General features: G+C 51.9%; 1 protein-coding gene across 8 annotated transcripts; it reads right to left on the bottom strand.

Annotated features, from left to right (window-relative positions):
* Positions 1–41703: 41703 nt before the first annotated feature.
* COL13A1 (collagen type XIII alpha 1 chain) lies at positions 41704–120609 on the bottom strand. Of its 8 annotated transcripts, none has more exons than XM_059397620.1 (38): positions 120584–120609; positions 117802–117837; positions 115347–115373; positions 112977–113027; positions 106379–106414; positions 105529–105555; positions 104475–104501; positions 100540–100566; positions 100413–100439; positions 99558–99584; positions 96495–96560; positions 92929–93036; positions 90789–90815; positions 89921–89956; positions 80703–80747; positions 79819–79851; positions 79096–79122; positions 76515–76568; positions 75651–75737; positions 74086–74139; positions 73192–73236; positions 72723–72791; positions 71719–71742; positions 69487–69549; positions 68404–68448; positions 67886–68038; positions 67174–67272; positions 65865–65909; positions 63400–63441; positions 62457–62483; positions 61428–61508; positions 58142–58177; positions 55381–55434; positions 54224–54277; positions 53179–53214; positions 47523–47609; positions 43749–43787; positions 41704–41839 (listed from the first exon to the last, which is right to left on the bottom strand). In XM_059397620.1, the coding sequence occupies exons 2-38, from the start codon at positions 117814–117816 to the stop codon at positions 41837–41839; spliced, it is 1803 nt and encodes a 600-aa protein (XP_059253603.1). In that variant the 5' UTR covers positions 117817–117837; positions 120584–120609; the 3' UTR covers positions 41704–41836. The 8 variants fall into 8 exon arrangements, with proteins under 8 accessions (XP_059253603.1, XP_059253604.1, XP_059253605.1 ...); XM_059397621.1 differs by lacking the exon at positions 47523–47609 and adding an exon at positions 46523–46600; XM_059397622.1 differs by lacking the exon at positions 47523–47609.
* Positions 120610–136869: the final 16260 nt, after the last annotated feature.

The following is a 136869-nucleotide window of genomic DNA, read 5'->3' as shown; positions in this document are numbered from 1 at the left end:
AATTAATCACTTGATTTCCTTCACCAAAACTGGCAGCTTTAGGATCTTAATCACTTAAGAAAGGGAATGATGTCTTTAAAGAAACACATAGGCCCTTATTATGCCAACAACGCCTATTCTTAGTAGCTCTGGTTAAAATGAACATTGCAGTCTCCTAACAAAAGGAACATCTTAATAGCCCAGGTTTTTAAAAACAGCAACAAAATATGTCCTTTTCAATGCTAAGCCCTGACCATTTGGTTCTGGGACAGGGAGATTTACATAAGTGAGTCTCTTTTTGTGTGTAGATAATTAACTATGTATATACATCTCAATATAAATTTATAAACATTTGGGGTGTGTGTGTGTGTGTGTGTGTGTGTGTGTGTGTGTTATGAGATGGGTCATGACTTCTACAGCAGTAGGCTCAGAGGTAAGGCTGATCGGGATTTTAAAGGAATCAACTAAATGTTTAGCATTTAACTGATGATGAACAACGCTGTAAAAGAAAATTAAATGTTGCAGGTTTTCAAGAGAAATACATTATCAGCCCCAGTGATGCAAAGTTGTGGTTAGGAAGAGAAGGCATGAGATGTCATTATTAATGGAAACAAAACCCGGAGCTAAGGGGAGTGTGCCAGTTGGGATCTTGCTGTGCCCGGTGCCAGAGCTCTCTGGGAGATCAACCCATTACCTCCAGGCAGAGCTCTTTGCCACGATTGCGGTGGGAAGTGGCAGCATGCATCTACAGAGATTGGACCTTAGCATCTGTGTTGGGAGATCTGTGCAATGTGGCCTCTCACCCGAACAAAATTGCTCTTTACAATTTAGACCCATTCTAGAGAATGGGGGGGACAGATTTTTGAAATCCACAAAAGCAGAAAACCATAGTAAAACTATAATTTATTTATACAAATGGTGTGTTTTTACAAAGGCCATCTGTCAGTTGACTCTCTGATCTAAAACAAATCTGTTTGTTCCCCCAAAAGAAATAACATGTCTGTTGAAAAAGGATTTATGGACGACAGGCTGCCCAATTCACCAGCATTGGTATAATAGCAACTATTTATGATATATTTACTTCTACAGGAGGGCTGTGAGTGGAAACTATTACTTGTAAAGTATGGTAATTAATTTTCATTACCTTGAAGCCAAGAAACAGAGCCCAGTTGCATTTATTAAGATTACTGCATGAAAAACATGTTTCTTCTGGGGAGAAAAATCCAAATAAAAACACTTGGAGAGCTTTGGCCACATGGAAGCTCATTGCTCTGATGGGTGGCAGCAGGGACATGGGCTTGTACTCAAGCACTGGGTTCCTTTTTGGAGGACAAGGGGACAAATCCTTATTGAATGACCCTGGCCACTTGATCCCCAGGCACCATCGATGGCTCTTACTGGAAATTAGATCTTACTAGTAATACTAAAAGGACTCTAGGCTGAGAGAGAGAGAAGTGGAAGAGGAGGGAAGGCTCCCTGTTCCCATCCCCTGTACACAAAGGTGACACTCAAGTGAATATTTATAAATATTTATTTCCAAATGGAATCTAATATTTTTTAATAGGCACTGTCTGCAAGAAACCGGGCCAGGTCACATGAGAGGTACAGAGAGGCATCTTCTCTTCTCAGGAAGCTTGCCATCTGATAACCGAGGGCATGGCAGCAGGTGCAGAAATCACCTTGAAATTATCAATGAAGAACTGGTGACAAGGGTTAGGAGCTACCTTGTCTCTGAACACCTTTCTTAAATTGACACCAGTTCCTACATGTTGGTGTTCCAAAGCATTCTTAAGATGAGCTAAACCAGGTTTCTCCCCCAAATATTTTATTTTATTTACTGTTTGGTTTTCAAACATTTTAAGAATAGGTAATACTTGAATAAAACAAAAAGTGACCTAGGTTGACAATCCATAGGCCTGTACCTCCAGGCAGCCAGCTGCCCTGTCCAATGTACCCAAAGTTACTTTTCTTGGGTGTCCTTCCAAGCAGGGACTTTTTTCCCTATTGTGGGAAGAAGTCTTCCCTGTCTTCCCTGGACTCTAGAAGAGTCTTAGTGTTTAGTCCTTCAGGGGACAACTTAGCCCATGCACTGTCCTCTGCTGAGGTCTCAGGCAGAAGAGTGGATGCAGAGGCTCAGAGACAAGACACTGGGGAAGGTACAGATTCGGGATCTCTTGCCAGTGCTGCAAAGTAAAGACCTTCATCTCCAGACCTAGAAAGTCCTCACACGGCATCAGTCAGATCTCTGGGACATATCTGGCACAGAACTGTCTTTCAGGCTGACAGTCTAGAATCCCACCTCTGTGAAGATAAGAAGATAAGAGGACTCACCCTTTACTTTTGATGGCCTGATCCTTGGAGATGCCCAGATGCCACTCAGCCTTATTGCCGACAAACACCTCCCAGTCATGGAGCTAGAGATTAAGTGGACACTGCCTTGGACCCCCATTACGTGGACAGGTCTCTCAGGAGAGTTAGATTGAGTCTGGTTGCCTCCAAGTTCCACACTGCAAAGAGCATCAGAAACGATGAGGTGGTTTTTGGTTGGGAGGGCATTTCTACTTGGGACCTCTGTAGCTGGGGTCCACGGGCAGGGTCACCTTCACTTAGGGCTGGTGCTCTCTGGTTGGGCTGCCATCTTTCCCATCAGGAGGATGGCTGCACCCAGCTCTTGGGGAAATCTGAGGGTAATGGCCCTGGGCATAACGCTGCCCTGGGTGCTGCATGGGCAGGAAGTTGAGACAGCCAAGGCCCGCTAGGACTGTGGGTTAGCGGGGCTGGGATGGAAGCTCAGGGCTTCCTACAGCCATTTAACTATGGCCCCCTCTGCTCTGGTCTTCAGAAATTTCCTGCCCCTCTCCTACCCTTTGTAGAGGAAATCCTGTGTCCACCCTTGGGCCTCAACGCCACTCCCTGACTCACATAATTATTCCTTCCATTTCATTTGGGTTGGGAAAGAGTAACCCAAGGTGAGAGCGGAAGGAGTTAATGCTAAAGGAGACTCAGTCACTCGTACCTTTGCTAGTTATAAAGGTTTCCACCTCAATTTCTTTCTTCCTTCCTCCTTCCCTCACCTTCTCCCTTCCTTCCCCTTTGAAACTCTTAGCTTGGGTACTTGGACACTTGGAGATCCACCAGGAGCACTTAGGGCTCTTGGAAGAAACTGGGGTTCTGGAATGTTTTGTGTCCATGTGCATTTCTGTTGAGAAGACCCATCTTATGTTTTGGCAGCTTCTCAAAGGGATTCCCGCCACAAACGTCAGCTAGTGCTGACTCTGTTTTCCCACCTTGTGCCAGGCTCCTGTCCTCACCAGCTGAACTCTGGCTCCATTGCTAGGAGAAAGTGTCATTCCTCCCTTTATAGCAGAGGGGGACAAACTTATTCCATAATGGGCCTGATCGTAAATATTTTAGACTTCTTTGTCATGAGGCAAAATGGAGGTTAATACATAGGTACTCACATAACAAGAGAGAAAGGAAATTTCTGTAACAATTTTATTTATATTTTTTAAAAGATTTTATTTATTTATTTGACAGACAGAGATCACATGTAGGCAGAGAGGCAGGCAGAGAGAGAGAGAGAGAGAGAGAGAAGCAGGCTTCTCGCTGAGCAGAGAGCCTGACGTGGGGCTTGATCCCAGGACCCTGGGGCCATGATCTGAGCTGAAGGCAGAGGCTTTAACCCACTAAGCCACCCAGGTGCCCCTCCGTAACAATTTTATTGATAAAATGTTAACTATAATAAGAGTAGAGTACAATTTTTTTTTTTTTTTTGGTAATACAGGTCTCTAAATGAGAAGAATGGAATTCTGTCTTAGGGGTGATGACATTTCTCATAGCACGGGTTCGAAGGTAGTGTTTACAGTCATCACAACTGATTGCAAATGCTCAACAGTTAGTGCATCCCGACTCATCCACCACCTGGGTTCAAACCGCCATATTTAACAGGAGGAGACCCTTCATTACGTGGAGAAGAGATTTCTTTTCTTTTCCACATCAGGGGAATGAATGGCTCAGGGTGGGCCAGCAGGTGGAGGAAGAAATTCTCCTCTCTTGGGAGAGGAGGCGAACTGTTGGCACACCACCACCCTTCCAACCTGTCTCATTTGTGCTCGCACCGTTCATGGAAGGAAAATGAGCTTAGCGCTGGAAGACGTGGCCCAGTCCCAGCTCCTCCACTGTGTGATGTTGGTCAAGGGATGGAATCTCCTTGAGTCTTAGTTTCCTCATCTATAAGATGATCACAGAATGGGGGTGGGGGGGAGGGGGAGGTGACCAAATTCTGCTTTTGGAATTACATCTTCAAAGAGTTGCTCTAAAGTGAATCCTTAAAATGAACGTTACTGGGGCGCCTGGGTGGCTCAGTGGGTTGAGCCGCTGCCTTCGGCTCAGGTCATGATCTCAGGGTCCTGGGATCGAGTCCCACATCGGGCTCTCTGATCAGAAGGGAGCCTGCTTCCTCCTCTCTCTCTCTGCCTGCCTCTCTGCCTACTTGTAATCTCTCTCTATCAAATAAATAAATAAAATCTTTAAAAAAAAAATGAACGTTACTTCACATATAAGCTTAGTGTATTATAATATCCCTAACTTTTATTTACTGAACACTTTCCATGTGCCTGGGACTGCAAAGCCCTTCAATAATGGGAACGAGGCTAATACTAATAAAACCGATGGCATGCTTGCCGCGTGCCATGTACCAAGAACCACTTAGGACAGTTCCATTACCAGCCCACTCTACAGAGGAGGACAGTGACGGGTGGGTGGTCCCACAACTTGCCTAAGGCAAGGGTTTACACCTATCCCTACCCCGACTCTGATGTCTTTGCTTTCTCCTGTTTTCTTCCTTCCATTCCACCTTTTCCTAAAATGTTGTATCGGGTTTTTAAAAAAGATTTTCTTTCTTTATGTGTCAGAGCGAGAAAGAGAAAAAGCAGGGGGAGCAGCAGGCAGAGGGAGAGGGAGAAGCAGGCTCTCCACTGAGCAGGGAGCCTGAGGGGGATTCCGTCCCAGGACCCTGGCATCATGACCTGAGCCGAAGGCAGATGCTTAACAGGAGCCTCTGGGGCACCCCATTATCTGATTTATTTTTTTTTTGAGTAAACTCTATGCCCAACCTGGGGCTTGAACCCACAAGGCAGAGACCAACAGTCACACGCTCTGTCAACTGAGGCAGCCAGGCCCACCTCCTGTATCTGGGTTTTTAAATGAAAAATTGAAACCCAGCAGGTGAGATGAGAGAACCACAACTGGACCTTAAATAAAACTTGTCTCTAACTTGAAAATTACTGTTTGGAACCCATGGCCACAGCACGGCTTAGGATCATGGAAGGGGACATGGGGTCTTCTACTCTAACATCCCCTGACATGGGAATTCTCTATGTGACAGCCCGGGCAGATGGTCACTCAGCCTCTATCACCTCAGTGGTGGAACTTTTATGGCTTTATACAGCTGCGGGAGCCACTGTTCAAGAATTTTAACAATGTGGGTTTTCAGACTCAAACCCTGCATATGCTTGCCTTTGCCATGCCAAAACCATCGATGGGGGGTGGGGGCGGGGTTGTGGATCTCTCTCTGGCTCTCATTGCCCTCCCTTCCCCTTTCCTCCGACCCCTTTGGTAAAGAATTTCATGGAGCGATGCCTGGGTGGCTCAGTAGGTTAAGCCGCTGCCTTTGGCTCAGGTCATGATCCCAGGGTCCCAGTATGGAGTTCCACATGGGGCTCCCTCCTCAGTGGGGAGCCTGTTTCTCTCTCTGCCTCTGCCTGCCCACTCTGCCTGCTCATGCTCTCTCTCTCTTTGCTAAATAAATAAAGAAAATCTAAAAAAAAAAAAAAAAAGAATTTCATGAAAATGGTATCTGAATTGAGCAAGGATGGTTTTGTGGGATGTGAGTGGGCAGAGGATCAGAGGTGGTTGGAGGTGGGCCAGGCGGGGTAGTGGCCAGTGTCCCAGCAGATGGGTCCTTGGGTGTTCCCTGAAGAGGGCGGGTGGAGGGAGCCTTGGCCTTAAGGGGGAGGTTTTGGTCTTTTTGTGTTAAGCAAGGAGATCTTGGAGCTTCTTAGGAATAGGGGAATGGATAGTCTGAGAGCCATGCTTTGGGGCTATCCCCCGACAGCTGGGGCCTGCCCACTGGATGGCCCGGCTGGTAGACTCTGGAGTGGAGACGGGCCCTTCCCAGCATGCCATAGAAGGTGCCCCTGGCTCCGCCCACCCACAGGATCCTCTTTCTCTTTGCACAGTAGAATTTTCTTTCTTCCCACCATATCACCGGACAACTGATTACATTTTTTAAAAACTAAGGATGTACTTCAAAACAAGCATTTTGAATCAAGGAAGAACAGCCTTTGCAACGACTCATTGCAATTTATCTGGGGCACGTTCTTCCTTTCATCTTCCAGCTTGGCTTTTCTGGGAGTATCTCTGGCAAGAGGCACACTTAGGTCACTGCCTGAGCAAGAATTTGTCTTCTAACCTTGTCTTGTGTGTCCAAAGTCACACAGCCAGCCAGTGGCCTGGCAGGCGTCAGAACTGGGGCTTTCTGATCGAGTCCCAGGTTCTTTCCACGGCCCCTCATGCCCCACTGAATCTCACCAGCCCTCTCTGTATGTGCGTGTGTACAAATGCGTGTGTGTAGAATACGTGTAGGATATCCTATTACTACATCAAAGGCTGGAGTAAGCTCAAAATAATTCCACATAAGAATTTTTTGCAGTTGGGGGGCACCTGGATGGTTCAGTGGGTTAAACCTCTGCCTTCAGCTCAGGTCATGATCCCAGGGTCCTGGGATGGAGCCCCGCATCGGGCTCTCTGCTCTGCAGGGAGCCTGCTTCCTCTTCTCTCTCTGCCTGCCTCTGCCTACTTGTGATCTCTCTGTCAAATAAATAAATAAAATATGTTTAAAAAAAAAAAAAGAATTCTTTGCAGTTGGGTTTTACGTGGAGGAATGAATACGGCCCAAACTCTTTATCGACTTACACTTATTTTCATAAAAAGATATTTTTCAAAGAGGGGGACTGAGTAGATCTACCAAGAATCTGACTGTACAGTCACAGAGGGTATGACTGTGTAGACACATCTTCACCCCTTTTCCCGAAGAAATGATCTCCCCTGCACAAGGTCACAGCAGTCTGTCCTTTGAGCCCCATTTTGATGGGAGGACTAGGTCTCTTTCCAGCACACCACCCCAGCCCTCTCCCTGGTGCTCCCTTTCATCCGACTCATTAGATGGGTCTATTCTCCTCTCCGTTCTGTCTGATGATCATGAAATTGAGTGTTCCCAAATAATCCGACAAGTGAGCAAGAAGAAGCTTATTTGGAGCCAGAGGGGACAGTCCCAATTAAGATCTTTAAGAACTTTCAAAAAGACGTCCCTGCAGAGTGGCTTTGACAGCTGCTGCTGGTTGAGATGAGAAACCATTGGCGCAGAACCAGCCAGTTCCGAACAGCGGGGTGTCCTGCTCTATTGCAAAATGTTTATTTCTTTCCATGGTGGCTGCTGAAATGCAGGCTCTAAGAATCCTGCTCTAAATGTGCCACCGGGGACCCTGGGTGATTAAGAGTTATTGCTAGTGGTCCTCTGTCTAGGAAATGACCTGAGTTCTCCATTATGCCTTTTTGAGCAGGCTTAGAGGACTGCATGGATTTCTATGGAGTGATGTGTATGCTTGCTCTGGTAACCCACAGAGTCATTTGTAAGAATTATGTAGAGGACAACATAATTCAGCAAACATAATGAAGCAAACCTTCAGGTACCAGACACACTCAGGTTTTTTTTTTTTTTCTTAGAATAAATTCTGTAGATGACTCCTCACATGCCAATGTTTCTACTTCCCAAGCAGAATGAGTGTTCAGATTACCTTACAACACACCTACATATCCTTCAAAGGGTTACGTGTATTAATGAATGTATTAATGATTCAATTTAATGAAGAGCCCCCAGGGCCTCTTTTGGAGCTATTTAAATTTTCCTTGTATTGTCTAAGGTTAGGTTTTAAAAAAATCCCAATTTTTCTATATCAAAAGCTAATGATGCACTGTATGTTGGCTGCTTGAGCTAAAAAAAAAAAAAAAAAAAAAAAAAATCCCAATTTTTGAATTCCATCACCATGAAACAAATCCTGTGTTACACGTGGTAAGAGCATGTGACATCACACATTCTTCCTTTTCGTGTTTCTGAATGTCTTTTTTTAATCGATAATCAAGCTGGGCATCCTTTAAAAACAAAGGGCCCTCTGGTCCCTTTGCTGATCTTTACAACGCGTGAGGTGCTTCCCTGGGAAACGCTAGGAGGCTGGTATTTTATGTGGCTAATCTTACTTGACTCAACCCTACTCATTCACAAACAGCAGATGTTCCTGGTATATTTTTCACTTTCCTGCTTGCTCTGTGAGCAATTAAGTTTATAGGAGGCCGGGCCTTTGTCAGGTCCTCAGATTTCTAGACAAACCTGGTATTTCCCTCTTGCTGATTTTTTTCCTCCCTCAGGGTAGAATGTTTTGTGAAGGTTAGTGGTCTGTGGTAGTCTTCCTTTAGGCTTGTTCTTGTCCGGGGGTACAACTATATTCAGGCATAATATTTCTGTCATACGAAATTACGAGGCACTCTGTATTTCTGTCTGAAATGCTGAAAACGCAGAATCTTCCCACAGAATTTGTAAAGGCAAGATACAGTCTCCTGTTCGCAAACATCCACAAGATCTTCTAGAAGATGCCAGCACCTCCCAGAGAAATCCCCGGGGTAGAGAAAGCCCCAGGTCAGTTCTGGTTTGTTCATAACGGTTCCTCATCCCTCGTCTCTCTGCCAAATATTATTAGTTAGAATAACGGATCCGTAAACATGTGATTTTAACTATCTTTAATTCAGTTCTGTCCCTGAACGTCTTTGTCCCTTCCCAGATTCCAGTTGCTAACGCACCACAGTGCAGTCTGGAGAGGAGCGGGTAGGGCTGAAGTAGTAAAAACAAAGAAGCCAAGATAGTGCAGTGAGTCCCAAGGTGTGAATCTTGGTCCTGAGGACAATATATACAATTGGTGGATAAAATATTTCCACTTTAAGTGTTTACTGGTTTTATTTTTTTTCCTGATTACAAAAGTAAATCATATTTATTGTCAGCATTTTGGGAAAAATAGAATAGTAGTCCTCATCTTTAATCTCAACATTCATAAAACAACCATCGCTGATACCTTCTTTTTTTCTTTCTTTCTTTCTTTTTGATACTTTATTTCCCATCTTTCCTGTCTTTTTTCTAAGTCTGTTGTCTATATCATTCATAAAAAATTTACTTCAGGGGTGCCTGGGTCTCAGTTGGTGGGGTGTCCGACTCTTGGTTTCGGCTCAGGTCATGATCTCATGGGTCGTGGAACTGAACCCCACATGGGGCTCCACACTCACCGGGGAACCTGCTTGTATTTCTCTCCCATTCTCTCCCATTGCCCTCCACCCCTGAGCTCTCTCTCTCTCTCAGATAAATAAATCTTTAAAAAAATTAAAAAATTACTCTATATTGTTTTTAAAAACACCTCAGGTCATGATCCCATGGTCTTCGGATCAAGCCCCGCATCAGGCTCCCCACTCATGAGGAAGCCTGCGTCTCCCTCTCCCACTCCCTCTACTTGTGTTCCCTCTCTCACCGTGTCTCCCTCTGTCAAACAAACAAATAAATAAATAAATAAAATCTTTAAAAATAAATAAAATAAAATAAAATAGAACTGATATACAGAAGATGATATAAATGTATACGTTTAATATCAGGTATTACGGGGGGAACATTCTTGGAAGCAGTATCATATAAAGAAACAGGACTTTGCTCACATCACCAGGAGTCCCTAGATCTACCCCATCACCATCTCAACTCCCTCACTTGCTACAAAAGTAACTACTATTCTATTTTTTTAAGATTCTTTATATTTTTTTAAAGATTTTATTTATTAATTGGACAGAGAGAGAGAGAAAGAGAGAGCACAAACAGGGGAAGAAGCCAGAGGAGGAAGGAGAAGCAGGCTCCGGGTTGAGAAGGGACCCCGATGTGGGGCTCAATCCCAGGACTCCAGGATCATAACCTGAGCCAAAGGCAATGGCTCAAATGACTGAGCCACCCAGGCAAACCCCCTACTCTTCTAGTTTTTGTCATGCATGACATTTTATCATTTATAGCTTCTATATATGTTATAAGCCCCAAGGTGTGTTGTTACTCTTTTCTCATTAAATGGTCAATGATGTCTTAAAGAGATTTTAAAAAGGAAGAAAAAAACGCTTCTCTATTTACCTAGATATTTACCATTTCTGGTGCTCTCCATTCCTTCGTCTGGATCCAGATTTCCATCTGTCGTGATTGTCTTCTCGCCTCCAGGAATTCCTTTAACATTTCCTCAAGTGCCAGTCTGTAGCCAATGCATTCTTATAGCTTTTTTTATATTGGAAAAAACCTTGACTTCACTTTTGTTTTTGAAAGACTTTTTTTCCTGAGTGTAATATTATAGGATGACGGGTTTTTGGTGTTTTATATTTTAAAATCATTACTCCAGGGGCGCCTGGGTGGCTCAGTGGGTTAAGCTGCTCAGGTCATGATCTCAGGGTCCTGGGATCGAGCACTGCGTCGGGCTCTCTGCTCAGCAGGGAGCCTGCTTCCTCCTCTCTCTCTCTGCCTGCCTCTCTGCCTACTTGTGACATCTGTCTGTCAAATAAATAAAATCTTTAAAAAAAAAAATAAAATCGTTACTCCATTTTTCTCTGGCTTACATTGTTTCCATTCAGAAGTCAGTCGTGTTCTTATCTTCACTCTTCTGGCTGTTTATAAGATTTTTATCGTTATCATTGGTTTGAAGCAATTTGGTTATGATATGCTTCTGTAATTTTCTTCTGGTTGTTTGTGTTTAGGTTCATAGAACTTCTTGGATCTATGGGTTTAATAATTCTGATAAAATGTGGAAAAACTCCAGCCATATTTTTTCAATTAGTTTTTCTCTCCCCCCCCATACCCTTAGGGGTTTCAAATGGCATATTTTATGCCACGAGAAGTTATCCCACTTCTTACTGATGCTCTGGGTTTTTTTTTTTTTTTCCCCAATCTTTTCTCTATGTGTTTCATTTTGGATAATTTCTATTGCTATGTTTTGAAGCTTTTTTTCTCACATACAATGTCTAATCTGCTGTTCCTCTTGTCCCATGTGTTTTGTTTAAACATTTCCGATGTTGCAGTTTTCATCTCTGGAAGTTCATTTGGGTATTTATGCTACTTTATGGAACACAAGGGCTGTCATTATAATTGTTTTAGGTTCTCATCTCTGAATTCTACTTGTATCATTGCTGCATCTCCTTATAATGGGTCACATTTTCCTGTCCCTTTTCATGCCTGGTAATTTTTTTTTTTTAATTGGCTGTGGATATTGGCTCCAGGTAATTTAACATGTAGAGGGCTGGATATTTTGCATTCCTGCAAATATTCTTAAGTTCATCCGGGGGGGGGGGGTTCGCTGAAGTGACCGGGCAAGCGTTTGATCACTCCAAAGTTTGCTTTCCAGCTTTGTCAGGTGGGATCAGAGACGTTTTTGGTTTTAGGGCTGATTTGTGGGCGCTACTGAACACATCATGAATTATAGGGTTTTTCCACCATGGTTGGCGAGGACATGAACATGTCCTGCTTCTATGTGAGCTCCAGAAATTGTTCACCTCGCTCCTTTTGAGTGATTCTTTCACTCAGAAGTGGGCAGTTTCCTAGGTCTGTGTGCTGATCAATACTCAAGGGATTTCCCCTGCAGCCTTTCCAAGCTCCTTCTGCTGGGGACCTCCCCCACCCCTCCCCACCCCGTGCTTTGCCACGTGGCCTCCTTGAACTCCTAGCTTGGTCTGTTCAACTCAGGAAGACTGAGCAGGGCTCCTCCTCCCTGCCTTCTGGACTTGACGTTTTCCGGAGGCAGGAGGCTGGGGCAATGGTAAAGCCCATCTCCTTTGTTTCCCTCTCCCAGGAATGACTGTTGGGCCGCCAGACAGCTGACGTCTAAAACCAGGGCTTCTCCTCCGTGTTGCCTCATGTTTAAGTTATTTCAGGCAGGAGGGCGAGTCTGGTCCCTGTGACTCCATTTGATGGGAAGCAGAGGTCCCTATCCTGACTTTCAGCTTCCTTATGCTACTTTGTAGTTTTATCTCGAGAAACTATACTTCAGTTTTGCTCATTAAAAAAAGATCAGACATCTTTTAAGTCTCTTTTAATACACAGAATCTTTCACCATGCCTTTTTCCCCTCCCGTTTTGTTAAATCTGTGGAAGAACCAGACGCTCTGGTCTCTAGCTTCTCACACTGGATTTTTGCTGCTGCAATTTTGTGGCACAGTTCAGCACCTGGCTCTGGTCTGTTGCATTTCCTGCAAATGGGCTGCAGATCCTGAGGTTTGGTCAGCTCTGAGTTTGGTTTCTTTGGCAAGATTACAGTGCTGCTGCCTTTCACCAGGAGGCACATAATGTCTCGTTTCCTCTCTTTTTGTGATGTTACATTAATGCTTAATGCCTACATTTAGTCATTCATTGAGGATTGCAAAACGGTGATATTCTAATTCTTTAATTTTTCATTTTTTAGATGGAGTACCTTTATAAAGAGACACACAGCCTCATTACTATTTGATTACCCAGGGTACAGTTTATCTGGGAAGGCTGAATAAATGATTCATTTAAGATAATGAATTGGTTTCATATCATTCTCTCAAGATGACCCATTAGTTTTTAAAAAAATCTTTAATAACATTATTAACTCATTGACTGATGGGTTTTAATCAATTGCAATTATTATCCTTTCTGAAGCTTAAATTATCCTGTCTTTTGCTGGGCGGTGGGGGGGGGGGGGCTTCAGGTTGGCTCTCGGTCCTTTTAACACCGTAGTAGCTTGCAAACCGCCTCTCTAGCTTAGTGTGAGGAGATGTTCCGAGCTCATTTTGTGCCGATCTCTTGGATCTCTTGCCCCAAACCGAGAGTAGAAACTTCCCCGAGAAGCTCTTATTTCTTTTCTTGTGGAAAATGGTATTTCCCACAATCTGAGTATGGGGATCGATCCCTCTAGTAGGTCGGTTGTTGTTCTCAAGCTTCTTTAGTGAACAGAACTAAATTTTGTAGGTGTGTGTGCTTTTACAAAATTTAGATTGTTTCCAAATTCCTCGTGACTTCCCATGGATCTTCTGTTTCAGAGCCACAGAACTGTGAAGTTTAACCTCTTCTCCGCGAAGTCTGTATCTCCTCTCTTTCACACCACCAACCCTGATTCTCAGCGACACAAGAGGTGCTAGAATTAGGACATTCCACAGTTACTCATTTACTTTATCTCTCACTAAAACCAAACACCTTCAGAGAAGTAATCTTGACGCTTCTACCACAAGTGCTATTATTAAGAGTAGCGAAAGTACTTTTTTTTTTAATGTAGTCTCACCATTTAAAAATAATTAATTACCTCTGTAAAATAAATAATTACCCCCATTTAAAAATAATTAACTGTATCTACCTTGTTGGAGCTTCAGCCATGACATACTATAAACCTCCCTCTTTTTGGCCTCATTTAGTGTTGTTTTTACAAATAACTACATGTTTAGTACTGATCGTCATTCCTTATGTTAGATGTTTCTTTAGTTATTTTGCTGGACTGAAGTTCATTTCTTTCTTTAAACTTTTTTTAAATTTCTGCCCCTTGGTCTTTTCTGAAGTTCATTCTTTAGTGTGTTTTTCAGGGATGGCTCATGGGACCTGTATCTGTATGTTGATGACTTTTTTGGTCCCTTTACCCTTGAATGTCACTTTTCCTGCCTCTCAGATCCTTGATTCATCTTTTCTTTGTCTGAGTATCTTAAAATTCTTCTGTGTTTGCTTTTATACTAGTGTAGAATGGTTTCATGATAATCAAATTTTCTTTCTCTTATAATTCATCTGTGGTTTTGGCTGGATGCCCAAAGTATTTTTTTTTTCTTCCTTTCCTTTAAAGTTCAGTAATTTCATTAGGATATTTTGTGATCTGGGCCATTCTGAGTCAATAATCTTAGGTACATGGGATGTGTTCTTTTCAGTTGTCGTTCAAAACTTTTTTTTTAATTTCAAGAAAGTTTACTCTGTTCCCTTTAGCTTTCTTCTTCCTCATCTGCTGAATCTTCTTTACCTATATGGCAGTAGTCTCGTATCCACAGAGGTTATGTTCCAAGACCCCCCCCATGAGTGCCTAAAACCGTCGATAGTAGTGAACTCTATATGCTATGCTTTTTCCTGCACAGATGTACTTATGATAATATTTAATTTATAAATTAGGCACAGAAAAGATTAACAACAATAACTAATAGTAAAATCGAACAAAGTATAACAATATACTGTAAAAAAATTTACGTGAATGTGGTCTCTCTCTCAAAAGTTCTTATTGTACTGGATTCGTCCTTCTTCTGATGATGATGGGGGATGATAACATGCCCACGTGAGGAGATGAAGTGAGGTGAATGACATAGGGTTTGTGACGTAGGCATTGTTATGTAGCATCAGGCTACTGATAACCTTCTGATAGCATGCTATAGCTTTAAAAAATTCCTGGTCTGGGGCACCTGGGTGGCTCAGTGGGTTAAGCTGCTGCCTTTGGCTCAGGTCATGATCTCAGGGTCCTGGGATCGAGCCCCGCATCGGGCTCTCCGCTCAACGGGGAACCTGCTTCCTTCTCTCTCTCTGCCTGCCTCTCTGCCTGCTTGTGATCTCTGTCTGTCAAATAAATAAATAAAATCTTAAAAAAAAAAATTCCTGGTCTGATTTTGCCAGCAGTTCCTGTTCTATCTGATTCTGGTTCTGATGCCTGTTCAATCTCTTAAAACCAAGTGTTTTGCCTTTTAGTATGTCTTGAAAAAAAATTTTTTTAAGACTTTATTTATTTGAGAGAAAGAGAGCAAGTGAGAGTGCACAACGGCGGGAGGGACTGAGGGAGAGGGAGAAGCAGGCTTCCCGCGGAGCAGAGGCTTGATCCCAGGACTCTGGGATCATGACCTGAGCTCAAGGCAGATGCTTAGCCAACTGAGCCACCCAGGTGCCCTGTGCCTTGCAATTTTTTGCTAAAAAGGGAACATAGTGTGCTGAATGCATCAATAGGGTCTTTAATAATGCGGTGGGGAGCTGGAGAAGGAAGGAAGTGTTCTCTGCTCTTATGACTTAGTCCTTTGGTGAGCCCAAGCCCCTGAACTGAGAACCTCCCCTGTCCTGCTCAGTAACCCCACTCTCCTTTGGGTTTGATGAGATGGCTTGAGGGGGCTGGAGTTGCATATCTCCCTTTCTGCAGGCTGGTTTAGCATTGATAAAACCCCCATTAGCTAGGCTTTGGCCATACGCTTTCTCCTGAGGGCAGGCCTTGTTAAGAAGAACAGAGCTCTCAAACCTATTTTAAAATGGTTCTTTTCCCCCTTCCTCTGCCAGAAGCATGAAGAAATTTTTCTTTGATATTTACTCTGCAGACCTTATCAAGCTCCTGGAGGAGGTAAAACTCACAAATGCATGGGGTGTTGCCCTGTGACCGGGTCTCTCTGGAGTTCCTAACTCTCAGACATGTCCACATGGAGCCTCCAGCAACTTATCCGTCCTAATTCCGGTTTTCCTGCCTCGGTACTGGTTCCCCCAGAAGTCCTGCTGCTGATGTTGTGACTCTCTGTCTCCACCCGTCTGTGTCTCTGGTTTTGCAGGGAGGGGTGGTCACTCTTCCATTTGACCCCCCAGAGTCCTATTTGAAAGGGACTCCTCCTTGGTGGGCCTGAAAACCCTGCTCCACTTCTCGGCTACTGTTTTCCAGTTGGTAAATAGGGACATGGGGAAAGGTGGGTCCAATATTCCCCTTCCTGGGCTTTCCTTCATTCTGAGTTCTTGGCTCTGTAAGTGCTGACGACTTTGATAGTGCTCCTACACCTTCAAGTAGATTAAAAAATGTTAGGCTAGGGGAGCCTGGATGGCTCTGTCGGTTAAGCATCTGCCTTTGGCTCAGGTCAGGATCTCAGGGTCCTGGGATTGAGTCCCGCATTGGGCTCCTTGTTCAGTGGGGAGCCTGCTTCTCCCTCTGCCTGCCGCTTCCCCTGCTTGTGCATCTGCTCTCTTTCTCTCTCTGTCAAATAAATAAATAAATAAAATCTTTAAGAAAAATTAGGCTCACTTTTTAAAAAGATATATTTATTTATTTGAGAGTGAGAGAGAGCACAGTCGGGGTTAGGGGCAGAGGGAGGAGAGAGAGAATCTCAAGCAGACTCCCTGCTGACTGGGCTGACTGAGGTGCCCAGCGTGTGGCTTGATCTCATGACCCTGAGATCGGGACCTGAGCTGAAATCAAGAGATGGACCCTTAACTGACTGAGCCACACAGGTGCCCCTAGGCTAACTTTTATGGCTTTTTTTGTAGAATGAAACAAACTAGCCCATCATTTTCAGGAAAGAACCCACTTTGCTGACTTTGAATTTTGGTGAATCTTTAAACTACTTCTCGAGGACTTCGAATAGCTTATTAAAAAAAAAAAAGTGGATCTGTTTCATAGTGCCTTGTGCATTCAGTGTAGTTTCTGCTCTTAAACATTTTGAAGCATTTGAAGCATATGCTTCTGTTCTACCTCCCAGTGTTCTAATGTCTTCAGCTCTTAGGGTGTTTTTTCTCCTGTATGGAGCTCTGGGCCTCACGTGTCCTGTACTTTTCAACTATGAGCTAATCTCTAAGAGTCCTTTCTGTGGGAGTTCTGATAGTCCTGTTCTCATGGAGAAGTTTGTATTTGCCTCTGGTAATACTCTAAGGGTTTCATGATCTTCGGGCAGGGCAATTTTAATATTAATTTTAGGTTTATAGGCAGAGAGGGAATGGGAATTATTATTAATAGTAGTGGGGTATCTTCTTGGATGGTGGAAATGTTCTGGAAGAGATAGAGATGATCCCTACACAACTTTGTAAATAAAGGAAAACCACTGAGTTGCACACTTTAACGTGTGAGTTTTATGGTGTGTGCACTGTGTGATAAAAACACACAAAAAAATCTAAGTTTCTGTATGCGTAAGTAATGTAAATTCAGATTACACATCCCCACCGAGGCCCAGGGGACAAGACGTTTTGCTGCATCCCTGGGTCTATCAGGAGTCTTTTTTAGTCCTTATTTAAAGGCAGAGCAACAGTTCAAGGGGTTTTTACTCAGCTCTTGCCTCATATAATCCTTAGGCCTTGTTCCTGCCTTTGGTGGGTATTAAAATCCCAACCTCAGACTTTTATGCCTTCAGTCTAATACCTCTGTAAGTCACCAGGATTTTCTTCCTTCTTACCATTTTAATTTTAATTCTTTTCTTTTTTTTTTCTCTTGCTTTCGGTTAGCTAATTGTTTTGAGAAGTTGGTTACGATATCGCAGTGTCACTACAGCACATGCCTTCAACACTTTCCCTTTCTCCCACTACATATAACACTGTAAGAAACGTTCTCGTACATCCATTCTTCTGGGATGATTCTTTTGGTTTTTTTTGGTGAGGTCCAGTCTGAGAAGTGGAACTGTTGGGTCTTTCGGGGAGAAAGACTTCCTTTGCTCTTCAAGGTTCTCCTAGTCAGACTAGGAATTAAATTGACATGAGGCAGGAGAAAATCAAAATTGTATTTCCTATGTAAGGGCAATCCACAAGGATGTGGAAATTCCAAAGACAGTCAGGCAAAATGAGGGATATGTGTCTTTCTGAGTTCAGGAGAAGGGGGTAGGAGTCTGGGACTTCAAAGGGAAGAAATGCAATTCGCAGGAAGATGAAAAAGGATTCGTGTTTGGGAAACAAGTGTTTGCTGCCCCTCACTCCCCAGGAACAATGGGACACAGAGGATGTGGCTCTAACAGGCCTCACTCTGTTCCTCCCTTTCTACCAGACCTGCTTGATACCATAATGTAGTTATCTACAGTGATAGCTGTCTTCCTGGAGGGGATTCTCCATCTAAATTCTTTTTAGGCAGTTAAGGGGGAGGTAAAGAGCTTTTCCTGAATCTGCTGGGTTTTGATGCTTTTTATTTATTATTATTATTATTTTTTTAAAGATTTTCTTTATTTATTTGACACACAGAGATCACAAGTAGGCAGAGCACCAGGCAGAGAGAGAGGGAGAAGCAGGCTCCACACTGAGCAGAGAGCCCCATGTGGGGCTCCATCCCTGGACCATGGGATCATGACCTGAGCCGAAGGCAGAGGCTTTAACCCCACTGAGCCACCCGGGTACCCCGTTTTGATGCTTTTTAATTTGAAATAATCCCCGTGTCAAAGTGGCAGCCATCTTGGGAGTGGCTGGCCCTTGGTCCTTACATGTCAAATGTATGTGCATTTTGAATGTCCATAGCTACTGCCAATAACTTTTAAGGGGTGCTGTTGAATCCCCACCCCCCACAAGCGATGTGTGAGGTGACCCCAGGCCAGAGGTGTAAAAGCTACAGGAGGCTCCCCAGCTTGGCATGAGAAGGAGCTTTGAGGAACCTTTTTTTTTTTTTTTTTTTAAAGATTTATTTATTTGACAGAGAGAAATCACAAGTAGACAGAGAGGCAGCCAGAGAGAGAGAGAGAGAGGGGGAAGCAGGCTCCCTGCTGAGCAGAGAGCCCGATGCGGGACTCGATCCCAAGACCCTGAGATCATGACCTGAGCCGAAGGCAGCGGCCTAATCCACTGAGCCACCCAGGCACCCCAGCTTTGAGGAACCTTAACCTACGTAGGCTTCCATTGAGCATAGGGGAGGTGGAGGGAGAGGAGATGGGGAGGACACGTCTATCTCTGCAGGAATATGTCGATGGCTTCTAATAGGCCAGGTGCTTGTTTGAATAATTAACTTTGCAAAGGGAGAGAGAGAAAATTTGTGAGGTTTGTGAAGTGGGTCTTATCCAGTGTAGAAGGTGTAATTCATACTCAAGATCAGGTCATCCATCTTTTAAATCATATGTAAATCATGTACCCAGCAGAATTGGCCATAAAGATAATTCCCAGGCTCCCATAAAGGTGGTTCTAGCATTTGCTCTCTTGTCTGGAGTCCCTGAAACTTCAGCTTTGTTTGCTCTTACGTTTTGGATTCACCTCTCAAGTTTTACCCCCAAAGGGATTGACTTTGACGGTGGTTCTTCCCGACTTAGGCTTAAGACTCTCCCTTCTAGGATGCTGGCTTTCTTCTTCTCTCCCAGATTTTGACTGTCTTGACTGGATGGCTTCCCTCAGCCCTCCTAAGATCCACCCTGGCCCACCTGTGATGGGCTGAAGTTGGAAAAAAGTAGCTATCTAGTTACTGAAAATTATGTTTCTTTTGCTATCATGGAAGATAGCATTAGGAGTCAATGGAGAAGATGAGTGTATCTTAATAATCATATATACAGCTGACATTGCTATTTTTATTTATTTTTCTAAAGGTTTGTTTATTTAGAGAGAGACAAAGCAAAGGTAAGGAAGTGCAGAGGGAGAGGAGAGAGAGAATCTCAAGCAGACTTCTCACTGAGCTTGGAGCCCGATGCAGGGTTCCATCTCCCAGCCTTGAGATCATGACCTGAGCCTAAATCAAGGGTTGGACACTTATTCGACTGAGCCACCCAGGCGCCCCTGACTTTGATATTTTTATTTGGATGGTAAGGAAATGGAGAGAACTGGCTAATGACCAGTCTGAGGGTAACGTTGGAAATTTTAAGCACAGAGGGTTTATTAAGGAAAAACAAAAAAGGTTTTATCGGGCAACATTTTGCGACTTATTTTAATATTTTTTAAACTGGAGGAGATGCAGTAGACATTATATGCAGACATGTTAGCAACACATTTTAGTGTTTGAAAATTTTGCTAGTAAAATTTAAGATGCCTTGGAATGAGAAACCTATTCACGTGGCTTGCAATCTGCTTGAAAGACTGTAAATTACAAATGATATTGTTTAGTAGTTGGCTGCGAAGTTGAACAGAGGTTATAGAGTCTGAAAATTATTCCCGGAAGCGATAATTCTTAAGAAAAATGTCAAAGAGGTCCAGGAGTTTCCGAGCAGTATATGCAGAAGAGATAATTTCAATTCTCCCTCCTTGCTGGGAGAGTTGACTTTTCAACAAGGTGACAAGGGTAGCTTCATGGAAACGAGCATTTATGTTTGGCTGGCTCTGGTAACCAGCATGGCCCAACCGTTGTTCCCTGGGAATTTGTTCTCTGTGGCAGTGGATGCTTTTCTGCTGTAAGTGTTGTAGAGATTCAGAAAGATTTTTCTATAGGTTCCAAATCCTTATGATTTATTTTATAAAAATTATTACATCCATTTTCTTGAGTAACCTTTGGGGTCATTTGCCTGTTGTACTGATATTATTTTCAATGATTAAAAAAAGTGACATTTTCAACATGTGGGTGGCCCAGTCGGTTAAGCGTCTGCCTTCGGCTCAGGTCATGATCCCAGGGTCCTGGGATTGACTCCCACATTGGGATCCCTGCTCAGCAAGGAGTCTGTTTCTCCTTCTCCTTCTGTACCTCCCCACCACTTATGCTTTTTCTCTCTCCATCGAATAAATAAATAAAATCTTTTTTTAAAAAAATGAGATTTGGGGGGCGCCTGGGTGGCTCAGTGGGCTAAAGCCTCTGCCTTCATCTCGGGTCATGATCCCGGGGTCCTGGGATCGAGCCCCGCATCAGGCTCTCTGCTCGGCAGAGAGCCTGATTCCTCCTCTCTCTCTGCCTGCCTCTCTGCCTATTTGTGATCTCTGTCAAATAAATAAATAAATAAAATATTTCTTTTAAAAAAATGAGATTTTGCTATTCAGGGATGGACTGTCTACTGTTTTTAATTTCTCTTGGAAATGGAAATGTTTTGCAACTTCCCTTTGGGAATGCAATTATCTGGTTAATTTTAGTGTGTTAAAGATTACAAAGCTTTTTAAGATCTTTGTCTTGGGCTGCTATAGCAAAATGCCGTGGATTGGCTCCCTTAAACAACAGGATTTTATCTCTCATAATCTGAAGGCTGGAAATTCAAAATCAAGGTGATGGCAGATTTGGTTCTAGGTGAGAATCTCTTCCTGACTTGTAGTCAGCTGCCTTCCTGGTGGGTCCTCACATGGCAGAGGAGAGAGGAGAGAGATCTCTCATCTTCTTTTTCTAAGAATCCCCACTCCTGTCACGGCAGACCCAACCTCATGACTTACTCTAAACCTAATTACCTCCCATCTCCAATACCATCACATTCTGGGATAAGGCTTCAACCTATTTTTGAATAGATTTTTGAATTTGAATTTTGAGAGGACACCAATATTCAGTTCATAACAGATTGCATGCCTCTAAATTTCATTCCAAGAAAATGCCTCCCAACTCATTTCTAATAGAAAAAAATACATATCTCAAATATACACACATGTACATAAATTATATAGATTATCTTGAAAAATATTTTGAAGTTGTGCAAAGGGCAGTTTTTGGAACCACTGATCAGAATGTTTCTGCATTTACTTGCAGCGGACAATATTTTTCTTTCAGAGAAATGGTTTTCCATTGGTCTTCTTCCCAATTGCCCTTTCTTCTCTTTGTTTTTTATCTATTGATAGAACAATTCTATTTTTTATTTTGTTTTTAAAGATTTATTTATTTATTTATTTGAGAGAGAGTGTGTGTGAGTCGGGGGAGGGGCAGGGGGAGAGGGAAAGGAGAAGCAGACTCCTGCTGACTGTGGAGCCTGAGGCTGGGCTTGATCCTGAGGCTCCAGAGATCATGACCTGAGCTGAAACCAACAGACAGACTCTTGAGCTCAACCAACTAAGCCACCCAGGTGCCCCTTGATGGAACACTTTTAAAAGGAATGTTGAAAAAATGTTCCCAGGCACCCCATTTTCTGTTTATTTTTATTTCACTTGCAACTGTCAAACACATTTCCCTAGTTACATCATGAACATCATCGTGTGATTTTACGATTGCATGATAATCTGAGGAGATGAAGCACATTTACTGTACCGTATTGATGGAAACCATTCTAAAATGCCATAGAGGGGTGCCTGGGTGGCTCAGTGGGTTAAGCCTCTGCCTTCGGCTCAGGTCATGATCTCAGGGTCTTGGGATCGAGCTCTGCATCAGGCTCTTTGCTCAGCAGGGAGCCTGCTTCCCTCTCTTTCTCTGCCTGCCCTCTGCTTACTTGTCATCTCTGTCTGTCAAATAAATAAATAAAATCTTTAAAAAAAGAAAAAATAAAAAATAAAAAAAAGAAAACACAATAGGGAGAGATTCCCCCACCCCTTTCTCCCAAAGATGCAAGGGTCTTTTTGTCTGTATTCAGAAGTGCTAAGTTATTTTGGGGATGCCAGTCAGAGAAACACCAGGTGTTTAGGGAATCTACGGTCCAGCTCAGAGACAAATCTTTAAAAAAAGTTTTACATTACAGGGTGGTCATCTCAGGGTCCTGAGATCGAGCCCAGTGTTGGGCTTAGTGGGGAGTTTGCTCGATTTCTCTCCCTTTCTCTCTACCCTACCCCCCACCCCCACCACACACACTCTCTCTCTAAATAAATAAATCTTGAAAAACTTTACATTACAAAAGCCAATCAAGATTGTTACAAAAAATTTGGAGAGGGAAACAAAAAAAAGAAAAAAAAAGAAAAAAGAAAAAAGAAAAAAAAACAGTCTTAATTCCAGCTTTGATATTACCACTGTAGTATTTTCTTCCACTTTTGTTTTTTTATTAGTACATTTTCTGCCCCCAGATTTGTTTTCTTTCCATTCTTTGTCTTTTGCCTTAAAAAAATACAGAATACATGAGTACATTCTTGCTGTAAAAGATCAAAATAATGATTAAGTGGAGAGGAAACAGTAAAGTTCCCCTTCATTTTGGCATTCTCACCCCCCCTCCCTTTGGAAGTAAATTTCTATTCAATATTTGATGAGCATGATTCCAATTTTATTCCTTTGTAGCTACATACATACAAATATATATACAGCTATTTCTTTTCTTTCTTTTTTTTTTAGCTATTTTTTTCTTTTTGCAAGTAAGTTTTCTACGTAGTTTTGTATCTTGCTTTTTCAATTTACAAGGTATCTTTGAATTAGTTTTTTTATTCTGTAGACGAGATTATACCAGAATTTTAAAATATTTTTAAGAATTTAAAAAATTTGATGGATTTAGAATTTAAATATTTAATTTAAAAATTTAAATTCAGAATTTAAAAATATTGATGGACATACAAGTTTTTTCCAATTTTTTTTTTTTTATAACAAACAATGTTGCAGTGGATATTCTTGTACATTACTTTTTGGAACTTGTGTGAGACTTTCTATGCGGTGGGTCCCTTTAAGTTGAATGTCAACTTCACATAGTAGACATGTTAAAAATTTGAGAGATTTTGCCAAATGGACTTGAATTTACATCCTTTCTATTAGTATACTAGTATACATTTTTAATTCTTGTCAAATTTCACATCACAAAACAATTTTTTGGTAACTTGCATGCTTTTGATTGCTTTAATTTGTATTTGCATTACAATAGCTTGGGCTTCTTTCCTTTAGCATAGTGTTTTCCGTGTTCATCGATAGTGTAACATGGGCCAGTTCTTCATTTCTTTTTTGTTTGTTTGTTTTGTTTTGTTGGCTGGATGATATTCCATTGTATAGATCATATACTACATTTTGTTCATCCTTTACTCACCAGTTGATAGACATTGGGTTGTTTATCCTTTTTCACTATTATGAATAATGTTGCTATGAGTATTAACATACAAGGGTTTGTGTGACACGTTTTCAGTTTTCTTGTGTATGGTCTTGGGAGTAGATTGTTGGCTCATATGGAAACTCTAGGCTTAAATTTTTGAGCAATTGCAAAACTGTTTTCCTAAGTGACTGCACCATTTTATGTTCCCATCAGGAGTTTATTAGGGTTCCAGTGTTTCCACATCCTTATCAACACTTATAATTATCTTTTTTTTTTATAGCTATCTTGGTGGGTGTGAAGTGATACCTCACTGTGGATTTGATTTAACTTGTTGATCATCTTTTTGTGCTTATTGGTAATTTGTATATTGTATTTGGAGTCATGTCTTTCACTGTTTTCAAAATGAGTTATTTGTCTTTTAATTGTGAAGTTGAAGAGTTCTTTTTATATTGTAGATTCAAGTACTTTATCAGATATATAATTTGCAAATATTTTCTTCCATTGTGTTGGTTGCCCTTTAACTTTCTTTTTTTTTTTTTTAAGATTTTATTTATTTATTTGGCTGACAGAGATCACAAGTAGGCAGAGAGGCAGGCAGAGAGTTGTGGGGAGGCAGGCTCCAGAGACCCTGATGAGGGGCTCGATCCCAGGAACCTGGGATCATGACCTGAGTTGAAGGTAGAGACTTTAACCCACTGAGCCACCCAGATGCCTCAATTCTTTAACTTTCTTGACAGTGATGTTTGAAGCACAAAAGTTTTCAATTTTGATAGAGTCCAAAATATGTATTTTTTAAAATTTTGTTGCTTGTGATTTTGGTATCTTATCTTAAAAAGGTTTTGCCTACCCCAAAGCCATGAATATTTAATCCTGTATTTTTTCTTTATAAAAATTAAAAAAATATATTTTATTTATTTATTTGACAGAGATCACAAGTACGCAGAGAGGCAGGCAGAAGCAGGCTCCCTGCTGAGCAGAGAGCCCAACCAGGGCTCCATCCCAGGGTTCTGGGATCATGACCTGAGCCGAAGACAGAGGCTCTGACCCACTGAGCTACCCCAGGCTCCCCGGCTGTATTTTCTTTTTAGAGATTTCTATTCTATGAATCACTTAAAATTTTTTTTTAAAGTAATTTTTATTAACATATAATGTATTATTTGCCCCAGGGGTACAGGTCTGTGTATCATCAGACTTACCCAATTCACAGCACTCACCATTGCCTATACCCTCCCCAATGTCCATAACCCAGCCACCCTATCCTTACCCCACCGACCCCCCAGCAACCCTCAGTTTGTTTTGTGAGATTAAGAGTCTTTTATGGTTTGTCTCCCTCCCAATCCCATCTTGTTTCATTTTTTCCTTCCCTACCCCCATGACCCTCCGCCCTGCCTCTCAAATTCCTCATATCAGGAAGATCATACAATAATTGTCTTTCTCTTTGGGGCACCTCAGGGGCTCAGTGGGTTAAAGCTCCGGTCATGATCTCAGGCTCCTGGGATCAAGCCCCGCATTGGGCTCTTCATTTGGCAGGGAGCCTGCTTCCCCCTCTCTGTCTGCCTCTCTGCCTACTTGTGACCTCTGTCTGTCAAATAAATAAATAAAATCTTTAAAAAAATTTGTCTTTCTCTGATTGACTTATTTCGCTCAGCATAATAATACCTTCTAGTTCCATCCATGTCGCTGCTAATGGCAAGATTTCATCTTTTGATGGCTGCATAGTATTCCATTGTATGTATATCTATCTATCTATCTATCTATCTACCTATCTATGTATAATCTATCTATCTATCTATCACATCTTCTTTATCCATTCATCTATTGACGGACATCTAGGTTCTTTCCATAGTTGGGCTATTGTGGACATTGCTGCTATAAACATTCGGGTGTACGTGCCCCTTCAGATCACTGCATTTGTATCTTTAGGGTAAATACCCAGTAGTGTGATTGCTGGGTCATAGGGTAACTCTATTTTCAACTTTTTGAGGAACCTCCTTTATTTCTATAAGGTTGGTAATAATGTTCCTTTCATTCTGATTTTACCAATTTTAGTTCTCTTTCTTTTTCAGTCTAGCCCAATCAATTTAAAATTTTTTTAAAGGAACAAAATTTTATCTTCAATGACTTTATTTTTCTATTCTCTAGTGCATTAATTTTGGATTGAGTCTTTATTTCCTTTCTTCTGCTTCCTTTGCATTTAGTTTGTCTTCGTTTTCTGTTCTCTTAAGGCAAAATTTAGGTTATTAATTAGAGATTTTTTCCCTTCCTTCCCTCCCTTCCTCTCTCTTTCTTCCACTTCTCTCTCCCTCTTTCTCTCTTTTCTCCCTCTCTCCCTCCTTTCCTTCTTTAAAGTATAGACATTTGCAGTTATCAATCTTTCTTCAAGCACTGCTTTAGCTGTATCCTGTGTTTTATTATGTTGTGTTTTCATTTTTGTTCTCTCCGAGTATTTTCTAATTTTCTTGTGATTTCTTCTTGGATACATTGGTTATTTAAGAGTGTGTTCTTTACCTCATATTGTGATTTTTTTCAAATTTCTTTCTGCTATTGACGTCTAATTTAATTTCCTTGCTGTCGGAGAATATAATTTGTATAGTTTCAGTCTTTTAAGTTTTACCGATTCTTGTTTTGTGGCCTAACTTATGGTCTCTTCTCAAGAATGTTTCCTGTGCACTGGAGAAGAATGTGCATACTGTTGTTTTTTGGATGGAGTTTTCCGTAGGTGTCTCTTGGATCTAATTTGTTTGTAGTTTTGTTCAAGTCTTCTATTTTTTTGTTGACCACGTACCTTGTTTTATGCACTATTGGAAGGGAATTTTTTTTTTTTTTTTTTTTTTTTAGATTTTATTTTGAGAGAGAGAGAGAAAAAACAAGCAAGCATTGGTAGGGAAGGGCAGTGGGAGAAGCAGATTCTCCATTGAACAGGGGGTCCGATGTGGGACTTGATCCCAGAACTAGAAATAATTACAGTGTGAATTCATAGTCTAAGAAATATTCCGAGTCCTGTGTATCTGAATATGTCTTTATTTTGTGCCAGTAATTGAACACTAGTTTGATTAAATATAGAACTTCGTCTCATAATTATTTTGTCTCAACTTCAAAGTTACTTGTACATTATCTTCTTAATTATTTTATTTTTAAAAAAATATTTTACTTATTTATTTGCCAGAAGGAGAGCACATACAAGCAGGGAGAGTGACAGGCAGAAGGAGAAGCAGGCTTCCCACTGAGCTGGGAACCTGATGTGGGACTTAATCCCAGGGTCCCGGGATCATGACCTGAGCCGAGAGCAGATGTTTAAACAACTAGCCACCCAGGTGTCCCTTTTAAAATATATTTGGAAAAATAATTTCAAACAAAGAAAAATTATGATAGTATAAAGAACTCCTGCCCACTCTTCCCCAATATTTACAAACTGTTTACGTTTTCCCACGTTTGTTTTATTATTTTATTTTTGTCTTTACGTCTTTCTGATTTTTTCTGAACTATTTGAGAGCAAGCTGTAGATATCCAACCCCTTTAACTTCTAAATACTTCCGTGTGTATTTTCTAAAGGCAAGAATATTCATGTATACAGCTTTAATACCATGATAAACATGGGAAATCTAACATCAATACCACAGAACTAGCTAAGCCTCAAACTGTACTCAAGTGTTTCCACTTGAGCCCTATCATTGACTTGATAGTATTGTTTTTCTGGCCCAGAATTCATTGAGTTCTCATGTCTCCTTAATGTCTATTCTTCGTTAATCTGGATCAGTTCCTTCGTCTTTCGTTGTCTTTCATGACACTGATATTTTTGAAGAGTACAGGCCAGTGTTGGTGTTGAATCCCCATTACATCGTATTCTTACACTCAGTGTTGCTAGAATTTGGAGGTAGAGAAACGGAATGAGAGTGTATTTAACTCAGCATAACCCACCCTCACTCTTGAAAAGCCAGGGAGATACACAGTCTTCTTTGGGAACACCCAGTACCTAAACTCCTCAAGGCCTGTTCAGGCTCAGAATCCCTGGAGACACCATTCACTAGCTTATTTTGGGGAGTTCACGGCTCTCTCAAATAGAGTGTGAGTTGGGGAAGAGATCTCTGTGTGTTGGCGATCTCCAAACCAATGTCTCTCCAGGTCCCATGTTACAAATCCATTCTCCAGAAGGTTGCATACTGACTTTGTTCAGGCACCCATACAGCTCTGACAGCAACTATAGTCATATTATATCGAAAATACCAATGACAACCGTGTCTCCAGCGGTCACTATCAGCTGTGATAGGATCAGAAGAGATTTCGAGTCCAATGACATCATTTAATGAAGAAGTAGGGCCTTGGAGATGAAGTGCTGGGGATGGCCACAGAGCTTGTTAGTGCCATAGCCACATCTTGAGTTAATATTCTGATTTATTATTTAAACTTGAAATGACCCAGCAATCCTAAGGAAACCAGGGTTCGTCAGGGGCCACATAACTGCATGAATAGCGGAAGGAAAGTGGGGCGGGGGGTTCGTATCTTTAGGACTAACATGCTGTGTGCATTCGCCGGCCCGATTACAACATTCAGGTGGATAATATGCTTGGCGCATCATTGGACAGGGCTCTATAAAGTCAAAAAGGAGAGACCACGATTCATTATTCTGAGAACATCTTAACCATTGAATTAACATTGAATTAGGGGTCCAGTACAAAGAGGTCTGTCCCCGTTCACAGCCACACATGTGAAGGGTCAGGGGTCTTTAATTCAGAGGAAAGACTTCAGCCATACAAATGTGGGGATTTATTGCTCACCCAGCGATGAGTGTTAGGAGACGCAGGGCCAACATCCTTCAGGACATCTGCTTTTGATAAACTCTGGGGAGTTACTTATTTAGGGCAAGAGTTCTTAGCCCCAAGCGAAGTGGGGCGCGGGGGAGGGGGCTGGAGAGAAAGCGGTGGGAGGAGAGGAAGGGCACAGAGCTCGCAGGGATCAGAAGGTTAATACTCAAATACAGGGCTCCATCCTTATGTCCACAGGGGTTTTCCTGATTACCCATTTAGCAGCATAATGTGTGAGTTGAAAATGACGATAGGTTTCAGTGTCTGTGAAGTAGAGGTGAGTATTAAATAAAGCTAAGCATTGCTTTACAATTGTAGAAAATATTTTTGTCTTTCAACGGAAAAGTGTGCTTCATCTGGAGTATATATACGTTGGTGGGCTAGCGGATTCTAGATCAGTCCATTGTCTTCGAGTGATATTATCGAGTGATAAATCCTGTCATGTCTGATTGCGATAACTGACCGTTCAATTATCTCTACAATTGATCTCAACGTTTCTCTCCTTCATATACATTTGTGCCCTTCTGACTTTTTGGCTGAGCTGGTTAAAACAGTCTTGTTTCCCCATCGTCTGAATCAAAATCCTGAACACATGTTCATTTTGATATCTGTGTGGGAATAATGAATATTATCGTTATTTTCCTGAATATTATCTTTATCACAAAATCCTTCTGTAGGCCGGTGGTGTGTGAAGAAACCCAGCCTCTCTCCTCTTCCATTTCTCTAAGATTTGGTGATGCAGACCACGTCTCTGGAGACTTCTTTACTAGAACTTTTAAACATCAGTATTTTAAAACAACACACAGATGAAACTTTTTTGGGGGGGGTGCTGTTTTCTGCACTGTTGGATTTATTCATTTGAGACCACAAGACTATGTATCTAAAGTACTCACTTGTTTTACTAATTTTGCTTCAAGGAGCTGAGAGAAGTTGATGGGGGTGTGCCGGAGGACAGCAGGAAAGAAACTGTCAAGAAACAGGAAAGAGAAAAGATGCTTTTTATAGGGCTTCATCCCGGTACTATCATTTTAGAGCAGGAAGGGCTCCGGGTCACATCTAACGACAGACCCAGATCTGGAACTTGTTATCTCCTTGTACGTCTGAGCTGTTCTTTGGGAAAAGAAGGAGAAGAGAGGTAGAAGCTTATATTTTTAGAAGCCCCCCGCCCCCACTCAGACCTGCAAAGTGTACAATGCAATGACTGCATTCCTGATGCCTTAATCTGACAACAGAGGGGCCCACAGATAACTGAAAAGTAAACACAGCAAATTCCCCTCTACTTACCCTCCCTGTGGGTCTCCTTGAGCAGCAGGCAGAGAGGAAGAGACCACAGCTCTGGAGAAGGGCCCGGAGAGTCCTCTTATCTCTAGCTGTTTTTCTCATGAGCTCATGGTGTCGAGTGACTTTGGATGAGTCGCAAACATCCTCAGTCTTGCTTCTAGAAGACGAGCTGGGTGCTGATGATCTCGAAGGCTTGTTTCTACTCTGACGCGGTAGGAAGCCAAGGTCAAGCCTTTGGACGAAGAGGGAAGCAAGCTGCTATTCGTCAAGGCTTTCTTTTGAATTCTAGAGCTTTGTTTTGGTCATCCAGAAAGCACAAGATGGCACTTCTCAGTTCAGCGGGATTACTGCAGGGTTTCCTTGGCTCCCCCACAGGGGCCGGCGAGATATTCCTTGGGGTCTTGCCTACTTTGGATAGATTGTCCATTCTGGGCCATCGGATTACATTTCTGCCCCGGGACAAATTTTCTTCATGGGATGACACTGATGAAGAAATTTTGGTCAAACCAAGAAGGTATTCAAAGCTTGAGTATTTCATTAAAAATTACTGAAGATTGGGGCTCCAATTCCAACTTAACTCCAAGAGTTAAGCATCCAACTCTTGATGTGGGCTCGGGTCAGGATCTCAGGGTGGTGAGATGGAGCCCCGCCTTGGGCTCTGAACTGGGCATGGAGCCTGCTTAAGATTCTCTCTCTACCTCTGCCCCTACTCCCAACCCCTGCTCCTACTCTCTTGTTCTTAAAAAAAAAAAAAAAAAAAAAAAAGAGAGAGAGAGAGATTTCTTCCCTAAATGCTCTTAAAGCTAATAAAATAATTACAGTTATTAATCATGGGTCTTTAGAAGTCTCAACGGGAAAAGTTAACTTCACACTTAATTTCTTTTTGGTTTTGTCCCCAAATAGAATTCAAGCAAAATAAAATATTAAACAGAAATTTCCCTTATAGAAAATGTCCATCCACCCACCAATCAACAGAATGAAAATTAAAACAGTAATTCCACATGCAACTTTAGAATTTTGAAACAACCCTGTTTTTATGTGGAGATAAAGCTCCAGTTTCAAGTGACTTAGTGTCACATCTGTTAACAAAGAGTCAGAACTAAAACCCACCCCAATGACCTTTAATCTTTTCCTTTTTGTACAACCCCATCTTCACTTCATTAGTTAGGAATGAAGACTCCCTTTCATCCTGAAACTCTCTTTTCCTTCTGAAAGGTATTAAAGTAAAGGTATATAATTTCTAAACAAACACACAGACAAAGATAACATACCATGACATCCGTGATTTGTAATTTATTACTTAGATGAACTTCCATTTTAGAAAAGACAGAAATAAAATATATAATTTATATTTACATTTTTTTACAGAGGAAAATATTTACACCATAGACATTCAGTACAAAACAGTATAGAAAATCCACGATGATACAGACAGGAAAGACTATAGTTTGAGCAGAGTTTTTTGGCTCCTACTTTAATCCTTAATGAGCGGAAGCATAAAGCTGTTGCCTAATCATTTTGCTAATTTAGCCAGTTATTTCTCTTTCTTTCTTTTCTTCTCTCTCTCTCTATTTTTTTTTTTTTTTAACTTCGGTGGCCTCTCTCAAACAGCTATTTTTTTTTTTTCAGTGCAATTAGTGACAGAGTTTCCACAACACTCTTTGGGGTTTCACCCTTAGGACACCTATTCTGTCATGGTTCAGGCCACTCGCCCTTGTGGGGCAGCCATTGTACATTTGCTAGGAATCCCCCCATCCGGGAGGAGCAAAGCTACTTTTCAAGGAATAGTTAGATTTTTTTTTTTTTTTTTTTAGCTATGTCTTCTACAGAACATGCATGTGGCCAAGAATGTCCATCCTTGTATTTTACAGGGTCGAGGACTGGAAGGGACCCTCATTTTGTGAGCCAGTGACCAAACAGAGACTAGAACCTGGGTCTTCTGACCCCTGCACAGGGATCTTCTCCTGGTCCCACTGGCTGGAATGGAGTTGTTCAGTATTCCAGATTTCAGTCTACCTAGATGTGTCCAAGTGGGAGGACAGAAGTTTCAAAGAGATGTGGCTATGGGTCAGCAGTGCCGTGGTGGGGCTCTGCCCTCTACTTCAAAAACACTTGAGTAGGCATTTGTGAAAACCTACCTACTCATAGGTCCTTAGGCAAACCCCAGCCACCCGGGATGTTCTCCCTCTGGTTCACTTTCAGCTTGGATGTTACTGAAATGGAGTAAAAACTCCCTCGGCGGGAGTGGGAGAAGCTCTTTTTGACCTCTATGTTCAGACTTTGGTGGATTGACTCATGGCTAATTAAAAATCAAAGGCAGAACTTGGAAGGACAAAATAATTGAGCAGAGAAACAAAGTTTTGGTGAAATAGCACCCGATAATGGGAAGAAGACCATATAATGCAGCATCTAAAAGGACCAAGCTTCTAGAATCTGTATCTATGAAAGGCTTGCTCACTCCTTAAACAAAGTGTTTTCCTCCGCCTACTTATACAAATAACTGACATACTTCCAAGTAATCAAGGGTGGTTAAAAAAAAGAAATTGAGTGCACCAGAAAAAATACTCAAAATTATGAATGATCATAGAATACGTGTGATACAGATCACAATAATAAGAGACAGTTCTTAAAACATTAAGATATTACATATAAGAAGTTAGCAACAGCACAATCTAGATAAAATAGGTCTGTAAAATTGAAACATCTCTGAAATCACCTGAAAGCTGTGGGAAGCAAGAGAAACTCTGTTCCATTATCAAGCTCATTATAGAAATAAAACACTGTGCATTTAAACACTGTACACTAAATGTATCAAATAACAAGGAGGGGAAAAAAAAGCTTAAATAAAAGTAAAAGTGGGTCTCCTGGCTGGCTCAGTTGGAAGAGCAAGTGACTCTTGATCTCAGGGTCCTGAGTTCGAGCCTCACACACCGCCACAGCTGTTGTGGAGATTACTTAAGTAACTAAAACTTGAAAAAAAAAAAAAAAAGTAACAAATGCATGAAGTCCAATTGTTTCAGTGAAAAGATCAGCCTGTGCTGTGATGGAGGGTTGCAATGTGCAGCTGGGCAGAGGGGGATGCTGGCCATAAAAAATCAGGCACCTTTCCCCTTAGTAGTGCTTTCCTGGTAGATGGCATTTTACAGAATCACTGGGCTCTGCTGGGAGACTGTGTCCTTTTCCTTATAAAGGAAGCCCTCAGACTTATGGTGAAGTCATTACAACTTTTTGGAGCCCTTCTTAAAATCATTAATGGGAGAGGCCACAGTGCTCAGTAGAGTCTGGGATAACAGACCAGTTGCTGAAGAAAAGCTGTGGTCTGAGAGTCTGGGATTCTGTCCAGCAGGGGTCCCTTTGATCAGTAGCTAGAGGTCAAGGTGGAGGCTCTGGCCTTATGAGGCCCTACAAAAACTGTCATATTCTTGGGTTACCACCATCCACCACAATGTTCTGAGGCTACTAGTAGGAACCCCAAGAACCCCAGGTCTCCAGGCACCCCAGAAAGGCTGCATCTTCCCATGGCCAGCAGGCTGGGGGTGGGGGCTCGTGTGGAGAGCTGTGAGCGCTGCTCTTCAGAACCACATTCATTGTGAAGAACACAAAGTGACCTCCTGAGGACTTGGTGAGTGACACTCGCATGAGTGGCTTTTCCAGAAAAGAAGACCTTAGCTAGAGAAACCACACTTCCTTCAAAGGAATTCTAGAATCGCAAAATATGCAAAATAGTACATCTAGTGTCACCCTTGTGAGGATGGAGAAGTTTTGTTCGGCAACCTGCCACCTTCCCCCAGAGATGTGGGACACTGCGGGTCTGCCCTGATAAGTTAACTGTTAACTGTAACATATTGAACTTTAAACCACTAGAAAACCCCAGGGATCTGCTTATGACCCTGAAACAAAACAAAACAACAACAACAAAACAAAGAAAGCATTTTTTAAACCAGAAGATCCTAATAACAATGTTTTATCAGAATAAACACCAGACACAAAGTAAAAGAGTGCATTTCCCTACTTACGGGGAACCTAAGAAGAGAAATGATAACATCCATCAAAGACCATTGAAATGAAAGACATCGGGAGTGTTTGGGAGGCAAACAGGACTGTCACACAACTTGACAAGATGGCAGGTCTTTCTCCCAGGAGACTGTCTTGGGAAGGTGAGCTAGAATGGCGGGGAGTTCTGGGGGACAGAGGATGGGGATGGAGACAGAGAGAGATGGGAGCAGGGACACAGGAGGGAGCCAAGTGGTCTGAGGGCGAGAGGGAAAACAGTGACCCATCTGTAGTCCAGGAAAGCCCTTCATGCTGAAAAATGACTTCTTTTTGGTAAAAGGCACTTGTGTGTGAAAGGGATTCCTACAGGGAGGATGGGACAGCTGTGCACGTTATAGAGACACCTTGGAGTGAAGAGGTGCGAGGGGGTGGCTCACTCCAGGGGGGCTTAGCACCATGATGCCTTCACGGGAGGCGCTTTTGACCCAAAGGAGAGCTCGGGGCAGGGGGAACAACTTTTTAAAAGTCATAGGAAAAATACCATTAGTAAAAAGAAGACATCTTGCTTTGACACCAAAACAGAAATGATAGAAAAACTTAAACTATTAGCAAACTATTTACAGGTAAATGTTTTCTTCTGTAGAAAAGACCCACTGCCTGCAGTATGGACAGGTCCTTACGAAAAGTCAGTACTAGATAAAACAGTAATGAGTTAGTGCTTTCATCATTTAGGGATGACTCTTGAAAACTTTTTTCCTCCCTACTGCCTCATCTATCCAGCGGTCAGATATGCTGTTGACCTTCGTTATCCTATTCTGAAAATTACATTCTGACTCGCTTTGAAAAAATGCATTAAACTCAGTGACAACCACACCGAAGCTTCCTGCCATAGAACTTCTTCTTCTGAAGTAGCGAGGTAATGATTGTTCAACTTAAGACAACAGGTTGATGGCTGGGCGGGGGTCTTGCCAACCGTGTGGAAGAGGGCTCGGCGGGGAGCAGAAGGAGGGCGGGGGCTGCTGGGGAGGTGAGTGGCCCTGCACCAATAAAATATCTTCTGTTGGCATCCGCCGAAAGGAGAATCCTCATTCAGCCACAAATAGGGGTAATGGGAATTTTAAAAGAAGAATTTTTTAAAAAGTGCCAATTTTTCCCCTTTTAGGGAAAAGAAAAATGAAACCCTAGGAGTATTTACAGGGTTTAGTTTTAAAGAGCAGCTTCCCAGGGAGAGGGAAGTGGGGTGGGGGGAGTTTGCAACCATTGTCCTGTCCGCGTCACCCCCCTCTGCACACCCCCCCACCCGCATCCACCACCATGTCTACGACTCTGGGGTTCAGCATCCTCGGTTTGTCCTTCAGGCCCTCTGGGTGGACACAAGAGGGTCTGCTCTGAATCTGGCTTTGCCGGAAGTTTAATGCATCCTTGCTGAAGCGACTCCAGTTAACTGAGGTTTGATAATGCAAAGTAAGATTTTTTTCTGAACAGCGAACTCTAACCAGTGGCTTATCTAACCTTCACAGAGTGCTTTGATGTATTCCGGGTCCTTCCACCCAGCGGAGAGGCAGGCAGAACAGCCTAGGGAAGGGAGGCTGGGGAGGCCAGGAGTGCAGCCCGTAGCAGATGGCAGTCACGTGCACCTGTGTCCCCCAGGCCACGGCGCTTTCCCTCTGGCTGCAGGACTCCCAGGCATGTTTATTTCAGAGGACGCTTGTAAGAAAACACTTGGTCTTTGGAATGAGCAGAGTGCAAGAAAAATGTCTGTTAGCAGGCGGTTTCACTGTGTTCTTACAGTGAAGAGAGCCCAGGGCCTGGCAGTTTCCTCTCTTAAATGGTGGCCGTGCTGGATCTGTCTTCCTGGACCGTTATTGGCTCAGAGTGGTTTGCTGGCAGGTGATGAAGACCCTTTGACGGTATACCAAAGCCCAGGATCCCATGAGTCATCGGAAGTCCTCCAACGCATTCACTTGTGTATCGTGTCCTATAGGGAGGCTCTCTCCTCCTCTGCCCTCAGGATGGCAGGAGTGTTGTGTGGCTGGCTAACCAGGCCATACTCACAGAGCCCCACGTCACGTCTGGAGCACCACCTGGGTCCATTAGCCACGATTTTTGCCATATTCATTTAGGCATAAGAGCCCCTGACTGCAGACGGGTCTGAGATGGTCCCCTGCCTTTTGTCTGCAGCCCTTGATACGCTCCCCCCACTCAGGGAAAGAGGCTGTGGTTCCTACTAACAACCACAGCCAACAATCCAAGGGAGGATATGGAGATATCCGTGAGGGTCAGGACAGCTCTGTGGGCCAGACACTGAGGATGGAAATGACCTTAAACTTGTTCTCATGCATTTTCTTTAACCCGCGGGGCCGAGGAAAGATGTTACCGAATTGAGGTCAGAATGTGTGTCGGTGACCCAGTCTTCTCCCTCTTGGAAAAGTCTTGGGGGAGGAATTCCTCTGAGCTGTCAGTTTATTCAAGAAGACGTTGCTTTCCTTTGAACACCCACCGCCCTTTGTTTCTGCCTTTCTGTGGCCTGCCTTCCCTCCTGATATGGATGCCACTCCCGTTCTGATCTCCTCTATTTGCAGAAGGTCGTCGATGGAATGAAAGGATACAGCCACGCTATTCATGGGAGAGGCAGGTAGCTAAGGGGTCTGCGTATGGTGACCAAGGGAGAAGGAAGGCAGGGCGTAGGTAGTTTCCAAGTCCTGTCCCTTCAGCAATTTGGTGAAAGGAAAGTGGCTTATTCTAGATCCTCCCCAAAATATGTACCTTGCTGCCTCTCTCCATCGTTGTCAGCTCCGTACCCGGCAGGAGCATCTCAGAACACCAGATTACACACGTGAGGCCCTGGGCTCCGAGGCCAGCCCAGGCGTCCCACCTCAGGGCCTGGTCTTGCTCTGGGCTTCTCTCCTGTCTGACATCATTGCTCTTTCCTCTCGAAGACGGATGCTCTCTGCTTTTCCAGCTTGGCACACGCATCAGCTCACGGCATTTGAAAGAACCCAGGAAGCGCAAGGCTTCACAGGGACACACCAATGGAAGCGAAAGGAAATGTGTTGAGAAGGAGCAAGGAAGGTGACAGGTGTCTGGTCCCAGCCTCCTGGGGAGGCTTTCCAAGGTCAGAGCTGGAAGCACCCCCCGGCAGAGAGGCTGCTCGAAGAACTGTAAGTATCCACGAGAAACGGGCAGCCAAGACTCCTTAAAAATGCAGGAGCAACAGAGGGTCCTTGCTGTAGGCTGCGGCAGAAATCCCAGCTGAGGGCTGGAGGAGACAGGCAGGCCCAGGGTTCACTTTTCTTAGTTGAGCTCTGGCTCTCGGGGTCACCTTCCAATCAGCCCTCAAGCCAGTTCCCTGAGAAGGGTTTGGCCCATGACCCTCTGTCCGGGGACAGCTCCGTCTTCTCACTCCTCCAGGGCTAGGCGCTTTCCCCAAGACTCTGGGCTGGTGGGCTTCACTTCTTGGCCACCAACCATGGACTCTGGCCCTTGAGGAAACATTGAGAAGGAGATGTTTGAGACAGAAACTCACTGGGGGATTGGCTTATGGGGATGCCTCCCTGGGCCAGGGGCATCCCACAGACCTGGCCAACCCCGGTGGACCCACCCTCTCTGCCCCCTTTCTTCTGCGGGAAATCTCATTTGCCCTCCCCTGATGTGAGAAGCAGGTGTGGCCCAGTCTGATGCTCCATGGCAGGGGCTGGAGGGCGAGGCAAGGGAGAGACTGATCATCTATGGTAGCCAGCTTCTCCCTTCTTCCTCGGTGGCAAACTCCCTCTCTGTGTTCTGGCCGCACTGGCCGCCACAGAGTCCTGTGGCCCTCAACGAGCACTTAGCCCACACGTCTTTGCATTGTGGGCATCCCTGTTAACTCCCGGAGGACAGACTGGGCCTCACAGTCCATAGCAGCTCTGGCCTCCCCGCCCCCTGCTCGCACACGATAGGTGCTTTAATCAAGTAGACTGATGACTCAGCTGGTCATGGATGTTAATGAACCTTGACCATGGGAGGGAGACGTTGAGCTAGGTCTCCAGGTGCCTAATGAAGGAGAAAGTCCCAAGAGTTCACTGCCTAGTGTGGAAGACGGACTCTTCCTCCTCTAATAGAAGGCGGCGGAGGAAAAGAACACCGAGTTCCGGGTTTTTCCAACGAGGGAGACTCACCAACTTAGGAACCCAGAAAAGTCTTCCCGGGGCCCTGGTGGTCTGAGCTGGGCCTTGAAAGGAGGGTAGAATTTTGGCAGGTGAGAAAGAAGAGCCTGGCAGGCAAAGGGCCTGGCGTGGGCCAAGGAGGGAGGGGAAAGCGGAGGGTGTGTGGGGGGACCTGTGAGCCGGCCCTGGGCTGGGGCAGGCCCCGCCGTGCTCAGCCTCAGCTCTGTCTACAATGCTCTAGGCAGGCCGTTCCTAGGGACTTGGTCCGGGGGCAGTCACTTTGTGTCTGGAACTGTGCGTTAGCACACAGAACCCAGCTCCTTGCTCTGCGCCATCTCCCCTCGTCCACAGGGAGGAGCCTGCTGCCTCAAGGGAATGCCACCTGGAAAATTCGCTCCTTGAAGAAAGGAGCAGCTGGTCCCTCCCTGGTCCTTCCTTCCCCGCTCTCTCCCGGGGCACCCACCAGTGGCCCATCCTTCCCTTCTTTCCAGAGGCCCGCTGCCATGGGTGTTTGACTCTCGGGGTGTCTGAAAGTGAGTCCAGGCACGGGGTCTGGGGGTGGGAGGCAGCCAGGCTGAGCCAGTGTGGGGGGGGGGGCGGTGCACAGGCAGGGGTGCAGAGAGCCGGATATGGGGGGAGGCTAGGGAGAAACTTGTCAAGGCAGCACAGTGTCCTTGAACATTTGTAGGGTGTTAGGGACTGTCCCCCTGTGCTCCAGGTGAGTACACCTGTACCACTCCATCTCTGATGAATTTAGCAGCATAGATGCCAGCTGAGAGAAAGAAGTTCTGCTGCCATCCCTGCCCGAGGGGAGCCAACCTCCCCAATCACCGACTGTGCCAGAGTCCCGGTTGTCAGGGTCACAGGCAACACGCATGCAGCATGCAATGTGGTCATGCTAGCTCCATGCATCACAGTAGCCCAGCCGGACAGCACGAGCTAGGGGGGCAGGGGACACCCCAGCATCCCAGTCCTCCCAGATGACCACTGGTCCGTGGGATCAGTGGGTTTAAGATTGTCAGAGGTCACTCAAGTCAGCTTCCTCATTTGACATTTGGGGAAACTGAGAGCTAGAATAAGTTGTCCCGTGCCACAGGGCTGACCATGAAGGAGGGACTGGAAGCTGAGCCTCCAGACCTGTGGGCCAGCACCCTTCCCTGTCCCGGGCTACCCCGAACGCCCCCCAGGTCTGTGGCGTTTCATTCTGCCAGATGATGTGAAGATTCCCCCCTTCCCCACTGCCACCCTCCCCTCAGGGAGGCCAGCTCTCAGGCCAGCAGGGCAGAAGCACCGCGTGAGGCAGAGGTGGGGCCGGGCAGTCCCGGGTGGAAGGAGCCATTTCTTCCTTGGCGAGGAGGGGCTTCCTTTGGCCCACGTGGCCACAGAGGCACAGGTCACTGACCTCGGTGAGAGTGGTGGTTTGGGCAGGGACCTCCAGGTCCACGGTCACCCGCAGGGGTCCTGGCTTAGTCTCTCGTGAAGCCAGGCCTGCAGGTAGGCAGAACTGGGCCATAGGAGGGTGCTGGAGCCAGCATGCAGGGCCAGGCACGGGAGTGAGCCACTGAAGGTGACAGGACTCAAGACCAGGCCCTCCATAACTCAGAGAGGATGCTCGCCAGCAGGGCTGTAAGTTGCCCCGTGTGGAGGGGCCTAGGCACTGCCTTCATTTCCGGACAAGTGGTTCTCAGAAGGGGCTGCGCGTCCCAGGAACGGCATGAGTGTCTCCAAGCTCCGTGAGCGCTCTCTGGTACCAGCCCGGGTGCTGTCCTCCTCTGATCTGCGCTCCCGAAGTGCTCGCATCCCTGTCCTTCAGGAGCCCGGTACTCCTCGTGCTAGTAGGAGTGCGGATGCCCAGCTGCCCTGCAGACGTCTCGACCGTGCTGCTCCCCGCTTCTCATCTCCCCGCACCACCCCTGACCCAGAGACAAGTTGAGTTGATGCCCCAGTGGAGGGGCCCAGGGGAGCCCCGAAGTCAGGCCTTGCAGGGAGGAGGGATCTGGCTGAGGGGACACGAGGCTCCAAAGGCCAGGGAGAAACGAGCCTGCACATGGAGTCCGCCTCCGTGAACTTCTTGCCACTAGGAAGGGCAGCGCAGTCCCCGGAACCAAGTGGATTGTTCCTTTTTGCCTCTGACCACAGGCGGCTTTCAGGGAAATGTGTGAGGGACCTTCGCTGGCCCATCTGGGCCTCCTGTCACCTCCTCTGTACTTATTTCTCTGGACACTGACTTTTAAACTTTTTTAAACTTTTCCTCACACGTATTTCTGTGCCATTCTCTGGTAGAAAGACAAATGTAACCCCAGCTGGATTCATTTATTGTAGATTCATTTTTCCCCCCGAATTTAAAAGAAATAAAAATGAAAATATTTTCTTAGCTCCTGAAAATACTGTGGGGCCAGGCTCATGGCCCTTTGCCTGAGACATGGGCCCCGGCTTGGGGGTGAGCTGTGTCCCTGTACTCCGGGGGATTTGGAAAGGGCCCGTCTTGGAACACTCCCCCCGTAGGAATAGCAACGGTGTCAGCTGGCGGCTTGGGCCCGGGGCCCTGCTGCTTCCGCCCTGTGGGGAGGGGAGAGATGAGCTCCGTTCAATGACCACAGAGGCCAGCTCCAGTGCCACCATTTTGCTTTCCAGACGAGGAAGTTGAGACTCTGAGGAGGAAGCTGTCTGATTCCCAAAACATGGAATGGACACCTGGAGTGGGAATGGTTGGTCCCCGTGGGTCTAGGCAGACCGTAGTTCCCATTACTACCATGTGGTAAGGGTCTCCTAACTGCAAAGCCCCCTCATGCAGAGTTCACGGCCATGACTGTGTGTGGACAGAATCTGAGTCTACGTGTGCCCCTGTCTTGCCTATGAAGAAAGGATCTATTAAGAAAAATGAAAATGAAATAAAATGATGGGGTATGGTCACACTACCCAAGCAGGTTGTTATTTTGAGGCCCAAAGCAACACCGGTTTATGTTTTCAAACCTCGAATGGTAAAGCTGTGGGCCACACCACAGCAGGGTCCTATGTAGTCTTTCAGGCAAGGTTCCTGAGACCTTTACTAATCTCTGCAGTGTGAACCGAACTCCATAAAACCTGATTTTTAAAAAAATAAACCCAACTTCAGATGGCCAGTGTGGCCCTGATTTGTGAGTGTCGTTTGAATGTTCTTGGTTGGAGTCGAATGGCAATGAGGCACAGCTCTCAGCGGCTAGGGGCGAGGGGACCTTGTCGATCTGCTCCCCATGAACCACTACCAGCAGCAGCAGTGGCTGTCACTACTCACTGCCGCTCAAAAGGAAGACAAACAAAATTCCCCCCAATACTGAAAGCCATAACAAATAGCCTTTGGAACCTTGGGGACCCAGGGCCTTGCGGCGGACCTGAACTTGAACTTGAAACGCTCAAAGGGCACCCCAAGGAACTCGGGATATGTTACATACAAAGGACCTTGCTTAAGCGACCCCTCCTCCCCTCTCACGTTGGACCTCACATTTCTACACGTTATATGTTTCTGAGGACCTCGGGGACTTGCTGCTTTTGCAAGAAAGAATGTATTTAATTTAATGATTGATCGGGATCATAAATTGCCATGTTTCATTTTTTTTTAATGGTGAAAATCCGTAAGAGTTTAAAAAATTCTTAGACACACCTGGTTGGCAAACACCACTGACCCCCACGTCCCTGTGAATTCACACGTAAACTAGCGAGCACCTCGGTGCTGGGTTGGCCCCCTTTGGCACCAGAACACAATAATTTATTAAGCTTCAGGACTTAATAAGTGTGCACAAATATCATGCAAACGTATGCCCATACTCATAAACAAAAAGTGTATTAGAGTCGTAGACTTATACAAAACATCTTGTAAACAAACGGAAGGAGGCTGGCATTTTCTGTACAAAATATGCAGGTTTTTCTTTTCTCTCTTTTTTTTTAATAATCTGTAAGATGCATCATACTTCTGGCATTTTCAAAAAGTGAAAACTGTATAAAAATAAATATTCTATGTACAAACACACACACAGGCCATCCCAGGTTAGAGGCATCACTGCAAAACAAAAACACACAAAGTAGCGTTAGTGTCGGTGGGTTTGTGGGTGTCTCCTTCCCTTGTGGGAAAGTGGTGGCTCTTTGGAGGGCCGGGGTGCCGGGCAGCTCTGGATAAGTTTGCCATGGCCCCCTGGGTGGAAAGCCCTGTTGCTGTCTGCACCCTAAAGGCAAAAAATCACTTTCGTCCTCCTGTCAGCCCCTCTGCGGACACTAGAGGGCACCTGTTCTCCATGTAGCCTGGCGGGGCCCGGCTGCAAATGAATTACCGCATCTTCCCAGCGTGAACCAAAAGACAGGAGGCTCTGGGGCTGCTTCCCCAAGACACCGTAGCTCTAGCCCTCCATAGTATAGCTGTTCCTCCCCTGCTGAGCTCAACCACTCCCATCTCCTAACCATCAGCCGAAACCGCGAAGAAGGAAATCTTGCAAACATCCTTCCTCTTGCCTCTTTCCTGCGTCTGTGGAGTTTTAACCAGGACTAGGGGAACTCAGCGAGGGGATGAGGGGCAGATTCTCGGGGTGGCCTCTTCCCTGACCGAGCTCTCCCTCTTTGTGGTCAGGGACGCCTTGGGTGCCTGGGTGTGCAGAGACTCCGCCCTGGGCCTGGGGTCTTGGTGGGTTCACTACTTTTAACTCAGTCCTGTGAACTAATGAGATGCTGGCCATTTAGCACGAGGAGCCCTGTCTGACTCTAAGTGTGCGTCTGCTGTCACTGAGACAGGGCTCAATGAGCTAAGCACCAGCTCTTGGATATGCTGGGGTCTTCGGCCCTTTTCTGAGGACAACCCAACACCTGGAGACCAGGGGTGAGGGCCGTGAGACATGTCAGTGGGAGCAAGCTGCGGGGGGGCTGCGGACGGAAGGTGAGCGGCTCGGCAGCTGTACCTTTGCCGGACCTGCCAGCAAACTGGATTAGCAAGCCGATGGCCTTTGTCAGGTGGAGGAGCCCCGTGCCCCAGGGGCCCTGACCGAGTGGGGTGATTGAAGGAAAACTCACAGCTGGTAGGAATTCTGGGACCCCGGGAGGGGCTGGGCTGCAGGACTGCTGTGTGCTAGCGTGAGGCTCTGGCCGCTTCAGTTCAAGGGGAAGGGCAGAGTGGTGAACCTGCCAGTCTCCATGAGGAAGTAGGGAAGCCATGTGAGTGTATAGTCTAAGTAAAGGGAAGGAGGTCGGTGTTTTCTGTACAAAATACGCAGGTTTTCCTTTTTTCCTTTTAAATAATCTATAAGATGCCTCAGACTTCTGGCATTTTCCCTATATTTTCCTTCCTTCTGGCAGATTTCCTACATCTGGATAAATGTCATCATGTGGCTTGATGGCTTAAATGACCTCGTGTGAACAGCTACTGGGAGAACAGCTACTGATAACTAATTTTAAAAATGTGGCCTTGGGGCGCCTGGGTGGCTCAGTGGGTTAAAGCCTCTGCCTTCGGCTCAGGTCATGATCCCAGGGTCCTGGGATCGAGCCCCGCATCGGGCTCTCTGCTCAGCAGGGAGCCTGCTTCCTCCTCTCCCCCTCTCTGCCTGCTTGTGATCTCTGTCCGTCAAATAAATAAATAAATAAATCTTAAAAATAAATAATAAAAACGTGGTCTAGCAGTCCTTGGAGGAAAGGTGCTGTGGAAATTATGCACACAAAGCATAAAGAGGTCAGCTGTGTGGCTACATGGAAATTCCAGACGCTGGGGTCTGCGGACGCCTTATAAAGCATTTTGAAAAAGTTCTCTAAGTGCATGCAGTGTGTGGGACGCTTCGTGGGCACCCTGCCTTGAGGAGCGTTCCTTTCTTGACCCACGCCATTTGCAGAGAGGCCCTGGATGGAAACCGCGCGTGTTTAAACGCCCCTGAGAAGGAGGTCACAAGTATGCCTGTGCCCCCGGGGCACCGCAAACCTCCGGGCAGCCTTACCTTGTTCCAACAGCCCTGGACTGGCAACCCATCTTCGCCCTGCAGTGAGGAAGGAAGGCAGATGGCTCAGACTCTGAGACAGCCCCCCAAGCAGGCGGGATGGGGGGGGACAAGGGCCACACACCCTGCGGCAGCGTATCAGGATACAGCCCACCTCTGGTCTATTTCTCTTCTCTGCCACAGGGCAGAGCCTCAGAAGGGGCTGGGAAGCAAAGGAGGCAAACTTCCCATTGACTAGTGCCCCATGAGTTTTAGTGCATCGCCAAGAGGGGCTGCCCTAGGCTGTGAGGTCAGCCCTAACGTGTTAAGAACAGCCCTAGGCCCCTCGGGTTTCTGCTCTGGCTGGACTGAGTGCTAGGCCCTTTTGGATAAGTTGCTCAGCGCTTGGTGGCCTGCATCTTCCTCTGTAAAACCTGGTAAGGCATGGCTGTGTGAAATGGCCACTAGGGGGCCCCCAGCTCTCCTACTCTCTTAGTTCCTCTTTTCCCTACCTGTAGAAAGAGGAAGTCTAGGCGGCCCAGTGTGATCATCAATAAGGCAGAGGACGGGACACAAAGGGGCAAGCCACCTCACTCACAGGTATTGCCATGTGGCTCTGAGGTGCCTTCAGCGAAGTGACGCTGGCCCCTGGCACGGCCCTAGCCATTGCTGGGAATTTGGGGTGGTGGGGGGGGTTTGGAGTGGAGGATGGGAATCACACTGTGTGCCGTTTGTCTTCTTTGCTGGCAGCCCCTATTGGAACACCTGAGTCTTCTTGGGGCCCTGATGTCCCGGGCTCACTGGCACACCCTTTGGGGAGCCCGGAACTTCCGTGAGACAAAGTGGGGAGGCTGGGGCCGAAGTGGGGCAAAGATCTGGTTCTCAGTCTGTGTCTACTAGAATTGCAGCCCAGTTTCTAGAATTCACACTCCAGGGCACAGCAGGGATGGACACAAGGTTTCAGCCACCAGAGCCAGTGGTCAGTTGAGAGGCAGCTGAAGAGGAGCCCTCTGCGCCCCAGACCAATTTCAGCACCATGACAGGTGCCTAAACCGCTCACCTGGCGTTCAACAGGCAGCTGGCCCGACATGGAGGGCCGAACAAGTCTACTTATCTTGTACTAAACTAGCTCCCCCTGACCCTACGTCCACAAAAACACAGCATGGGAGCAATGGTGAGAAACATGGTTTGCATTAAGGATCAAATAAAGATGACCTTCATTGTCCCCCAGGATCGTGGAGAGCCTGCAGGGGGAGGTGGTACATTCCGAGGCCTCATGAAGACCTTCTGCCCCTTTCCCCAGCCCATCACGGTGCATCCTTTCACAAGAACTCTGGAAGGGAGAGGAGCCTCCGCGGGCCACAGCGGCATTCCCATTGGCACATGACGGTGGCGGGGGGGGGGGGGGGGGGGTGCGCAGGAGAGCGAGGTGGGAAGTGGGAGCATGGGAGAGAGGAGCCGGTGGCTGGGGCTGCAGCTGGCAGAACTCGAGGTGTCAGACCGTGGGAGGCACGAGGCAGGGGGAGATCTGACTGGGGGTTGATGCAGGTGCTCGGGAGGGACCCGGGAGTCCCATGGTTGCTCGGGTTCATCAGGCAGGGCAGTGGGGACGTGGGGGCAGCGAGCGAGGGTTTCAGCGGCAGGGAAACAGCAAGCAATCTACTCTGCGCTCTTCTTTTGTTGCATATACCGGTCCTAAAAAGTCTCTATCGTGGGATGCTGGGGCGGGATGTGGGACCGGGAGTCCTCATCTGACTGTTACTTGTATGAAAAGAGCTCCCAGAACTCCAGGCCTCCTGGGGACATTTAGGAGGGCAGGAACCATTTAAGCCCATGGCCTTGCAATGAGGCAGCATCGCGTGCTCTCCTTGCAGGGCAGTGAAAGGATGGCAGTGGGGGGGAGAGTGTCCCTGCCCGAAGAGGCCGGGACCCGGGGCAGCGCAACTGCACGGTGACCACTCCGCTGGGACACTCTTGGAAAGGGTTCCCAAGTGCCTCCCCATTCATTTCCTCTCTTCTGTTCCTCAACGACATTCCCAACCTTTCCATTCTCTTCCACCCTTGCTGGAGGGGAACCTTCTAAAGATGGAAGGAGAGGAGTCTAAGGGAGGATCTCTTCGCGTTTTCCAGGGTTTCAGCAAAAGGGATGAGGCCTTTAGCATCTATAATCCTGCTCTTGGACCATTCCCTAGTTCTGGTGGTATCCCCGGGGCAGCGACCCCACGGCCTCCTCTACGTCCGTTCTAGAACCTCTCAGTCTCCCGTGTTTAGGAGCATGCCCAGCGGTCCCCTGCCGCCTCGCGAGATGGAGCAGGAAGGCCTGTGGGACCGGCTCAGCATCTCAGTTTTGCCGGGTGCTCAGCGGGAGCTATTGCCGAAGCAACTGCAGTGTGTGAAGGAAGAGAAGTCACGGTTGCTAAGAATCCATCCAGAGACGCTACTTCCCTAGCTTTCTTTCTGGGGGCAGGATGGCTAGAAGCAGCTGTGAAAGGAGGCTAAGTTGCAGCCAAAGCTGGCTTAGGGGGGCGGGCGGGACGGCTCGCATGAAGGGGAGGGTGCTTTTGAAGCAGCTGCAGGAGGAGGCCAAGAAAACATCTCGGCAAACTTGGGATGCACAAGGGGCATGTGGGAACCCCTGAGGACCGGCTATGGCAGGGTGACCCTCAGGGTCTACAAGGAGTAAGGGCTGGTGATGTGGGGAAAAGGGGGGGCGCAGCCAGAGAGGCATGCGGGCGAGAACCACACACGTGGGGAAGCCGGAACCGGCCATGCAGGCGGGGAGGGTGACGCCATACCAATGGGCATGGGGCATCCAGTCCGTCCAGCCCTGGTAACCCCGGCTCCCCTTTTTCTCCTTTAAAACCTCGGTGTCCCTGTTCACAAAACCAACCACGATGATTATTTAGGTCAAGGCTGGCCAGCTCCGACTGTGGAGCGGAGAGGCCCAAGTCCCACCCCAGCCAGGATGCAGGACCCCTGAGGCGGCTGCAAGCAGGGGCCCAGTCCCAGCGGACCCCCACTTGCCAGGTTCAGCTGTGGTGGTGCTCTCTCTGGCTCCCGCGAGAGCCGAGCTTTGGCTCGCGTACAGCCAGCCCCCTCTCTGTTTCAAGACTCACTTGGAACGAACACAGATGAACTTCAAATTTAGCGTATCATAATTTTCAGAGCCTTCACGCGGATTTGTGAGGGCACTTGGGAAGCCCAGCTAATGCCACAAATTATTCCTTATAAGCTTGTTTGGGGGTTTCCCGGGCGGCGGGGGGGTCTATGTGGGCACAGGGAGGCTCTATTTTAAAAGCCCAATTTCTGGCCTGGTTCTACCCCATCTGGGGGCCTGGATGACCCCGGGGAGACACGGATCCCGGTGTCCTGCATCCTGACAGAGGATTCCAACAGCATGGACTGCTGGCCACAGAAGTGGCCATGAAACAAAGAAGGCAAATGTGTAGCTTACAAATGCTACAGTGGGTTCCAGAGCTCTCCTGGAGCAAACAGCCGAGGCCTGCTCCAAATCCCCTGCCTAAGGCGGGGAAAGGTGGGGTTGGGGGGAGTTCTTTCCACACATCGATTGTCCAGCATCTTCAAAGGAAAGGGATTTTGCCAGAATGGCTTGCAGCCGGAGTTTGAGGGCACCAGCACCCGCAGTCAGAATTCCCCCGGCCAAGTGCACGGACAGATGTGGTAACATCAGTGCAGACATCCCCTTCTCATTCTAGCTTATTTGCCTTCTTGGTTTCCGGCTTGCAAACCTCAAGGAAAAACCCAGAACAATGCAAGTGATAAATGAAGACATACCAACGGGCAGGGGGCATCTAATCCAGGCGCTCCTTGGTCTCCCTTATCCCCTTTAGGCCCTCTAGAGCCTTTCTTCCCCCTCTCCCCCTGTAAATAATGGTTTAGTCCGAGAGAAAAAAAATAACATCAAAACTTTAGGATCCTTCATGTGTTAAGGTTAAAAACAGAAAAGGAAAAAAAAATTAAAGAGGGGAAAAATAGCATCACTTAATGAAGATATTCTTTCCAATAGGATTTGAGGTCAGCAGCCACCCCCAACCCTTCTAGAAACTGGGACCGGTGGCTAACACTGGTGGGCAGGGGGGCAGGGGAGGAAGTCAAGACCTGGGGGCCGGGAGCAGTAGGGCTCAGGGCTGGAGGTGGAAGGAAAGGCAACAGGAGGCTACTCAGGGCCAATTTTCTCTTGGAGGGCACATTTTTTAAAGACTTTGACCTGCCAACTTTGGTCCCTGTTGGTTTTCATACCTTTGACATTTGTATTAGGAGGCGAGATGATTTTATTTAGAGCCTTGGGGTGTGTGTGTATGCGTGTGTGCATGTGTGTGTGTGAATGTCTGCACATATGTGTGTATATATGTGCTTGGATGTGTGTTTACAGTGTGTGCATGTGCAAAGTGTGTGCTTGTGTGTGAGTGTACAGCACACATGTGTACATATGTGTCCAGGGCTCCTGGGCGGCCCCTGGCTCTCAGCTAGGTCCTCCCACTGTACGTGGGTCTCTGGTCTCTGGTCTGAATCAGAGGCAGCTAGGTTGTATATAGACAATTTGGTTCAAGGAACTCCTTTGTTTCCGAAAAACTTCAGTAAGCATCATCTTTCTAAATCGAACCCCCTTTTGTATGTGTTAGGATCACTCTCCATTTCAAGAAAGGCTATGGGGAATGCTTCCTCATGGACTTGAGTTTGGATTTTCCCATGTTGGGTCTCCTTATAAAGAGGCCAAGGGTGTCTGTGGGGAGTCTTCCTGGGGATGGTTCTCCGCCGCTAGAGAAGGCTGACTGTCTCATGGTGGGGGCCTTCCACTGTGCTCCTAGAGGTGGACAAGGCCTTGAAGGCAGGCAGCACAGCATCAGAAGAAAGGCTTGGAGCCAGAGCAAGTCCTGCCTGTGACCAGCAGTGTGCCTTTGGGAATCACTCAACCTCTGCGACCCTCATTTTTCTTCACTTGCACCATGCGGATCGTAACACCTGCCTCAGAACTTTGTAGTGATGTCTTTGTGCACATTTAATTGTGCCATTTAATAGTGGCCTAGAGTCCGTGCTCAGCAATGATAGCTGCTTCACAACGGTTACAGTGGTGACGGTGGTGAGTTCTTGCGAGCCCGTCCTGGAGCCGAGCCTGCTGCCAGCTACCACATCCCAGTAGCGGAAGGCGGCAGGTTCCTGGGGGGCGGGGCAAGGACAAGAACGTTTCTTACGTATCGGAGTCCTTGGAAACGCCTCAGATTTCGTGATTCCAGAGGTTCCCTGTAATTGCCAGTGGATTGTTCCGAGTGAGTTTTCTAAAGTGCAGATGCTTCCTTGGAAACGGATGTGATCGGGAGGACACTGTGTAAGCCTGTTACCTGCTGTAGTTTTGGCTCTGAACCACGCCCACCAGGGAGAACAGGACAGAGCGTGAATGATCCTTGAGCAGGGGGCCAGTAAGTCTGTTAGCTCTTCGGAAGGGAAGCCCCAGTGTAAGCTTTCTCACCAAAGGGGCTCCTCTTTCTCCTTGGGTCAGGCCCGTGTCAAAGTGAATGCAGTTGCCTATGTCTGGAGGGTGGGCAAAGCTCCCCAGGAGCTGCTGGGAGTGGGGTTCCAGGTCCCTGATGATTTGCCTGCAACACAGGGTCGGCAGTGGTGGTCCTGACTTCCAGGCTGTGTAGCTTGCACTACAGGGAGCCAGGTCCTAAGGGCCCAGGAAATGGCTTTCCTGGGCATCCTTCGAAGGTGCTAGAGTACTAGCCTTAGGTACATCCCACCCCAGAGAGTGAGGCAGAAGAGGCCCAGGCAACGAGGGGATTCTAGGAGGGGAAAGGGCAAATAAAAGTAAGCAGCGGAGGTTTCTTTATAAATACAGATACATAACTTGATTTCAGAGGAACTGAGTGGAGGCTGGGAGAATGGCAGGGAAAGACGAGGGGGTGGGGTCTGGTGATGGGGCGAGTGCGTCTGCGCAGAGAAGTGTTGAAGGAGAGAAGGAAGGAAGAGTCCGGCCTAGGCCAAAAGAGATAAGGGAGGACGGAGAGGTAAGGAGGCAAGGGGGACCAGGCAGCGCAGGCCGTTCACACTCACATGCGTGCACACACCCCCCTGGGCGGGGCGTCAGGCAGAGCCACCGCCCCCTCCCTGCCAGCACGCACGCACGCAGACCTTCCAGTTGGCCGGCTTGCAGGAGCGCTACCGCTGCTCCACCCAATTTTCCTGATGCCAATGCCAAATCCATGCCACCCTTTATCTTTTTTTCTCCCCCTTCCCTTTTTGATTAAGTGGGTTCCATGTCGGACTTGAACTCACCACCCAGACACAAGAGACCCGAGTGGAGATCAAGAGTCAACGCCTAACCGACTGAGCCACCCAGGTGCCCCTGGGGCACCCTTTATCTTGGGATGAACTCTTTCATCCTAAATGTGGCTCCTGGGCCAAATTCCTGGGGCTGTTAGAGGCCGGGAATGGCGTCCCTTGTGACAAGACCAGGACAGTCTTTCCATGGTCATGTGTGTTTCCTTAGAAAATGGCCTATTCTGGGCTCTGGGACTTGTGTGCTACTACAAGGACCAGGAACTTCTTCCTCTCAGGAATGGGGAAGAGGCTCCAAGACCGTTGCATGGTGGGTCACAGAGAAGCATTGTTTTAAGACCATGTCCCCTTTCACTGGAAGATGGAGCAACGGGTTATGGTGCACCCACCTGGGCCTCTCCAACGGGCCCTGGCGGCAGGTGGAGTGGAGTTTGAGAGGGGCCTTAGGCAGCCTCCTTCTCACACCCTGTGGGGCCTAGGGCTTGGAACACCTGCAGCTTGGCCTTCACGAGCAGGCTTCTACCTAGAATGTCATCATAGCCCCTCTGGCCTTTTCCCTTGACCAAAGTGTCACTATTCTGATCTCCCAGTCCTCAGGAAAAAGACCTGTCTGTGGCAAGCAATGATTCTGCTTAGGACTTCCTTCATTTTGAAGGCTTTATTACGAAACCCTCACATCTCCCCTCAAGAGGTCTGCAAGGGACAGTGGCATAAAGAGGTCTGTTCGAGGAGCTGAGACACAGGGGGCACTCTTCTAAGACATTCTGGTGTCCTGAGAGTCAGATCTCTCAAATGGAGGACACAAACTGTTCCCTGATTCTCAAACCTGCTCTTTGGAATAAGTCAGTTATTCTTACAGTTTACCGGAGAGCAGGTTCCACAAGTTGAGTGTTATCTGGACTTGACTTTTAACTAAGTGACATATTTCTAATTGACAGGTGGGGCAGGGGAAGGTTCGTAAAGCCTTAGGAAGGAGAAGTCGAGAAGAAATATTCTCCCGCTGATTCCTATGGCCTCACTGGCTCATTCAACAACCCCAGAGCCTGGCATCAGCATCTCCTACTGCCAGCTACCCCTCCACCTGTGACAAGGGCACCTGCCTGCCCCACGTTCAGGGGCACCGTGGTCATTGCCAGATTTGAGGCCTTCAAATGTCTCACTGCCACAAGCCAACTGAGAAAGTCTTAAGAAATAGTTAAAAAGTATTAACTAAATAGGATAAAGAGAACCAAAACACTTTAGAAATAAGTTAGAAAGGGGATTAGTATGTCAGCTAAGAGGTGGAATGATCAATTTTTTTTTTCTCCTAAATTCTTTGATGGCACAGGAAGGAAGGTGGGCTTCCCAATCTGCCTTCCCAGCCAGCACATTTCTGGAAGTAGGTCTGATAATTCCAGTGGTTTCTAGACTTGGTCTCCCATGGACAGTTTGACAGGTGTCACTCTGCTTGCTTTTATAGAATATATGGACAAAATCGAGTTACTTTTGACCAGCTCCCAGGAAGAAGAATTTCAATTCTTCTTGAGAGAAACTGAACTCTAGAGAATGTAAGGGCCTACTTAGCCAGAGTGATTTCATCTCGGTTAAACAGTGATTTTGTTGTTTATGCAATAAAACTTAAACTGACCCTGCCCCTCCCCCCAAGAAACTTACTTAGAAGCAAGTCTGGGAAACCAGTAAAATGTGGTCAGCCAGTCCCTGATGACAGAGCCCAAATACAAGGGTGGGTCAGGTCAGGTGGAGATAACAGAGCTGGAATGCAGGGATGAGTCAGGCCAGGTGGAGACATCCAAATCAGTGGAGCGCGCATACTGCCTCCCTAGCTACCAAGGAGTGTGGGCCCCGTCTTTTGTGCGCCAATTCTGACCAAGGTTATAGGCTAGTTCAAATAGCTACTATGGGGTGGATTGTAATTCAATTGGCCACCTGTGTGTGACCTAGCATGACTGTGCAGCTTTCTCTGTGTGTTGCAATCTCATTGGCCACCTGTGTGTGGCCAGGCTCAACCACATGGCCTTTTGCTCTATAAAAGTTAGTCTGTGAGGCTCTGAGTCGTCGCCCTCTCTGTAAGAGGTGGCTCTGCCCAGTCAGTCTGATTCTCGATGCTTGGCGCGAAATAAAGCTTTGCTTGGCCTTCACTTTGTATCTTTTGATCGCGGAGAAGATAGTTCAATAAATAACAGAGAAGGGTTCAATAAATACCTTAAATGGAGAAGACTGGATCTGGTGCAAGATATAAGCATACAGATTCTGGCACTTCCTATCCATGAACATGGTTATCAGTGTGCAAAGATCAGCTGGAGGACCTGGGATCTAGGAGCCATCTGCTCTGTCCCTACTCCCTTGGACAACATGACCCACTGAAAGATGCGTTGGGTCCTCTAGGCGCTGTGGGTCACACTCTGGGGAGTGCTGTGATGAAGCAGTGAATAAGAAATTCTGTGAATGGACCCACAGCTCATCTCTGGGTCAGAGGCAGTTAAATGGTCCTTGCTGGGCCCATATGTAGCCTGTGTCCGATATGTGGCATGTGTCTCATCTTACCACATGGCTGTGGGTGCTGTGGACATTCAACAGCTCTGTGCTGGGGACAATGGCAGAAACCAAAGGGACAGCAAAGGACCTTGGGAGGCAGAATTCATTTCATGGTCCCGTGGACTCTTTCCAAGATAAATAATGGCTGTGATCCTTTTTTAAGGGTTGGCTGCTTACAACAGCTGTGTGCTTTTTGCTTGGAACCAAAATGTATTTGTCTCTCACCAATGGCCTGGGATGCCTGGCAAAATGAAGTCTCAGAAGGCTACGACTAGGCAATGATGGGTCTAAAAATACCATTGAGGAGTCCATTAGCAGGGCGCTGTAGAGAGTGGGCACACGGCTCCTGTTGCTGGAGGGCAATGCTAATCTGATGGCCACCATGGGATTCGGTCTCCCCTTGCCACGTGGAAAAGAAACAGGCTTCCGTTTCACGATGAGGCCTCAGGCTGCCCCTGCACTACAGAGTAAGCCACTCACTACAGAGCCTTTTAATCTAGGATCATTTACCATGAAGAACCATATTTGCCAATGTTGGGTCAGGAATCCCCAATTGATCATTCCACCACATCATGAAGACATTAGTAACCAGGGCCGAAGTGCAAGGGCTCAGACTCACCCGGTTTCCTTTGTCCCCGGGTGGTCCATGTAAACCCTGCAATAAATCATAGAAATGAAGACACGTTCATGAGAAAAGACAGGATGGCCATCCTGGCCTTCCTTCCAGGCTCAGAAAGGTCTGATACCTAATTCATCAGAGACAGGCTTAATTATCCCCATTTTACAAAAGGGGGACAAAGGGACTGGACCTCGAGACATATATTGAGTTCTGGGTGAAGCCAAGAACGCAGTTCCATGTTTTTTGCTCTGCAGTGGAGGCCCTGGCTGGTGACCCTTCTCTTTTAGCCCGCTCCTTCCAAAGGGTGGCAGGTGCTGAGAACTCTGGGCACAGAGCACTTTCCTGGCAGAAGTGTATCTGTAACTCTTCTGAAAGGCTCTTGCTAGAAAAGTGACCCCAAAGCTGCTCATACCCCCTTTCAAGGTACAGGCTATTGTCCATGACTTCAGCTAGGGGAGCAGCACAAGGCAAAGACCGCCCGGGGCTGGCCAGAGAAAACTGCTTGGGCAGCCAGACGTGGAGCTGGTGAACAGATGTACAACCTTTAGGCAGATAGGAAACAGAGGTCCTGGCTCTCTCAGGCTGTCCGCTTTCATAATGACACAGCAGGAAATCTGCTGCAAACTGGGAAGACAGTCTCTCGGGAAGGCTTCCCCTGTCACGAGACATCTCCTTGCATTATAATGATTCAGCTTTGCTTCGGCCTCTCCTCGACAGCATTGGGGTGCCGTGGCATGTTCATCTATGGGACCCCCGTTGCATCAAACACAGATACTTGTGGTGGGAGGGGCTCACACGTGTTCGCTACATCCCGTCAGATGGGCCACATGGCTGAGGATCTGGTACCCCCACCCTGTGTCCCCAGGTTTGCCCCGAGCCATGCCCAGCAAGGAAGTTCCACAACCACATGGCTTTGGGACAGCTTCCTCTGTCACAGAAATCACATTCGTCCTTGGCTCTGGATGTTTGCTGACAGGGCTTCTGTTGGGGGGGTGGGGGTGGGGTAGGGAGGAGGGACAGAAAGCCCCAGTCGCATGACACTTACAGGAAGCCCAGCCGCTCCTGTTGGTCCTGTCATCCCCAGGTCGCCTTTGCTGCCCTGAAACCGGAGAAAGAAACCCATGAGCCCTCCCTGATGTGGGAACAACCTTCCATGGCCTCTATTTTTGTAGGAAACCTGGGAAACCTCTCTGGCCCCTTCAAAGAGCCCTCTGTGGAGCAAGGGCTCAGCAGAGGGTGTGACTGGTGTGGACTCCCCCCACAGTGGGGGGTTTTGAGGCCCCCCTCACCCTCCCTCCAGCAAAGCCCATCCCCCAAGGCCCTCTGGAAAGGCTGGACGGTGCCCTGAATGTCCTAGCTGGCCTCAAGCAGAAGCCAAGGGGGGAAGCAAGGAGCAGGAGCTGAGCACGGACCCAGAAGGTCGGGGAAGAGTGAAAGAGAGATTTGCTTTCTTCTGTCATCCTGAGAGCAGCCATCTCCGTCCCCAAAGCGGTTGTGATCTCGGGGAGGGACCCCTGTGCCCCTCTTCAGAAGCTCTCCACCCTCCGCACCCTCAGCGGTATGGTCCGTGAGCGGGTGAGTGAGGGGGATGGAGCCTCCCTGGGGACAGAAGGGCCACAGATGCCCCGCAAGCATCTAGCGCCCCCCACAGCCCTCTGGTGATCTCCCACCCCAGATGTGCGGAAACCTGGGGCTAGCCGGGAAAAGCAGACTTGGACTGGACGGGCAGGCCTTGCAGGCCTTCTCCCCCGAGCCCAGCGCCCCAGCAGCACCGCACAGGCACTCATGCCATGGGAGACCATGACTGTGGGAGCAGGTCTAATGCCCCGGCCTCCTGATTTCTTGATGTTGCCCAGGATTTTCTCATACTACCCAGCGCTCCATTCCAAGCTGTCTCCTAAATCATCACAAGGCTTAGGTGTGTCTGCTCGCAGCAGCACCTGGGACCTGGCCGGACAGAGCCCATGACTGACGCTGGGTGGCCAGGGACTGGGCATAGGCAGCTGTCTGCCTGTACACTCGTAGAGATAAAGTGAGCAAACCAGGCTGGCTGGATCCCCGATGGGCTTCTGTGAGGATCACCAGGTGAGCCACAGGTGAGGGGTGTGCTGGTCTAGGGGAAAGGTGGGGGCCAAGGACCAGCAGCGGGGCCGGGGTACTGGACCCCTCCCAGGACACAGGCTCTGGCCCCTGAGCGCTCACCCTCTCGCCCTTTGGTCCCGCTGGGCCTGGGACTCCGATTGGTCCTGGAGTACCCTGGGGAAAAGAAAGAAAGCAGAGTGAGAGGCTCGATGTCGCGAGAGTGGGGAGCCCCGGGGGCCCAGCCCGGCGCTGGAGATGATGAGCAAGGTCCAAAGGCCCATTTTCAGGGTTGGCGAGGCCAGGCTCATTCAGGGCAGTCATTGGATTGGGGTGTCTCCCTGTTTGGGGTGGCTGCCTCGGGCAGAGAGGCCTCCCCTTGCTCAGAGCCAGATTTGAGGAGGGAAACCCTTTTGCTTCACCACCAAGCTTGCCAAGGCTGAAAATGGTAGGAGAAGTGCTGCTTCTGTTTGCTCCCTGAAGCGCTTGGGGGGGGATTGGCAGGGGTGGGAGGCCTTGGGGGGTGGGGGTGGGGCCGGCACCTGTTGCTGTTGCAGCTTCACATGCGGGGGTGGGGAGGGCTCATGCCATGGAGACCAATGCAGACGTGCGCACACACAGAGGCAGGTGCGGGGTGGGGGGGTCATTTTGCCACTGCTCACCCTACCTGCCCCACTGCCGGCCGCCCTGGCCTTCAGCCTCTGTCCCTGCTCCCCGGCCTTACAGGGCAGGCTGGACCTGAGAGGGATGAGTGTGGGCCTGGCAGGGAGGTGGGTCCCACCCGCTCCGGACTCAGGGTTCCAGGGGAGTCGGGACAGCTGGAACCTTGGGCTTGGAGGCAGGGCCGGGCTGGCTTGGCAATTAAACACCTTCCCCAGGTTTCTGATTTCCACCCGACTAGATGGAGGTCTAGACTTCAGGTCTATATGGATCTGCCTCTGTGTTTAAGCTTCCTGCTCAGACGAGGCCCTGAGGATATGGGGCTGCTTGGTGGGCAGTGAGCAAGTGGGGAAACGCTGATTTATGTTATAAGGGGGAGAAAAAGAGCCGTAAGAAGTGCTCCATGGCCCCTCTCCAGCTACGAGGGAAGACGATGGACACGTCAGAAATGAGAGCAGCCTGATCAGGGTCATGGCTGAGAACAGCACCATAGAGTCACTGGGCAACTTCAAGTCCAGCCTCGAAAGCCTATGAATGTGGAGATATTGGAGAAGCTTCTTGGCTCTCCGAGGGTCCGTTTCCCCTTCTGTAAAAGGGGGATGATGACACGAGTGTTTGCTTTCGAGGCCGCTGCCTGGTTGAAACGGATGAATGCACATCATGCATTTGGCCCCTATAAATGTTAGGATTGGCATAGCAGGGGGTTATTCTTCCTATAAAACTTTTCCTTTAAGGTTGTGATGTTGATTTAAGGAGAAAAATAAAACCTGGAGTCCAAAAGGGACAGAATCTACAAATTTGCACTGCTCCCCTCTGTCCAGCACGAATGGGGGACTGTTTTGGCTTCTTTGATTCCAGCCACAGATCGGCCCCATAGCCCTGACTGGTCCCCTGGGGAAGGCACGCTAGATGTGAGGAGGGTGCAAAGGGAGGGGCTTGGGGGCAGGGGAGCACAGCCCTAATGATGCCCGGAAAAGAGGTCTAGTCTCTGAATGGGAGAATCTCCAGTGTGGCCTCCGCAAAGGCATGGTGGGGAGGGGCTCTGGAGAGGATGTGGTCCTGGGTGAGGCCTGTCTACTCCTCAGCTTTGTGAGGGCACGGGCCACACGATGAGGCTCTGAGTGCAGCTACTCCCGGTCCTCCCCCGCATCAGTCGTAAGGTCCACCTCCAGGCCTGTCCTCCCCTCCATAAATGAAACCCTGCAAATTCAACGTCACTCGACTATCATCCCAGCCAGCTCATTAGAACCTTGTCTTCCGGGCCTCAAAATTGTCCCACGATGGCCAAGCTGGGACTCTCTGGCTGGAAGGGGCTGGGCACACACATAGGTCTGGTTATGTCCCCCGGGCAGGGAAGTCCAGCCTCCGGGCCCTTGATGGTCAGTGGTTCCCTAGACCCTGGGAAAGTGCCAGGCTTTAGTGGGAACACCACATCCCTAAAGCCATCATGGGGTGCTCTGCAAGGTGGAGAGGAGAGGAGAGATTTTTCCTGATGCTTCAGTTGTTTGTCCCAAGAAGAAGGGCCAGGTGCTTTCTAGTCCTGAGTAGGTGATGCCTGTTTTCTGGAATCAGAAAGAATGGAGAAAGAGGGGGCCCATGTGTTCCTCTTTTGCTCTGCATAAAGCCTTCGTTGAATTGCGGGGCGGTTGGGGCAGCACAGGAAGCAGGATCCCATGCCCGCAGAGCACCAAGCTGGGACCGTCCCATTGGATCCTAGAAATTATACCCGGCTTCACCCTAGTACACACTAGAGGGGACTGCACAGGACTAGGAAGCCCTCGTGGGCAGACAGGAGATGGACAGAGCTCACAGCATGGAGACAACACAGCACAACGGGCACATACAGATACGCTTGGTGGGCACGAGTCGTGGTCCCAGCCCCTGGGGCTGGGCTCCCGGGCCGTACTCAGCCTTCTGTTGGAAACAGAGACCGTGCAGCGGGAGCAGACCTCCATCCCACATCCAGTGGTCCGGAGACCCAGACTTGAGGACCCTGGGTCCAGACGATGGCCTGGGGAATTCGGAGGAAGGCCACCCATCTTTGGTCAAGAGGCCTGATGAAGCATGTCTGACCTGGGCATAGACGGTACCTTTCTGGTGTTGGTGGTGGGATAAGGCAGGACTCACTGGGAAAACGAGGCGACAGCGGGACAGGGACAGACGAGAGGGGCCACAGGCGGGGGGGGCGGGGCGGGCTGAGGGGTAGCGGAGCAGTGACACTCACCGGTGGCCCAGGCCTGCCGTCCAAACCTGCAGCTCCCTGGACGAAGGGGACAGTTTGGCCGAAAGAAGGGGAGGGAAGGGACGGGAGGGAGAAAAAGGGACCGGGGAGGGAAGAGGTGAGTGAAGCAGTGACTCTGGACAGACACAAATGCTGGTCATCAAACAAAACGGGAGAAATAAGCTTGGGCGGACAGGTGATGATATTCACACGGAAACCGACAAAAACGGACACCGAGCGGCAGTGTGGCCGGCCACCGTACAGGCTGGCGGGGAGCAGTGCAGACAGCCCATCTCATCCTCTGTGCCCTCTGACCCCCTCTCTCCCGGTAGCCCCTCTCAGAAATCCCTCTGCCAGGGGGGTTGACGCGCTCCGGGAAAAGGGACGCAGAAAGAGAATTCATGGAAAGATGTCTGGAGACAGAGGGATCGCCTCCTTCCCAGGACCCGTCTCCCTGCAGGGGGACAAGCCTATGTGGAGGGTGGGCTGTCTTCCTGGCCTTTTTTTGCACTGCTGTGGAGACCGGGCCAAGGCTGCAGAACCCTGAGGAAATCAGTACTGAGTTACAGCACCTGGCTTGGGAATGTGGGTAGACGCTGGCCTGCTTCTGCTCGGGGGTGGGCAGGGGGCTGGGATGTGAATCCTCACGATGCCTGACCTTTTGCTGGCACTGTGTGGTTTGCAAAGCTCAGGGCAAACACAGTCCATTCCTGTTCTCCCAGACAAGGGCCTGTTTGGAGAAAAACACTTTGGGGGCAGCTGACTGGGACAGAGGTCTAAAGCCACGTATGCTCTGGAGTAAACCGGCTGACAGGGGACCCACTCGCCACGAAGCACCCAATGATCTGTGAGGTGCCAATAGGAACTCTCGCTCCAATGCTGGGCTGGGATACTGTCCCCAAGACCCACCTAGGAGACTCAGAGGGAAATTTGTCTAATGATTCCAATGTGACAAACCAGAAAGAAGGCAGTGGGGACAGTCTAGACCAGTGAGAACTGAGTTCTTATCAAAGGGCATCTAGCTGAGCCTCCGAAATGAGCCTAGGTTTTAAAAATGAGCCTCGGGGTTTTAAAGGTAGGGGAATGCCCCAGGCAAGGGAGGACAGGGAAGAGGTAGTAGGATCCTCTAGGGACTTCCTTCTCAGTTTTAGGATCACGAAGCTCTGGGATAATCCTGGCTTCTGGCCTAGGGAACCCAGGTTCTCCACTCTAGGGCAAGATCAGCATTTCCTGGCTGGGGAGGCACATGAAATAATAGAGATGTTTGGGCCCTCTCCCACCCCAATTCAACCCAAGTCTCCAACAGGGAGGTCAGAGTAATGGCATATTTGACAAGCTCCAGGCAACTCCAGTAGGTAGCCAGCACTGAGAACCACTTCTGTAGGGCCATTAGAAGGGACTCCATAGAATGTTCTAGAAAAACAGGCTGCTACTTTATGGCATAAACTACGGAGGTGAAGCTGAAAATCAGAACTTTAACTAAATAGTCACAAACTTGGCCTATGCCATACCAATTCTGAGTTTTCTCAAGAGATCTGGGGCAGAGGACACGGACTGGCTGTTTTCAGGCCATATGTGGGTCACTGACATATTTTGCATGGTCTGCGGGGTTGCAAGTAATTTTGATTTAATGTTCGAAAATGGGGAGATTTCACATAAAATGCCAGATGTCCAACTTCCTTGGAAACATGAGACCATCTGGAAATACTGGCCCCACATTCCCCTGAGACGACAGGCAGCTGAACAGTCAGTTTCTCTCCTTAAGAAGGAATGCCTGGCTTCCAGTGCGCCCCAGTCCCCACCACTCCCTCTTGCATCCCTGACGTCCCTGTTCGTTGCCGTTTGTGGAGATGCTCGCTCGGTTGTTTTCTGAAGCTAGCAAAAATATTTCTCTGCACCCATGCCTCTACTGAAAGTTGACAACTTAAAGACACACCGGGCACTTTCTCTGTTTATATAACCTGTTTGATCTCTGTGCCATCTGCATTTCGAGCCTTGACTAAATTCTCCCACGTTCACTAGGGCCTTGGGGCCGTGAAGGCGGATGAGAGATCTGTGGTGGAGTCAGGGCAGGAAGGCTCTTCTCTAGTAAGGAGTACTTAAATATTCTGGACACAGCTTAAGACATGGGAAAATGTCTGTTAAAGTCATCAGTTCCTTACAGTCTGCCAGGCACATCAGCTCCTTAAATGTCCTACATTTGATGCACTAATGAGGATGTGATCGTACCTTTTGCTCTTGCTGTTTGGTTGCTGTGACTATTGTAACCAGACCTTCAAGCTCTGCCAGGCTGGGGTAATTGGGCTGCTCTTTGTTCTCCTGCTCCTTATGGCTTCCCAGGGTGGGAACTGGCCTTGTGCCCAGGACAGAGGAAGCCCCAGTGGCTGGAATGAGCCCCTTTGTGAGGCAGTGGCCTCAGTGAAGGAGCAGCCTCTGGCGTGGCCTGACCACTGACTTCATATGTGACCTCAAGTGACTCTCTCTTCTCTGGGACCCTCAGTAAAATGAGCAGAGGGATCCCTGACATCTGTTCCAGCTCTCGGAAAGCAAGCGGTGCCAGCCCCACTGAGGGATGAGGGAGAAGGAAACCCAGGGCTCTGGGAGGTGGGGGGTAGAGAGCACGGCCCTGGACACAGGGGAGGCAGTGACGGGGCCATGAATCCACTGGAGCTTGGAGCAAAAGATTCTCCCAGGCCAGTCACCCACATCTGCAAAAGTAGTTGCCTCCTAGGGAGCCCCTCGCCCCGACCTGGGGTCTGATCTCAGGGCAGCCTGAGACAAGAGACTGAGTGGCCTTAGCATGCTGGGAGCAGAGAATCTGCTTTTGTACAAGCTCTTCTGCTGTGGCCGGTGCGAGGAAGGTAGGGAAATAGAGAGATGTTGAGCGTTTCACTGACTCGCTGCTCCCAGGTCCTCCAAGCTTGACTCCCATTAAGGGCAGATTTTTATTGCCTCTGAATCAGTCACATGTAGGGCCTGAGGCTGTTCTCAGGCCTCTTGGGGCTCTCCAGCTGGGGGCTTCTTGGGTGGGGGGCCCTGTCTTCTTTAGCTCTGCATCGTCCCCCCATGCCCAGGCCTGGAGCTGGCCCAGAGGAAGCCCTCGGGAAGGGAATTAGAGTCTACGGTCTTGCCCACGTGGGAAAGCAAAACCAAACAGAGTGTTCTGCAATGGAATTTTAGAACCCCCAGTTTTGCAGCAGCCTTCTCCCACGGTTGTGCATGCTGCCCCAGCCTCCTCAGGACCACCCAGCTGGGATCCTTCCAGGTTTGCTGGCTCTGAGATACTTACGGGTAATCCCAGCGGCCCGCGATCTCCTTTCTCTCCCTGGACACCCTTCTCTCCTTTTGCTCCATCTAGTCCTGCTTCCCCCTGAAGGAAAGGGAAGGGGGAGATCACAGAAAGGCATGTCTCAGACAACTCGTTCTTGCATCCTGGGGTCCTGGAGATAGGGGTGGGTTGGGGACACGGGGGCAGGTAGAGGACGGAGGAGGGAGGGGCAGAGGTGGCTGGCCCACGGATGGCAGGCAGGAGACTCCAAGAATTCTTGAATTCCTAGCCTAGCTCTACCTCCATTAGACTCCTTGGTATCCCTGTAGTAACTGAGAGGTCCCCAAAGGAAAAGGGGATGAGTGGAGTGAAGGCAGACCCAAAGGGCATTTCCAGGTCAGGCTTGGCGTAAGTGACCTTTTGCAGAGCAGGAAAACTGGGGCCTTGCAGAAACTGACTGGCAGGTGTCCGGAATATCACCATGGGAGCTCCAAGGCTCTGGAACTTTGGGACAAGAAATTGCCCAACAGTCTCCTGAAGAATATTGGGGTGGGGGTGGGGGTGGGGGTGGGGGGGCACAGGACAATTTGCCATCAGCTCCCAGCCCCTCTTATCCAGTTGATATGCTTTTGAGGGGGGAGATTAGGAGACCCCCCCCCAGGCCAGAGACCAGTGGGCTTGGACCTGGGGAGAGGGGGCCTGCACTACACCCCTCTCTGTCTCCACCTATACTTCAGGGTGCGTGAAAGGTCTGGGGCAGAAAGGTCTAGGCATTTCATTCTATGCTAAGAATCCAACCCGTCACTCGTCACTCGTAGGGTGATTAATGGATGGGGAAATTGTAAATCGGAAGCCTATCCAGGGTCAATGCCGGGTATTAAAAGGACGTCATTCTCTCCTGGTTGTCGCCCCTGGCCATTGTCACATGATTCTACTTTAGGAAGGGACCAGATGGGCCACCAGTCTCTCAAGGACTTTCCTGCTTTTTGGCCCTCTCTGACACGTTCCCTCCCCTCCCCGCTCAGCACCTCTCATATGACCTCTTCTTACCTTTGGTCCGGGAACACCTTGGAGCCCCTGTATTTGGAATCAAAACAAGGCACCTGAGAGCTGCATTTTTAAGTAAGTCAAAAACACCTTGTCCATCGGACCACAAAAGAGCAAGGGCCTGGGGTCCCCACCCAGGGATGGTGGAGAGAGTGCTAAGGGGGTTCGTGTTTGGGGCTCCCTGGGGTGGAGTCTGAGGCAGGCCTCTCCAACCAGGGACTAACAGAGCATCTCTCTGTGACCCTCACAGTGGGCCTCGAGCCTCCTGAAGGGAAGATGCAGAAGGAGTACAGACAGCAAATGTTGGTTAGATTAATACATGTGAAGTGCTGGGCATAGCGTCTGGCACGTAAGAAGTCGCGGTAAACACCATTGTTATTACTCCTACTTGTGCCAATGACAATGGGTGACACGGTGCTGTGGGGACTGGGAACCCCGCAGCGGAAGGACCAGCATCTACTGGTTTAGGATGCTGGGGGGTCCTAGAAAGGCCTCATCTTGTCCCCTGTCACCCGGAAAGGCTAATCCAGTGGGGCTGGTTTTACACCACTTTCCATCTTAATCCCGATGTTTTTGCTGCAGGTTAGTCGGAAGGAGGAAGGGGGACAGTGGGCACCTAATAGCAAAGGGCAGAGTTTAGTGACAGAGGGACTTCTGCGGGGCGGTGGGACCAGACCCCATGGCTGGCACTCCAGTCAGCTGTCTCTAAGACGGCTGGTGATGCCCACGCTACTTGGGGTAACTGAGACGGGGCCGGTTTAACATGATGTGGGGAGGGGTGCAAAGGAGTAGGGAGAGGTTTGTGGATGAGAAAAATCCCACCCAGGGAGGAGGAGGAGGTGACAGTGACCCGAGGCTGATATGGATCCCAGTGACTGCCAGGGGGAAGGGATATTAGGGATCCAGGAGCTGTGGACTGAAATGCTGACGAGTCCACCACACTTACCGGAGGTCCCGGGGGCCCCTCTGGCCCTGGAGGCCCAGGAACCTAGAATCCAAAGGGAGATGGTTAGCCCACCCTCTGTTACCCTCCGAGTGGCCTCCCCTTTTACCATGGTTCAAGGTCTAGCTGGGGACTGCTAGACGAGGTCAAAAGTGCCCAGCTTGTCGGTTTCCCAAAAGAAGGCTGAGAACAGGGCAGAAACGCATAGCAACATGTGAACCTGCACATTGTTGGAGGAAAAAAAACAAAAACAAACCCACAGATTGCCAGGAAATCCTGTCAAAACGTCTAGACGTCCAGATTTTCTTGGAAAAAAAAGAAAGAGAAAAGAAAAGCCTGGCAGCATAGGCTCTCATTCAAGCATGGCAACATTGCCTGGAGCTGAATAAAAGCTTTGCCCTCCAGGTGGGGCATGAAATCTTCAGATAACCCCAGTCCCCACCACTCTCTATTGTCTTTGATCTGGAACTTGGCATTCATTTGTTGTGTGCCTGGCGCCTGTAGGCATTTGAATCTGAGACCTCTGGCTTATAGGAGCAGAGATTGGTTATGTGGGAGGGGGCAGAGCAGTTTTGGAAGAATGCCCCTCAAGTCCCGCAGGGTTTGTAACAGAGACTGCTGGTCTTTTCTTCCCTTTAGTTAAAGGCAGAGTGAAGTAGGACAGATTCATGCTGGACGGGGAAGGTGGAGGGACTCCGGGAGTCTTTCTTTCTACGGAAGATGGTGCTCATTACAGATTCTGTTTCTGATAAGGACGGCCATCCATTTACCAACCCTCGGCCACCCAAGACGCAGGAGGGAGGCCTGCCTGCTCCTTTCTAAGCTGGTCACACCATCTCAGCTTTGAAGCTCTTCTTGCCTTCCCAGGGTTCGAATCCCATGGAGTGTGGCCAGAGGGAACGCTCTGTCAGGCCACCAAAGAGAAGCCCCCGAACTTGGGCAGACCGGGTACCTCTCATGTCTCTCGGATCCGTGGATTTCTCAGCTCAATCTCTGGAAACTCTAGAATCTTTTCTTAAAAAGTTCACTGCTTTTTTCCCTTATTATAAACCGGTGATTCATGTATCCTGATTGTGACGGTAGCTACACAGACCTATGAATGTTTTAAAAAAATTCACAGACCTATACACACTCAACCCAAAAGTCAATTTTACTGTACGATGATCTGAAAACAAACAAACAAACAAATAAAGTAATAACAGACCCACTAAAATATTTTGTAAATTAGAGGGAATTGAAAGAATGGAAAGAGTAGGTAATCTGGCTACTCCTAATATTTTGCTTGATTTCCTTCCACTCTTTTTTTAATGCATAAAATGTATCTGAATATATGTTCATGTTTAACAATGATTTTATATATATAATTTGATTCTCTGTTGTTTTTCATTTAACCTGAAACCTGGTTTTCTTTCTTTCTTTCTTTCTTTTTTTTTTGTATGTTCCCTACAAGCCTCCTTTCCATGTCTCTACTGAGCAGCGTGAAATGAGTTACTCCCCGGCTAGGGCCTGGAGCCGGGCTTGGCACAAGGAACGCTCCCAAACATGGGGACTATTATACCATTAATATTATTACCATAAGTTATTGAATCATTTCCTTCTTGTTAGAAATGTCGGCTGTTTCCAATTGTTACTTTAAATACTTCTGGAAGGAACATTTCTGTGTGTGGTGCTTTTCCTGAATCTCGGAGCATTTCATCAGGAGGCCACCCGTCTCTAACCCAGGAACATACCTCCTCATCAAGTTTACTTCCCTGAATGGGGAACGGGCCCTGGTGACACTGACGGTGACAGGGGCTGGGGGACCTCTCCGGGGGCTGAGAAGGCTCATTGGTCCCTCTGTTGGCTCTGTCTGGGTGGCACAGGCTCTCCCATCAAACATGGTCTCCCTCACATGTGGCTGAGCTCTGCTGTTTTCTTGGCTCTTTCCCTGAGCCTACAAATAAGCCAATTCTCTCTCATCTTATGAGACCCTGGCCTCCGTCCCTAGCACCTCTGTCCCCACTGTTTCTCCTCTTGCCTTCACCACCACACCTCTCAGAGTAGAATGTGCTTCTCAGGAAAGCTTACTTCTTGAGCTTCTAGGCAAAATCCTAGAGTCTTCAAGATCCTGCTCAAAAGACCCATCTTCTAGGATGTTCATCAACTCCTTGAGTGGCTAACCATCCTAGAACATGCTACTGGGGACCATTGGCAGAGGTGGTTCTGTTCCTTTTCCTAACTCCAGACTCTAGCACGGGAAGGAAATATGGCAGGTGCTCTGTGAACACTGGTGGGGACACCATGACCTGGGACGCCGGGGCTGGGTTATGGTCCTCAGTGAATGTCCGGCTTCTTGCTCACTCCCTATGTCAGGCAGCTGTGTGTTTCCTTCTAGAGCATGGAAATGCCGTGTGTCCTAGAGGGACTGGGGGCTGATGAGATCCCTGTCAAATACCCCATGACACAGAAGACCAAGTGGCGCAACATACCTCCACTCCTGGCTCCCCCTTCTCCCCGGGCTCTCCTTTCTCTCCCTGTGGGCACAAAACACCAAGCTGTGGGTGCTGGCACTCGGGGTGGGGGTGGGGTGGCACAGGGACACCTTCACATCTGTGACAAACCAGACCAGGACTAGATGAGGTCAAGGTGTCATCAAGGGCCACCTGGGAGGCTGAGGGGACAGTCAGCTTGCAGTAAAGAAGACGGGACAAGAGGCCCAAGATCACCATCTTCGGGGATCTGAGGTCCCAGCATGTGGGAGAAGAGGCTGATACCATGTGTGGACCCTGGGGTGCACAGATCCTGGGGGGACCCGTGACCTGTTTCTAACCAATAGAATATGGTACCTGGCCAAAATGACAGGATGTCACTCCTGTGATTATGTTCCACGCTTATGTTACAGATTATAACACGCATACATTCAGATTATGTTACACACGCATGTGCACATGACCCTGTGTTGGCAGCAGGCACTCAAAGACTCCTGCTGGCCTTGGCCTTGAACAAGCAAGCTGCTCCAATGTGAACTGCCTGCTTACGCCAACTGCGGCGAGCCGGGAGGAGCAGCCGGGTGAGAATGTAGACCAGCAGCTTGACTGAAGCCCCGTGAGCCTCCCCGGGGCAGAAGGCCTGGCGGAGACGAGCTGGGCTCTGGGTCCATAGACCCTGAGATCAGAAGAGCGCATTGCTTTCAGCTGCCGAATACGAGATTCGTTACGTGGTCACAGAAACTACTCTGTGGCTCTAGGAACAGGGCGAGGGCCAGGGCTGCGAGATTGAGGAGGAAGCTTCTGCACATGCTCTTTCTAGCCCGGATCTGCTCCATGGTGGAGGGCCATGTCAGGAGGCTGGGAGCTGCCTCCCTGTCCCAGCTGAGTGGGGCAGCCCCGGGGAGCAGGACATCTGCCAGAGGGACATCTGCCCTGGGTCCTAGGTGGGACCCACTGACCTCTGAGGTTCTCTATACTTCAAATAAGAGAATTCTGAGCCCAAGACTCTAGCACCTTTGAGCCAGGCTGGTGCCTGAAGGCAGAGGCCACCATGCTGTGAGCTGAGAAGCAGGAACCAGTATTCACACTCTGGTGCTCCGCACGGGGTAGCTATTCTTCAAGAGGACCCCATCCACCCCTCTGACCCTCCCCCTCCCCCGCAAAAGGCCAGGCAGGCGGGGGTTAGTGCAGCCTCGATACAGGGCCAGGCATCCGCCAGGCTGGTGACCCCATGAGGGGCCCCCTCGCTTGCGTGCCCACATCCACAGCGGCCCGCGGACAACCTCAATACCCCACCCTCTCGCCTTACTGTAAATCCCGGGAGCCCGATAGGGCCGGGGACTCCTGTTGCTCCAGGCCTCCCTTGGCCACCTGGTTCTCCTTTCTCCCCAGTTGGGCCGTCTAGACCCTACAGATCGACAAAGATCTCTGTTAGTCGAGAGCGAGGGTGTTGGCTGAGCGTCTGTGACCAACTGCAGCATGCAGGCATGGCTCCCTTCCTCCAAGGGCAGGGGTTCGAGAAGGTGCTCATTTCACAGATGAAAAGCCACTGAAGACCCCGGAAGATGCCCAGGTCAAGTCAGCAGCCTCATAAGACCGGGTAAGGTGCCTTCTTTGTACAGGCAGCCTCCCCCCCAGGGGTGTCGGGCTTCTGCATACTTGCCAAAGAGGCGGGATTACCCCTGTGACCTCACCTCCTCCCCAACAACCCAGTGAAGTATCCAGGGAGGGAATGATTAGCCCCATTTTAGAGATGAGAAAATAGAGGTCCTGCAAGGCTCAGGGACTTTCCCAAGGACACAGGACTGAACAGGCCCCGGTCTCTTGAGGGGGACCGCTGGCCTTCATAAAGCCAGGGGTTTGAGGGAAACCCAGGGGAGTCCCCGGCCCCCAACTCCCGGCCCCAGGTTTCCAGCCCAGGCTGCAGCAGGCACCGTGCAGAAGCTGTGCTGGGGCGGCACACCACGCGGGCAGGCAGGCGTCCCAGGGCGGAATTCTGGCCGGCCCGCCCTGGCACTCACCGGTGGGCCCGCCTGTCCCATCTCCCCTTTCTCCCCCTTCTCTCCCGGGCTTCCTGCGTGTCCGTCTTCTCCCTTCATTCCTGCAGGCCCAGACTTTCCTGGGGGGCCTGGGGGACCAGGAGGGCCCACGTCTCCTGGCTTGCCTCGAGGTCCCTTTAGAAAATATGAGCAATTGTTACTATATACAATGATGGAGGAGAGAGAGAGAGAGAGAGAGAGAGTGAGCACGTGCACAAAAGAATGGGAAGTCCAAAGGACATGGCTCTGTCCACCTCCCTTGGAATCGGGGGAGACTCAGCACCAGCCCCAGCCCATCCCAGCGGGGTCTGCCCGGCTCCTCTGGGGCCAGCAGTGTGGGGTTCAGGCTCCTGCAGGGTTGGCCCCACGCTCCCACTCCCTTCCCCACAGGCTCACATATGGGCCTGTTCCAGAGCCTTTGGTCCCCAAGCTCCACCATCCCCCATTAGCCCCAGTCAAAGTCCATCTTTGGAGGCTCATCTGGGAGTATCTGCTCTTACCTTTTCTCCATCGTGTCCTGGAGGGCCTGGCAGTCCGATCTCCCCCTGGGGCCAGAACAACGAAGGTCAGCGTCAGAGCAGAGGAGCTGTCATTTATGGCACTGCCTCTGTGCCGGGGTCAGCCCGGAGCTATGAACTTACACGGCCTCCGCTTCACGGTGAGGCCCCCAGGGCAGAGCCGTGCGCATGCACGAGGCCTGCGGTGTGGGCGGCGGGCAGCTAGATCCTGGCTCCGCAGTCCACATTTTAGCCATGGCCTCACACGCTGTCTCTGAGGACCCTGGGTACTGGCTGGGAGGGGTGTTGCCTCCCAGTGCCCCACTCCCCTCACCCCCAGCCCAGCCCTCCTATCCTGCCTGCCCCACAGGTAAAACTCCCTGAATCTTCGCATCAACCCAATCCTCTTCTTTAGGTCAGGGAGGGAGATAAGGGAGGCCTGGCCTCTGTTTTTGAGGCCAGTAAAGAATGACCCACATCACCAAGCAAAATGATGCTAAGAGAGGAGCAGACAAGACAGGGCAGTGAATTTTGCCTGGTAGAGCAGGGGAGGCTTCAAGGAGGAGGTGGCTTTGCGTTGGACTTGAAATATGAGGACTTGGAAAGGTAGGGAAGAGGGGAGGGTACGTCAGGGCAGGGGCCCTCCTGAGCAGGGGACAGAGGTGCAAACACGCAGGACCTTCTGAGAAAATCACAGGGGTGGGGCAGAGGGGAGCAAAGGTGGGGAGCGAAGGAGCGGGGAGATCCGGGAGGCACTCAAGTGTCATGTTCCCTGATAAGTGGGTTGGGGTCCCCCCCCCCCCCCTCAATGGTTCTGCCTGGAGCAGTGGCTTGTCTAGACCCAAGCTCCACCCAGCTCTCCGAGGAGCCTGAGAATGACGGGAACCCAAGTCAGACAGCAGGGGAGGAACGGCAGAGTGAGGCGGCAGGAGAGGGGGTGGCTGCGATGGGGACAAGCAGGGCCTGGGCTGCCTGGGAGCAGCGGTAGCTCTGAGGGAAGATGGGAGGATCACCCACTGGCGCCCGCACTCAGGGACACACGCAGTCCCTCTGTGGGGTCTCTGCGTTGTCAAGACTAAGCGTTACCTTCTGGCCTGGGACCCCTGGGGCTCCGGGTGGGCCGATTTGTCCGGGAAGACCGGGGGGTCCCTAGGAAATAAAAGAAAGACCTGTGGAAGAACTTTCCAACCAAGAAGGAGTGGCCTGTTGCCAGAGGGGGGTATGTGGAGGCTGGTTTATGGGGATGGATCGTTTTCAAACGTCTCCTCAGTGGCCGGAACATCTTTCAGCAAAGGGAAGAGCACGGGGACTCCACAGTTTAAGTGGATAAGCACTGAGTATGTCTGGCTTAGAGTGGCGGGGTTGAGGGGCGGGGATCCCTGGAGCCACGCCTACCAGCCTCTCCCTCCTCCTCCCTCTGAGGGCCCCGGGGGCTCCGAGAAGATACGTTTCACCCCCCCCCCCACACCCCGGGACTTTAAAATGCCTCTTGGAAACAGTGCAGATATCCATCAACAGGTGCAGGCGTGTGACACCCATGCCCTGGAACACTCCTCCGCAGCGAACAATGTAGCAAGCATGGGTGCCGGCCATGCCACGGATGCGACCCAGACCTCCCATGCTGAGCTGGAGAACCAGGCGCAGATGGCTACACTGCGCGACTCCACTCAGATGGCACTCCAGAAGAGACAGATCTCATCCACCAGGACAGAAAGCAGCTTAGTGGTGTCCGGGGCCTGCGGGTAGGTGCGGGACTGACTCCCGAGGCACAAGAAAGAACTTTCTGGAGTGCTCTGGGGGTTACATGAATAACTCCCATGGGTAAACCCAACCCACAAGGCGTGGCTACAGGGATATATACATTGGTTGAAGCTCATCAAACTTCACAGCGAAAGTGGGTCTACTTTATTGTATGTAAATTACGCCTGAGTTTGACTCTATTTATTTACTTTTAAAGATTTCATTTATTTATTTGAAAAGAGAGAGAGAGAGAGCAAGCTTGAGAGGAGGACGGTCAGCGGGAGAAGCAGATCCCCTGCCAAGCAGGGTTCCTGATGTGGGACTCCATCCAGGGATTCCAGGTTCATGACCTGAGCTGAAGGCAGTCGCTCAACCAACTGAACCACCCAGGTGCCCATTGAGGTTAACTTTAAAAGAGAAAAAGATTCCATGAAAGTTTTGCTTTGGATAGCTATTTCAAATAATATATTTTAATGTCCTCAAATGAAGCTCACTGATTCTAGAATCATGTGATGTTTATACCAACCTCTGGGGTTGGGACATGATATGATTGGTGTTTGAGTCTGGATTAAAAATAGTTATAGAGGGCGCCTGGGTGGCTCAGTGGGTTAAGCCGCTGCCTTTGGCTCAGGTCATGATCTCAGGGTCCTGGGATCGAGTCCTGCATCGGGCTCTCTGCTCAGCAGGGAGCCTGCTTCCCTCTCTCTCTCTGCCTGCCTCTCCATCTACTTGTGATTTCTCTCTGTCAAATAAATAAATAAAATCTTAAAAAAATAGTTATAGAATAGAAATAGAGTTAAAAATAGAGCTAAGCATCTGCCTCCAGCTACGTCATGATACAAGGGTCTTGGGAACGAGCCCCACATCAGGCTCCCTGCCCAGTGGGGAGTCTGCTTCTCCCTCTGTTCCTCCCTCCATTCATGTGCACTCTCTCTCTCTCTTGCAAATAAATAACTTCCTTAAAAAAATAAAAATACTAAGTTAAATGATAGTTTGAGAACTTTGGGATCTCCTTTCTTCTCTGCACCTGAAAGTTAAACCTCATGGCAATTGTTTTAACTAGAAATGTTCACTACAAAAATCCACAGGCCTGTTGGTGGTAGTAGGCACACACGCAAAATCAGGGCTTGGAATTCACTGGTTTTCCAAGTGCAGAAAATGAAACCGACTTCTAGGAAAGGTGAAAAAGTGGAGGTTGAGTTTCTCCTGATTTGGGGGGTTATGGATTTTATGAGCTGAAGGTTGGGTTCAAGGAGAAACATACACGCATCCTCTTCTCTACTTCCATCTCCTTGACACGGCTGCACAGTGCCCCAGTGTCTACACCGAGATAAGAGTGCGCCGTGGAATGGGTGAAGAGCTGCTCCAGAGGACAGCTGGGACCCGGGTTGGGGAGGTTCCGGAGAGCCCCCGCTCAGGCTCGGATCACCCTCTGCCCTGCCACTTCAGGGTCAGCCCTGACCTAGAAGCCCCGCACCTACTTTCTGGAGGTGAGACCTCAAGTCCTTGCCCTCCCACAGCCCCCGCCCTCCTGCCCCAGCCCTCAGCCCAGTGCCCAAGGGAAGGAGGAAGACTTACCATCAACGCCAGCGTTCGGATCTCCTAAAAATCAATGCCATGCGATCAGTTCAAGAACAAGTCAAGGGTCGTCTGGAGGGTCCCCTTGGCCCAGGCACGGAAACATGAGAGCTGGGCCTCCCTTAGGAGCACAGTAGGGATAGGCCCTCTTGGTGGGCTCCATGCCTCTCCCCATGCCGCCCCCACATTTCCCCAAGGTTTGCAGAGCCTCTGAGGCTGTCTTACCCCAGACTCAGGCCCTGCAAACTCGCCTTCACTTCAGGGGGGGGCAACATCTCTGCTTCTCCCTGATTGCTGACTGGGACCCTCCCCTGTTCTCCACATCTCCCCCCAGAACCAGACTTCAAGACTCCAACATACTTCCTTGTAAACATCGAATGCAGAATAAGAAGATACAGAGCCACTCAAGAAACGGGGGATAAGAGTTGGCATGTAGACAGGATCGTACCCCAAGTAAACAGATCCCCAGTGGGGCAGTGTTTCCTTTAGAGGACTGGTTCTCCAACCGGGGGTGGGGTTTGGCTCCCAGGGGACATTTAGTGATGTTTGGAGGCATATTTTTGCTGTCAGCCAGGGGTGGCGAAAGACCAGGTATCTAGTGGCTTGAGACCAGGGATATTGTGAAGCAACCTACAACACACAGGGCACCCCTCCCCCACAACTCCCCACAAAATGACCCACAGGTATTGAAGATGTGGGGCCCCAGAACCCCGGTCCACCCACTATCATGCTCAGTTTCCGGAGCCCGGATAGACAGCCAGCGGGGCCAGACCCAGAGCCAGCCACCTGGCGGCCAAATGAGGGGGTGCGTTTGCCTGGAGGCTGGAGGCAAAGGCCAAGAGAGAGAGAGAGCAAGGGGGCTGCTCTTCTGGAAGCTCTGTCAATAGTCTGATGTCAAGGACACTAGTTGGGGCATCGAAGCGCCCCCTCACTGGGTCATGGCACAGCGCCTGGCACCCCTGAGCGCCTCCCAATCTCTAGTCTCTACGCCAGCTCCCACGTACCTGGAGAGCCTCGTTGATATTTCCGTTGTAGTCCACCATCTCTCCTTTCCCTGGTTCCCCTTTGGTGCCCTGCGAGACAAATGCAGTTTCAACCGCTGGCCAGGGCCAGGAGGGACAGGCTGCGGGGCACGGCTGCCTGCTCTTCACCAGACAGGGTCATAGCCGAGGCGGCCTGAGTCTGGCTGCCCACAGGAGGACCCAGAGCAGCAGGCCGGGGAGCCTGTCAGGGGGTTTCCCACACTGACCGAGGATGCCCAGAGGGGCTAGAACCAACACAGACGTCTCTGTCCGACAACTCTGGACTAGACAGACCTAGAGAAGACTGAGTCCCATCACGGCGGCCACGACTGCAGAAAGAAGTCTCTCTCCCTCCCTCCCCCTCAAGACCCAGAGTCCAGCTGCTCACGCCATGACCCCAGGGAAGCGAGGTGCAGGCTCTGACTCTGGTGGGGGGGGGAGATGCACGTACCTTGGGGCCGGCTGGTCCCTGGTTTCCAGGTGCTCCAGGCTCCCCCTGTTGCATGACAATTTGAGTGAAATGGCGACAAGGCTGGGTACAAGAGCATCTACTGTCCCCAGAGAGCCATGGAAGGGTTGGGAGGCTCATCTTTGCTCAGGCCAGGAAGCCGCTGACCTTCCCGTGCAGGAAAGTGCAGTCTCCGCCCGCTCACAGAGCATCTTCCCCAGCCTGCCCTCCTCTGGGCCTCCCAGCTCCTCTGGCTTCTCACCCGGCTTCTCACTGGATAACCTTTTTCCTGGCCTGGGCTAGTGGTTAGGGACCGCCCCCCCCCCCCCCCCCCCCCCCCCCCCCCCCCCCCCCCCCCCCCCCCCCCCCAGCCCCCCCCACGCCTCTGCTTTGAAGGACCACGCCCTTTGCTTCCCTTTATTTCCAGTTGGCTCAGGGCCTGAGAGCTCAGCAACTTTTTGCCCATCGCCTGAGGGGTCCGTAATTGCCACTGGAGGGGCTGTGGGTTCTTTCAGGGGCCTCTCTGCGTGTGACAGCCCCACATAGGACAGAGAAAGGGGGTTTGGCAGAAGGCACGCAGAGCACTCCACCCCTTCCTCCGCCCGCCGGGTGGGGTGGGGGGTGGTCCCGGTTGGAAACAGGATGGGACTGTGGGGAATACATGATAACAAACCACAGTCCCGATGGTTCTGAGACAATGTTAACATTAAATACAATTTTTTAAAAAATCAAGATGGAAAGTAAACAAAAAGACAATAGAACTTGACTCCTCAAGACCCTGATGGCAGCTTTGTGCCCAGGGGTCCAGCTGCAGGGACAGCCACCGCGCTTTCTCTTCCTGAGCTAGGTCTTGAACTCGCAAGCCAACCCTCATCTCAGAACTGTGAGCCTCTGTACCTTGTCTCCTTGCCGTCCTGGGGGGCCGGCCGGGCCATCAATGCCAGCTTCTCCCTGGGGAAGAGGAGAGACATGGGTGCTGGGTGTTTCCGGATCTCAGTCTTTGTCTGCGCTGGCTTCTACTAACTCACTTCATTCTACTCATCTGACTCCCACCCACTCTGTGGGCCCAGCCTCGGTCTCACCTCCTCCAGGCAGCCTTCCCTGTCTGCCTCTTTCCTCCTCGGAGTTCTGCACCACTTTCTGGGGCCCAGCCCGCAGTGCCAGAAGCTCCTCAGTTCTTGGTTAACACACAGTCCAGCTCTGTTTCAGCCCTGGGGTGCGGACTGCCGTCGGCACACCTCTCCCCGACCCCCGGTGTAGACTGCCATCCGGTCCTAACTATAGGGAGGCAGGTCATTTTAGAACCTGGAACACTGGGAAGACCACCTCAGCAGGTCCTGCCCAGGAGACGGAAGGGACCATGAAGGCTCTGGGTATGCGTAGGGAGGGGGAACAGGAGGCCTAGGATGGGAGGCGCAAAGAGAGACGAGAGGAGGTCCCCCGCGCATACGTCCCTCACTCAGCACTTTGCCCGTTCCCTGAAGGAGGACACGGCCTTCTAAGCTTTCCCCTCTTGTGTCCCAGGATGCAGGGACAGTACTGACCAGGCTTCCCCAACCCCAAATCAAAACCCAAGACCTGCCAGGGATCCATGTCCCATGGAGACAGAATCCGACCCTGGGGATGTCCCAGAGCCCTGCTTCCAGGGCCACCATTGGCAAAGCTGGCACTCGAGCTGGTCCGATGGGCCCGTGGGCGGTTGCCCAAGACCCTTCCTGCCACTTCATCTTGCCCATCTGTGGGCTTCCTTCTGGCCCCTGCCACGATTTCCTTGGGAACTGGGTTTGCTTCTCCTGCTGGGCCACGAGCAAGCCAACGGCAGCGCTCTGCAGCCTGACAGGCCAGGCAGAGCCCCGCCACAGCAGCCCCACAATACATGTTGGTGGAACGAATGTGTGTATCTTCCAAAAATCATGCAACGGGTCCTCGCCTTAAAGAGGCCCTCCTCACTCCCTGGGCTGCTGGAGCAAACCAAGCAGCGCAGGAGGCCTCTGCTTCGGGAAACCCAAATCTCACCACTGTAGCTTCCACCTGGTGTAAGGAAAGTGACAGCGGTCCCATTTGCAGCTGACCCCCCTGCGGACCCCCTCCCCCCGCCCACCCGGTGTGTGCCAGCACCCGGTGGGGCTCAACGGATCACTGATCTCATATTCAGAGCCTGGGTAGGGGGCCCTTCCGGCTCTCCTAAGCCCTGCAGCCGTCCATCCCTGACTCAGTTACACTGTAGCTGTTTGAATCATTGGGACCAGCCATCTGCCCTCGGACTGCTTCTCTTGGATAGTCAGTCACCACGGAAAATCAGGAGCTCAGTCCAAATTGTCTTTCTAGAATCCACTGGAAAAATCAGACATCTGGAGTAGGAGAGAAGGCAAGGCACCCAGGATGGAGTCCCCAAGAACAGGCTGAAGATAAAGGCCACACAGGCAGTGTCTCCCTCGAGCGTGGATCCCAGGGAAACTCACCTTTGGCCCAGGGGGCCCGGGCAGCCCTGGGGGGCCGGGCTCCCCTCTGCCCCCTCCAATGGAGTTGCCGGCATCGCCTTTTTCTCCCTGGAGGCAGAAGGAGGGGGAGAGTGGGAATGTAACCATGAGTAGGCCTGCTCAGCTCCAGAGGGAGGTGGCCCATCCCTGTCTTTTCTCCCCTTCCAGTTCCAAGGAGTGGGGGCAGCAGACAACGCCTTGGTCCAGGCTGGGCACAGAGGCCCTCAGAAGCCTGGCCTGGTCTCACTGGCCATGGGATGTAAGGAGAGACAGGACCTGGCTATTGCAGGGGAACAGGTATGAAGCTGAGCAAGAGACCCGTCACGCCTTGGGTCTAGACTGTTTCTCAGAGTGTGTCCATGGAACCCTCCTTCTGGGGATGGGAAATATTTGAAATGTGGAATAAAGGGTCTGGTGGCCGAAGAATGTCAGGGAAGGCAGAGGGAAAGGAAGCAGCTCAGGCTCTTTGCCCACCAGGTGCTCTGAGTGTGACAGGAGAGTGTCCTGTGACTTTCCAAGGGGGCCTGTCTCATGCAGCTCTCCCCACACTCATTTGACCTCAAGTCTTCTTTTCTTTTTAGTGGAATGTCATGGAGCTCGTGTACTAGGGAGCAATTTTCAGAGCCGGTGCAAGGACATGGGACAAGGTCACAGCTCCTGGTCTTTGAATACAGACATTTTTGTCAATTGGGGCCTCCCACGTGGTATAGCACGCAAGAATCTTTCTGTCTTCCAAGGACACCTCTGATACTGGGGCCCCTGGATGGCCAGAGCTGGGAATGAAGGCGCGGATGAACCCCAATGCCTTTACATAAAACCCACCATTCTGGGCTTTCCGATACCCACCTTCTGCCCCAGGAGGCCGAGTAGCCCAGGGGAGCCTGCCGCCCCCTTTTCACCCTGTGGAGGGAATGCAGACAGTGCAGGGTTAGGAACGGTTTCTCCAGGCCAACTGGGAAGGCCCCAGCCCCTCCTGCAGAGAACCTTGGCTTTCTCTGCTTGCCTCCCTGCCCCTCCGTGGGCCATTTCCCCCCGAGACCCCCATCCGCACCGGATTCCTTTCCTGAACCACTTCACACTGGTGAGGGCCTGGGTCATTGTTCTCCTGCTCCCATATGGGCTGGGCCCTCATCATTTACAATCAAGAGGCACCAAGAGCGCTTAGCTCCTTTTCGGGGCATCTCCTGGGAGACCTGAGTGGTATAGAAGGCCAGCAGTTGGGGATACAATTCCTTTTAACCACTCTGTTCTTTTCATTTTTTAAATGTCCAGTGCGTAGAGGCCCACGGTCTCTGCTGACCCCTCCCTGCCTCCAGGGAACACAAACTTCATCTCACTAGACTTCTCCTTTGGAGGACCATTTTGAGAAGTTTGCTTCCTGTGATGGGTTGGCTTCTGTCCTCCCCAAGTTCGTGTGTTGCAGCTACTTCCTGTAGCTTAGAATGTGACCTTTGTGGGAAATAGGGTCATTACAGACATAACTGGCGAAGTTATGAGGTCACACTAGAGTAGGGTGGGCCCCTAATCCAGTATGACTGGTGTCCTTATAAAAGGGACATTTGGATGGGGGGATTGGCACACCAGGAAAACACCAGGTTAAAATGAAGGCAGAGATTGGAGTGGTAATTCTACAAACCAAGGAACACCAGGGATGCCAGATGCAAGGAACACCAGGGATGCAAATGGCCAGAATCAAGGAGAGAGGCAGGGAACAGATTCTCCCTCCCAGCCTGCAGAAGGAGCCAGCCCTACTGGCACCTTGACCTTGGGCTCCTGGCCTTATTGTGGGACAATAAGCTTCTGTTGTTTGATTCACACAACCTGTGGTCCTTGGTTCAGGCATCCCTTGCAAGCTGACACCCTGCCCTAAGCATCTTTTTCCACCAAGAAGAACTTTCTTCCCCAGGACACGCATCTCAGAGCCCTGCTCTCACTGCACAAATAAAGAGGCTCCAGGGCTGTGCGTGACCCCTTCCCAGTCTCAAGGGACAGAAGCAGCCTGTCTCCTCAATTCTTCCAAAGCTCCCTCTTCTATACCATGAGGACAGCACTTGGCACTCCCAGAGTGGCCCGTATTGGGAGAGCACCCCAAGAGTACCCCACCAGGTCAACACCCGAGGGCACCCCTCTCCATAGCTGGATGGCTGCCCATTCTTGTAGCTAATAATAGAAATGGAGGGCCCTGGGGTCATAATTTGACAGGTGTCTCAGTGAATTTTCCAGCTGAAGCCACAGAGGATGCCACACCAAGTCTTTGACTGTCATCCCCTTGCCACCTGCCCTTGGGTAGAAGCTGAATGACAAAAGAGCCTGAAGCCCATCAAGGAAAGGGAGGGAGCCAAGTGTGGTCCCCTTTGATGGGCAGGAAGTCCTGACCCCCCCCTTCCCCGCAGCTCCACCTACGCTGTGCCTGGGGTATGCCGGAGCTGGGGCCTAGCCCGAAACAGGCTGAGTCTAAAGGGGAAGGATGCAGGTGTTGCCCTTCAGAGACCCTGGGGGAGAGGGGACGGATGGAGGGAAAGCCTCCTCCTGCTGGCCTTTCCTCCTGGGAACCAATGCTTTGGAGGAGGGACAGTGTGCTCCCGAGTGTAGGATTTCTAAAGTTTTCCCAGGCCATCCGGGCACTCCCCTCTTCCAGGGGACACATGCACCCTGAACATACTGCAGGTAGCACGTGAACCATGGGGTTGGAGCACGAAGTGTGGGACCAGCAGAGGCCAGTCTGAAGCGGACACACGCTCAGAGACACAATATCCTACCCTCTGCCCCCTCTTTCCTGGCAAATCTGGGGGCCCTGGCTTTCCTACTGCTCCTGGGTCTCCTTTTGTGGTAAGAAGAGAAAGTCACTGATAAGAGGACTGGGGGGAGGTGTTGAGGGGTAGGGTGGACAGTGATGGTAAACTAGCATTTCCAGAATACTAGTCCCATATGACGTTCCTCTTTAAAAAAGGAAGCTCTAGTCAAAATGTTTGGAAATGCCGCACCATCAGAGATTATAGTTTTAGAGGTCCCCAGTATATATATAGCCTCCTAAAGGCTCTGAGAAGGTTTGCAGTAAAACAAAACAAAACGAAAACTGAAATACTTTTAAGTCTGTATTTCCCAAACTTATTTGGCATGGAAACTTTTTTCATGTTACATCCCTTGTAGAACAAGAGAAGAGACACAGAGCCCTGCAGGCACAGGGCACAGGAGTTACTGCCTGCTGGAGCTGGTATGCAGGCAAACTAACCAAGCTCCAGGCCAGAGGGAGGGGAAGGCATTCCTGGCCAGCAGGCCCCTCCTGGGTGGGCCCTCCTCTGCTCAGTCAGGTCCCCAGCTCCAGGCCGGCTTCAGGGGAACCAGGAGCATAATAATAGCAGCCACTGCCGCCTCCCCCCATGCTTGATACTTCATGCAGCCCAGAACATTCCCTCTGAATCAGTACCTTGGCTCCTGGGGTCCCTGGCTCACCCTGTGTGGAAACAAAGAAGACTCCAGTAAAGAGATGAAGGAGAAAGAGCGAGAGCTGGTGCAGGAGTAAACGAGCAAAGGTCTTCATGGGGTGTGTGAAGCATCTGGCCTGCCCAGGACTTTCCTCTGCCTAGGCTTCAGGTCTCAGGACAAGGGAGGCCTCCTGGACTCTTCCCGATTCATCCCCCAAGTGAGGGATGTGAAAAGAGTGAGAGCAGGCAGAGAGAAGGAAAGGGCATTGGCTTTGGACACAGTGCCCCCTGTCCGTGGACCTGCTGGGAGATCCACCTTTGTGCTTCTGGGGGTCCCCATCCGTCTGCCTGCTGACCAGATGCGGTTCGGGTGGGGTTCAGGGGAAGGACTCCTGCTCTCCTCTCGGGAGCTCTGCAGGCACGCAGCTGCTGGATTCCGAGGTATAAAGGAAAGCGCTGGGCTCCCTTGCTCACGGGCAGGGCGCTGTTTTCCCTGAGGCCAGCAAACCTTTGCAATGTACTTTGCAGGGCTCAGTTAAACATCTCTTGGTCAAGTTGTGCATAATGGCGTAGACGTTGCCTTAAGAGAGATATTTCTGGATCCCGTCTGCACCCTCCTTGGCCCAGCGGCCACCCCACGGAGTCCTTGAAGCCCCGGCTATGTCTTCCTCTCTCCTTCCCTCCCACCGTGCCCTTCATATGTGTAGTGATACCCTTCCACTGACCTTCATCCCAGCCACAGCAATTCCAGGAGCTCCCTGGTGGAGAGAAGAAAAGGGCATGGCGACTTTCCACAGCTGAGGCAAGCAGGGAAGGAGTGGCCAGCCTCCCAGCCTCCCCTGGGGCGGGGTGGGGAGGGGATACGGAGGCAGACGGCTTGCTTCTGCCTGCTGCCCAGGCCCACGGCAAAGGTGGGTGGCAGAGTCTGGCACCGGGAGCGTGGGTCCCCAGGAAGGCAGAGGTTCTGAGCTGCACCGCTGAGTCCCCCAAGCTTCCCACCCACCTGCTCAGCTCCCAGGCCCTCGCATCAGGGAGCCCAGGAGTGTCCAGGTCGGGGTCTCTCTGGGGTGCCACGTGGGGAGGGCTTCAGTGGGAAGGGAAAGGGGTAGAGGGAACGCCGTGTGGAAGGGGAGAACGAGAGAGGGTGTGCGGGTAGGATTCTCCCAGAGCAGCTGGGAGTGAGCCCCATTTCCACATCAGCCCACGATCAGCCACTTTGAGGTAAATAGGCTGCCCAATGTGCCACTTAGTCAATCCCAAGGGCAGGTGATTTTTAGGGAGTCCCTACTCCCCATGTGGGTGAGTATGCTCCCCACTCCTCAGCTGGAGCTGAGCTTAACCAAGACGCCCAAGAGAGGAGGCCCGGCCATGTCAGGAGGGCACTGGGGAGTGCTGGCTCCTGGGCCAAATGGAAGCTCCCCCCCGGAGCAGGCTGGCACCGCAGGGAGAGAGGGCTGGGAGGAAACATGTACCCTGTCTTCATGTCTCCCCAGTGGACCTGGGAAGGAGAAGGAGCTGGGCCTCCCAGGTGTCCCAGAACTTAGGAGAGAGGGCTGGAGCTCAGGGAGGGGCTGGTGGGGGGGAGGGCTGGGCAGGGAAGGGCAGGTACCTTCGCTCCGTGTTTGCCGGGCATCCCTGGCATGCCCCGTTCTCCCTGAAGGAAGAAATAAAAGAAGCGCTGAGAAGAGGCCCGGACTTGCCCGAGGCCTCGGCCCTTGAAGCACGGCCTGTGGGGGTGTCCAGATCTCCCTGCTGGCTGGTCTGGAGGGTCGGGACTGCCGTCCAGCTCACAGTGAGCTCCGAGGATCCCGCAGCCCCTGCAGGCCGCTCCTCTGAGCTCCGTGAACTCACAGAAGGGCCCCCGAGACAGTCTCGCCAGCAGAGTCCGAGTCCCGGAGCGGATGCAGGAAGAGTTGTGAAGGTCCTACTACCAGCCTGGAGGCGCAGCTGGGTCAACGCTCCGTGCACTTGACCGCTCACCTGAGCAGCCCTCCCTCTCACCGCCGCCTAGCACTTCCTGCACCATTCTCACACCAGAAGCTTTGCTCTCGTGGTACCTGCTGGCTGAGCCACACAGGCTTCTGCCTCTCCGCTTCATCTGGGGCTCCCCTTCCTCCCAGCTAAGTCTAAGGCCTCCCGGGGGCTCATGGGTCCTGGCCCAGCACGGCCGAGGGCCAGTCTGTGGTTTGGGGCGTGGAGGCAGGGTGCCGTCTGGAACCCATCTGGGGGCACCAGGAGAGAGCTGTGGCTTCGGGACATCGTGGGGTTTGCTCTATGATCTCAGCGGTGTCCCGTCTTTCTCCTCAACCTCTTTTCCCTCCCCATGAAAATGCCAAACCTATGGGGCAGGGATGCGAATTCAGGACGGACAGGAAGGAGATGGGGTTGGAGATGACAGTCAGTGACAAATGGAGGTCAAGGGCAGATGAGTCAGTGGGTGCCTGGGTGGCTCAGTGGGTTAGGCATCTGCCTTCAGCTCAGGTGTCCTGGGATCGAGCCCCGCATCGGGCTCTCTGCTCAGCAAAGAGCTTGCTTCTCTCTCTCCTTCTGCCTGCCACTCCCCCTGCTTGTGCTCTCTCTCTCTCTCTTTCAAATAAATAAATAAATAAATAAAATCTTTAAGAAAAAAAAATAGTAGAGGAGTCAAGACTAACCCACTGTGTCAGAGAAGGGAGTGGCACTCAGGAAAGGAAGGAGGACAGCCCCTGTCTCTGTGAGTTGAGCCCCAGATGAAGTGCCAGCCGGGGCTCCAAATGCCAGCAGTGACAGGACAGGGTGAGCCCCCTGCAGCAGCTGCCTGCGTCTGAAGGCATCTGAAGGCTGGGCACGACACCACAGGGTCCTGACAGACTGCATCCCAGCTCAGCCTCCCCGCTCAGGTCTCAAGAGCTGTGGCCTTCAGGCCAGGCCGCAGTTCCCACAGGCTTACCAGCAGAAGGGAAGACTGGTCCTACCTGGCCTCCAGCTTTTCCGCTGACCTCATTCCTTCTCTGCCATCTTCTGGGAAGTCCTATGCACCCTCCTGCTTGCCAAAGCTAGCACTTCTTCCGACCTCTCTCCTCCATGACTGGGCCTTGGTGCTGGCGTGCCGGGAAGCTCCCCAGGACAGTTAACACCCCTTTATTGCCAAACAGCCGCTGCCTGGCCTTGACCTTAGAAGAGGGGCCAGGTTTTCCATCCTCTGCTTCCTTCCCAGCCTCATCACCTGACGTCCTAATACCTACCACCTGTCTCCCTGGAAAAAAATCACCCATTTTCAGGACTCTATGCCTTTTTTTTTTTTTTTTTTTTTTTGAGAGAGAGGGAGAATCTCAAATAAGCTCCTTGCTTGCCCAGCAAGTCAGGCTCTACACCCTGATGTCAGGCATGGAGCTGAGGTGGGACTCGATCTCACGATCCTGATATCATGACCTGAGCTGAAGTCAAGAGTCAGATGCTTAACCACCTGAGCCACCCAGGACTCTATGTCTCTCTGTTGTTCCCTCAACTGGACCCCCTGTTCATTGTTAGGGGTCGTGGTAAAATATCTCCTCTATGAAGCTTTTCACTATGCCCGTCACCCAGGGCTGGTTCCTGGGTGCAGTGAGGGACCACTTGGCATTTGTGATCGACGTGTACAAATTCATGTCTGCCTGGGATGGTTCACCCCAGTCCTCCTTGGGCTAAGTCTCTGAATTCTGCAAAACGCCCAGAATCTTTAGCTCCCAACACAGGAGCCCTTCCTCACCCTGGCCCACTAGGACCTTGGCGCCACAGGCAAGGTGAGTGGAGCCGTCCTCAGGAAGTAAACACAGCGGAGTCACTGCCACAGGCTCCATACTCTGGGAAATCCCTCTTGCAGGCCATTAATTGTGTCTGCCATGGGCCTCGTACGAGGCTAAAACTTCCATTTTTCCTCTATTCAATCTCCAAGACTCCTCTCCAATGTGACGATGGATTTTACTCCTGTTTCACAGGTGAACAAACTGGCTCAGGGAGGCCACGTATGACCGCCAAGGTCATGCCGAGCAGGGACTGGAACGTAGGTCTTTGTTAAAGCCCAGGTACTCATCCCACTAAGCCAACGCCAAGCATCCGATGGGCAGATTCTCAAGCCCCTCTCAGCTGGAGGGCCCTCAGGTCCGTGCTGCATCAGGGTGAAGGGGTCAACATAGGAGGGCAGGAGGAAGGAGCTGAGCAGGGCCCTGCCAGCCTGCAGAGATCTGCTCTGTGGCCAGCAGAGGGCGCCACAGGACCTTGTCAGAACACGAAGGAGTCAGAGCCCCCTCTTTGGGAGCCCCAGCTGAGGGGCTCTGTCACTCTCTCCTTCAGAGGAACAGGCTCTCCTGCTAACATTCCAGCTGGCCCAACCAGGTTGACTTAGCCCTGAAGACACCCGGGAGACAGAGTTCCCATGGTTGGGGAGGTACAAGTGGGAGCTTGGCCCTTCCTCTTTCCCTCAGCCTTTCCTCAATGCCGCTGTCCCCCTCCTCTCGCTTCCATCTGGGGCAACTGGCCGGGAGTCAGGGAGGCTGTGTGACCTTGGGTACGCCTCTCTCCCTCTCGGGGCCAGGATTCTCCTCTGCGAAGTGAGTTAGACTCCAGACCATCTACCCACCACGGCTCTACCCCTTTCTCCAGCCACCTCCAGCCCTGCCTACCTGAGGCCTTTCGCTGGGAGAGAGGTTGGAGTTGGGGGAGGGGACGTTGGGTCTGTTGGTGGCTGCAGAGCAAGGCTGTGGAGATGGGAGTTTAGCTGTGGGGGAAAATGCTGGTCTAGGACGGGTCTCAGTGGGTCCCTGCTTTCCCTGCCTCCTACTCAGAGGGACAGCTGTAAATGCTTCAGCAAAGGCGGGGCGGGGGTGGGTTCTGCTCGAGCCCCATCTCTGGGCTTCTGTCTCCAATCTCAGCAGGAGCAGTGTAGAGTAAGCCCAGGGGAGTGAGGGTTTCCTGCTAATTGGGGTTGTCCTCAGCCTTTGTGGGCTTGTAGGCAAAGACAAAACCACCCTCTCCAGGGAAATCCAGGCCCCCTGGAGCCTTGTAAGGAGGCAGCCCTCCTCGTTAGCAGGGCTGACCTTCGCCCCTTCCCTCCCCTCTGGGTCAAGTCTCTTAATTCTACGGATGACCCAGGATGTCTTGATCCCATCTCGGGCCTCCCTCACTCCCACCCTTGCGTCGGGCAGGAAGCAGGGGTGCCCCCAGCTGACCCCGCCCGGCAGGCTCATTCCACTCTCATCAGGAGGGGCTTACCCCAGCCTGACCTCTGCCCCAGGGACTGGCCCAGTCTGACACCAGGAAGCACTGGTTCTTGGATCTGTGAGGTGAGACAGGACTGTGTCATTGTCAAGGACTTCGGGGTGCCTGTGGACAAGGGCACCTGTCTGCAGGGGGTGAGAATGGGGTTTCTGGCAGCTATGGCTAAAAGGGGGACCATGACTTCTGTTCGCACAGTTTTCCCCCTTGATATGTATTTGTGAGGGTCCTTTCCCCCATTTCCCTTCTTAAGAACGTTCCTGTTTAAAAGGTTTAAGTTTGGAATTGGGCTGAATTTAGATTCACTAACTTGCAAGTGTCTTCTTCTTAAGTACAGAGAGAATTCTCATAGTCTGCCCAACTCCAAGGTCCCCAGTTTATCCCCTCTATCTTTGCCTTCTCTATCCTCCCAAAAGGACCCCGGGAGCTCCCCCGGTGGGCTCCTAGAGACCCCATCTGTCCACTCTGCAGCTGGGGAGCTGGGCACTCTGCCCATTGCCCAGGGGCCTGAAGCATGGATGGCAGAGGCTGCTGGCAAACCAGGTCGGAGACCCCCAGGCCAGAACACCCCACCACCGAGGAGCCTGGCTGCCAAGAACCCATGCCTGATTCCTGGCCAGAAAGGGGTAGATTCCAGTTACTGTGGCTAAGAAAGTTCTGGGTGAGCACGGGTGGGTAGAGAGGGGGCTGCCTGGAATGACCTTGAAGGCCGTCCCAGCCCTGCCTTTCAGGATGCCACTGACTCTCCAGTTGGGCAGAGAGCGCCTTACACCATCAGTAGGTTTTCTATTCCGGTCCCAGCTTCCAGGTGGAGGGACCCCCTGGTTACTGAGACGGGATGAAAGCCAGCTCCTTGAAGCCCCAAATGGCCACGCTCCTGACCTGTGGGAGTGGCCTCTTAATTGGTGATTTACTGTTTGTTGAAAAAGCAGGGCAGGGACTTGGCAAGACGACACAGTCTGGAGGGAGGTGGGGGGCTTCAAGGTCAGCTCCCCAGCCACGCAGAGGCCAGGCTGGAGGAGTGCAGGGAGATGAATGGACCTCGCTCCGGTGAGTCTCCCTAGTAGCCCAGCGCCCTGGGGAGGGCCGGGATGAAGCCGCTTCACACACAGACCCTTTGTTCTCTGTAGGGAGGAGGAAGGCCTGTGTGAGGGCTGTTGGGGGTTGTGGGGGGAGGCCAGCAGGGGGCTCAGGCCTGGGCCTGGACCAGGGCCCTTTCCTGAGCTGGGAAGGCCCGTGAGGCGGGCTCATGTCTCTTTCTGCCCTAAAGGGTTCCTAGGCCTCCCTTCCAGGAAAAGGCAGCTCATTTCCTTCTTCGCCGCCCTGGCCAGCTCCAGACAGGAGAGGACTGGGACGGGGGAGATGCCAGCTCCTCTGGTAATTAGGACCGGCAGGAAGTAATCTGGGGAATTACCGGGGTCAGGCGCCCCATCGAAGGCCAGGGCTTTGGAAGGGCAGCTGGTTTGTAATCTCGATTTGAGATCGGTTGATTTTGTAGTTAGCTCCAAAAAGAAAAGTCAGCTCTAATTAATCTGTGGGTTTTGGAGTGTGGGAGAAACAGGGCCCAGAGAGCACAAGCTGGGGGCTGGAGGCCGGCGGGTTGAGACTCTCAGCCCCCGAGAGGCCTCATTTCTGAGGCCCATGCCTCAGATCTCTGGTCGGCTTTATTTTAAATGGTCTGGATGTCCCCAGGGGGATTTCATGGTTGTGAAAGAAAGTGCTGTCCCCATCCTAGGAGACCCGGCCATCTACGGAGTCCTTCGCCTGGAGCGCTCTGCTGCGCACGAATGCCGTGTGAGGCCTGGGGTTCCTCAGGCCCTCTGAGAGCAAGAGGGGTCCAGTGCTGGGGGACAAGCTGAGACAAGCTGCCTTTTCCTGCCTTTAATGGGAGTCTCAGGACCTTGCTAAGTCCTTATGGAAATCATCTGGGGGATCAGTGCCCATGCCCGACACTCCACTTCCTGGGTTCTTTGACTGAAACGCATCAAGGACCCCAAGGTTGGCTCACAGAGAGCCTAGGAAGCTCAGAGAAAAGCCTGAATCCAGCCCTAGCCTTTTCCCTCAGGAAAGAGATCAGCCCAGCTCCCACCTTCTTTCCTTCTAGGAGAGGAGACCCTACGGGAAAGTGGAAATTGCGACGCCTGCTCCCTTTTCTGGCTCAGAAGGCCCACGTAGTAAAGTCATTCGGGGCAAGGATTTGGGATAAGACGCAACTGGTTTTACTACTTCCTGGCTGTGGACCTTCCAGACCTCTGTGGGCCTCAGTTTGCTCATCTGTGAAACAGGACCAAAAATAAAGCCTTCCTCTCCAGGTTGTTCTAAGGATTCAGTAATATGATGTGGGGCCAGTGGCACGCCCACAGCTGGCCTGTCCAAAAGGCCAGTGAGGCAGTTGTAACAATGCTAGCTGTCGTTCTGCAAACACGTGTCCACCCATGTAGCCCCTTGCTCTGCGCGGCAGAGTGGAATGATCAGGCCTTTTGCAGATGGATTGAGGAGAGGCGAGAAAGCCCAGTAGGGTAGTCAGAGTCAGCCGGACCAGCACCAACACCCTTATACATAAGCTCCCAGCAGGTTTTGTGACCCACATACAGTCTGACATACCCACCATTCCCCTTGAAAGAGAGCCAAGGAGTAATGTTTGAAACACACTTTGTGTCTTACAACTTACTTCAAGTAGATGAGCGGTCATTAATTCGGATCACATTGGTACCACGTGGGTGAGTGAGCAGCCCCCCCTTGGGTATTTGGGTGGAAGGGCTGGTCCCAAGCAGAGCTGGGGGCAGCTCAGGGTCTGCTGGCCCCACTGGCCTTTGATCCGAAGGAGCTAGAAAGGAAGCCTGCCCTGCTGGCCTGGCTGGCCTTTGGGAGGATGCTGCGCTGTCCAGCTGCCCTGGGGGCAGCGACAGTAGCAGCAGCCATGATGATGGGTGGAACTCTCATTAGCAAACTCCACAGGCCAGGAAACATCTTTGCTAAGAGTTAAAGTCTACCTTTGCTGAAAGAAAGGGATACCTGCAAGCGGACTGAGTCTCCAGGACAGGGCAATGAAGCAGGTGCGGAGTGTCCTTCCCTTCCCCCATGGGTTCCCCTTATACCCCACAGGGGTGGTTCCATGCTTCTGTCCAGCTAGGCAATACCTGCCCCCCACTCCCAGCACTCATTCCTTCCTCCCTGAATGGTGGGGTGAGGGCAAACTCATATTCCCAGGAGCCAGCTGTCTCCCCACACCTCCATGCCCCATTCTAAGCCGAGAGAGGAGGAGAGAGAAAAAGAGAAAACCGACGGACAAAGAAGGAGCTCGGGAGATAAGCCTCCGTGCTCCGGTGAAGGCACAGGGAGGAGGGTTGCTGCACAGTTAGCTCAGCCTAGCTGAGACCCTCTGCGGAGGCACTCACTTCTGTGCCTGAACAAGACTAGCCTCTGGGCTTGGCTGTGTGAGACCTGGCTTCCAGTTCCAGCATGACCCCTTAGCAGCTGTACCACCGTGGCTAGAGCAGCAACTTCTCATCGACACTGGGCGTGGGGGCAGGGGGGGTGATGAGCTCTAACGGGCCATGGAAAGGACCAGGTGGGATGGGGACTGAGTAAAGTTGGGCTGAACCAGAGAGGACAAATATCGCCGCACTTGGCCCTGGGCATTCGCCTCTTTATCTCAGAGCTCTGACGGGAAGCAAACTTCTGCCTGGAGATAGTGGTCATTGACTCAAGACACCCGAGGCCCCAGTGGGGCCGGGACTGTGGGACGGGCACCTGTAGCCTGTGCGAGTCACCTGACACCACAACCTTAAATTCAGGCCTCTCTATCTTCAGGACAGTAGACACCCCCCCAACCCAGCTCCTTTCCAGATGAACCAGATTCCAGTTGGCCCGCAAATGCAGATGACCGCCAGCCACTGGCATCCCCCTGACCCTGGGGGGACCTCTGCCTGCACCAGGAGGCAGCAAACCTTGAGAGTCTGTGTGTGTGGATGGAAGCAACCGCAGAGGCTTTCGTTTCCACTTCCTGACACAATACAAACTTCTCAGTGTATGTAGGGCTAATGAACGGTCCCCAGGTTTTGCCATTTCATCCCTCCCCCGACCCCCAAGCACCCATAAACCAATGAGGTGAGGGCAGCTGCCCGATTACAGAGTGCGAGAAATGTGCTCTCGCGTGCAATCCATCCCTTTCCCAAATCCACACCCCTCACTTCTTTGTCCTCCTGTCTTCTCCTGGAGCCCGGGTCCAGGGTCCGGAGTGCTGTGTGGGGGGCTCCCTGCGGATGGTGCCCCCGGGAAGGACCCACGCCTGGGCTTGAGTTGCTGCTCTGCCCCTGGCGAGGCAGGAACCTTTGGGCAAGCCTCTGGTGCCTCGTTTGTTAGATGGGAGAAGAGTAGCAGCCTCACAGGGCGGTCCCAGGGTAGGACAGCCTGGGCCCATGGTAGGCATTTAGTAAGTGGTGACTCTGGCTAAGATTATTTTTATTATTGTTAATGTAATGACCACCTCTGGGCTTTTGTTCAAATTGTTTCCTGTCTAAAATGCCATGTGCCTTCAGATTTGGTGGTTGAAGGACCACAGAGGTGGGTTAAAAATGGCCACAAATGCTTTGCTATCCCTCTCCCTCACCGCACCATCGCCGCACGACTTGGCTATGTGACTTGCAGGACCCCAGAAAGTGTGATGTCTGTAGATGCTTTGGGGAAGCTCTCGTGTACTCAGACTTGGCAGGTTTGAACACTGCCCTGGGCCTACTACGCCGGAAGACAATCTGTGTAGCCTACTGGGGGCCGAGAGGGTGTTGGCGGGGAGAACAGCCCCCCCAGACAATGGCCCGCACCAGCCACCCAACATGCGGATTAGACTGCTTGGCCCGGCTGGCCCCTCCTTCCATCATCCAGTGCAACTGAATGAGTGAGCCCAGAGGACAGTGGCAGAGCTCCCAGATGTACGCCCACAGACCCAGAATGAGAGAGAAAACATCCTGTGAAGCCGGGACGTTTGGGATGGTTTCTGTAACATACACCCACCCAGGCACCAGGATGGAGCTCGCAGGCTGTCTTCTCCCAGAAGACTTCCCAGACTCCTCCCAACCTGGACCTGACCTCTGTACTCGCCTGCCCACCCATATTCACACAATGCTTTGTGATGATCGATTAGCACAATCTGCCTTCGCTGCGTTATTTGTACAGGAGTCCTTCTGTCTCTCTAGACCGGGAGTTTCCAGAAAGCAGGGCTGGGACCCTCAGCCCCAGAGCCCCACCAGCCTCAGTGTGGAGCTCTGTGCAGAGTGGGCCCTGGTCATCTGCCACCTGGCCTGCCTTGGTGGAGACACAGGGATGCAGGTTGGTGGTAGGAGTCCCACCGGGGTCTGAGATCGGGCCAGGCCACTGATGGCCTGAGGCCCTGCCCCTCTGAGCCTCCCCTCCTCTCCCACAACTGGAGACACGAACTCCTGTCCAGCCCACCTCACGAAGGTGAGGTTCACCCCAGGCAAGCGCGTGTGCAAACATGCGTGAACAAGACCAAGTCCTGCCCTTGTGGACGCTATGGTGGAGCCCAACGTGGGTTACCATGGAAGGCAAGGGTCCTTCCCCCTCCTTCCTCCTTACCTTCCGGCCGTGGTAGCCCTGGACTCCTGGGTCTCCCTGGGGGAACAAAGAGAAAACCATCAGTGGGATTTCCCCAGATGCTCCATTCTGGCTTCACTCTTACCCTCACATTGCTGTTTCTTGTCTTCTCAATGACTGCCAGTCCTCCAGCCCTCCCTGGTATAAGAGCTCTGCGTCCTTGGAAACCAACAGGGACTCTTCTCTTCAGAACACATCTCCACCTGCAGATGCATGGTGGAAAGGGTCCACCTGGCAGGGGCCAGGAGACCTAGATTCTGGTTTTGATTTCACCATCGACTCTCTGCCAAACCTGGACCAGTCCCTTCCCTAGCAAGGGCTCTCAGCCGCCACACATACAAATGGTTGGACAGGCTCAGTGCTTTGCAGCTTCTGGTCCCCAGAACCCTAGGGTCCCCCGCTTCAGAGGGAGAGCTGGTTTGATGTGGTGGGTTTCCAGAAAGGACACTGGCATCCCATCGGGCCTAAGAGGCCCGACGATCCCGTATGTCCCTTCTAGTTCTGAATCCATAGGAAAGCCTCTCTTATTGGGATGTTGTGACAGCGCCCTGGCCTGTCACAAGCTAGAGTATTCAAGCTAGAGTTTCCAACCAGACTCAGCTCCTCGGAGATGGGGACTGCAGCCTCTGTACCAGTCACAGTGCCTGATATGGCCAGGCACACACGAATGCAAGCTCTGTGGGACCCAAGCAGTTCCCAAGAGGAGGGTGGCACTGTGAAGGGAGCCAGGTGGGACCCAGCGCTCACGGAGGTCACGCTCAGCTCCGCACTCGGGAGCTGGCAGGGCCGTCTACCCTCCCCCACCGGCAGAGAGCGCTCCCACCCACACCGCATCAGGAAGGGCCCTCACCTTTGGTCCAGGAGGCCCGGGTAAGCCCTGTGGAAGTGAGAACAAGGTGAGTGGAGATGGAATCTAGTGGCGAACAGGGCATGTCAGCATGTCCACTGCGGGGGCTCGGGACAGAGGAGCGCTCCAGGGGTTCTGAGCTCTGGATGTGCTAGAGAATAGAGCTTGAGAATCCTGGAACGGTGTCAGAAACCTGCGGAGGGCGCTTGGGGATGACAGGCTCACAGCTCCCTTTGGAGCCAACGTGGGCGCCGTGGGCATCTCGGCTGTGCTCGCCCACTGGAAAATAGGTCAGCGGCAGCCGGTTAAAATGACAGTGTGGTTTGGTCTGCGCCCCTGCCCTCCCGCCTCCTAATTGGGTCCCCTCCCTGGGGCGCCGACCTTGCCCAACAGAGCCTTGGTTTTGCCTTTGGCCCTGCCAGCTTTCAGGGGAGGCTTCTGTCTCCTTCGGCCCGGGGCGCTGTAACCACAGCACTCAGCCGTGGGGAGGTGGTGTGGGCCCCGGGCCTGCGGGAGCGGCGAGAGCCGGCTGGCTCCCCTGCGGTCTGGGGCCGAGGTTTGGGCAGCACACATGGGCTGGAGAAAAGCAAGATGGCCAAGTCTGGTCTGTGTCCTTGGGTTTCAAAACATGCTTCCTGGGTTTTTTTCTTTACAGACAACCTAACGAAGAAAACCACTGGGCTTGGGTTCATTCAACAAGTGGGAACTCCACATGTCTGGGGGCAGGGTGTAGCGGTCAGCAAAGGAGCGGATTTTGAGTATTTCTTGGGGGTTCTCTCAGCATGGTTGGGTTTAGCTCCCTAAATTTCACTTCCTTTCGGGTTTCCCGTTTTTCCATCTACAAACCCAGGGAATTGGGACTAATCTTCCTTCCCGGGGTCCCAAAACACAGAAATATTTAAAATCCACTGTGGGGGTCAAGCTGCAGCAAGGAGAGTGGGGGAAATTAGGCTTTCACGCTGAGCGGAGCTGCCAAGCTGGGTGCCCTGGGTGGCCAGAGCTGCTGCCCGGCCCAGAGGGGCCCTCCACGGAGCCTCAGCACTGACAGCTAGAGCCTCCACGGGGCCCAGCAACAGGGGAAGCGGCCATGCTCCATGAATGACGGGGACCAGTGGCAGGGACACGGCCAACCTAGCCATTCCAATGCTGGGCATCTATTATATGGGGAGCACCAGAGAGGGACACAAACATTTACATTCAGGATCTATATCACAGAAGGGAACTCATTAACTGCTCGGAAATCAGCCCAGCAGCCCCAAAATCCAGATCACGGGAGACTCCAGCCCAAAGTAAGGGTGTGGTTTGCGGTGTTAAATGAAAAACATAACGGGGCACAAACTGTTATATTACTCAGAACGTGACCAACCCGGAAAGTGTTTAGGGGCAGACAAGTCTAAGGAGAAACATGCCAGGCCCCTCCGAGATGTTAATGACGGTGAACTCGGGATATGGCAAAATAAACAATTCAAATCGTTTTCTCTGTCCGTGTTCCCAATTTTTCACACCGCATGCATGATGCTTTTGTCATAAGAAACATAACCGGGTTCTTTTTCAATCACATGAAAGAAACGTTATGAGACAGACTTTGTCCTTAATCCTGTCCCTTCAGTGACATAGGACATTTGTCTTGGCTCTAAGACCAAGAGAACCTGTTCTCTGCCAAGGAGGCCAGGTGCCGGCCCAGCTGCTCTGCTGTACCAACTAGGTCAAGAGAGCAGGGTCTTGGCTAGCACTTGGAAAAGGGGGACTTGGTAGACCCTGGGCTTGACCTACTCCTGCCTGAGCGTGGTCTTGCCTGGAGGAAGGGAGGCACCTGTTGGCACAGCACGACCCAGCAATTCTACCTCTGGGAATCTAAAACAGTGAAAGGGGCAGCCTCTGGAGGATTCCTTCCCTGGAAGGCAATGACTGCCATTGGGGTCTGGCCCGAGCAGCTGGGTCAGAACCGGAGTGTGATGGGTGAGTATGTCAGGGTGGGCAGCTTTTTGCACCAGCCCCCCACAGCCATTGACCTTGCCAAGGTGTTCTGCCCATTGGATGGGGACCTAGGTTTTTGTCAACGATGTAAGGTTTGGATGCTTCCAGAGAATGCTTGGGACAAATCTTGGGAGGGGGGTAAAGGAGAGAGGAAGGAGATACTTACTGATGGCCCCATGGGCCCTGGCAGTCCTGGGGGCCCCAGGGGTCCGCTCGGTCCAGGGGGGCCTGGAGGCCCTGGTGGGCCTTGGATGCCGGCCTGGCCCTGTTCCCCCTGATGTTGGTGGAAACAAGAGTTAGAGGGAGAGCCCTGGGCCCAGGGACCGCCTCCCGTCCCAGTGCCATGCACCCGGTGAAGGGCCCGTGGTGGGCTCTGGTGGGCAGGCGGTGTGGCGTGATGGTGGTGAGGCTGTGGTGGCGACTGCATGCAGGGACCCGTGGTAGCAAGGAGATGGTCAAGACATTAGGTCCCCAAGAGTGGGGTGTGGGGAGAGTCCAGAGAGGACCGGCTGCACAAACAGCCCCGGAGCAAGAGCCCTGCTGGGGGCAGAGACAGAGGCGTGAGCAAGGTGTCCCTGCCCAATAGTGGGCACGCTCTGGGCCCACTCAGATGCCCGGATCTAGCTCAGGGGGTCCTCAGCCCGGCCTGCCTCAGCCCCTCCCTCCATGTGACGGTGACATCCTCTGGCTACGCTGGGCCTCCCAGGCATCAAATGACGGCAGCAGTTCTTTGTTTCTGCTGTCTGATTCTCTAACCCCAGTGTCCAAGGGGGTCCTTAGGTTAGAGGCCATGGAAGTTGGTTTGGCTCACTAAACAGTTGGACAAAAGATGTGGTGTATACATTTGGACTGGGGGCTTCTGATGTCACACCGGGAGCCCTGGCACAGGAGGCCCACATTCCCGAGGGCAGTCATACCCTTCAGGTGTGGCCTGGGTTCCCCAGGTGCCTCAGTCACCCTCCCCCATCCTTTCTGCCTGCGGCCTGCTTTGGTCTCTTCCGTCATCCATGCCCAGCCTCACAGGACAGTTGGGTTTGCAACCCTGAGCTTGGTTGACTTTGTCACTGTAAAGCACCGTATGCCTGCGTGGGTCTTCAGGAGAGTTCTTTCGTCCTGTCCCCACTCGTCAGTCAGCTGGTCTGAGCCCAGCCCCCGTCACCCACTGTGCCTGTGTCCAGGAGGGGCTGGAGACTCAGGGAGCTGGGGGTGGCATCGTGTTCCCTCAGGAGGAGGAGGAGAGAGCCTGGTCCATGTGATGCACCTCCTGGGGCTGGGGACCAACCGGGGTCATCCTAGATCTAGCCCAAAGCTGTCGTGTTGTTTTCTAAGTGAGCACTCCAGGGGCCATCTGGGCTCAGCTCCTGTGAGAAGGGGTCCATCCCTGCAGACAGACTAAAGCAGAAGAGCCTGACAGGTGTGCAAGCTCCAGGCTGGGCTGCTGGGAAACAAGGGTGGCCAGAACCGCAGGCTGGCCAGCCTTCTTGGTGAGCTCTCTGCAGCCCTCTGGGGCAGGAACAGGGGGCTGCAGTTTCCTGCTGGAGGAAAAGATGAGTAGAACAGGGTGAGCAACCTCAGGGCAAGAACTGGGAGATTCCAGCAGCACCTGCGGTCCCTCGCTGGGATGGGGTGTCCTAGTGCAGAGGGCACACAGCTCGGTCAGGCTGGGGCCTGGGCTCCATCCCCTCTACCCTCTGAGAAGACACTCAAAGGCACAGAGTGTCTGTGGGGGAGAGGCCCGGGGTAGAAATGGGTCACGAGGCCCATCGCACGGAAGAGAAAATAGGCTCAGAGAGGTTGAACTCCCTGGCTGAGAATCCCGTGGGGAGCTGGGACCCACACCTAGAACTCCAGACTGTTCTTAGTCATTCCAAATAAGCCCCCAGAAAAAAACCTGCTCACTGTCCAACTTTCTGCACTTTGGAAATGACCTCCAACACCATCTGCTAAGTACATCATATTTCATATAATTTCCTCTTTTGGCAAATGTTAGACTCAATATTTAAGTGTCTTACAGAGCCTGTAAAATCAATATTGGTTTATTGATAGGAAACGGACAGACCTTTTTACGTCCCATGATGGCTGGGGGCAGAAAAGCACTGTTCTCCAGGCAGACTCTATGGCGGGCCGAGCACGGGCCCCCACGCTTCCCTCTCTACTTTGGAAACCAGCTCAGAGCGGCACAGAAAGTTCTGGCTAGCCCATGCCTTGCTCTTGAAAAGGGAGGCCATAATGTGCAGGGGCCTGGATGGAGTTCTGGGCACCTCCTCAGTTTTTCTGTCCATAAGGTGGGCATGATGGGTGCCTAATGCAACTAAGGCCAGGAGATGGCTGCTGGGGGCTGAGGCGAGCGACAAGTCTGAGAGCAAGGACAGCTCTTCTGGAATGGGGTCTGACACGGGAGGGTTGGGTGACTGGGGGGGTTGGTGCTTCTCTGAGCTGCCAGGGGGCCCCCCAAAGGGCCGTGCTTGGAGTAAGAGCTGGGAGCCCATAAAGGCTCTCGAGGATTTGGCTTTTGTAATGGGATATGCGGGCTTGGGTAGCACACGTGTCATGTGTCCCTCTGTATTTTTAGCTGTTAATTGGAGGGATTTTTCAGCCTTGTTCAGTCAGATGCCTGAACTGCTGGACTCTGGGCTCCTGACTCTTGAGTGTGGCCAGATGGTGGCTCTGGGCCCTGCTGTCCAGCTTTCAGAGAGCATCTCTGAGCCCTGCCCCTTCCAGCATCCCCTCGGCCTTGGGGGTAACTCCTGCACAGTGTAAGGAGGGCTGGGGGCATAAGGACAGCTTTGGGCTGCCCAGCCTAGAATCCAGGTCCAACACCTATGCTGGCTCCCTAGCTCTCTTGTGTTCTGTTCTTTGTAACCTAGTCTTATCGCAGCCTCCTGGGTTCGTAAGGCAGGAAGAAGGAAGCAGTTGCTTATAACGATGACACCCCTGGTCGTGGGCTACATTCCCTCTGCAAATGCCCTCACTCCTCAAACCCAGGTTATAAGGGATCGGGTGGTAAGCCATCCTTTTCTAAATATAAAGGGTATAGGTCCAACTGACAGAGCCCTGAGTGTGGGGTCTAAAGTCTTGGTTCCCCAGCTTCCAGTTCTGCCCGTCTTGCTGTTTGTGTGACTTTGGGCACAAATTCACCCCTCTGGGCCTCAATCTGAGAACAGCACTGAAACAATGCCCGGAATAAGCGCTCTGCGAACAGCCCTATGCAGTAGAAACCGTTCATGTCCTCGTTTTACAAGTGAAAAAGCAGAGGCCCAGAGAGGTTAAGGCTTTTGTCCCCAATCCCACCGCTCAGAAGAGTCAGAGAAGCTCGGTGCTCTGCTATATCCTGGGTGCGTGACCTCAGGCAACGGCCTTCATGTCCCCAAAGCCTTGATTCCTCATCTCTGAAATAAGCACGATCGTGCCCACGTCGCAAAGCGAGCCAGAGAATGAAAGGAAATCAGACCTGTCAGATGTGCAGCGCGGGGGCCGGAACCCAGGGCTGGCTCTTGTAGCGGGGTGTTTCGAGGAGCCGTGGCGTGTGGTGTGTGGTGTTGGGGGGGTGTCCTGGGCTTGTGTACTTCCACATCTATGACACTCACGGGTCTGGTTTTGTCTAATTGACTTGAACTGAAGCAGAGCGAGGCTCTGCCCTTGTCTACAGTCCCAGCTGGCCCTCGGGGGCCCAGAGACCTGCCCAGCCCCTGGGGACGCCACGCATGGTCTGGACAAAGGGAAGGTGTCTACCTGGAAGGTCCGTCTTTTTATGACTGGGGGCGGAGCCAGACGCACTGAATTGAGGAGAGGCAGCAGCTGAGGAGAAAGATGAGTTGGAAGGCCAGAGGGCAAAGGCCAGAGATCGCAGGTGTTCAGAAGGATGCCGAATGTCGCCAGGAAGGCAGGGTGGCCAAGTGGGAGGCGAGGAGAGGAAGAGAGAAGAGTGATTAGCAGGCATGAGGCTTGGGGATGGAAGGCGTGGAGGGCACCCTCTCGCGGTTTGAGGGGCATAGCTCCGAGCTTGTCCTTGGAGGGCACGCCATCCCGGAAGGAGGAGTGTGGCCCTTGGGGAATCGGCCATCAGCACCCCCGACGGGGAGAGTGGTCCCCTGACACACAGCCCACCATTGCACCGCCGGCCCTGCCTGTGCCTGGTGGAGGACGGGGGCTGCTGGGCTGCGGGGGCGGGGGGGGGGGGCAGATACAGAGGCTCTGGGCAGAGCCACAGGACCAGCTAAATTGGTACTCGAAGCTAGGCGGGGGTGTGTGGCAACCTCTGGGCTCTTCTTCTGGTTGAACAAGAAAGGCTAGCGTCAGCAGATCTGGGAGGATGGTCAAGGGCAGTGCCAAGTTGGGCTCCCCGGGGGCTGAGCTGGCCGAGGGTGTGGCCTGTGTGGGCACAAGCTAAATGCTACCAAGGTCTGCCCCTGGGGCCGGTGGGTTTGGAAAATAAAGGCCAGGCAAGGATGTCTCCGGCATGTTCAACCACTTTTGGGGGAGAGGCCACGTTCAATTGCATTATCTAATGTGATTTTCATTTCTGGAAATTCTCCTTGCTTCCAGTTTTTCTACCAATGACAGCTGAGAGCCCCAAGCCTTTAGGAAATGGTTAGAGCCCATGTGAAAACAAAGATGGTGTATAATTGACCTCTGGTTTCTGAAAGCATTTTAACTCCCACAGAGCCCCTGGGATGAGTGTTAAGGACCAGGGGCCGCCTGGGCTGAGAACTGGGAGCCCACCCATGGTCTTTCCAGGTCCCTGCCACCTTTAGGGGCCATGGCTGCCCTGAGAGCCTGGCTACCTCCCACTGTGGGGCTCGGGGACGTGCAATGTTGGGCTGTGGTCTGGGGAGTCTCTCAGCAGAGAGGGGCCCGGAGACCTTCCAGAATCCACCAACCTTCAGGGTAATGATCTGGTTGGAGCGCAGAGCCGAGAGAGTGCTGCTCAGGTGCTCCTGGCGCGGGAGAGGACCGAGGTGGGAGACAGGGCGACCAGGGCGTGAGTGCGGGAGCCCACAGACATCACCTGCTTGACGCCTGCCCCAGGGTCCATCTGCCCTCCCTCCCCTCTCTGGGATGCTGCAGGCCTGGATCTCTCGTTATCCTGTGGGCCTGGAGGACGCCTACCCCTCCACCATTCCTACAGACCCTTTGGGAAACCAATAGGGCCCTCTTCCTAGATGCCCTCTTCCTACCCTCTTCCGGATCAACATGGGGTGCCCACTGCTTTGCCCCGCCCAACAGCTGAGCACCCAAATCTGCGGTCACCCCTGCCAGATTCATTCCCTCCCCTGCCAGGGCCATAACTTTGCTGCACTCCATGGCCGAGGTGCTCCTAGAGCCTTCTATTGCTGCTCTCTCTCTCTTCCTCCCCCTCCTCCTGCTGCCCCCACCTCCCCCTACATTCACTAAGGACCAGTGATGACATACTGCCAACATGTCTGCCGTTGTGTTGTCTTTTGTGCTGGGGACACTGTCTTTCTTTCAGATAGCATAACAATTCCGTGAGCCCATCGTTTCAAATCAGCACAGCTGACCTTCTGTTATTATACCAGGATCAGGCCAGCCGGAACCCCAGGGCCCCGGAGCATAGGCTGCCGACAGGCTCTGTCTGCACAGCTACCGGCTGGTACCCCCTTCCCGGGGCCCAGCCCTCCTTTGGCTTCAACCCCTGCCCCAGCTGTTTATGGGGAAGACCCCTGCAGCCTCTCGCTGGCCTGGGAAACCCAGGGGTCAGAGTGTGGGTGGTGAGACACTTCCCCGTGACCTTCTGGATTCGCGTGACTCTGGGCCTGACTGGTGCTTGTCTCTCCTCTTTCCCTGGTCTCCTTGCCTGACAGGGGCAGCAGCCAGGGAGGCCACACCGTGTGTATGCTTCTGGGCACAGTGAGGCCCGTGGCATAGGGATGGGCACCCAAAGACACTAGGGTCTGAGAGTGACGTGTTTCTGGTCCCAGCTCACTGGGGCTTTCACCGGGGGGCCCACATCTTCACCCTCCCTGTCCCAAGAATAACCCCTGGCTCCCAGTGCTCACGTCTGCAGCTTCCTAACAGGACTGCTGCAGGCTTTGGGCTCTACATCCAGGGGCAAAACAAGGCAAAGGAAGGAGCTGGGGCCTGGGCGGGGCGGGGCAGGGGGTACTGGGAGACCATCCTAGCTCAGAAACCCCCACCCTGTTTGGAGAAGACCTCCTCCAGTCCTAGGGAGGCAAAGCAGAGGCTCTAGCCTTGAATCAACACAGTTGGCCCTCAGCTATCTCCCACCATTGAGGTCTGGGTTATCTGCAACAGTGACTAACCCAAAAGTCCCTCTGATTCAGCCGGGGCAGGCTGCCAGACACGCACACCCAGACTCTCTCTCTCTCTCTCTCTCTCTCACACACACACACACACACATACACACACACCTGGCAGGGAGTCAGACTCATGGACTCACACAAGCTACATGGCCTTACAGAGAAGGCAACACGCAGAGGGGACATCGGGCCAGAAACCTGGAGTTCAGGTGCACGCACACGTTGGAAGGCTTGTAAGCAAACAGTCCTGAAGGCTGCCTTGCAGGGGCAAACACACGGAGACACGTGTAGGCAAACACGTGCCCACTGGAGACCAGCTCCGGTCAAGCACGCTACGGACCATCAGGCACACTTCTGGGGGCTACCTGCCCCCATGGCCACTGCTCTGGCTGCTGAGTGCAGGGGGGGCCTGGATGCCTCTAGTTTCCAAACTCTGGGGGTTCAGGGGCCCCCAGGTGGATGAGGCTGAACTGGGGGTGATGCTCCAGTAATGGATCTGTTTTAGGGGTTCACTTACCCGATGTGGGTACTCTCCACACTGACCCTGGGGAAGAAAGGGAGGGAAGGAGAAGAGGGCATTAGGCACTCGGGGGAAATTGTGCCTCAGGGACATCCCCAGGAGCACACGTCCTCTCTGCTCACCAGCCCTGTGCTGATCGGGGCCGTAACTCCTGGAGGCAGGAGAGCTAAACCTCTCCCTCACCCATAGCTGGCAGCAGAGAAGAAACCCTGAAGGCCTGCTTGGACATGGCCCCGCGCAACGTAGGGCAGGATTCTGCTGTCCTATCCCACTTGCCATGACTGCAGTCAGGAGCCATGCTCCATGCCTGGCTGGAGATAGCAGAAAGGTCGGCCCTCTGGGTACCCCGCCCCTGCCCCAGCAGCCCTGAGCAGGAACCACTGGATGGGAAGTGCAGACACAGAGGTGAGCTATGGGCTCTGGGGGCCCTGGGAGATGCCTTCTCCGAGATGGGGGTGCCAGGTCTCTGTACTTTTCTCTTAAGGCCAGCCCAGCAGTGTCTCCATCAGAAATTTAAGGAAATGGAGAATGTATGAGGCCAGAGAGGGAGCCAGGCCAGTGGTTTACAAACAGATACCTCAAAACCTTAGAGTCTCATGGCGGCGCATCAGGAAGCACCTGGGGTAGAGAAGGAGTCCAGGGAGGCCGAGCTCCTGGCCACCGCTCCTCCCCAAGCACGGAACAAGCTCCAGAGCACCCTCCCTCTTCTTTCTCATCCACTGCACCACCCCCTAAGGCCCCCGGTTCTGTGGATAAACATGAACATTTGAACATAACCACTCCGGACCGCTTTCTTCTTTAGGGGAGCTGCTTCCTGCTATGAAAATTCTAGAAAACCTCCACCAAGCTTACCTTTTCTCCTTTTTGTCCTTGAGGTCCCTGTGAAGAGACAGAAATAGCAGAGTCAGAATGTGAAGCTAAGGCCACAGGGCCCCAAAGCCTTCCTGGGGTGGGGGGAATGTGAGGGTGCGGTACCCACCGGCTGTCCTCGGGGACCCGTCAGGCCCTGCGGGAGGAAGCACACATGGGTCAGTGGGCACACCGAGGCTGGGCAGGCTCAGAGGTGGGGGCCCCGCTGGGGCTCATGCTGGGACCGGCGCAAACACATGGAGTCATGAAGGCTGGCCTCCACCCACGGCCTGGTCCTCCAGTGCCCGAGACCTTTTAAGGGTTGTGGCCTGTCCAGGACGGCTCAGCTTCCTCCTCCATCAGTGGGTATGACTCGGTGACTTGCGCCCACACGTGGCCATGATGAAGAGCAGACGCCATCCCTCCTCTGTCCCTCCATGGCCCCCTCATGGGCCAGCCATGAAGGGGGGTGCATGGAGACCTCAGGTGGTTCTCTTTGCTATGGGCTGCCTTGCCTCACGCGTGCCCATCTTCTCATGGGGCCAAGAAGCTGAGGTCCAAAGCCACTAGGAGACCCTGCCGGCACATTCTGTCTTCCACCCAGCACTGCCTCAGCATGAAACCCACTGAGTCAGAAAGGCTTTGGGGTACATGGTTGGCAGTGGGGGGCGCTTTGGAGAAGCTTTTGGTGAAGAGAGGACCCAGGAGGTTGGACCCCTCAGAGGAACCTAAGTAGTCTTGGGGCTCCTTCTGGGGTGTCTTGTCAGGTTTGCAGGGTTGAGAAAGAAGCCTGGGTTCAGGGTGGACCCCTGTTCTTTGAGGAGGATGCAGGGTTCAGCTGGTTGTCTCAGGAGCTGACCTGAGGCTGGTGTGGAGGGAAGAGGGGAGGACATGTGCCTCATGCTTTGAAGACCTGCTCTGAGGCAGGCTTTCAGGATGTGCTGAACTCATACCCGCACCGGCCCCCCGAGAAGACGCTCATGTCTGCTCCACCTCCCAGACGAGGTAATGGAGAGGGGCCCTGAGGCTCAGTGAGCGGGGATGCTGGGACGAGAGCCCGGGTCTTCTGACGGCAAATGTCCAGCTGTTTCCACTCTGCCACGCTCTCCAAACTGGGCTGGGGCTCAGAAGGCAGGGCTTCTAGACTTGGCTGGAGCCACAGGCAGTGCCTCAGCCCCTGGGGCCCTGAGGTCCCTTTCAGCCACCATCCCGAGGGCCTGTGAGGCTCCATCTGCTGGACCCATCTCTTCAGGATCTCCCTGGAGGGGCCCCGACTTGTCAACTGGACCAACCACCAAATCGGGAAATTCCCAGCAGGTTCGCGGGAGGGGACAAGTGGACTTTGGGACCACCCATGCGGCACCGTGACCCATGTGGTTGGCCAGGTATTCAGCACAAGGCCTGTCTACACCTTCCATTTGGTTCTGGGGGCTCCTCTGGGGTGGATGGGGCAGGGGCGATCCCCTTTTGAGGTGAGGACACAGGTTCAGCATGTGAATAAGGCCCAGGCCCCTGTGCTGCATGCCTAGCAGAGGGGAAGCCATCGGGGGATGGAGGTGAGTGGGAGACAGGCGGATGATAAGCAGGCCAAGATAATTACACTAGATGGTGTGTTGAATTAATAGCAAGGAGTCCCTGTGCCAAGCCAAACAGAAGCCTAATGGCTCTGGGGTCTGTCAGATGTTGATGGATGACTAAGAGGCAGACAGGAGATCTATCACACTGGTGTGGGCTCATGGGAGATGGGGTGTCCTCAGCCTTTCCCCCTGAAGTTAGCTCAGACCTCCAAAGACAGGGGAGACACATGGGTGGTTCAGTGGGGTGGGGTGGCGGGATGGCAAAGGAAGTGCCCCCATAGAATGGTTCCTGTCCCTCAAGACAAAGGGCTCTGGCCGCAGAAAGGAAGGTGGTAAGGTCCCACCCCATGGGTCTCAGCCCCAGCTCGGTTATTTAAAAGCTGTGGAAGCTTGGGCAATATACTCAACCTCTCGGCGCCTCAGTCTCCCCTTTTGTAGAGTGGGGATGATAAGCTATCACAAGGATTACAGAGCAGGGCCTAGTTGACTATCATTATGACTTCTGGGTTGCCACAGATTGTGCTATGGTTAGTGTCGGGCCACAAGGAAAGGGAAGAAGGTGGCAGGGAGGGGTAGAGGGAAAAGCGCCCCAAACTCCTGACATCTGAACCCTAGCGCCTCTGGAACAATGGCAGCATGGGAAGGTTCCTGCCTTGGTCTCCACTGCTTCACACATGCACAGAGCAATGCTTGAGACAGGGGAGGGGCAACACGTCATGTACCTGCAGTGGGGGTGGCCGTGATGGACAGGAAAGCTGGATGGACACCTGGGTTCCAAAGCCCGCTCTTCCATCCATGGCCCCCAGAACCTCACTGCCCTTTTTCCAGCTCTGTGGATATTTTAAGGGCTTGCCTGCCTCAGGGCCTTTGCATATGCTGTTCTCCCATGTCCAGATGCTCTTTCCCTTCCTTTTTCTTTTAGTTAAACCCTCATCCCTTGGGCCGCAGTTCATGTCTTTATCAGAAAGTCTCTCTGACTCTTAACCCCCGGTGACATGCTGTAACATGGAGGTTTCTCAGGCTACCAGGCATCGCCTTTTTATAGCACTGTGCCAAGGTAATTTGTCAATTATGCATCAGATTGTTCAAATGCATGCTTCCCCTCTTGACGGTGAGCTCCAGGATGGCAAGGACAGTGTTTCCCTTATACCTGGGACCTGGCACAGTGCCCAGAGTAGTGCGGATACTCAATAAGAATGTGTCCAGGGAAGGCAGGAGGCAGGGGGATAGGGAAGGAGAAAAGGAAAGAAAGAGGAAGAGAGGCCATAAAACGTGGAAGGAGGGAAGGAATTAGAGAATTGGGTTTGGATCCTGTTTCCGAGGCTCCCTAGCTGTGTGACTTAAGGCAAGTTCCTTAGCGTCTCTGAGCTTCAGTTCCCACTGCTCTCAGGGGGCTACTCGTAGGTCCTGGAGCACAAGACTTATGCTGAGGATGAGGGAGATGAGGCACGCATAGTACTTAGCTCTGTGCCCACCTCATAGAAAACCCTCAGTGAGTGTGAACTGGGTCCGAGTTAACCAGACAAGCTAAAGCCCAGAGGGAGCTGAGTTGCCAAGAGTCCCATGCAATGTAGGAGGAGCTGGGGGAAAGGCCAGGTCTCCTTTCCCATCCACAAAGTTAGCCACCTCTTTCGACGGGCAGAGTTTCTGCCTCCCGTGCCATGGCTGCACCCCGGTTGTGAGTGGAGAGTGTCCTCATGTCTGCACTTGGAGCAAGACACACACCAGAACCGCGCTGGGCAGGGAGGCGGGGAACCTTGCCATGCTGCACATTCCAGGCCCTTCCGCAGGAGGGAGGGTCCTCCCAATGTAGAGGTGACCACCCGGCGAGGCTGGATAGCATCCCAGCCTGGGACTGGCTCATCTACTCTTAATGGGCCATCCCTTCCACGGAGAACTGGCCTCCTCCCCTGGAGTGGGCGGCTCCTGACAAGGGGCGGCTCTCCCTTCTGGAAGGAGGGGCCTGGGGAGATCAGAGAGACAGGAAATCCCTATACAAGGCTTTGCTGAAAGTGGAAAGGGTGGGAAGGAAGGTGGGGGCAAGTCGGCTTTGTGCCTAGCTGGGGCAGGAGCACGGAGAGTCCTGGGGCAGCCCCAAGCAGGGCAGGGTCTGGCTAAGAGGAAATCCGGTTGCAGAGAAAGTGCTAGATGCTCCCCCCATGCTCAGTTTACATTCAGCTCTGAGGCAAAGGCGTGGCACTTTGGGAGCACCTGCCTCCACTGTGGGACACTGGCGACCTTGGACCTCTCTGGACCATCTCTTCCTCCTTTTTCAGGCAGAGAAGCCCCCTGCCTGCCTCTCCCCACCGTGTTCACGTGAGGACCTGGGGGATATGTTGTACACAGCTGGGAGTGACTGTGGGGGCAGCCGCTGGATGGTCCCTGGGGGTCTCCTTCGCTGAGTGGCGCTTGGCTGCAGACCATGAGGGCTAGGCTGACCACCCCCCCCACCACCCCCAAAGGGAAAGCAGGAAAGCTGAGGTCTTACCATCTCCCCTTTGGGTCCGGGGTGGCCCTGGAAGGAGAAGAGTGTGAGCGCGGGTTCACTGCACCCCAAAGCCCCTGCCATGCCCTCTCTCCATCACCCACTGCTCATTTGCCCACGTCTCTCTTCCTCACCTGTCCTCTCGCTCCCCTGGACCCACTGGCTCAGGCTTGGGCACCTGCCCGCCACCCTTCGCTGGATCTTACTTAACAGCCGCCAGCCCCCCAAGAACCCTGCTCCGTGCACACACCCCGGGCCGCTTGGAGGCAGGCCGGGTCCTGGGAGCTGAGTGGGAAAGGCCACCAGACCCCTCGCTGTGCTCAGCTCTGGCCTGCAGTGGGGGACGGCCAGGCGGGCGGCCAGACCCTCATCAGGGGGCCGCCAGTGGCTCAGGGTTGAGGTGAGGGCGAGGCTCTCACTGCCTTCCCTGGTCATCTCTGAGGGTCAGAGGGCCAGAGCACTCCCCTAGCTCACCCCCTCCGAGGAGTGGGGAGGGGTCTCTTTCCCCCATGAATATTTGGGTCTGGGGCCCAAGCCCAAAGGATTAAAATGGACAGAGGGAGAGCTATGGATGGGGACACAGGGTCCATGTGGACAAGGGTGTCAGGGGACCTCCACTGGGGTGGGGGACCCATGGAGACAGGGAGGCGAAGGCAGCCCTCCGGCAGTGCTGGGGAGTGGTGGGGAGGGGGTTCCACGCTTGAGCTCTCTGCTCCTCTTCCCTCCCTGCTGCCACCCCGCCTCACTCCCTACCTCAACCCCTTCCAAGGGTGCCTCAGAAACACCAACTTCTCGGGGCAGCTCTTGCCCCAGATGCCGAGAGCCCAGCTTGGTGGCCATGGACTTTTGTCTATGGGAGACCCACGGGGGTCAGGGGCGACTCATTCTAATAGCCCCTTCGTGCCTCCCACAGGCAACGATTTCCCACCCCAGAACGAGCATTCGTTCTGGAGCTTCTCCCATGGAGTTTGGGTCTTGCCGAAGGATTGAGGACCTGGGTCTATTGACCCTGATTGAGCGAGGGAGAGGAGCTCACAGCCTGAGAGGGTCCACTCACCGGTTTGCCATCGAGCCCAATGGGACCCTGAAAGAGGAAAGAGGCCACGTGTCAAGACAGCAGCGCAGGTTTCCTGCCAAAGAGGCTGCCCGGGCTGTGGTTAAGGGCACGGGTTCTGGACTCCAAGTTGGAGTTCAAGTGTCTGCCTGACCACTCACTGGTTATATGACCGTGGGTAAGCTTAAGCCTCAGTTTCTTGTTCTACAGTGGGGTTAACAGAGGGGTCTCTGTGAGGAGTGAGCGAAGTGCCACTGTCCTCTACCAGGCACGAGGGACAGCCTGGTGGATGACAGTCACCAGGGCGATCACAGACCTAGTTCCTCCTCCTGACCTCGACTGCAAAGTGAACTATACCTTGCTAGAGAGCTGGGGGCTGGCTAACACCAACGCCTGCCCGGGGAAAAGGAAGAGCTAGCTGCTCCCCTGTCCTCCACCGTAGAACCTGTCTTGGACCCCTGGGGCAGGGTTCACAGGCACCTGGATGGCCCCATGACCACTTCGTGCAGGCAGGTCTCCTCTCCAAGCCAGGTCAGCGGTTGTTTCCTGAGGTTTGTCATCTGTTCCATGTTCCCGTGTCCTGCTGGGGTTTACCCAGCCTGTGACTTGCCTCGCCTGTCCCTGTCCATTGTCACTTCCTTCCCCCATGACTGTCCCTGTCCTCTCTTGCGATCTGGGCCAAATGCCAGCTACTCTCCTCAGTGGCTCTCCGGGAGAGGCTGCAGGAAAGGGTCCTTACTGACCAGAGTTTGGAAGGTCAAGAGCAGCTTGAGGGCTGGCCCCACATGAAGTTTAACCCAGCCAGGCCCAGGGGTCACCGGGGACACAGCCCATCTCAGCCCTCCCTACTTACCGGAAATCCAGGGAAACCTCGAGTGCCCGGCTGACCCTGGAAAGAGCAGAAGAGTGAGGATGGGCCCAGGAAGTTAGACTGAGTCCCCTTTGCTCCCAGAGTGCCTGCGGGTTCCCTCCCACTCTTCTGGGGTCCTCCGGGGGGAGATCCTCCCCACAGTGAGCTGTCTACCAGGGAGGCTGGAGAAAGATGGAAAGGAATACCAGAGGAAGCCTTCCCCAGGGTATGGGGAAAAGGAGGGGTCCAGCCTCCTTCAGGTCTCCCTGGGAAGCAGAGCTGAGAGCTCCTCAGGGCCTCCATGCCCTGAACCCCGACATGTGAACAGGGAGCTGGAGGGCACGGACCGGCCCACCATACCCTGAACACCCCAGCTGTGATCTTCTGAGTCCATTTTATTTACACAGTCATTGCCCCGGGCCATGTACATGAGGGTGGTTTGGATAGCAGAAGCCAACCTTCAGAAGGGGTGTTTTTAGGCCACATGGGTCAGACTGCTCGTTTTTCTCTCGCCCTGGCCAGCAGACCCCACCACCTGCTGTTGGGCAATCTCGGGGCCCCCCGGTCATTGTGTCCATTCAGGCCCATTCTCCTGTAGGTGCAGGGTGCCACGCAGGTAGGCGTTTGGGCTGGAGACTAGAAGCCACCGGTCATAGCCCAGGACAGGAATGCCCAGAGACCTCTGCTCAGGGGACACAGCTCAGTGGGAAAGGGACCCTGCCATCAGGGTGGAAGCGTCGGTCAAGTGGGGAGTGAGCCGCGTCCTACAGGGTCGGGATGCGCTTGTGGCAGGCGGCCCAAGGGCAGGAGGGAGGAGATACTGCTCACATGTCAGAGGGCCCCAGGCTTCGCTCCTGTCAAGGGTGAGTGATGCTAAGAATAGCACTAAGGAGAAAACCCGGAAACCCTGCGCTGTGGCCTCTGGAACCTCACAGTGTAAACTTTCAACTACTCTGCATGCCGAGAGGCCCGAGGAAAAAGGTCAGGAGGAGAGGATTCCAGAAACATCTTCAAGTTCCACTCGGGAAGATGTTTACACGGTAAGGATAATCACATGGTTTGCTAATTACAGAGCCTGCCCGGGAGCAGGCTCCATCTCCCCAACTCAGAGCCAAATCCGGGGCTAACCAAGGCTTTTTCGGGACCTTGGGAAAAATGTTGTCATTGACCAAATGGAAACCGGGGCTCTACTTTATGGAGATGCTGGGCTGGGTAAGGCACCCGGGGAGGCCTGGAACTGGATTTTAATCTACATCTCTTCAATTACACGCTGAAGCTGGACCTCTCTCGCAGTGTTTACAGGCGGGTCATTTATCGGTGAACTGCCCGCTTGTGTTCCTGTCAATTTCCCCTCACTTGTTTGTTTCCCATTGACCCAAGGGCAGCTCTTCGTCAAGGACGCTAACTCTTTGAGACCACGTGCATCGCCAATATTCCTTCCAACCCGGCATTTGTCTTTTTCAAGCTGTATTTCCCGCCCGACGGAAGTTTTGCATTTGGGCGGACAAACTTATCAATCTTTCTCTATGGCCATGTTTCTAGGGGACCTCCCCAGTGCGGACTTCATAAATGTCTGCTCACGCTTTGTCCTTGTATTTTAGTTTCGTGTTTTACTTATAAAACATTTTTTTTTTTTCTTTTGTCAGAGAGAGTGAGCACAGGCAGACAGAGTAGCAGGCAGAGGCAGAAGCAGGCTTCCTGCTGAGCAAGGAGCCCAATGTGGGACTCGATCCCAGGGCCCTAGGATCATGACCTGAGTCAAAGGCAGCCGCTTAACCAACTGAACCACCCAGGCATCCCATCGTGTTTTACTTCTAAGTATTTTATCCATTTGGTATTTATTCTGGTATAACAAGTGAGGTACAGATTCATCTTTTTTTTTTTTTTTTTCTTTCGCTTTACCTTTTAGTAAATGACTTGTCCCCTAGCCCAGCATCATCTCCTAAACAATCTATTTTCCTCTTCCTACTGTGAAATGAAACTTTTACCAGGGACTAACTTCCCAGATGCATTTGGCTGTATTTCTGGCCTCCCCATTTTGTTCTATTTAACTGCTCTGTTTTTATAATACACTGGATATCTAGTAGAACAACCAGTCCTCTCCTGCCCTATTCCCCTTACTCTTTTTTTCAGAATTTTCCTAACATCCTTATGAAAGTTTACTTTTTTCTCCCCAAACGAAATGAACATTATTCTGTTGGACTCCCAACCCCCATAAAAATTTCACTGGAATTAGGATCGTATTAAAATTATGGATTATAAATTTATTTGTAAATTAGTAATGGATTAATACTATGTCCTTCCATGTAAGAACAAGGGACACAAACTTTACATTTCTTTCCAAATCTCTTCCCTTAATTCAAGGCCAGGGAGGAGAGGGAGCCACGTGGATCCCTGCTTTTTGGAAGTGAACCCCAATGCCTACTCCTACTTGCGATTTGTGTGGGGTAAATCCACATAGGCAGACAGAAGCTTAAGTCTCCCTTTCCTTCTTTCTGACCTCTGAAAGAGGGTCAGTCCTGTATCTGCCCAGAGCAGGCCTCCCACTCCACGTCAAGGCTGACTATCTTTCAAACAAAACCCCGTGCTGGTCAGTATTTAATTGTTGGCTGAGGTGACAGGGAGTGGAAGAGAAGAGCCCTGCTTTGTACAGCATTTGCTAATCTCTGTGGTGTAAATATACCTCCCACCATGGCTGATTTTAAGCTATCAACGTGATGCCACTGAGCACAGAGTTGGGAGGGGGTGTGTGTGATCTGCTCTTACGAACCCGGTGAGCCAGCTCCAGCTCTGACCTCCAGCAACAAACGGGGTGGAGGGGCAACATCTCCCTTTGGACGTGACAAGGACATCTCAAGTTCATCACTCACTTTCTGGTTAAACTCATCTTCCCCAGCAAAATCCTCTCCCCTATCTGGAGAATGCTACCACCGTCCACTTGGTTACTCAAGTCAGAAACGTGGAGTCACCTTGAACTCCTTCTTTCTCAATCCTCACTTCTGTCGTTAGTGAATCAGCCAATTCCACCTCCAAAAGGTGCCACCAGCCCAGCCCTTGATTATTGCAAACGTCTCCCAGCCAGCCCCCCACCTGCAGCTGCTTCTAAACACGTTCCATGCCGGAGCAGGGAGGGACAGGACATCTTTTCAGACTGCACATCTGATCACGTCCATCCTCAGCTGAACACTGCAAGGCTCTCCGCGGCCCTCAGGATAGAGTCCCGACTCCTGAAGACCCTGTCCTGGTCTTTCTCCACCAGGCCCTGCTCCCCTCGCTAGCCTGCCCTTGCTCTACTATGCAAAGCACTTTCCCTGTTTCCTGGCAGTTTATAAGAACCTGTCTTCCCTGGGGGGTGGGGATGGGGGGCTCCTCCCCAGCCTCATAACCTGGGAACCTCTGTTCTTCCCTGATCACCATTTACTTAATCCTCCCTTTCCTGGAAGCCTTCTCTGTCTGCCCCCACCCTAAGGCAGGTGCCTCCGCCACGTGGGCACTGCTCCCTAGCCATCATGGCTGAGCACGGTCTGTACCCTAATCAAGATGGGCTTCCTGGTCTCTCTGCGCAGGGACAAGCAGGGTGGGTCAGATTTTCACTGTCTACTCAGCACCTAGCCTCCAGTTGGTGCCTAATAAATATTATTATCAGTGGGTGTATGGATCCAGCCTGGGGTATCTCCTTGTGAGTGAGGGCTGAGAGTTCCTCAGAGCCCTGAGAGCTCCCTCCTGGCCCCTGAAGACAAGCTGAGGGGCTCAGGGAGGGAGTGGGCTCCCCTTGAGATGGGGAGGGTATCTCCTAGCCTGGCAGATGACCTGCTCGGTGTCCGCTGGGCCAGCCAGAGTCCCGGCCTCCCCCTCGCTGTAATGGGGCACCCCATTCCAGCATCTTGCTCATTGGAATGTAAACCGTCCTTTTCCAAAGTTCCCAGCTGGCTCCCCCTTGGGTCCGACTATTTAGGAAGAAGCTCCAAGAGAGGAGGCAGGTGGCCCTTGAGGGTGACAAGGCTGGTTCTTATTAGGAGCATTTATTCTGAGCCCTTTCTAGCTGAGTGGAAAGCCACACGTTCCCCATAATCCTCGGCCCTACAGAGGGCTTGCCTACTTGGCGTCTCCCCTTTATGATGAACGTTCCCTTTGTCTTCCCCTGCCCCCTTGCTCTCACCAGCTCTGGATGGCTTCCCGGGAGGAGCTGACGTGCTTGCTCTGGTCTCCAGTGAGGACTCAGAAAGGTCCAGTCATCTGGGTGTGGGCACCCACACAGGTGAAAGGGGAAGGGGGCGGGCATGGTTAAGCCTCCTGGTACTATACCTCCTGGTACCTACCACCAAGGCTGCACCCACACGGAGAACCGTTTCTTCTCCTGAAGGTAAATATCCCTTTAAAAGAGTAGAGCTTGAAACATGGAAGAAAGGGTTGCCTCGAGAGCGGCAGGAAGCAAAGCTGGCCCAGCCCAGGGTCTAGCCCTGAGCTGCTGAGCTGTCTCAGGTGCGTTGTGAAACTCTGTCTCCTTCTCTGGGAGATGGGCTGGCAGGCCTGCCCCACCACCTTGTCGGGAGGACTGACAGAGGCCTGGGCATAGGCGGGATCTCGGCATAGGCGGGCTCTCTCAGCACAGGCCCTAGGACAGGGTAGGTGCCCAGGGGATGGAATTTATCTGTGTTACCTGAAGAGAAGCTACTTTTCGCCACTAGAGGCAAATCCTGGGCAGGGTACGGTTCCTCATCACGTGCACTGATCTAGAAGCCAGGGGATCTGAAGCAGACCCCTGCCCCCGAGCGTGTTCTCAGAAGGGGGGCCTTTTCAACAACGTTTCTGTAACTCGTTGGCGTGACACTGCCAAAAGGGTGTCGGAGGACTGGAGTGACTGACCCAGGGGGATCTGAGATGAGACTGGGAGGCAGGCCGGGGTGCTGGCCAAGGGGTAGGGCCCGTATTCTGTTACTCTTCGGTCCACCTCACAGGCCTGCCCTGGCTTGGTCCCGGCCACCAGAACCTGGGGACTGGCTTTCTCGGTGACCTTCTCACCTCCTAGGGGCCCCCGGGCTGAGTGCCACCTTTGGCAGGAGCTGCTGGGCCCAGGGCGTGCGCGTGGCAGCTCCTCTGATGCACACGGAAGCTTACAGCCCATCCGAGCAATGGCCACATGAGCCCAGAGGCCCGGATGATGCCGGTTACCCCAAAGCCTGCCCATGTGTCATAGCAGGGAGCCCCGAGGCCCAGGCTGAGCACCTTAATCCCCAGGTGGCCACCCTCAAGGGAGTGACCCTGGGCTAGCTCCTCGGCCTCTCTGCGCCCAGATTTTCTCAGGTGATAACAGTACCTACCGGTGGGCTTCTTGGGAGAATCGGGTAAGTTACAGTGTGCAGCCGTCTTGGGATGCTGCCTGCCACAAATTCTATGCCAAGGGTCAGTCCTTGAACATCATCGCTGGGGTCCAAGCCAGAGGGAATCTTGCCCAGGAAGCCAGGTCTCTGCAGCCCAGGACCTTTCCAACTCTGCCTCCAGCCTCGGCCCCTGCCCAGTCTGCCAGCCCTGCTTCCTAGCTCTGCCCTTTGGCTCCCCTCTCTGACCTGCCCCCCACCTCCCAGCAGCCCTGGTTGGCCAAGCCTCCTGTGGACAGGATTTAGCAATCTGCTCTCCGACCCCGCTCCCTAGACCATGGGTAGGAGATGCTCTGGCTTGCCACCGGCTCCCTCTGGTGAAGGCAGGGGAAGGGGCAGGCTAGGCTCCACGCCTCCGCTGGGTTAGCCTCAGACTCCCAGAGGCTAGCCCTCTGCTTCCCTCACCCTCTCACTGTGCAGGCAGGACAGGAAAAGTGCACAGTGGAGCATGGAGATGGTGGCCTGATCTATGGGGGAAGCCCTGGGTGCCAAGCGTCTTGGGTTCGATTCCTGTCCCAGCCTCTATGTGTGGGCCCCTGGCCCCTCGCTGGGCCTGTTTTGCCTTCTGAGGGGGTTGTGCTAGACCATTGCTGAGGGTTTTTTTACCCTGACATTCGGTGATTGCCCAGATGCCCTGTGCTTTGGGCTTTCCTTCCCACAGTCACAGTGTCTTCCCACATCATCACCGTGTCCCCCTTTGGTCCCTGAGGAAACATGTCAGAGGGGAAGCCTCCGATGTCCCTGAGCCCCCGGCCAGTGGGTAGAAGCGAGTAAGAACCAGGACTCAGCAGGTTGCACAGAAAGGGGCCTTTCAGGATGAGTGGTGGGTGAGGCCTCTGCTGAGACCAGGAGTGGGCATTTGGGGCAGTGGATCTGAACACTGGGTATCTGCTGGGCGTCTGCTCCACGGGCTTCTGAAAACAAGGCTCATCCCCCTAGAAAGCTGGAGCAGCCGTCTGGGGAGCAGTGAGCATTTTCTCCACTGCCTGTAAGCAACAGGGTCACCTCGCAGCTGTGGCTTCCTGGCCAAAGGGTGGCCCTTGCGAGCCCTCCCGAGAGGTTGTAATTTAGGTATATTTAGGCAGGCCTGGCCTGGTTGACCACATCACAGGCGGTGGCCAGCAGGCCCAGAGGCAGAGCTGGGACTCGTTCCCCCTCCACCCAAACCCTTGTCATTCCCTGGCCCAGCACCCCCACCCTGAAGAAGAGCAAAAGCCACTTACTGGGGGGCCTCGGGGGCCGATGATGGACACGCCGGCATCTCCTGGGGCCCCCTGTGGGAGAGAGAGAGGGGAGAGGGAGAGGGACAGGGGCCCGGAGTGGGCGTTGGGCAAAGGAGGAGGGAAAGAAAGGAGCTGGCAGGTGGGGAAGGGGAGCGGGGTGGGATGGGGTGCCCAGCCAGGGGCCAGGAAGTCAGAGGGGGCCAGGAGGGGGGAGGTGTGGAGGGAGGTGGAGGACCAGAGGAGACACAGGGGCAAACGGAGCATCCAGGAGGGAGAGAGAAGGGCAGCGGGAGGCCGGAGGAAGAGGGAGGAGAGGTGAGTGGTAGCATGAGATGTGGGACAGAAGACAGAGGGCAGGTAGGACCCCGGCAGAAGAGGGAAGAAGGGATTCAGCACAGGGATGAGCAAAGGCAGCACGGGAGGCAGCACGGGGAGGGGAAGGGCACACAGCTCAGCTATGCAGCTCAGACCCCAGAGGCCTCCCCCAGGCCCTGCCCCCCCCCCTCCTTCCCAATTGCCCAGCCCCACCCTAGCCTCAGAGCCCCTGAAGCCTTTGTCCGCACCCCAGCCCCCGGATGCCCATTGTGGCGCCCGCCCCTGCAACAGGTGAGCGTGGCTGCCCCATGGGTGGTGTTGCTGATAACAGAGGTGGGGATAAGTCCACGCTTGCTGTGTGGGTCCCACGGCCCTGAGCCCGCAGATGGAAGTGGCCTCGGACCTCCTAGTCCTGATGTGACACAGAGAGCCAGAATTTTCAGCCCCAAGAGGATGGAACACCCGTGTGTGTGAGTGCGCGCATGTGCGCACGCGTGTGCACACACGCACATGCATGGGAGCTGGGGGCAGGGAGGGTGACAGAAAGATGAAGGTATAGGGGATGCAGAGCGGGGCAGAGATGATGCCCGGGCAGAAGGATCCAGGCTGTGCCCTGCTGCAGGGACGGCCGGCTGCTTCTCCACACCAGGAACCCCCCCTTCCTGGCAGAGGAAATGCCCGGGGCCTCCCTCCCAGGCCCTGCTCTGGCAGACAAGTCACAGAACCTCTCCCAGTCCACATCCGTCCTCTGTTCTGCTACCTTTCCAAGCAAAGGACCTAAATGCATTCGTGACTGTCATGCCTCACGCCCAGGTGAGCAGTGAGCTCAGATCCTAACTGTTCAGACCGCGGCAAGGATACAGTAATTGTTACACAAGGCAGAGTAGTGTCATGTTAGGAGCCAGAACCCCGGGTTTGAAGCCTGGCTCTGCTCCCTCCCAGCTTTTCACCTTGGGCTGCTTAACTTCCTTCTGCCTTGGTTTCTTATCTGTAATGCAGGCGAGAGGGAGAATAGTACCTGTCTCCTGGGACCGGTGTGAAAGTTTCATGAGATAATGTTGTAAAGTGCTTAAAAGAACGCCTGAGGCATGAAGGGGCTGGAAGTGTTTGCAATTGTCCCTACGTCTCTACACTCTCTACACCATTGACCATGGTCCTCATCTTTCTCCCGGCAGCGTGGAGCCCCAGGAGGGGACCCTGTGACGCTGGGGCTCATCTCCAGCTCTGTCACTTGCTGCTGTGTGACCTTGGGTCTGTGAAGCTGCCTCTCTGTGCTCTCATGTGAATGAGAATATTAAAGCCTCCTTGGAAGGGCTGTGTCCGGGTTAGCTGGGAGAACAGAGGCAAAATACCTCTGCACTTGGAGGTTTGCGCTTAGTGCATCGTAGCTGCTAGTGTTTTGCTGCCATTGTCATTATTTTGGAGACGGACAGACTCTCGAAAACACACACTGCAAGGGACAGACAAAGAAGTACTGAGCTGGGCATCAAGAGGTCTGGCTTCCCACCCCTGCTTGTCATTATTGTTGTGGGACCTTCAGCAAGCCCCATCCCTACTCTGGGCCTCAGTTTCCTTCTCTGTAAAGTGAACTGGTTAGATGTGTTGCTCCCTGATCCCTCAGGATCCACCAGGGCTAATGTTCCAGAACGGTCCCTTGGGCTTCTGGCTTCGGAGGGGGCTCTGCTCTATGCCCCTGGGAGACTCTCTGGGGTAGCACGAAGAGAATCTCTATGTCTGAGGGCACCAGCCGTGGGCTGGGGAAGGACTAGAGCCAGCTGCCCCAAACAGCCGTCGAGATCCCCTCGCCTTGGGGAAGGGGGACGGTGAGGCCACAGTTAGCCTTGGCGTGTGGGGAGACCCACGCCGGAGGGAAGCTGGGTCCTTAGCTGGGAGTCAGGGGCCTGGATGCCGGGCTGGGAGAGCCCGTGAGGGCAGAGGGCTAGGGCCTGCATGCTGGGGAGAGGGGGACTGAGATGGGGGCCTCTGGAAGCCCCCCCCAGGGGTCCAAGGGGAAGAGACTGGGGCGGAAGGATGGAGGACAAAGTGAGGACTCACCTTCTCGCCTGGTTGGCCCTTTACTCCCTGGGGCAGCGGCATGCAACACAGGGTGGAGGAGAGAGAGGGGAGAGAAAAGAGAAGGGGTAAGAGAGAGGCACACGCAGGAATCTGTGTTAAAGGCACAACGACCAAACAAAAGGAATCGCTGCAAAGTAAGAAACAAAACAAAACATCGATGCTGACACATGACAAGTCTGGCGTCCGACAGGCACAGTGCATGGATCGCTTCTGCCTCACCCCCGGGGCCTGGCCCCAGCCAGTCGTTCCAGATGGCAGAGAGAAACAGTGGCAGGAGACTTGTCTCTGTGTGTGTGTGTGTGTGTGAGAGAGAGAGAGAGAGAGAGAGAGACAGAGAGAGAGAGAGAGAGAGACTGACCTATCCAGGTCAGAAAGTCACCCTGAGAAGCCATGAGAAGCCACGTCCCCTGCTGATGGGGTCACTTGAGGAGGCAGTGGTTTGGGGGGAGTGGGCATGAGGGGGACCTTGCCCAAGGACTGTGTTGTGACATGGAGTTTAGTTGGTTTGAAGGTCCTAATGGGCACCAAGCATACAATTTTGCCAAACTACACGTGCAAGAAGCCATCAGGGCTGGCCAGGCAAGATGTCGGGAGAGGGAATAAAGGAATACAGAAGACAGATGGCAGGACACAGACATCTGGGAGGAGGGAGGATGGGTCTGGGATGCAGAGGAAACTGGGCAGTCGCTAAGAACCCCTGTAACCATAGTGAGGAGCGGAGAGACAGCTCCGATCTACCCTAACCCACTGAAGCGCCTGGCTGTGCTGGGGGGAACCACAGGCGCAAATCAGGCACTTCACACCCCCAGCCCCCTCTCCTTATCAGGTGGCTCAGGCCAGGACTCCTACTGGGTAGCCAAATGGGTCCATTGTCACATGGAAACCCCCAAGTGGTTGGAAAACAGCCTCCTGTGGCCTTCCCCCTTGCCCCTACCCCTGAGGCTCAGAACTCAGGTGGGCGCTTCCTGGGGACACAGGTCCACAAGGGCCCAAGAAGGAGGGCAGGAGCGGGGAGGGCTGGCTGCAGAACTCAGAGTGTAGGGTCCTGAAGCCCACCTGTTGGGAGCCAGGATCTCGGCATCGGACAGTTGGCTTGGGTTCAAGTCCCAACTCCACCCCCCACAATGTAGGTAAACTGAGTCTCAATGTGCTCCTGAAGGGCTCCGGCAGAGAACTGGCCTGCCTCAGGCCCACGCATGGCATGAGAGAACTGAAGCAGAGGGACAGGGTCAGGCAGGACCCTGGACAAGACTCTTTACACCTGAGCCTCAGTTTTCTCATCTGAACAATGGGGGCGGAGATTGTGCCTGCCTCAGGCATCTCTTGGGACCAAATGAGCCGACGCAAGTGGGGCTCTCGACACAAGGCCCAGTGCAGAGTGAGCACTCTTGGGCGTTAGCTGTGATTTGGAGGCTTTTCCTCCAAGCACCAGCTCACAGCAGGCAAGCAAACTCCCGCAAGGATGCCAGACCCAGGCCTAAGGCCGACCCGTGAGGAGGCGAGGTCATGAGGCAAGGTATGTGAGTGGCACAGAAGGATGGCATGGGGGCATGGGAAGGGAGTCGGGTGCGGGAGTGCCTGAGGGAGCCAGGGTGGAGGTTGAGGCTGGTGGGGAGGTGAGGGTAGATGGGAAGCGTAGCTTGGGCACATCCTAGACTCGCTCGGGACTGGTGAGGCTGGCGTGTGGCCACCACCCACCTGGGCTGCCCCCAGTGCCGGAGCTGCCCTTTCTAGCCCCTTGGAGGTTAGCAGCCACCGGGGACAAACCTGGCGCTAGGACCCCGAGGCCTATGGTCAGCCTTCCCATTTCTGAGCTCTACCCTCCCTGTAGAACATTCCTGCTTCCCTTTCTTCATCTTGAGTTTTCAGTAGAAAACATTCAGTGGCTCACTCCCAGCCACCTGGGGAGGACTTGGGGGCACCATCTGGGAGCCAGCCCTGTCCCCACCAGCTTCTCTTCTCTGTCCAAGGGAAGGCGCCTCTGGAAGGCGGCCCCGCTGCGGCTTCCGTAGGGCAACTTGAGGCTACATTTCTTACCATCTGGTGCTGCTCCTGCTGGGGGGGTTAGTGGCAGAGCAGCTGGAAATCCAAGGGTGAGCTGCCAGCCTGGGGATGGGGTGGGGGGCAGAGTCAGGGGGGAGTCCTGCTGATGTCAGGAGGGGCTTGGGCTTGGGTGATCGACAAAGAACTTTATCAGTACTACTGCCTGCGTTTTTCCTCTGCTGTGGCAGCTATCTGGAGAGTGAAGTCATACAGCAGGAGCCAAAGGATGGGGAAAAAAATTTCTCCCCTTCTTTCCTCCTGCCCCTCTCTGAAGCTGACTTGGGTGGGGGAAGACAGAGGTCTGACCCCCTCCTTGGGGCCGGGGAGGTTGCTATGGATCGGAAGACAGGCCGGCACGAAGAAGCAAGCGGAGAGAAATGCGCCAACTCACCACACGTCCAGGCATCCCAATGGCACCTTTGTCCCCCTGATGAAGGAGGCAGAAACAGTTAGATGTGGCTGGAGACAGGCCAGCATGTGAAGGACCCCATGGGCTAGCTGTGCACTCAAGACCTGCTTTGCATGAGCACTTAAGATGATGCCTGCTCAGTCCCTAAGGACAGTTAGGCAAGCAGCCACCCCTATCACCGTCCACACTCAGAACAGTGCTGTGGAAAGTGCACTAACGTAGGAGTCTGGTCCCCAGCCTGAACCTCCGTTTACCTATGTGTTTCCTGATTCGTCCAAGGCCCTTTCTCTTTTACACTTCTGCTGTCACAGTTGAGTCTGGCTATGGGCAGGATGTGCTATATCTTTGTCCCGCTCAACTCCAAGGCACAGAGCAGAATGAGTGGTTGACCCATGTGACAGGGGAGTGGTCTATTTGGCCAGAGCTGAGGAGCAGGGCCGTGTCCCCAGGCCCTCTGTCCGAGAAGGCTGCGACAGAGTCCTTCTCCCTGCCCTCCTCTCGGCCACCCCGGCACCGACCAGAAGGGCAGTGAGCCACGTGGATAGAGCCACACCCCAAGTTTCAGCTGCTTGGAGGGATGTACTTTGTTTCATAGCCAGGAGTTACCTCTTCTCACTCTGGAAATCTGCTTAGTAAGTTTTGTTCCTCTCCCTTTTGGTAGAAAACATTTTTTTGCAATCATAAGTGTGCAGACATCATAAAAGCTGGGGTGGGGCGTGGGGTTTGCTAGGAGTCTAGAAGGACATAAAGTAATGGGGGCCCCAAATCAGACGGTGTCTGTCACGGCTTCCTGGGCAGGAGAGAGCTGGGCTTGTCAGTTCCCCTGAAGGGTGTGGGCGCTTCTGGGCAATTCTGCGTCTGCTGACCCCCCCAACTGAGACAACACACCTTGAGGGACAGTTTAGCATCTCAGCATGTATGTGGGTATACCCGAGAACAGCAAGCACTCTGAAATTAGGGTCTTAGGCACACAGGTGTGTGGTGTCTCTAGTAGATCGTTTACCCTTCGCCCAAGAGTGGCGGGGGAGCAGCGTTGGTGAGAAGACTGGTTCTCCTTCTGTACCTCCCTGAGCACCTGTGTCTCTCTCAAGGGGCTGCTGGGAGGATGGCAGGCGATGGTGCCCCTGGAAGGCCTTCTCTCAGGGCTTGGCACCTGGGCCATGTTGCATAATCGAGGTCTACATGCCATGAGCCCAGCCTAGCTGTGGGCAAGTGAAATGTGCAAGCGTGTTTGTACTTCATCCTTTTTGCATTTCACAAGGGGCCGGCAGCAGCAGGTCTTTTTGTGGGTCCCTCCGAGGTTCCCCCATGTGGAAGCACAAGTGGCTGTCCGCCCTTCCTGCTGAGGACACCAGGCCTGCCGCGCGCTGGCTGTGACTCCCCCTCGGCCCACTCACTCTGGAGCTTTTGAATGATATTGCAGGATGTGCGTTTTGCTTTCTGTCCATCTCTTTTTAAAAAACTAATGGTCTTTGCAGTCCTGGCCATAAAATGCTCTGGTTAGGGACAGGCATGGAAGGGCCAGAGACTGGGAACTCTGCGCGGCAGCCCCGGCTCAGTGAATTGCCCCCAAATGCTTTTTAAAGGTGGACGTTGTCAGAAAAAACAAAGTCTGCCCACGTTCTCCCCAGTCATCTGATCTTTCCCCTCCTTGGATTTCATGGGACCGAACCGCCCGTCTTCCTTTGCTCCGGGGCTTGGTGCTTACTGGAAGAGTTTCCAATTTCAAAGCTAAACACCCTCCCACATGCATTTCATTAAGAAAGTCACTGTTGGACATGAATTCTAGAAGCTGCTAGATTAGTCAAGGGGTCACAGTGTGATTCATGTCGAAAAGAAGAGGAACTGGGATGCATAGAAGGATCTGGAAGCCGATGGATGCGGCCCTCGGCGCAGGGAGGGCAGCTCGCCTCTGCCCTCGTGCTGCCTACTGCATCTCGCCTGACTCCCCAAGCCATCCCAGAGACGGTGGTATCCAGCACTCAAGGCATCTATGCCCTAGGCTACATCCCACAGAGCCATGTCTCTGAAGACTTAAAAGACTTCTCAAACATCAAGCATGGACTGCAGGAAACAGAGGTATGAAATTTATGTGACAACATGGCCCCCACAGGTCTCATCGGAAGCTTGGACAGTGGGACGAGGTATTCTACCTCTGAGTCTCAGTATCCTCATCTATAAAATGGGTATGAGTTTTAATGGCCATTTCACTGAGTTGTCGAACAAATCAAAAACATGAAGAGTGAGGGGCAGAGTGCCTAGCCTGGACGAGGGTCAGTAAGGGTTGGCTGTCAGTATTACTTCTACTTTGAATCCAAAATCCCCACAGTTACTTGGCTCAGCCTGTCTAGCATTCAGAAATGGTAACCGGGGGGGGGGGGGGGGGGACAAAGTTTTTGAGTCTCCTTCTACTGGAGGTCATAGGACAAAAGAGGGGAAGTGGTCTTAAGCTATGCCTGTATGCAGGAGAATAGCCATTAAGGCCAGTGGGCTGCCTCCCCTTACAGCCCCCATTAGAGAGCCTTCAGTCTAGAGGTCAAGTCCATCCAGACTCAGAAGGGCCCGCATGTGGTCATCCACCTGCCAGGGACCCCGGGAGGGCTACCCAGGAGCTTCACCCTTGGCTGTAGGTTAGAGGTGCTGGAGAGAGCCCTCTCACCCAGACACACTTGAAGGAAAGCAGCCACCAAGCCTAGCCAGCCCTTTGGTGTGAGGAGAGCAGAAGAGAGAGATACAAAGGAAGGAAGAAATGAAAGCTACTTACCGGGATGCCAGGTCTTCCAGTGGGACCCTGAAATAAAGGGAGGAAAGAGCGGGGTTTATGAAGGTCAAGGTAGTAAGACTTGAGCATTCCACATTGCCCAATCAGCTGTGTGGCCTGAAGTCCCTTGTGCTCTAGAAGCCTCTGTTATTTTATGAACAAAATGAAGGCAGGACCTTGATCACTAAGCTTCCTTTCAGTTTTAGCATTCATTCATTCATTCATTCAGAAAAGCAGTTAATGGGGGTCTCCTCCATTCCCTTGCACCCCAGGGAAGGTGCAAGCAAAAGAAAGACAAGAATGTCCCCTCTCGTGTCTCTGCCCCTCATGATTCAAGGATCATTAAGGCTGTGGGGCTTACTGACGCCTCTTCTCTTTAAGCCTTTCTGTCTTGGCCAGGGTGGTATCCTACCACTCTTTCCTGGACCCCTGTGGCTCTAGAAATCTGTCTTCCCTGGCCGTGCAGTGCCTTTCAGCCCTTCCCCCATTACTCTAGTTCTCCTGCCCAGCCCAACCCTGGGCACAGACTAAACGCTCCATGTAATGGATCTGAAATCCCATTGGAAAGAAGAAGACCTTCCACAAAATGTGTCTCAGAGCTAATAATCATTACCGGACCAACATGCAGAGCGGGTGACTCAGGAACCAAGCAAATCCCAAGAGACTCGGGGCTTTTTCGTTCCAGCACTCAATTTCCAGATGGATCTGCTACAAGAGGGTGGCCACAAAATGGCTGGCATACAGCAAGTGCTAAATAAATGCTAGCTATTATGGTTACTGGAGAAGAGCCTTGGCAGGAGGCGTGTGCAGCTGGCCTTGGTTTCTCCCTGCGGAGATTTTGCTACCAGATGTGGTTTCTCTCCTTCCAGATATCCTGCTCTTCCTGCGAAGCCAAGGCAGGACCAAGCATGGGCCCCGGGGTGCTCCCTGGAAGGTAAGTCCATGTGCTGTTGGGCTGCTCAGGCAGACCCAGGAAGCACCAGGAATAAGTCACCCACTCTGGCCCTTGTTCCTGAGGGCATCCCGGAGGAGGTGGTGCAGTGCTTCACCCACAGAGAACTGAGGTCAGGCCCTGCCAGGGAGTCCTTGGAGGTTGCTGGGGAATGGCTCTTACGGGCACAGGACACGTCCCCATCTCTTCACTCTGCTTGATTTTGCCCCCACGGCACTAAAACGTAACCTCCCAAGGCAGGGATTTTTTCTGCATTGTTCATGAGTGTGTCTCCGGTGCCTGCAGAGTGCTGAGCTCTTGGTCGGTTCTTTGTTCCTATTTGTGAATGAATGAACTTGAGAGCAGATGCTCTGGATCTGGGAAGTCAGCCTCCTTTTCTGGTAGGCCCCCGGGGAAGACAGCTCAGACACCAAAGAGACTCTTTAACCCAGAGCTTTAGCACTGAGCCAGTACCCACTTCCTGCCACTTTTACGCTGCCTGATCCTGATGCCACCAGGGAGTGGTCGAGACGTGGGCCAGCCACCTCCTTCACATCCCAGGGAAGGGAACGGGCCTACTGAGGGTTTCCAACCCCACGCAGTGGGTCTACCCTGAATAGGGACCGAAGGGACAGGTTACTACTGCTCCTGTGCACCCACCACCTACTCGTCCTACCTCATCTGTACATGGGAGGGACTTCTCTCAGGTGTCAGTATCAGGAACATCTGTGTTTCACTCAAGTGCCAAGGATGCTCCTAATTTCCTACAGCCTGACTTGAACAACTCTGCTTTCCTCTTTGCTCTGGCCACCAGGGAGCTCGGAGCCCGGTTAGTGGTTTGTTTTGCATAAGATGTTGTCATGTCATCAGCTCTGAATCCCTTTGCTTTTCTGCCTCTGCTCTCCACCCTCCTCCATTGTTTCCATATCTCATTTGTAAATCGCCCAGAGTATTTTTTTTAGAATAAGGTGGGTAGAAATAGATGAAATAATAAATGAATTAATAAAAACCTGCAGAATAATCATTCCCTCCTTAAAATTAAAAGGCTTACCAGAATCTTTGTGGATCATCTAGGATTTAAATGAGTTAGCATATTGTAACTGGAAATACGTTCTAACACACACTTGTGTGTATATATGTAAATATACATATATACATGCATATATATTCCTCACAACTCCTAGAAGAGGCAAACACTATAACTCACCCCATTTTACAGATGAGGAAACTGAGGCACAGAAAGGGAAAGCAACTTGCCCTAGGTGACATAGGGCCTAGCTCGAAGTGGCAGAACCAGGATTTGGACGCAGGCAGTCTGGCTGCACAGCCCATGCTTGCAATCACTATGCAAACACAACAGTGCCTGACACTTTGTAAGTGCTAGCTAGGATTTCAGCAAGGACCACCTTCAGCCAGGGTGGCAGCTGGAGATCATATATTTCCCTGTATTCCTCCAGGGAAAGAGACCTCCCTACTTCCCACTACCCTCTGTTTCAGCCTCACAGCTCCCACTAAGAAGTTCTCTGAAATCTATAGCAGGCGTGGCCTGCAGATGTCAGCTCCAATGTGCCGACTCCAACGGACTGGGAGCGACTGAGCAAAGCATTATGTTAAGAAGCCTCCTGATTCATTAGCAATGTGTGCCATGGGCACGAGGTGGTGCACCGGGAGGTGGTGCCTATGATTTTTCTACTGTCTAAATGATTCCTGTAGCTACTTAAATCCATCCTCCTTGGTTGTGTTCTCTAGGCAGTGGCCATCCTGTGTCCTTGGGGACCTGGGTCTTCCAACTGGAGTACAGAGTTACGCCAGGAGGGGTTCTCCCAAGAGACACTCAGAGGGTGGTGACAGGAACTGCCACCAGCTGCCATCTCTCTATTCCTCAACAGCTGCCTCCTCAACAGCATTCTTCCTTCCCTCCAACAGCATGATATGAAGCAGATAGAACAGGGCTAGGAGGTGACCCCCACCCTGGCCAGCTTCCCATTTCCTCCATGTGGCTTCAACCAGGATAGGGTGAAGGTGCAGGTCACACCCAAAGGCTGTGTCCGGAAGCTACCTCGGCTCCTGCCCCTTGCTCCCAGTTCAGGTGGGGGCCAGGCAGACAGGGACTGAGGGATGCCCATATCCTTCCCCACTGCATAGCCCCTAGGGCCAGCAGCACCTTCTCTGGCCGGAAGCTGTCTGGAGGTGAGGCTTGCTGATGCTAGCCTCAGATGTAGCTCAGAAAGCTACATTCCTGGCAAGGCAGGGACTCCAAGCTGACCTGATGCTGGCAGGTTGGCCCCAGCCTGGTTGCAGGGGTGGAGGTGGGGTGCCGGGGGGGGTGGGGTATTCTGGGGGAGCTTCTAGGAGTGGGGAACTGAGGACTCTTTTGGGCTTTGTCAAGAAAGAAGGGGAAAAGCGGCCCATTTCCAGCAGGTGGTCTGTTGAAATTTCCTATGGCAGAGTTTATTTTGGAAGATTGATGACAGGAATTGAGATCTGACATCTACAACACGCCATGATGAATCACGCCCCGGCTTGCGGGGACTGACACAATTTTCCTCTCTCCGTAAGCCGGCAGTCAGAGAGCTGGGCAGGATGGGCGGTGTGGGCTCAGCGTGCCTTTTCAGGACCAGACGGGATAGTAAATAATGGTCTGACAGCAAACAGGGCTGGCTGTTCTCAAAGGACAGAGGGAGAGAGGACCGACCGTGCACGGGTGGCTCTGAGCAAGGCCAGGAAACTTGACAAAGATCTGGGGTGGGGTCTCCTCCCTTTCAGCTCCAATCCCCAGCTCCCCCAGAAACCTCTGGGCCTTTTGTTGGGGTATCAAATGCAGTCCTCAAAGAAGACGTGCTCCTATTCTCTGGATCTATTACTTCAGGGAGACAGTCTCCTTGGGCTCTTCTCAGGTTCTCTGGAAGCAACTGGGCTCCTGGCCCCGCCCTGGGCCTTAGGGTGACGCCAGGGGACCCGCAGTGATCTGTGCTGTCTCGCACTGTCTGCCCACTGAAACTGATCTGTCCCATCAAAATACCACCACCACCGACAACGACCACCTGCTAACCACCTAAGTTGGCCAGAAGGGAGCGGCCCACACACAAGGCAGCGTGCACAGCAGGTCCTAGGAAGCAGTCCACGCAGAGCCACGCGCTGACCTGTTTCCTGAAAGACCAGGAGACCTCTCAGGACCAGGGCTGAGTACAGATTATCTTTCTTCTTTCTCATACCTAGAGCTTCTTTGAGTCCAATTGCTTCCTCTGGGGACCAAGGAGCGGCCTAACAATGGGGCAAGCCTGCCTTTCAGATTGAAATTGGGACCAGCTGGGCCTGGGGGCAGCCATTGTCTGGCCCTGGAGAGGTGCAGCGGTGGTGGTTAAAAGGCCAAATGGAGGCCTCCATCCCCGTCAGCATTCGGAGGGATCCCGCACACTCCTGTGCATACGGACAGTACAGGGGCTCCCCTGGAAGACGGTGGGCCCAGCTGTCAGTCCCCCCTCCCAGGGCCCGGTTACCAGCAGGGAGCGAGGCCTTTGAGATGTGCAAGCCTGGAATGTGGCCGGAGTTACTTACAGGAGGTCCTGAAAGAGACAGAGAAAATGCCAGGGTCAGTGTCACACTGGGAGGACAGGCAGAGCCGCCTCAGAAGCAGCGTCCAAAAAGCCTTTGGCTGGGGGTTTCCATCTGGTCTGCGACGTTTGTATTTTCCTGGCCCGCCTTCCCCAATATAATCTCTCCCCCTCTATTTCATCTCCATATTTTCATTATTGGATGAGAAATCCAGAGGTCTGGGCCCCAGCCGGGCCCTAACTTCCCATCCCAGAAGATGGGCTCCTTGGGGCCTGCCTCAACCCCGGGGACACAGTTGCTTTGCAGAACACAGGGCCCTGGAAACCGAGGCGACATTGCAAAACATCGAGGGTGTGACAGAACCTCAGGAGACGAGGGTTACGAGCTTGCTTGCTGTCCTCTCCATGCTTCCGTCAAGTGCCCGGAGAACGAGCAGGAAGCAAGCAGCTCGGGAGAACATTCCTCACTGGCTTCCCCGCCTCATGTCTATCTGGCCTGTCCTGGTTTCTGTTAAACCGTGAGTCGGGCGTTTCTCCCCTCCTGGGTCTGCTGCCCACACCCTCCTCCTCCCTGGCCTCCTGTGCCCAGTGGTCCCCTCCCTCTGTGCCTCTCTCTTTCTTCTCTCCTGCTTCTGTCCACCCTGCCCCCATCCCCCGTCCCCTGGAAGCCTTCAGCATTAGCCCCATCTCATTGACCCTGACAGCCAAGAATCACAAATTCCTGTGTTCCAGGAAGGGGGCAGGAGGATGGGTGCGGAGGGAAGGGGGAGAAGGAGCCGCTGCCGGACGGTGAACTGAAGGCATTTCGGCACCAACGTGAGTCATGAAACCCCCAGGGCCAGTGGGATTCCCAGCTGGGCCTGCCTGGTGTGTCTGCCGGGGAGGGGGGGGGCCCTAGGGACCTGGCTACGTTAACACAGCTGCTACTCCTGTTGTTTCTTTCATGCTCCGCCAAGAAAGGCTCCTTCTGTTCCCCCCCTCGCATTCCCCAAGCCGGCCTCCTTCTCTCTGCCTCCATCTGCCTGCTTCTCCTGTCCGGCCAGGAGGAAACAGCCTCTTTCATGCTGGCCTCTGTCAAGCTGTCACGTTAAGGGGGAACAAAATGTTTTAAATTACAAAAATAATAAGTCAAGAGGAGTAGTGACTGGGTGGGGAGGCCCCGGGGCAGCTCGGCATGGTTGCCGAACAGCCAGAGGGAGGGGGATGGCGGGAAGAGGGGAGCATCTGGGACCTATTAGATGGAGGGGCAAGGCGGTGTCACCCAGAATCCGAAAATATTCCCTGAGTGCAGCTTGCCGGAGGGACCAGTCCGACCAGAAAGTCCGGACCTCCTGGCTAAGGGAAGCGATCTCGTGGGAAGCAGGCTGGTGCCAAAGTTCAGTGCGCGGCGCATTTGGGATGGTTGAGCCACATGGAGAGCAGGCGTCCTGCACCGTCCGCGCCTGCTGGGACCCCAGCTGCCAGGACCGCAGGCTCTGGAGGAATCTCTGGTGACAGAGCCTTGCTTCGGCAATGCTGTTAGCCCCCACTGCTGTGTGTGTGTATGCTGGAAGCAGCCAGGCCGCTGACCCGGGACTCTGGTACTTAGCCGGCTCCCAAGAGAGCTCTTTGTTGGGTCCACCCCAGAGTGGGCAGAACAGAACTTCTACTGGAGATTTCAAGGGTTTTTCTATCATCCATGGTCCTTATTAGATGCTCGGCATGATTCGATGTGTTTCGCATTTGGGGAAAGGTTCTGTTATATACCCACTTTGTAGATGAAGACACCAAGGCACAGAAAATCTGAGCTATGGTCCCTAGGCCCTTCACTACAGTGCCTCTCTCCACATCTACCCCCAAGCTGCTCACAGATCTGCCCCCTCTCCACACTTCTTCCTCGCCTGCATGCCCAGTTTTTCAACCTGTCTTCTCTCTCTAGATCCTTCCATCTCTTGGTTATAATTTGGCTGTGTCAGTCTCTTCCAGGCCACCACACCCCCTACCCAGACTTTAAGTGTTCCCCTGGAAAATCGTCAGGCCCTTGGAAAACCTAACTGCTGTCCTGTCCCCTCTCCAGCACTGGACATCACCTAATGCTGTTCCCATTACCTATGCTTCCCCATTAGAAGCATACCTATTCCATGCCCAGCAGCTGGAAGGTGGCTTGTGAAGTCCACGAGGGCCTTGAAGTTACAGCTGGGTCTCCTGTGTGGCCACTTGGCCATCCTCAGTAACGTGGCCACTGACTGACCTATCCCACAACCAGACACCGAAGGATAGGAGCACAACAAGGCAATACCAAGTCCTGATTGTACGGAGAGTGACAAAGCCTGGAGAGTGACATACAGTCACTCTGTAGGTGGGCATAGGGACGGGAGCAGAACCCAGGGCTCCTGATTGGTCTTCCTAGCTCTGGGTCTTCCTACCAAGCTCTGGGTCTTCCTACCAAGCCCACACCCATACTGCCATAGCCAGAGGGAGGAGGCTTGGGGGTAGGTGTGGAGAGAGGCACTGTAGTGAAGGGCCTAGGGACCGTAGCTCAGATTTTCTGTGCCTTGGTGTCTTCATCTACAAAGTGGGTATATAACAGAACCTTTCCCCAAATGCGAAACACATCGAATCATGCCGAGCATCTAATAAGGACCATGGATGATAGAAAAACCCTTGAAATCTCCAGTAGAAGTTCTGTTCTGCCCACTCTGGGGTGGACCCAGGACTCCACCCCTGGGCCTGACCAACTGTGGCAGTGCCTTGGGGATGAGCAGAGCATCTGCAGTGAGGCCCCCAGGGCAGGGTCCACAGAAGAGGTTCTGCCGGATATCTGTCACCTACTACCTCAGTGAGGATGCCACTATCCTCTTCAGGGTCTGGCTGACCTCCTTCAGGTAAACAGCAACATTCCTCTTGAATGGATATGTAGGAATGGGCTTCTAAGAAGAATCCTGAGGTAGTGTTCTGGGATGTGCCTTTCTTCAACCATTTTTTGTATGTTCATTTATTCATTCATTCATTCATTCAACAAACATTTGACGATTGCCTGCCATGTGTCATTCACTGTGCTGGACTGTGGCTATGTGGAGAGGGATAAGGCACAATCGTTGCCCTTCGAGGAGGCAAAACTTTATTATTTAAGCACCTAATACCTACCAGGCCCCAGGCTAAGCTCTAGTGATACAGAGATAAATAATTCATCTCCTCCCCTTGGTAAGGCAGTAGTCTCCTACTTAGAAAGCTGGAGACATTCCAGAGAAGAGAACTGAAATGAACAAAAGGGTTTAGGGAGACAGGTTTGCCGCAGGAGGACGTATCCATTCAATCAACAACATTTACTGAGTGCCTACTATGTGCCATGCATCCTGCTGAGCACAGTCCTTAGAATACACACTTAATGCTTACAACAGCTATGTGAGGCAGCCACTGACATCCTCACGACATACACGAGGAACCTGAGGCTTAGAGGCTAAGCGACCAGCCTAAGGTGATCTCCTTGTCTTAAGTGGTGCTGTCTGGCTTTTATGTGTGTGTGTGTGTGTGTGTGTGTGTGTGGTTTTTTTTTAGGCTGAATTTCCACACAGCACAGCCTGGACTTGAACCGGGTCTCTCTTACCGAGAAGCCTGTGCTCTTGAGCTAGAGGTCATGAAAGTCATGAGGGATGGGAGGGGAGGCCTGGCCTTCAACCTCATATGCTTCTAATGGGGACAGGTAAGGATCTTCCCCCTCCTCTGAGGGTTTGGCTCTGCCCTGACCCTGGATCCTCTCCTGGTCCTGGAGGGGGAAGCAGAGAGCCACAGGGTGTGCCCAGGTTCCACGTCATATGAGCCAAGATTTGACCCTTCTTGATAGCAGGTCTCCTGGCAGCTGGGGTCCTAGCCTCAACCCACGCCTCCTGCTGCCTGTTGCCAGCCACCCGCAGCTGACCACCTGCCCTTGCCTCTGCCACGTGCCGACCCACCCATTCTGCCAGGACAAATACTTTGCTTCCAGGCTCTCCTTGGAGCTGGGGAGACCAACAGTGCTGGTCACTGTGTCTGCTGGAGCCGGGTTTCTCAAGCGGAGGCAATTTTGCACTCCAGGGGATAGTTCGTTGGCAATCTTTAGAAAACTTCTTGATTATTACAACAGGGAGGCTTCTTCCAGTTTCCGGTAGGTAGAGATCAGGGACGCTGCTGAATGTCCCAAGAAGCACAGGCAGCTTCTTACAAAAAAAATGAGATGACCCCAAATGTTCACCCTGATGAGGGTGAGAAACCCTGCCCCAGACTAATAGGACCAGTCCTTCCTGGGAGTTCCCTGTGCGCCTACAGTCCTGGGTCCCTACATTGAAGCCCCAGTCTTCACTCAACCTTGTAGTTCGCCAGCTTTGGGGATCCCATTCTTCTATAGGTTGGCCTGTTCTACCTCCACTCAAGTCCTTGTTAGGAAAAATAATAATTCTTATATTGAGCATTTATTCTGTGCCTGGCATGATGCAAAGAACTTTAGGTATTTTATGTCACTCCATCCACCCAACAACCCAGTGAAGTAGCTTTATTATTATTATTATTCATTATTATTATTCCCATTCTACGGATAAAAATGCTATGGCCCAGGAAGAGTTTAAGACATATGTTCACAGTCCACAGCTCACGCATGCCCGAGCTGGCACTTGAACCCAGATCTGCCTGATGCCACGGCAGTGTGAATGCAGCGTGGCCCAGCCTTCTGGGACTGTGGGCTCCCTGAAGTTTGAAGAATGTGCGTACATGGGAAGTACATGGAACCACTTCTGACTTAAGGAATGATAAAGGACAGAAACACAAGTAGCTTCAAAAACAATCTTAAGAGGGGTGCCTGGGTGGCTCAGTGGGTTAAGCCTCTGCCTTCGGCTCAGGTCATGATCTCAGGGTCCTGGGATCAAGCCCCGCATCGGGCTCTCTGCTCCGCAGGGAGCCTGCTTCCCTTCCTCTCTCTCTGCCTGTCTCTCTGCTTGCTTATGATCTTGTGATCTCTGTCTGTCAAATAAATAAATAAATTTTTAAAAACCAAAACAAACAAACAAACAAACAAACATCTTAAGAAACTCATCAGTGACAAGTGTGATGGCCTGTTAAGGGAAACTGAAGGAGCTCCCAGGCAGCCTCGGTCTTTTGAGGTTGACATCCGAGAGAAAAAGAAGCCCTTCTCCCTTCCAGCCCCATGGCAGGAACACTGGCTTTCAAGGGAGGGCCACGGCCGATTTCTGGGCAGGCCCCCTAGACGTGATGCTCTGGGAGCGTGCCTGACAAATCCTGCTTTATGACCGACAGAATATTCATTGAGCTTCACCACAACCCAACTCCCATTTTGCAGATGAGGACAATGAGCTCGGAAGGGATGTACTTGCCTATGGTTCATGGCGGGTAAGTGATCCTGAATCCTAGTCTAGTCCTCTTCCCAGCGTAGGCTATCATTGGCAGAGTGCTGAAGTGGGGAGGGGGTTTTACATTTCTGAGGAATAAATACACAACTACTCAGACAGTGGTATGCCAGAAGCCAGCTCATCCTATAGTCTTGAGAAAGCCGACTGTACGCATCTCTTTCCAGCTCCATGTTCAGTGACTCTGCATTGGCAGCTGGAAATTGGCCATTATGAGAGTACTCACACCACAGAAATTGGCAAAAGCTACAAAGTAGACCTGCCCCACCCCCCGCCAAGAGCCATCTGTTAATCATTTCCCAACACAGTGCAGCTTAGATCTGTCCCATGATGATGTCTCTTGGCAGCAAGACATCCACAGACCTTTCCAGTGTGGCTGGTGGAGAGTACCATGTCCTGAGAGGAGTGGGCAGCAGTTAAAATCACACACACCACATGCTCTCATTCTGCACTCATTGCAGACATTGCTAATCAATCACAGCTAGTCTTTCCCCAATGAGACTTGACAAGGTTTCATCATTCTTTCCAACACAGCCACTATAAATCAGCAGGAAATGGCAAGTGAGATGGAACCTATTAGTCATCTTGGAACTAGAGCTACTTGGGGGCCAAGACATGGGGAAGCAAGTAGGAGAAGCATGAGGGTCCTTTTCTGACTTATCGGGTGAACTAGTCTAAACTTAGGGCACAGCAGAGATGGAGTCTTAAGTTCCTGCAGACACCACAGAGGTGGACTTCATCCCTGGAGGGGCCTCAGGCCAGCTCCAGGGGTTTCTAGAGCATTCTTCCCTCGGCAAACCCTTCCCTCCAGTCTGGAGCCTGTCCCTTTTCAGGGACCCATCTTCTTCGGTGAGTGCCTGGGGACAGGCAGAGGGTAGAGGGACAAGAACAGGATCCATGCCTTGCCTGCCACTTGGGCTCTCTGTCGGCTGCCTCCCCAGTGCTTCTTCTCCCCGTTTCCTTCCTAATGTGACCCCCAGTTTCCTTGGGTCTCCACCATTCTCCAGACGGCTCCAGTTCTACATAGGAGCCCACCCCAGGCCCAGCAGACCAAGGGGGAAAGCCCACAGATGAAGACACCAAGGGATGGGGGATCTGTTTCCCAAGGAAGAACTGCAGTTGCCTCCACCCCAGACCCCCATAGGCTCTATCCCCCGGGGCAGCAGTCCTCAGGCCCCGGGAAGTAGCTGGAGGGTGCTGGGAGGGCTCCGATAGGCAGGGAGGAGAGGAGCGTGGGGACCTGCCCAGGCCCAGGCAGGATGGATAACAGTTCAGACCAGGGGTGGTCACCAGTCGCCCATGTCCCCTTAGCCATAGCAGCCCTGGGAGCAAGGGGGCCTAGAGGGCTAAGTGGTGGGCAGGAAGTGTCTGAGTTAGCCCAGTCTAGCCTGCCCACCCTCAGCGGAGGCTGGGGCTTGAAGGCAGTGCTGGGTGCAGGTTTAGGATGGTGAAGAAGTGTGTCTTGGCACACTTGAGCTGAGTTCCCACCATGCTCCCTGCACATGTTTCTTACCGTGAACGTCCGTTCAATGCCAACCCAATGGCCAGCTATGCCAGATGGTGAAAATCACCCACTGTTGCTGTTCTTGGACGCTTCTTCTCCAGGTCAGGAGATGCCTCCCCACCCCAAGTGACCCCCACCCTGACACTCTGTCCCTGAGCCTGAGCTTCCGGCCAGCTTCTCCATCCAGCTGGGAACTCCCAGACCCCCGAATGAGCCCAGGACCCCCACATGCCCTCCTGGCTCAGCCACAGACCCGAGTGTCATCTGGGCCAGATCTGCTGTGAGTCTTGCTCTCTCCTCTTTCTCGGGGCCTTCAGCCACTTGGGTGCCCACTCCCCAGGGCGCTCCTGCCTGGGGTGCCCGTGGCTGGATTTGGCCCTCTCGAGGATTTTGTTTCACCTTTCCTCATTTGAGCCACCAAAAAAAACCCTGAAAGGGAGTTAGTGCTGGGAGTACTTATGGGGGGAGAACCATGACAGGGGTCGGGGACATGCTGCCCACCGCCTCTTGGGGACTGCCCAGCCAGAGAGCCTCTCCTCTGGCTCCAGCCCTCTGGGCAGCTCCCACCTGCAGACTGGGGCTCACTGACAGGGACTGCGCCCTTAGGGACAGGTGGTCCTCACGAGACCCTCCACTGCCACTCTCAGACCCCCAGCCAGGCTTTCCTTTCTTCCCTGGACTGTCACATCGGTCCCTGCAGGAGGACCACACCTCTGACCCTGGTCCTTCTTCCTGACGCCGGATTTGGACGCCCGTATCCGATGTTCCTGTGGAAGGCCCTGCTTGGGGCAGCTCACACGTCACTGCCCTGTGGGCAGAGTCCCAAGGGGCAACTGCTAGAAGGAGAGAGGTGGGGGCAGCCAGCCAGAGGTTGTGGCCCGGGTCAGACCCACACAGGACATTCTCCCTCAGAGGCCTGGGCCAGACCAGAGGCTTTGGAGTCATATCTTTAGACACAGGCCTCTACCTCCTGAGGAAGGGCTTTTTAATTTTCAAGTCACATTTATTGATGACCCAGTAGGGGCTGGCATCCCGAATCTTCTACCTCAGAGTTGCCATCAACACTAATAGGTCCTGAGTACTCACCAACCCCCAACATGAGCCAAGTGTGTCATACATCATCTCACTAATGCTAGTCTTACGGGTAACACTCTGATTATCCACACCTAACAGATAAGGAACTGAGGCACACAGGCCAAGTTACAGCCCACAGTCAGACAGGGGCACCCAAGTGTATCTGTAGCCCCAGAGTTATGCGGTACCTCACCAAAGAGCCACAACCACCCCGACAGGCATGGAATTCTTGTTCCATTTTACAGATGGGGCTCTCGAGGCACGGAAAAGTTACAGAATGGATCCAAGGCCACACAGCTGGTAAGTGGCCGAGCTGACATCTGGAACTAGCTACACCCTAAAGCTCTTCTTTTTAATACCTGCACATATGGCTTCAACCGTGGAAGCAAAGAAGAGTCCATAAAATGTAGATGGGGGGGGGGGGGAGAGGGTCAGATGGTGGAGAAGAGAAAATCCACAGCAAGCCCTTTCTGGTTCCTCTGAGGGCGGCGCGATCTCATCCACAGGCTTACTTTAGACCTCTGTCATCCCTCTCTTAAAGCCAGTGCTCTGAGCGGCCCCCACTGAGGCCTGCTGCTAACCCCATGCAGACATTACACGTCTGAGCAGGAACCCCAGCCAGCCACCTGCCCCGTGGATGCAGGGTTTCGTTGTTCCCTCCTTTACGGAAAAGGACTGGAATACGACACGTGACTCCACCACTTGGGTCTTTTGCTTATCACACTGGGCTCCTGCCCAGAACTGTGGGTAAGAGCATCGGTTTGGGAGACAATAAGCCACTGGGTCAAATCAGAGTTTTGTGACTTGCTAGCTGTGTGACACTGAGCCTGTCACTTCTCTTCTCTGAGGTCCAGGGTCCTCTTCTGTGAAATGGGGTAATGATAGTATCAACCTCATTGGATTTCAAGGATTAAATGCGAGAATACAGGCAAAGTGTTTTAGCTCAGGTCCTGGCGTAGAGGAAGCCCTCGGTAGATGAGAGCTCTGACAGTTCTTCTGGTTCTGAATGATGATGTTCTCTCCCGGAAGGGTTTGCTACCTTCCTTTGTGTTCTAACCAGAAGGACGGCTAACTCTCAGCTATTTCCATGCATCAAGCATCGTTCTTCACATTTTAGGAATATTACTGTAGTCAGCCCTTCCTAAGCCTTATAGGATGGTGGTCTTTACCACTCACATTCTACAGACAAGGAAACAGAGGCACAGTGAGGTGGTACGTCCCTGCTTGGGGTCCCAGGGTGGGATAGGCTGACTCCAAGGCCCCTGGTATTAATTTCTCCACTGTACTGACTCTCAGATGAGCCCCTGAAAGCCCGGAGACCATACAGACAGGGGTCAGAGTGAGCGGAGATCAGCAGAACAGGATGGGGCCGGGTGAACATTTGACTAAAATAGTACAGATTAAAGTTTTCAGCTTTGAACCAGTTGGCATTGTTCTCCGGCAGCCGGGCTTCCCGGAACAGCCTCAGGTTCAGGTCAGAGGGGCTGGGCTGCCCGAGCACAGAGGAGGGCAGTGGGCTGGGGGGCTGGGGAGAAGTTCTCTATCAAGTCATCCCCCTGTATAGTCGGAGTGGAGACCCATCAAGGATGGGGCACTCATCGGGACGCCTGGGTGGCTCAGTTGGTTAAGCAGCTGCCTTTGGCTCGGGTCATGATCCCAGGGTCCTGGGATTGAGTCCCACATCGGGCTCCTTGCTTGGCAGGGAGCCTGCTTCTTCCTTTGCCTCTGCTTGCCTCTCTGTCTGCCTGTGCTCGCTCGCTCTCTCTCCCTCTGTCTCTGACAAATAAATAAATAAAATCTTTAAAAAAAAATAAAAAAAGGATAGGGCACCCATCAAGCTCTGCTGGGTCTGACCCCCAACTCTATTTTCATATGGATCTGGAGTCTCACCTGATCTTGTCACCTTGGGCTGAATCTCCGAGAACAGTGAGGTCCTCCCATGTGACCTGGAGATAGCTTGCAAGGAGAGTAAGTACCCAACCCCTACCCCTCCCCTCAGGTCCTTCCCAGGAAGTAAGCCGGGGAGGCACTCAAGCAGTCCAGCAAACTGGACTTTGCCACATCTAAAATGCGTAAAAGGTTCTCCAGCAAAGGTCACAGTATAAATACAGCTGCTGCACACCACCTCTTCCAAGCAGCTGGCCTTGATTTACCACAACCACAGGGTACCATGCTCGATTCTCTTCCAAGTCCTCCAAATATTCAGTTTCTTCTCATAGGGATGCTAATTCCCTGTTTTCCTTCCTCAGCTTTTCTGTTAGAATGTAAGCTTTCTGATGGGTGTGCGCATTTACTTTTTAGTCACTAGTCCAAGAGGAGGTTAGGGAGCTCAGATGTTGCACACCCCAATGCCTGCAGGGAATCAGATAAGTAACAGATGAATGAAGCAGGCCAGGCAATAGGGTGGGAGAGAGACTGGGGCAAAGTGCTAAGGGCTAGCTTGTGAGTCTACAATGGAATGACCACTCATCAGTCCCAACCAAATACTGCTAGCTCATGGTTGTTGGATCTTGAAAATACTCAAGAAAAATGGATATTCTACACAAAACCTTCCCGTTTCTAAAGTTGAAATTAATTGACGAAAATATAAAAAACGACTCTGCAAGCCGAAAGAGAAGCTACATTTGGAGCACAAGTCACCAATTTGCAATTCGCGGTCTCTGGGGCGCCTTCTAGGCATGATGTGTTCCAATTCTACAGCCCGGAGCTGCCGGCCCGGAACGTGTGCTGGATAAATCCCTGCCGAATTCGCGATGCGTATGTGGCAGGTCACCGTCTAGCACCTGAACTAAGGATCTGTGAAGGAACAATGTCATCACAGCGTTTGGAAACTGACTTGTGTTGGAGAGGGAGCTCTCTCCCAGCGTGGAATTATTTGGTTTTGCTGCCTTCCGGAGTCCTTATATCTCTTCCACTTGCCTCCCTCCTTCCACGAGGCATGGAAGCCCAGAGTCGGGGCCTAGCAGTGATTAAGGCCCAAACCTCAGGATGTCAGGTGGGTAAGAAAGGTCTGGACGGGAAGCAGGGTTACATGGAGCAGTGACCGGGATAAATTAATAGTCTGTGAGGTACTTAACTGCCTCCAGCTATCTATTTTTCTTAAATTTTACTTTAATTTTTACACAATTAAAACCATACACCGTGATCAGTAATGAATAAATGTTAAGTCATGGTCAGAGTACAGAGTGTTTTCATTAATAATGGCATGATCAAGTGAAAAATTTGCTTGTCTCTGTCTTTCAATTAGTTATGTCTCAAGCAGCTGTGTTTTTTGCCCACAAGGCCGTGGTGAAGGCTCGTGGGTATAGCTGTGGGCCAGGGAACCAGAAAGAAATATGTGGACGCACAGGCAAATGTCTGGAGCCCCTGCATGGGAGCCTGCTGTCACACTACCCTCCTGAACCCCAGGATGGCCATGAAAACTGTCTGTGCCAGACAGCAGACCGAGCACTTTCCAGTCACGACTTCTAATTTTCATAACACAACTTTTCTGCAAATATGTTCACTTCCAGGCAGAAACAGGATAGTTCTATGAAGTTGACTTGATTGTCTAAGACCAAATAGCTAATAAACAACAGGGCTGGGATTCTCACCTGGGTCTCTCAGACTGCAAAGCCCGTCCTCTTTCCATACCATTGCACTGCCTGGAGCACTGTGTGCGTCCACTCTTCCTTACACATGACAAAGGGGTACAGCTGCCAACATTCTCCAAGGAACCACTGGCAGGGTTGAGATGAAACCCAGAAGTCAGAGCCCTATTTTTAGTACCAGGTGACTCTGGGAAAGCAAATACCTGAGACATATACTGTTATGCTCTAGCCAGGGCCCATGGCAGACATAACTAGTTGATT

Source organism: Mustela nigripes, chromosome 4 (assembly GCF_022355385.1).
Source record: "Mustela nigripes isolate SB6536 chromosome 4, MUSNIG.SB6536, whole genome shotgun sequence".
Classification (NCBI taxonomy): Eukaryota; Metazoa; Chordata; class Mammalia; order Carnivora; family Mustelidae; genus Mustela; species Mustela nigripes.
The sequence above is the reverse complement of the archived record's forward strand: the minus strand, read 5'-3'. Positions and strand labels throughout refer to the sequence as shown.

Bases quoted from the DNA above. Each gene is read 5' to 3' on its own strand.
- COL13A1 (XM_059397615.1), bottom strand. The intron at 69,550-71,718 runs GTAAGTCTTCCT...TTTATTTCCTAG, and splicing joins TCCGAACGCTGGCGTTGATG to GGACCCCCCGGTCTTCCCGG. The intron at 61,509-62,456 runs GTAAGAAGAGGT...CCTTTCCTTCAG, and splicing joins AAGGTGTTCCCGGACCAAAG to GGGGAAGCAGGACTAGATGG.